This window comes from Eubalaena glacialis, chromosome 16, assembly GCF_028564815.1.
Source record: "Eubalaena glacialis isolate mEubGla1 chromosome 16, mEubGla1.1.hap2.+ XY, whole genome shotgun sequence".
Taxonomy (NCBI): Eukaryota; Metazoa; Chordata; class Mammalia; order Artiodactyla; family Balaenidae; genus Eubalaena; species Eubalaena glacialis.
In genome coordinates, this window is record NC_083731.1 from 74,646,986 (window position 1) to 74,761,789 (window position 114,804).

General features: G+C 41.1%; 2 protein-coding genes across 5 annotated transcripts; both read left to right on the plus strand.

Moving 5' to 3' along the window:
* Positions 1-8,946: 8,946 nt before the first annotated feature.
* Positions 8,947-39,255, plus strand: VPS36 (vacuolar protein sorting 36 homolog). The gene is made up of 14 exons (XM_061171235.1): positions 8,947-9,142; positions 16,580-16,648; positions 18,063-18,133; positions 21,855-21,969; positions 23,046-23,135; positions 23,859-23,945; positions 30,452-30,484; positions 30,606-30,683; positions 31,323-31,457; positions 33,470-33,535; positions 34,960-35,024; positions 35,569-35,653; positions 36,599-36,675; positions 36,763-39,255. Exons 1-14 carry the CDS (start codon positions 9,047-9,049, stop codon positions 36,854-36,856), a joined length of 1,161 nt encoding a protein of 386 aa, XP_061027218.1. The 5' UTR covers positions 8,947-9,046; the 3' UTR covers positions 36,857-39,255.
* Positions 39,256-44,174: 4,919 nt separating this feature from the next.
* On the plus strand, positions 44,175-70,832 carry THSD1 (thrombospondin type 1 domain containing 1). Of its 4 annotated transcripts, XM_061170802.1 has the most exons (6): positions 44,175-44,287; positions 44,534-44,637; positions 47,227-47,375; positions 50,890-51,855; positions 63,233-63,391; positions 69,223-70,832. In XM_061170802.1, the coding sequence occupies exons 3-6, from the start codon at positions 47,318-47,320 to the stop codon at positions 70,572-70,574; spliced, it is 2,535 nt and encodes an 844-aa protein (XP_061026785.1). In that variant the 5' UTR covers positions 44,175-44,287; positions 44,534-44,637; positions 47,227-47,317; the 3' UTR covers positions 70,575-70,832. The 4 variants fall into 4 exon arrangements, with proteins under 4 accessions (XP_061026785.1, XP_061026784.1, XP_061026788.1 ...); XM_061170801.1 differs by lacking the exon at positions 44,534-44,637; XM_061170803.1 differs by lacking the exons at positions 44,175-44,287; positions 44,534-44,637 and adding an exon at positions 46,934-46,983.
* The last annotated feature ends 43,972 nt before the right edge of the window (positions 70,833-114,804 follow it).

Genomic DNA, 114,804 nt, shown 5'->3' on the forward strand with positions numbered 1-114,804 from the left:
ACAATACACTGGATTTCATTAAAGAACTTTTTGCTCTTCAAAAGACTCTTTAGAAAACTACAAAGTAAGCTACAGAGTTAAAGAAAATATTTGCAAAACATTTGCGTAAAGGACTTTTATGTAGAATACGTAAGAACTCTGACAAAATTATTTAAATGTGCAAGAAAATTGCACTTCACAAAGAAGATATAGGAACTGAAGACAAGCACATGGAAAGATGCCTAACATCACTGGTCATCAGGAAGATGCAGGGACTTCCCTGCCGGTCCAGTGGTTAAGACTCAACCCTTCTAACGCAGGAGGTGCTAAGATCCCACGTGCCAGGCTGCACGGCTAAAAAATTAAAAAAAAAAAAAAGGATGCAATTAAAATCACAATGAGGGAGTTCCCTGGTGGCCTAGTGGTTAGGATTCCGGGCTTTCACTGCTGTGGTCTGGGTTCAATCTCTGCTCACAATGAAATACCACTCACTATGCACCCACTAAAATGATGAATTACCAAGGTTTGGCGAGGAACCGGAACTCTCCTACACTGCTGGTGCTAATACAAAAAGTGTATAGCTACTGAAGAAGACAGTTGGGCAGTTTCTCATAAAGTTTGACATGCATTTACCATATGATACAGCAATTACTGTCCTTGGATATTTGCCCAAGAGAAAGGAAACAAATGTACACTAATGTTTATAGCAGTTTCATTCACAATAGACCTAAGCAGAAAATAACTCAAATCTCCATCAATGGATGAATGGTTAAACCAATTGTGACATAGCCATATAATCGACTGCTACTTGGCAATCAAAAGGAACGAAATACTGATAAACACAACAACATAGATAAAATGGAAAAACTCAATTTTTTCCCTCCTAAGCGGGGAAAAACACAGTCCTTCTCTACTGCGTTTCTTTCCAGTGTGTATCCTTTACTTCTACACGAAACATTTCACTCCTGACATTTCTGGTCACCAAATATTTGGAGGTCCCCCCGTGCCAATAAGCACTTCCCTGTGACACCAGCTGGGTGTCCTATAATTTAACTCAATTCTTAACACTACAGAGTTAGTGTCAGCTCCTACAGGTTAAAGGCCAAGTCCCACAAGACTGCCCCCACCCCCTACACTTCAGGTGCCAGTCACAAGCCCAGGTTATCACCTGTGCTTCTGATGAACCGACTAGAGATTGGAGGTTCCAGTGACCCCCTCCTTGGGTTCAATTAATTTGCTAGGGTGGTTCACAGAACTTAGAGAAACACTAACTTACATTTACCAGTTTATTAAAAGATGTGATAAAGGATACAGATGAACAGCCATAGGGTGATGAAGATGAAGTGAAGAAGTGGTCCATAGGGTGAAGTATGCGAGGGTCCCAAGCACAGGAGCTTCTGTCGCCGTGGAGTTGAGGTGTGTCACCCTCCTAATGTGGATGTGCTCCGCAGCCTGGAAGCTCTCCAAATCTCCTATTATTGGGATTTTGTGGAGGCTTCTTCATGGAGACATGAGCAATTATTAACGCTTTTTCTAGCCCCTCTCCCTTCTCTAGAGAACTGGGGGTGTTATGGACCCAGGCCCTTGGACTCTTTAATCAATAGAAATTAACGTGGCCAGATGAGAAATTCAGGTGAGCTTTTATTGGGACTGTGCTGCAGCATGAGGGAGAGAAAACAACAAACAGATACACTTGTTCGCTCCCCGAAGGGGCACGTGCTGGTTCCTTAAATGGAGTGAGGGTAGGGGTGGATCGGTGTGTTGGGCATGAGGCATAGCTTAGGTGGTCCGCCCACCCCCTTGGTTGTGCTGTGTGCAAGGATCATGCCCGGTACCCTGCTTTTGCTCTCGGCACCTCGGAAATGGTGGTTGGTTTGTGGCCTTTTTGTATCTTATCGTTCATAATTGCCCCAACTGGGGCATGCGTGCCGTTATTTTAGTTTCTTTGTATTCTGTTGCTGTAAGAGACATTTGTCCAGGTGCAAGTGCAAGCACTCTGGTAAAGGGTACCAGGTCCCAGCCTATCTTAGGAGTGGCGATGGGGGCTGAAAATTCCAAGCTTCTAATCATGACTTGGTTGTTCCAGTGACCAGCCCCCATCCAGGAGCCATCCAGGAGCCCACCCAGAGTTGCCTCATTAGAGCAAGAGATGCTCCTGGTGATCTCATCACTAAGGAATTTACAAGAATTTCAGGAGTTCTGTGCCAGGAACTGGGGGCAGAGACCAATATATATTTTCTATCTCACAATAGATGCATCTCAAAAACATGGCATTACATTTAAGAAGCCAGATACAAAGGACCACAGACCTTATGATTTCATTTACATGAAATTCTAGAAAAGGCAAAACAATAGTGATAGAAAGCAGATCAGTGGTTCTTAGAGGCCACAAAGTGGGGGGGAAAAGGTTGAATACAAAGGGCCCACGGAGACTTTTTGGGGTGATGATAATATTCTTTAAATAATGACTATGTATAATGGTAGTCAAAACTCATCAAATTGCATATTTAAAAACTGGTAAGTTATTTTATTTATTTTTTATACAGCAGGTTCTTATTAGTTACCTATTTTATACATATTAGTGCATATATGTCAATCCCAATCTCCCAATTCATCCCACCACCACCCCACCACCCCCAGATTCCCCCCTTGGTGTTCATATGTTTGTTCTCTACATCTGTGTCTCTATTTCTTCTTTGCAAACCGGTTCATCTGTACCATTTTTCTAGATTCCATATGTGCATTAATATATGATATTTGTTTTTCTCTTTCTGACTTACTTCACTCTGTATAGCAGTCTGTAGATCCATCCACATCTCTACAAATGACCCAATTTCATTCCTTTTTATGGCTGAGTAATATTCCATTGTATATATGTACCACAACTTCTTTATCCATTTGTCTGTTGATGGGCATTTATGTCGCTTCCATGACATGGCTATTGTAAACAGTGCTGCAATGAACATTGGGGTGCACGTGTCTTTTTGAATTATGGTTTTCTCTGGGTATATGCCCAGTAGTGGGATTGCTGGGTCATATGGTAATTCTATTTTTAGTTTTTTAAGGAACCTCCATACTGTTTTCCATAGTGGCTGTATCAATTTATATTCCCACCAACAGTGCAAGAGGGTTCCCTTTTCTCCACACCCTCTCCAGCATTTGTTGTTTGTAGATTTTCTGATGATGCCCATTCTAACTGGTGTGAGGTGATACCTCATTGTAGTTTTGATTTGCATTTCTCTAATGATTAGTGATGTTGACCAGCTTTTCATGTGCTTATTGGCCATCTGTATGTCTTCTTTGGAGAAATGTCTATTTAGGTCTTCTGCCCGTTTTTGGATTGGGTTGTTTGTTTTTTTAATATTGAGCTGCATGAGCTGTTTATATATTTTGGAGATTAATCCTTTGTCCGTTGATTCATTTGCAGATATTTCTCCCATTCTGAGGGTTGTCATTTCGTCTTGTTTGTAGTTTCCTTTGCTTTGCAAAAGATTTTAAGTTTCATTAGGTCCCATTTGTTTACTTTTGTTTTTATATCCATCACTCTAGGAGGTGGATCAAAAAAGATCTTGCTGTGATTTATGTCAGAGAGTGTTCTTCCTATGTTTTCCTCTAAGAGTTTTATAGTGTCCGATCTTACATTTAGGTCTTTAATCCATTTTGATTTTATTTTTGTGTATGGTATTAGGGAGTGTTCTAATTTCATTCTTTTACATGTAGCTGTCCAGTTTTCCCAGCACCACTTATTGAAGAGACTGTCTTTTCTCCATTGTATATCCTTGCCTTTGTCATAGATTAGATGACCATAGGTGAGTGGGTTTACCTCTGGGCTTTCTATCCTGTTCCATTGATCTATATTTCTGTTTTTGTGCCAGTACCATATTGTCTTGATTACTGTACCTTTGTAGTATAGTCTGAAGTCAGGGAGTCTGATTCCTCCAGCTCCGTTTTTTTCCCTCAGGACTGCTTTGGCTATTCGACGTCTTTTGTATCTCCATATAAAATTTAAGATTTTTTGTTCTAGTTCTGTAAAAAATGCCACTGGTAATTTGATAAGGATTGCACTGAATCTGTAGATTGCTTTGGGTAGTACAGTCATTTTTACAATATTGATTCTTCCAATCCAAGAACATGGTATATCTGTTTGTGTCATCTTTGATTTCTTTCATCAGTGTCTTATAGTTTTCTGAGTTCAGGTCTTTTACCTCCTTAGTAAAAACTGGTAAGTTTTATTGTACATAAATTATACCTAAATAAGTAAAAGAACCCCAAAGAGAGAAAGGAAGGAAGGAAGGAAATTGTGCTCAACTGTGTTTTTGGACAAGATTCTCAATGTGTCAAGTATTTGCCTATTCCTAAGTTGTTGTTTTTTGTTTTGTTTTGTTTTTTAATTAGGGATAGATGTTGAATTGCATCAAATGTCTTTTACTATTTCTTTGATGATCATTTAATTTTCTTCTGTGATCTATCAGTGGGTTAAATTTTGATAATAGATTTCCTAATATTGAATTGTATTTGTTCTCCTTGGATAAACTGCACTTGGATTGTGTTTTTCTGGCTTCACAAAAGGAATTTGGAGACTTTCCTTTTTTTGTGCTCTGGAAAACTTAAGTGCTAAAATAATTATTTGTTCTGTCAAGATTTAAAAGAATTCACTTGTGAAACTGTTTGATCCAGCAGTGTTTTCTGTTTTTGTTTTTTTGAAACTCTTTGATAACTTTCTCAGTTTTGGGTCTTAATAATCCTTTTATGGGGTTAATTTGAACATTCATAGTCTCCAAACACCCTCTGCAATCAAGTTTTCATATTCATTTGCACAGGGCTTTGCAAAACATCTTTTATGAGAGTCACAGACATTCAATCTGAGTTTGTATCAATTCCAGGGCCCCCAGTAAGTGACCATGCAGCCAGTGCTTGCACACAGCCTGGGAAGGAATCCATGAATTTCAGAGGCAGCCCTTTCCCATCTTGGAATTTCCAAGTAGGATAAAGCATTTTACTGTATTGAGTCAAAATGTATATTCCTGAAACTCAGATCGTAGAATTTGTCACTGTGAAGGGCATCAAGAAATGATCTGGGCTAGATAAGGTTTATATACTAAGATGCTTTACGTCACTTTTTATTTTTTTAATGACAGAAGTTTATTTTTACAAATAAAAAACCAAAGGAGCTCCAGGTTGCTAAGCTTGATTGAAAGGTCTTAGTTTTTGCCAGTTGGAGAAGCAGGCACGAACCTGAGAAAAGGAGAAAAAAATCTTAGCATTTGTCTTACTCTAGGGTTTTGTTGCCTTAACTTAACTGTATTCAGAGTGAAGGAAATTTCAAGAAAATCATTGTTATTGTTCTTAATCCCCAAACTCCCCAAATAAAACTTTAATCAGAGGGTATTTTGTTTAATTAGTCTCACTTCATAGTTAACAAGATGAGCAATTTCTAACGTTCACTTTTTCTTCTTTCAGAAAACCAGAAGGTTACAGGGAAAAAGTCTATTGCCATTTCAGTATAGAGGATCTTTTAGATTCGGTTTATGTCCACACAGATGGTTTTCTCTGAAAGACCTACAGAAGATAAAGGAATTTTAAAGTAAGATGCAGAGATTGTGGCACATCAGGGCCTTGATATCCCCAGGCTGCAGTCATTGATGCAGGGTGCTCTGTGGCCAGTGTCTGAGCAACTGTTTGAAGATGTTCATTATCCTGCAAGCTTTGAAAGTATCTTTTCAATATCGAGTCTGGGATGTGCTACTTGTTTTTGACCCACTCAGATACAACATCCATACTATTATTACTTATTTTTTCACCTTTTAAGAAACGGACATTACTCCTGTTCTATTAAGGCCCAGTGAAAAGCATTTTCTTCAACTAGTGGCTCCGATGTCAACGAAAACAAAGAGCAAGCAAGGCACTGGATCCTTCTTTCTTTCTTTCTTTCTTTTTTTATTTGGCCACGGGATCTTCGTTCCCTTACCAGGGATTGAACCCACGCGCCCTGTAGTGGAAGTGTGGAGTCCTAACCACTGGACCGCCAGGGAATTTCCTGTTTTGATTTTTATTTGACATTTAAAACAATTGAAATACAATTGACACATAACATTATATTAGTTTCAGATGTACAATATAATGATTTGATATTTGGGTATATTGCAAAATGATCACCACAAGAAGTCTAGTTAATATCAGTCACCATACACAGTTACAAAATTTTTTTCATGGAATGAGGACTTTTAAGATTTGCTCTCTTAGCAGCTTTCAAATATGAAATATAATATTATTAATTATAGTCACCATGCTGTCCCCATGACATTTATTTTATAATTGGAAGTTTGTATTTTTTGACCCCCGTCACCCATTTTGCAAACCCTCAACCCCCCCACCTCTGGCAACCACCAGTCTGTTGTCTCTATGTTCTGGGGGAGTTCCATATGTAAATGAGATCATACAGTGTTTGTCTTTCTCTGACTTATTTCGCTTACGTAATCCCTTCAAGGTCCATCCACATTGTTGCAAATGGCAAGATTTCATTCTTTTTACGGCTGTATAATATTCCACTGTGTGTGTGTATTATATGCCACATTTTCTTTATCTATTCATCCATTTATGGACACTTAAGTTGTTTCCATCTTAGCTGTTGTAAACAGTGCTGCAACAAACATGGGGGTGCAGGTATCTTTTTGAATTAGTGTCTTCGCTTTTTCCAGATAAATACCTGGAACGAAATTGTTGGATCATATAATAGTTCTACCTTTAATTTTTTGAAGAATCTCCATACTGTTTTCCATAGTGGTGGCAGCAATTTACATTCCTGCCAATAGTGCACAAGAGTTCCCTTTTCTCCACATCCTTGCCAACACTTGTTATTTGTTGTCTTTTTGATAATAGCCATTCTGACAAGTGTGAGATGGTATCTCACTATGGTTTTGATTTGCATTGCTCTGATGATTAGTGATGGTGAGGCTCTGTTTGTTGTTGTTGTTTTTAATTGAAGTATAGTTGATTTACAATGTTGTATTAGTTTCTGGTGTACAGCAAAGTGGTTCAGTTATACATGTACATGGATATATATTTTTTTTCATATTCTTTTCCATTATAGGTTACTATAAGATATTAAATATAGTCCCCTGTGCTATACAGTAGGACCTTATTGGTTGGGTTTTTAAAATAAATTTATTTATTTATTTTTGGCTGCACTGGGTCTTCGTTGCTGCACGTGGGCTTTCCTAGTTGCTGCGAGCAAGAGCTACTCTTTGTTGCGGTGCGTGGGCTTCTCATTGCAGTGTCTTCTCTTGTTGCGGAGCACAGGCTCTAGGAACGCGGGCTTCAGTAGTTGCAGCACACAGGCTCAGTAGTTGTGGCTCATGGGCTCTAGAGCGCAGGCTCAGTAGTTGTGGCACACGGGCTTAGTTGCTCTGGGGCACATGGGATCTTCCCGGACCAGGGCTCGAACCTGTGTCCCCTGCATTGGCAGGCGGATTCTTAACCACTGTGCCACCAGGGAAGCCCTGTATTTTTTTTTTTTATATATATATAACAGTTTGAATCTGTTAATCCCAAACTCCTAATTTATCCCCCCCAACCCGGCCCCGCTTTCCCCTTTGATAACCTTAAGTTTGTTTTCTATGCCTTAAGTTTGTTTCTATGTTTCTGTTTTGTAAATAAGTTCCTTTGTATCATATTTTAGATTCCACATATAAGTGATATCATATGGTATTTGTCTTTCTCTTTCTGACTTGCTTCACTTACTATGATAATCTCTAGGTCCATCCATGTTGCTGCAAATGGCATTATTTCATTCTTTTTTATGGCTGAGTAATATTCCATTGTATATATGTACCACATCTTCTTTATCCATTTCTCTGTCAATGAACGTTTAGGTTGCTTCCGTGTCCTGGCTATGGTAAACAGTGCTGCAATGAACATTGGGGTGCATGTATCTTTTCAAATTAGAGTTTTCTAGGGATATATGCCCAGGAGTGGGATTGCTAGATTATGTGGTAGCTCTATTTTCAGTTTTTTAAGGAACCTCCATACTGTTTTCCATAGTGGCTGCACCAATTTACATTCCCACCAACTGTGTAGGAGGGTTCCCTTTTCTCCACACCCTCTCCAAAATTTATTATTTGTAGACTTTTTAATGATGGCCATTCTGACTGGTGTGAAATGATACCTCATTGTAGTTTTTTATTTTATTATTTTTTAAAATTTTATTTATTTATTTATTTATTTATGGCTGCGTTGGGTCTTCATTGCTGCACGCGGGCTTTCTCTAGTTGTGGCGAGCAGGGGCTACTCTTCGTTGCGGTGCGCGGGCTTCTCATTGAAGTGGCTTCTCTTGTTGTGGAGCACAGACTCTAGGCGTGCGGGCTTCAGTAGTTGTGGCACGCAGGCTCAGTAGTTGTGGCTCGTGGGCTCTAGAGCGCAGGCTCAGTAGTTGTGGCGCACAGGCTTAGTTGCTCCACTGCATGTGGGATCTTCCCGGACCAGGGCTCGAACCCATGTCCCCTGCATTCTCAGGCGGCTCTTAACCACTGTGCCACCAGGGAAGTCCCTTAAATGAAAATGATTTTAATGTGAAAAAAAGAAGGGTACAAAATAGTACTTACATATTGATTGAAGCTGTGTGAATACAATTCAGGCCATGAATATTCATTTGGAAAAAAAAGTTATCATTTACAGACTTTAATGAACATGGCAGCATGCTGGGCACTGACAAGAAAACGGCACAAATACGCAGGAATAATGCACAATAAGAAAGTCCAAGTTGCGGTTTGGGCTCCCTCAAAGTCCGTTGTAAGCTCTGTGTTTGTGCCTGAGCTGGACAAAGGATGGGGTCGATGTCCCCACCGGGCCCTTGGTGGAAGGAACGCCAGGGGGCGCACCAAGCACGTCGCCACGTCCCCCGGCGCCCCCGGGGCAGCGCGCGTTCCCCAGGACGCCCGGGCAGGACCGCTACCTCCCTGCCGGCCTCCACCCCGCCCACCGCCAGGGGGCGCCGCAGGCTGCCCGGCACTCGGCTCGCCGCCGGGAGCGCCAGCGCGGGCAAGCGGCGGAGGCCGGCCTGGGGGCGGCCATGGACCGCTTCGTGTGGACCAGCGGCCTCCTGGAGATCAACGAGACCCTGGTGATCCAGCAGCGGGGAGTGCGCATCTACGACGGCGAGGAGAAGGTAGGGCGGCGGCCGGCCCGGCCTCGCTCCCGGTCCCGGACTCCCGGGCCCTGCCTCGCCGCTCGGCGCCGCCCCCGCAGTCCACGCCGGCCCAGCGCCCGGCTCCGGCCCGACTTGGGAATGGCTCCGGGCGGGCGCGTCGGGCGGCGGCCCCTTTCCCAGCCGGGGAGAGACCCCTTCGGGCGGCACGGCGGGCGCGGGCCGGGAACCCTGATTCCTCGTCCGGATCGCGGCGGGCGGGCGACGGGCAGGCCGGTTCCGCCTTTGTCCGGAGCCCGCCGGGTCCTGCGCTCTCGAACCGGGCGTGACTTCGGGCGCTGGGACCTGGGGGAGCCCAAGGGACTAGGCGGTCCCGGCCGGAGCGGGAGGGGGGTGGCTTTAAAAGGATTTCCGAAAAGAGGAGTTAGCCTCTCCTGGGACGCCTTGGCTGTAGGCTCTGTGTTTTGTTTTTTGTTTGGGAGTGACAGTAGAAAAGCGGTTTGATTGTTTTGTCGAGTGATGGAGTAGGCCATGCCTGGTAATCCAAGCGTAAACCTTAGGAGGTGTGTTTGCACATTGAAAGGAGAAATATTGCCGGTATTTCACAGAAATATTAACGTTCACTGGAGACTTCCGTCAGACTACAAACTATCATCCTGTTGTTGATATGTATAAGCTGGAATTAGGAAAAAATTTTAAAACCCCTTTACTCACTAGCATTTGTGGTTTCCAGAAGGTTTCACTTGCTACCTCTCCTTCCTTGCAGTTTCCTTAGAGAAACTTCCTCCTGTACTTTCGCAAACGTTGCTGGACCCAGAGCTCTTCCTGTGTGTGCTTTACAGAAGCTTGAGGCTTCCTTCCTTCTAGGGGGTGGAGGGCAGGGGTTAGTTACACAGCCATCGGAGGCACCGCTGACATGACCGGGGGCCCAGGGTCTCTCCCTCCTGGAGGACATTTTTCCATGTTTCCATTATTGAGTCAAGATCTTTTTTTCTTAAATAATTTGCTTGGTCTTAACTCTGTGTACTGCTTCAGTACTTTTATTAACTTGATCTCAAATTGGGTTTGCATGTTTTGGTTGGAGTGACAAGCTCAATGTTTTTGTTTTTGTAAACCGAGGTTACACCTTTGGAACTGGGGTGAATGGGAAGCTTAATCAACCTGCCCTCCCTCGGGGGCTTGGAGCTTGGCTGCACCCTCAGGTCCGAATATGGGTATTGACAGATGGGTCTTCAAAGTCTCCTCCAAAGCCACTCCCTGCTGGCTGTCTAGCTTTTGCCGATCCCCACACTCTGTTGTTCTACGGATTTCCAGTATGCAAATTAGGGACACGTTGGCTGCACATAACATAACAATGGTATCTTTTTTTAAAAAATAAATTTATTATTTTATTTTTGGCTGCATTGGGTCGTCGTTGCTGCGCACGGGCTTTCTCTAGTTGTGGTGAGCGAGGGCTACTCTTCGTTGCGGTGCGCAGGCTTCTCATTGCAGTGGCTTCTCTTGTTGCAGAGCACGGCTCTAGGCATGGCAGGCTCAGTAGCTGTGGCGCACCGGCTTAGTTGCTCCGCGGCATGTGGGATCTTCCAGGACCAGGGCTCGAACCCGTGTCCCCTGCATTGGTAGGTGGATTCCCAACCACTGCGCCACCAGGGAAGTCCTTATGGTATCTTTAAAACAATAAAAAGATCAAATGATTAGCACCCATATATGAAAAACCATTGCTGTACCAGCAAATTCTAGTTTTTCCTTTATTTTTTTTTGCTTCTTGTTTTAGCAGACAAATAGATATAGGTATCAGAGGATTAAGAAAAAATTCATGGGAAGTACTTAGTTGAGACCCTTTGATCTCATCAAGAATTCTTTTTTTTATAACTGTTTTTTTAATTGAAGTATAGTTGATTTACAGTGTTGTGTTAGTTTCAGGTGTACAGCAAAGTGGTTCAGTTGTACATATGTATCTATTCTTTTTCAGATTCTTTTCCATTATAGGTTATTACAAGATACTGAATATAGTTCCCTGTGCTATACAGTAGGTCCTTGTTGTTAGTCAAGAATTCTTAACTGTTCTGCAAGCTGGGGGTGGTGCGGGAGAGGTGTGGGTGTCTTGAAACCTAAGCGAAGCTCTAAGGCCTGCTCACCACTGTGGTCCCTGGGCTGGATCTACTCAGTCACTTGCTGAGCTGTCCCTAGTGTGGCTGAGGGCCAGACTGATTCCTGGGGGAAGTCTTGCGTCCTGGCTTTCTCCCTCTGCTGGAAGGCGTCCAGACCTCGCGTGGTCTGAGGACTCCAGGAAGCTGCACACATCAACCTCCGGATCTGAGCAGGTGCCCTTTCAGAATCTCTTACCAGCTCCCGTGGTCTCGGTGCTACAGTGCAGACCGCACAGCCTTCTCAGCTCTGCACCCAACATGTTCCCCAGTAGGTGCAGGGCTAAGACCAGTGGACTCTCCCTACTCATCCTTTGTATCTTCTGGCTCACTGTGGGTGTGAAATACATTAAAACAAAGAAACAAACACACAAAACCTTGAATAAGCAGCGTACCTGCTACGTGCCAGGAGCTTTACATAATTTAATCCTCTCAATGGGCATGTGAGGTGAGTATTTTACTGAATGAGAAAAGAACTCTCAGAGGCAACGTGACTTGCCCTAAGATCCACTGAGTTAGTTATCAGAAGAGCTGGGAGTTAAATCTCCATTGATCAGACTCCCAAAGACTGTGCTTTGTTCACGCTGCTGGAGCGCTTCAAAAATACAGCAGTCACCAGTGCCAGACCCTTTCCGTAGTGTAATATGTATGTTCTACGTATGTTTATGGAACATCCTCTGAAGATGAGTACACTGAGACCCTCAGTAGGTGGTTGAGAAAACTGCGACCTGTCCAAGGTCACACAGTTAGTAATGGGTGGAGCCAGACCATTGCTCTTTCCACTGCCCAGGTGCCTCTTGCTTGTTTATACAGGCACAGTTTTCATGGGCCCCTTATGACCGGATAATATGTTGTTTTCGTAAGCAGTGTGGACAGGTGATTTGTTTCAATTCACAGAAGCGTCTGCAGCCTCAGCTAATTTAAAAAGTAATGTAAGAAGGTTAGTGGTGTGTCAAGTGGCAAGTTGCCAGCTTATACTAGAAGATTTAGAAAATGTGTATTTTCTTTCAGCTTTTAGGAATTTACCCTTGGGAAATAATCAGAGATGCATAAAAATATAATGAACGAGGATGTGCATCTCAGCAGTATTATATATATATTATTTACTATTATGTAGTATAGGGAAAAATTGGAAGCAATCTGAATGTCCACCATAGGGATTGGTTAATTAAATATGACACGCCCTAATCAGCATGAGGCGTGGCTAACCATAGGCTGCTAAGTGAAAAAAAGCAAGTCATAAAACTATAAATATCATGGTCTTATTTTATTTTAAGATTATATCCACACACCCTGGCTGGTCTGATTACGAATGATTTCTTTTTCTTTTTTAGACTTAAAAAAAATGTTTTCCAGATTTTCAACAGTATATTACTTTTATAGCAGAGAAATGTGAACTCAAAACAAAACAGTAAGAGCTTATTCAGCGAATGCCTAAGTTATTTTAACTATTGACTTTTAAGTAGTTGAAATTATTCTAACTCTGAGTGGTAGAAGCAAAGCAAGCCTAAACTTGTCTGTCCCGTTGAGCTCATAATCCCTTGGAATCCCTGAAGGGAACAATTACGCAGTGTCTTCACTGGGAGCAGCAATGCTTTACGTGTGCACATTGTTCATCAACATAGTAATGGAACGTCCTCTGGCTTCAGCTTTAAACTCACATCCTTATGTGTGGATTTCAGTCAGATAACGTGCAGTTTCCTAATCAGAACTATTATGTAGTTATGCTGTGTAATGTGGTATCAGGTACTCTCAAGTTGATAAAGTATTTGCTTCTGGAAAAGTGAAATCTTACTCATTGGCAAAAAAGAGATTTTTAAAATAGCTTAAACTCAATTATTTGGTTTTGCGTATGCAATATTCACCAAAACATTTGTAGCCAGGCCGCATTAAGTGCCAGGAATGTGAACATGTTACTTCAGATGCAGAGGAAAGCGTGGAACTCCGAAGTCTTTTCTCTGAGGTGCTGAAGCGCTTGGTGGGAATCTCTTACAGAGTGTCTTCGACCAGATGGTTCAGTTTTCTTCCTATTAAAGCTTATTAACCATATTATTTAAACTTACTAATATTAAGATATTAGTAATACAGTCAGACGTTTCTCTTAGAAAATAATTTTTTAAAACTCATGTTAAAAAGTATTGGTTATGTATTATAAAGGACTTTTTTGACACAGTGTTTCTGCTTATGTTCAATTTAACAAAAAATAATTTGTGTACATTTCAGAGTTGCATGGAGTTATATATGCCTGTAACAAATTTCTTTATCTTTTTTATTAGACAAGTAATAAAGTTGTTAAATATGGGTAAACCAAAAGAAGAAACTTGAAGTAATCAGTAATCCTTTACCCGTTAACAATTACTTTTGGCACGTCCTGTGTGTGTGATCGTGCAGGTGCGTGTGTGTGTGTGTGTAACTGTGCTGTGTACACTGCTTTTTTCTATATTAATATTATGAGCATCTTGTAATGTATTGTCAAGTGCATACATAATTGCATTTATGAATATTTTTACTTAAGAATGATATATAATAATGTTCTAATTGGTTATTTACTTGATACCCATTTTTAACTACATTATTTTATTTTATTTTTTAAAATTTTAAAATTTTTAAAAAATTTATTTATTTAATTTATTTATTTTTGGCTGTGTTGGGTCTTCGTTGCTGTGTGCGGGCTTTCTCTAGTTGCAGAGAGCGGGGGCTACTCTTTGTTGTGGTGCGTGGGCTTCTCATTGCGGTGGCTTCTCTTGTTGTGGAGCACGGGCTCTAGGCACACGGGCTTCAGTAGTTGTGGCACGTGGGCTCAGTAGTTGTGGCTCGCGGGCTCTAGAGTGCAGGCTCAGTAGTTGTGGTGCACGGGCTTAGTTGCTCTGTGGCATGTGGGATCTTCCCGGACCAGGGCTCGAACCCATGTCCCCTGCATTGGCAGGCGCATTCTTAACCACTGTGCCACCGGGGAAGCCCTAACCACATTATTTTAAACTCAAAAGGATTATTATTTGTAATAACCTGGACCCTCACTAAGATGCTTTCCTTTGGGTTTCTGTTTTATATTATAACTTTTGAAATAACTAGTTACTCCTCAAAAGGATAGAAGCATGTCCTACCTTATGGCAAATTCGACTTTCTAGTAACTAAAGTGAATAGAAACTTCCAATATATTTCTTGATTTTAACAAATGAAGGGGTTTGACTGATCAGTCTTTTGGGTTCCAACTCTAAAATTTGCTTATTTATATAATTTCCAGTGCGTAATAACAAATGAGGATTAAAGGTTTGGTCCTAAAGACCTAGCTGGCATTTTTGTGATTGTATTATAGTTAAAAAAAAAACATTTTTACATTTATAATTTGCCTAAGTGACCCCTGATAAAAATTCAAAAACCACGAAAAGTTAAAAGTCTTCCTCCCCTCCTAGTCTGTCACCCACTTCCCCCTGAGAAGTCACCAGTGCTTCATTCTAGAGAGTCATGCGTATGTGTCATACACAGGCGTTTGCGTAAAATATATTGTTTTTTCCTTTTTAAAGTATAAACTTGTAATATACTATGCATACAAAGTTCTGAAACTTGCTTTTTTCACTTAATCTATGTGGAGAATTTACCATATTTCATTAAGTCTTAGTACGCATTCTCTACCCCCCCACCCCCCTGGGAGCAGGATGAATCTTCAATTCATGGCATCTTAGATGTTATCAAATACATAAAGAGTCTCCTGACTCTTTTTAATGACTGAGTTGTCATTCCTCGTGCGGATGTACATTTCCCTGTTGATGGACATTTAAATTGTTTCCTATCTTTTGCTTTTAAAAAACAACAATGAATAACCTAGTAGCATATCGTTGTCCACATGTGTGAATTTGTCTGTGGGATAAATTCCTAGAAGGGCATTGATTGGATCAAAGGATTTGTGTGTTTATATTTTTGATAGATGATAATACATTGCCCTCCATAGCACTTGTCCCTCCAGTGATGTGTGCAAATGCTTATTTGCCCAACACGTCACCAGCACAATGTTATCAAACTTTTGGGCCCTTGCCAATCTCATGGATAAAAGGGGTATCTTGATGTTGTCTTAATTTGCCTTTTTCTTATCATCAGTGACGTTGGGCATCAATTAATGTGTTTAAGAGTCATTTGTAGTTCCTTTTCTGTGAACTTTCTGTTAACAGTCTTTGCCCATTTATCTAATGGATTATAGGCTATTTCCTTATTGATCTGTAAGAGTACTTTATATATTAAGGAGACATATATATTTGTCTCTGATGTGAGTTACAATTATTTTTCCCAGTCTGCCATCTTTGCCCTTGGTAGTTTTTGCCATGAAGAATTTGTGTGCATGCGTGTGTGTGGAGGGGAATTGATCAATCTTTTCCTCTAATGCTAATGGGTTTAATGTTTTTCTTAGAAAGACTTTCTCCACTCTGAAGTGATTTAAAATTTTTTCTTGTAATTTTTTTCTAGTTCTTTCATAAATTTTTAACTCAAATATTTGATCTATCCAGAATTTATTTTGGTACAATGTGTTAAGTATAATCTTACTTTGTTCCCCCCTGCCCCCAATGGGCAACCCAGGTGTCCCAGTGCAATTGATTGAATCTCCATCCACACTTATTTTGCATCTGTTTGTGTTTTTTTCTGGATTTTCTTATTATTTAAAAATCATTTAAAATTTTATATGAGTGTTATACACAAATTCAATCTGATGGTAAAAATTCACTCACTAGTGAGGTGTATAGTTTTGAAAAAGGGCCCTTTGCTTCTTTTTCACCCATTCCCTCACACTTTTTCTGAGATAACCATCGTTAACAGATCATTGAGTATCCCCATTTAGTCCTTTTTCTACTACTTATATGTGTATATGTGTATATATACACACATCTATTTATCTATCTATAGATCTATCTCACATGTAGTTTGAGGGATATGGAGTTTATATCTATCTGATTACATTATATGCAATATGCTGTCACTTACTTTCTTCCCCACTAACCCTATGTCTTCGAGTTCCGTGATAGTTCATGTAGCTCTACCTCACTATTCTTTTTAACCCCTGCATGGATTTCATAGTATGAATGTGTCACACTTGATTTAACCACTTCCCGATTGTTACATAGCTAGGTCATTTGCAGTTTTTTCCTAATTTTAACAAGGCTTATGAAGTGTGTAGCATTGCTTCTCTTTAACTTGTGATAAATCTAATTCTAAAATGTTTATTTATGTGATTGACTTACTATTGTGCAATTCATGGGGAAGAAAATCTGGACCACATTGAGTGATATGTTATTAATATTTTGTGATGATCTTGTTTTTCTAGATAAAATTTGATGCTGGGACCCTCCTTCTTAGTACGCACCGTCTAATTTGGAGAGATCAGAAAAATCATGTAAGATCGCGTTTTTTGCTCCTGTTCTAGGTTTTATGTCACTGATTTTTTTTTCTTTCTGGCAAAACTATAAATACATGTGATAAACTTTTGTTTGCAGATGTCAGAAGAGTGTGTCCCATACGGTCTCTCTGAATGGGGCACAGATAGAGGAGTTAGGGTCTGGTCCCTCATTCAACCCTAGCACAGTCTGCAGCTACTGTACAGAGAATCCTGGCAGCTCCTGGTTTTTAAGCACTAATCAGATTCTCCCTCACACCCAAGTGTCCCCATCACTCAGGGGTCCTGAAAACAACCCGTTTTCCCGATTGTTGTTGAGAGTCAGGAGGAGGTCTGCTGCGAAGTGCAGGCTTCTACCTAGATACTGAGATGAACTGCCTCTCAGTCACTCAGCAAAAGGAGAACCGCCCCCCACCCCGTTTTCGCATTTCTAGGAAGAGAGGACTCAGTGATATGTATAGACCTGATATCTTTATTCCAAAGAGCTTTACCTTGAAAGTGTGTGTGTGTATTTGTGTGTAAATTTCTGTGTTGCCAGTAAAAGAAGCAATCTTTTCTATGTTATTTTTTTAATTGCTGGCTGCCTCCTCCATGAAATTTTAATTCCACAGGTAAACTATATACTGTACTAAGGCTTTTTGCATGTCACTAACTGCTGCAAACTCTGACTCTTTTTGCCCCCCAAGAACCAATTTTTCCCCCTCAATGGTGATATTGGCCTGGTTGATGATGCATGCCTTAGAACTGGTAATGTTGCCTAATTCTTTTTAAAGAAATATAGATTCAAGAAAGAAATCTTTTTTGGAGGGGTAGGCGTCCTTAAACCATATGTTTATAAATTAAGTTAATCTTAGTATAATTTTTTTGATTATCATGTAAAGGAGCTAATATCAAAACCCTTAGACCTATTAAATGCCGGTCATTTATAATAATTCTAGAAATCAGATATACTAATAAAGGGAAGCCACGTTAGTATTTTCTGTTAAAAATTAATTGTGGGTGGGTGAGTGAAATATAGAAAATTATAAAGAGGAAAAATTAGCTCTATAACACACTCTTTAAAGTCGTTTTGATTTACCTGCTCTATTTTCTGTTTTCCATATAAGAGAAATTATATTATATGTAAACAATTTTCATATAAATACTACTGTTTAAAAGATATAGCTCCTATAAAAACAAAGGTAGTTACAGCTGCTTTTAAACCTCTTATGTTCTTCCACGCAGCAAAATGCTACCACAGTATTGTCTTCATTCAGTTTTTCCTTAAGTTTATTTAAGGAATAAAATAACATTATTATTTTCTATTGTTATAATTACTAAGGGCCTTAAAGGTATGTGGCACCCCACTAAATCTATAAAACAAGGATTTCTGACGAGTCTTAACGGATCGTGTTTTCTTTTGATTCCCTCCCAGGAATGCTGCATGGCCATTCCTCTTTCCCAAATCGTGTTCATTGAAGAACAGGCAGCTGGAATTGGGAAAAGGTAAGGTCTGTATATTACAGTCTTTATGCACAAAAGCGTTTCCAGTCAAGCTGTCCCTGTTAACTTGGTTGAGTCATTGCTCAGTCAGTCATGGCCGTGACTGCGTGTGTGCAAGTGAATCAGATGATTGTGTTTGTTGGTCAGAGCTCCCCTAAGAAGGTATTGTCCTGGGGGAGGAGGGAAATAGGTGAGAGAGATTAAGAAGCACAAACTTCCAGTTACAAAATAAATGCGTCATGGGTATGAAAGGTAGAGTGTGGGGAATATAGTCAGTAACTAAGTAATAGCTTTGTATGGTGACATAGCGTACCTAGACTTATCATGGGATCATTTTGAAATGTATAGAAATATAGAATCACTCTGTTGTGTAACAGAAACTAACACAGTATTGTAGGTCCGTTATACTTCAAAAACAAACAACCAAAGTCATGGAAAAAGAGATGGGATTTGTGGTTGCCAGAGGTGGGGTGTGGGGGGCAGGGAAAATTGAGGGAAGGTGGTCAAAAGGCAAAAACTTTCAGTAATAAGATAAATAAGCAATAGGGATGTGATGTATTGAAGACAACATGATAAATGTAATTAACACTGCTGTACGTTATCTATGAAAGTTATCAAGAGAGTAAATCCTAAGAGTTCCCATCACAAGGAAGAAAAATTTTTTTTCTATTTCTTTAATTTTGTATTGGATGTTCACTAAATTTACTCTGGCAATCATTTCATGATGTATGTAAGTCAAATCATTATGCGCTGTGCTCTACACCTTAAACTCATACAGTGCCATATGTCAATTATATCTCAAAACTGGGGAAAAATATGTTTTAAAAAAAAGAAGGTATTATCCTACTTTAAACTCACTGATAAATGGAAGTCATTCTTAAAGCATGAATCAAGTACTCAAGTTGCTGTAATATCCTCAGGTCATAATAAATAAGTGTGGGCCGGCTGTCACTGTATATATTTCCACAGACATTTGCTTTTTAAATTTTTTTTTGTGGGGGCGTGCCGCGCGGCTTGCAGGATCTTAGTCCCCCAACCAGGGATCGAACCCAGGCCCTCAGCAGTGGAAGCACAGAGTCCTAACCACTGGACCACCAGGGAAGTCCCCAGACATTTGCTTTTATGTGTCTGTGTATGTATCATTCAGTACTTAAAATCATAAATGACCCATCTGAGAAAAATACCTGGCTTGGCTCCTATTTCTAGTTGACCATAAAGTTTCTCAACTTCGACTTTTTCAGATATCAGTGTTGAATAGAGTATCACAAGAGTTGCTGTCCAAACAGGGACATTTCTTAGAGTAATAAGGGACACTGCTTATAATTAGATCAGGCAAGCATAAAACTGGACTGTCCCAGGCAGACCAGGAGATGTGCTCACCTTGGTTTAAAGCCACAGGTTAAAACGTTTCTGTTTATTCAAGTATATAAAACATTTTTGGCTTTATACTTTGCATGCATGTGATTGAGGGCAACTTATGAACAAATATTGCTGATAAGGAATTTTTTTCCATGTGGGCTTATCTTCAGCTTTAATGTAGTTAGATCCTTCAGTAGAAGTGAAACAAATGTTAAAGTTCCCTGGAAATGCAGTGCATCCTTAATTAGAATGTTGTAGCTGGCATAAAAGATTGCTTATTTGACATAAAAGAAACTAACCAATATTCTGAAAAGATTAACAAGGCATAGATTTTTAGAGTAGGCTATTTCTCTGATTTATCTTTTCCACTTTGTCACTTTTCTCCATCTTACTGAGTTTTGTCTTTTTTTTTTTTGGTAAGATCGACAATACAACATTATATCAGTTTCAGGTGTACAACATAGTGATACCTAGTATTCGTATATACTGCTTTATATATTGCTTTCCTTATTAAGTTCTACAAACTTGGGCTTCCCTGGTGGCACAGTGGTTAAGAATCTGCCTGCCAATGCAGGGGACATGGGTTTGAGCCCTGGTCCGGGAAGATCCCATGTACCATGCAGCAACTAAGCCCGTGTGCCACAACTACTGAAGCCCGCGCGCCTGGAGCCCATGCTCCGCAACGAAGAGTAGCCCCCTCTCACTGCAACTAGAGAAAGCCCGCGCGCAGCAACGAAGACCCAATGCAACCAAAAAAATAATAATAATAAATAAATTAATTAATTTTTTAAAATCATATTAAAAAATGACCATTTAAATAAAAAAAAAGTTCTACAAACTTTAAGGGTGTTCCAGATCATTTGACTTTTTCTCTGCTGTGTTCCAAGGAAATCTAAACTCTATAACAAAAATAGTTAAATATTTACCTTCACATTAGTGTCTCTTTTTAAACATCTCCGGTGAGGAGGAATTTGATAATATGCCAGGTTGACTTTTCTCAAGTATTCTCTTTAGCTCCCAACTCCTTCTCTCAAATAATTACCATATCTCAGTGAGTCAAAGATGTATGTGCATTTTCACCTTTTAACATCTCTGAACGCAAGATGCTTCTTTGAATTGGTGGATTTTAAACTTGGTAAAATATGGTAATTGAATCACCCAAGAAGTGAATATATGAAAAAATTAGCGTGGATCTTTTTATTCTGACTTTGGGATGTTTAAACTTCATTTTGTATCATCTTTTAGCTTTTCATTGGGTTTCCTTTGACAAGTTCTGATAGTTAGGGCTCAGGTTTTTTAGTTTTAAAGAGTGTATGATGCTTTTACTTAGTCACCTGATCCTAATTGTCATAGTTTTGTTGTTTACCTGACAGTTCATTTCATACAGTCCCGTGAATCTGCTTACACAGTTTTATTTGCTCACCTCACTTAAAGATGTTTATAACAAAGAACCAATGAAGAGTCCGTACAAGCCTGGCTCCAGTTCACTAACCAAAGCATCTGTTACATCAAGGAGGCCCCACGTGTGGTGTTTCAATTTTAGGGTGATATTTAGGCAACTATATGGGCCTAAACAAAGTAATATTGAGTAATAGGTGTATCTATAATGTGGTCATAAAGAAAAAGCTCTAAACTAGGTATGCAAGATCCTCTGAGTTTTTGGTTTTGCTAATATTTATAGAAGATTGTTTATTGAGCTGGTTGGGAAAAAAAAAGACTTATAAAACTCAACAAGTATAATGGTATTTTGATGGCATAGAAGATAACAGTAGTCACAAAGATCATGGTAGTTTGTGATCCCGGAGCGGCAGCATTTTGAGAATTGTTTTTGCTGTGGAATATCTCTAGATCATGCTGCTGATTGAGTGGCGTTTTCCAAAAATGACACTGTAGAATGTTAGTTTTGGATGGAGTTTTAATAAAATGTCAGCTGGCCAGTTTTACACAGATAAGTTTTCACATTTTGTTTTCAAATGAGTAAGGTTGTATGCTTTGGCAGAAATTATAGGCCCCTGGTAACCTTTGGGGATGACTCTGTAGATGGAAAACCTAATCATAAACCAATATCATAAACCACCCCAAATTCTGCAAATTTATTTTGAACTTACTTCCTAAAACCACATTTTTATTTAGTCTATAGTGCTAGTAATTTGATTTTTTGGTTCACAGCTTATAGATTTTAAGTAGAGATATTTTTGAAAGGTTCATTAATACTGAATTGATACAGACCTTAAAAGGATTCCTTTCAGGATGTTGTTTGTTTCTACACGTATCTTAAGTGATCTGAAATATATTGAAAGTTATGAAAATAGAATTAGTGATTTTTAAAAGACAATTAAATACCTTACATTTGCTCTTTCTTTAGTGCCAAAATAGTGGTTCATCTTCACCCAGCTCCTTCTAACAAAGAACCTGGCCCATTCCAGAGTAGTAAGAACTCCTACATCAAGCTGTCCTTCAAAGAACACGGCCAGATTGAGGTAAGTTTCTTTATGAATACGATCAGACTAGAAATGTGTACTTGTATGTATTTTTGTTGTTGTTTGTTAATAGGATGGAAGGCAATATTGTTCAGCATACCAGTTTTCACCATATTTTTACAATAAAATTTTTATGATATCTTAAGCCTTATCAGTGGAGAATATGAAGTTTAGGTTTCAGTGGGAACGGGAGGCAGGAGGATGTAGTCACAGGAAAGAGTGGAGGCTGGAAACAGGCTAAGTCACCACACTAGGTAGGCTAGTAGTTAAGTGCTCAGTGTTATCGTTTGGATAAAGAGACAGAGTATAATGCAGTGACATGTTTAACTGCCTCAGCATCTGAAAGTTCACCAGCCTTACATCAGGCAGTCTATCTTTATTAACTCCATACAAATCTAATCGCTTAAGTTCTTATCCCATAGTATCATGGTTTATATGTTCTGATTAATAAGTTGCTTTGTAAGTATTCTTTAGACATTTGTAAGTGTGTGTTTATCTCCCCATCGAGATCATAAATTATTTATGTTCTTTTTCTCTATAGTACCTGACCCAGTGTTCCTTGCACAGCAGGCACTGAGCAAATTTAAGTGACTAACTGAAGTCATTCTCACTGTAGCTGAAAAATATACCTGATTTTTTTTTTTATGAGCATAGGCATGTTTTGGCCCTAATATCTGGCCTCACATTTTAACTGGACAAATTATTCTCAGCTTCCTTCATGGATAACGGTTGTGTATTTTTCTTGGCACTGTGTCTGTTTCGCTACAGATTGAAAACAATCCACATATGCAGGATTGTTTAAAGTAAGTCTATTTACTTCATTGTCACTCATCTCTTTGTTGAGAATAGTTCACTTTACGTAGAAGGTCAGTTCCTTCTTTTTTTTTCCCCCTTTGTGCTTTCTGAAGTTGACCCAAGGAAAGAACTTCCTTTGATTTCCTTTGATGTCTCTGAGAATTCTAGGCTTGTTGCAAATGACCTAACAGACTTCCAACTGAAGAAATGTTAAGTAATGATTTGTATGAGGATGTCACAGCCTGACTGACTCACTTAAAGTGTATGCATGTGCATAACAGTTTTACAGGCGTTTATCAGAGGAAATGACACAGAGAAGATGGGAGAATATGCCAGTTTCCCAGTCGTTGCAAGCAAATAGAGGACCCCAGGTATTTTTTCAGCTGTTTCCTAATCCAGTATTTTCAGCTCTGTACTTGCATCTTCATTAAGGGAAAAGAGTTCTATGATTATAGAACTTGCCAGAAACAAAATAATGATATTCTAATTAAAAACTGATTTTCACAGAACTTAATTTAGTGCTCTATAGACAGCAGACAGTCATAATACATGACTACTTACCAGGGTAATTTCAGGGTGGCAGAAGTTAGATTCCCCTTCTGCCTTCTGTTCTTTATAATTAGTGTGGCATCTGAGAGAACAGACAGTACCACTGGGTGACATTTTCCAGGCCAGTCTAATTAACCACCAACGTGGACAGACACTCAAATGTATAAAAGTAGCTTGTATAATAACTGTCAAGTACCAGAATTTTACCTATAATTTTTTGCACATTTGAGACCATATTAAATATCTGATACCTATATAATAGCTTGCCAAAGAACAAAAATGAAGAGGAAATTTAATTTATATCTCAAATACAGAGTAAGTATACCATCTCTTGTTATGTTCAGTTTTTCTGTATAATGATTTGAAGGTCATTATGTATGGCAATAAACCGACAAATGTTTTGAAAGGAAACTGAATGTAACTGTGTGCTGTTTTCTTGGGTTCTTTGTGGGTCCTCTCCCACCACTGAAAACACAATATAGTGGGTTACAAAAGATTGGGTCCTTCCTATTTTGGACGTTCTATTTTCTACTTTTGTTTTTCAGCCAGGAAGAATAAGGGCTGTAGGAATTGTAGGTATTGAAAGGAAACTGGAAGAAAAAAGAAAAGAAACTGACAAAAACATTTCTGAGGTAATTCTTACACAAGTTCCGGTCAGCTGTCTTTTTCAGCCATCTTGCTTATTCTTTTGGATACAGCTGTGAGTAAGTCCGTTCTGTGTCTTGGAATATATTTAGTTTGCCTGGAGCCACACAGTCTCTTATTCCATTTAAGGAGTCTACTTCAGGTTGGCATAATTTAGCCCAAACGTGTTTTAAAAATCTTTTCCAGAAAAGGAATTAAAAAGAAATGCAAATTTGTTTTCTGTGAGGTTAGAAAATGTCATGAATTATTGTGTGTAAATTTTAAAGTCTAGATGGGATTGATTGGAGGGTCCTCCTAATGAATTCAGGGTCCTATGTATAATTATTTTGGATGTTTGGTTAACTTAGTTGAGGGGAAAATGCTGTTCTGCGGCCCTTGACTCTGGCCGGACACTACACAGTTTTATGCTGATGACCACTTGGGGACCAGGCACAGAGGTAGTAAGAATGGCTCAAACCAGCTTATCACTTCTCCTAGGAGAGCACCCAGAGCTTGTACTTACAGTGTTTCTGAAACCTCATCCTATATGAGGAAATTCAAATGAAGGGGAAAGAACTCTAGTTAAGAAAATGAGTTATACATTAGATTTTGGCAGTTAGTTAGTACATCTAAACACATCGGTTTTCCCACGTGTATATGGAAATGGTCTTGGATTTTTATGGAATGATTTTATGAAGTAAAGTAATTTTTTAGTTTTTATTAATAGTTTGTAAGTAAAATTCCATTGATCAGTACTGCTCATAGAATTTCCAAGATTTATCTCAATCAGATAAAGTCTAAACTGCAAATAGTTACTGAATACCTGTATTAGTCAAGGTTCTCCAGAGAAACAGAACAAATAGGGGATGTATTCTTTTGGATACAGCTGTGGATATCTTTTGGATATCTATATGTGGATGTCGATACATAGATATAGATATGCTGATATCTTTCTCTCTATATATATAGATAACAGGTATCTGTATATCTATATTGTCCTATATATACACAATGAGATTTATTATAAAGAAGTGCCTTATGTGATTGTGGGAAGCTGCCAGCTGGTGACCCAGGAAAGCTGGTGATAGAAATGCTAACCGGAGTGTGAAGGCCTAAGAACCAGGAGCACTGGTGGTGTTAAGTCCAGTCCAAGGGCAGGATAAGACTGATGTCTTAGCTCATCAGTCAGGCAGAGAACTTTTTGTTCCATTAGGCTCTCCAGAGGGCAGTTCAGGAGGGCGATCTGAATTTAACTGTTCAACTCATTCTGCAGATTCAGATGCTAACCTCATGTGGAAACAGCCTCACAGACCCTCTCAGAATAATGCTTGATCAGATACCTGGGCACCCCACAATCTAGTCAAGTTGACACATAAAATTAACCATCATAATAGCCATATCTGGGCCCACTAATTGAATATGGATTATTGTTGAGGGACCAAGGGCATTTGACCTATGAAGTGCTGTGGTCTAGGTTTTGCTGAGGGCATGTTTATGGTAAAGTTGTGTGTGTTCCTTGGTCCTTTGTATTTCCTGCACATTAGCAGCTGGATCCAGAGGCTTGATCAGACTTGTGTTTGAGCCCTTTGTTGAGACTAGAGGTGACACTGTGTTCCTTCATCACGTCTCTTTTTATCATGTTAGCAGCTGTCAATATTCAGTGCATAGATCTTTGGGTCACTGGTGGTCGCAAATGGTGGTACTCTGTGATTTATTTTTCATTTATTGATAAATTGGTTCCTTATCATCCTCCCGAGGTGACTAATTAGGTTTTTTCACGTATTATTATGAATTCATACATTTTAACATATTTGATGATTTCAGTCAGTTGCAATTATTATCCTAGTTAAAGCTCAAATTGTCCCATCTTTGGCCAGTGGGAGCCTCTTCACGTTGGCTCCTGAGTGGTTTTGATGTGATCTGGTGGACTTTGAGAGCTTCCTTACTGCCTGGTGTTGACAGAAGTTCCAGGACCATCTTGTATATTTCCTGCTCTGGATCTGGAATCAACCATTATCTGAGAAGCTCTGGTTTCTTTTAGTGGGAAATGGTATTTCATAACCACAATTTGCCTGCTAGGAATTTGCATCCCTCTTGGGTTGATCTTTATTTCTAGGACTTTTCAGTGGAAAGAGCTAGGATTTTTTTTTTCTAATAAAGGTGCCTCATGAGGTCACACTGATGCTTCCTATTCAAATTCGGGACTACACTAGTGAATAATGACTAAAACAGTTAAAAAGGATTTTTTTGTCTATGTTCTCCCCTTTCTTCCCACATGTAAAACATAGGTGTGCTGTATCTAGACTACCTGAGCGTTCAGCCACCATGTACCCTCTTCCCCTCTGGCTGTCATTTAGTCTCATTTGTACAAGTAACTGTGTGTGATACCACCAATCTTTACGTTCACCTCCCTCTATTCATTTTGGTTGTCTGAAGCTCATCCTGTAGTAGATGTTTCAGAAAGTGCTCATGGGAACAATATTCCCTGAGGTCTGGCATCTTGGTATTCCTTACACATGAAGGTCAGTTTTGCTGGATTTGTAATCCTTGGCTCACATTTTCTTTCCCGAGTGCCTTCCATATGTGACTTTCAGTTTTTTGTCTGGCATGAAGTGTTGCTGCCAGAGTGATGACAACCTAATTTTCTCCCTTCTCTAAAGTCACTTGCTGTTTTTCCTAGATGCCCAAAGGATTTTTTTTTTTTAAATAAAACTTTGTATAATAATTTTTCTAGACTGTCTATGTGTTAGTCATTCTGGATTGTTATTCTCGGGTGCACAGTATGCTTTCAGTATTTGGTTTCAGACATGTTTTCTTTTAATTTCAGGGAAGTTTTTCTCTAAATTTCAATAATTGCTTAGATTTTTTTTTTTTCTTCTGAGACTCCTATTAGCTGTATGTTGCAGCTTTACGGCCTATCTTCACTCTTTGTGAGTTTCTTTCAAACCCTTTTTATCTTTTCCTTCGTTTCTTTTTTTATTTTAGAAAAATTTCCTTCTTCACCTGTTGTTTCTCTTAAGATATTATCTGTTGTGTTTATTCGTCTTGTGTTTGTCTAGTATAGTCTTTCTTTCAGAAATGATTAAAAAAATTCTTTCCTGGGTCCTGTCACCTCATTTCTGATTTATATTGCCCTTTCACAGCTTCTCTCATTTTATTAACACCTATGAGCTCATTTTGAAATGAAAGGTAAACTTTCGATGTGATCTATGAACATGTCTTTCTGGCGTGCTTTCATTATCTATAATGTTATTCTGCTCTTGATTTTCTTTTTTCCTGTAATAACTTTGTGTGGGATTTGACCTTGATACTTTGCTCTCGCTAATTTTCGTGTGAAATTGGTTTTCTTGAAGTTCCAGAGGAAGGCCTAGTTCAGGGCGGCTCTTCTCCCTCCACAAGCTCACTCTTCTGCTGTGTGCATGCAGCGTGAAAAAGGGAGGTGGCTTGCTGTCTGTGATTTCCTGACCCCGTTCCCATCCCCTGTTTTCAGCTGGACCTTGTCCCCTTCCTCTGTTATCTCTACCTTGCTCAGTTTCTGATTCCTGTCTCAGTAGTTTCTCCCCAGCGTGGGCTCCTGTCCTGGAAGGGAAGCCAGGAGGTTCACTTTCAAGGGCTGTTCACAGGCCCTTCCTGAGGACCCCTTGTACCCACTTCCTATTGAAGTGGGCAAAGCCCTACCCGTTTTAGTTACTGCCCTCAAGCTGGCCCGTCTGCTTTCGAGGGACTCCTGTGGGCTCTTTCAGGGGCTCTTATTCTCAGACCTGTCAGTTGCCCTGTTGCCTCCCTTTTCTTTTTCCTGCCTCAGTGCTGATATCATGCAGGTCTTGTGGCTCTTGCTGGTTTGTCCCCACTTGCTTGTACCTTGGGGTTTTTGTGGATATCTTGTCACTTAGTTTTTTAGTATATGCTGCCTGTGGGGTTTTGGTCTTGAGATCTGGTTGCCCCATTTTTATGTCGGGATTTGGAGAGATTCAAAACCTATGCTGCCATAGCCACCACCTTCCCAGAATCCTCTATTCCCATAGAATTCCAGCATCTTAGCATCAGAGGGGTTCTAACTATCCGGAAAAGGAATCATCTCAGGGCTAGTGACTAGATTTGGAACCAGGGTTATGAGAACTCAGGTTTCCTGATTTGCAGATGAGTGTGGTCTGCTACATCACGGCTGCTCACTGCCACCCAGAAAGTGCTATCACTGTCCTCTTTCAGTGACTTTTGTAGTCATCCTTCTGTGTGACACTTTTGGAGATGGCATGGAGCAGTGAGCTAATTTTGCATGATTAGTGTTTCTTTTTCTGAATGTTGCCATTCTAACTTGGTGTTCAAAATAACATTTTTCTTAATTTATGAAATGTTATTCTGTTTCAGTGTAATTTTCATGGAGTTGCATAGGTCAAAGGAGTGTACACAAGCATTGGGCTCTCGTGCAGGTCATCGATTTATTCAGCAGATGGTCCTTGCTCTCTGTGCGAGCCCTGCATCAGATGTTTTGGATTTGTTGTAGTGCGCCACACAGACAGGCAAGTAGGCGCTCTCTACAGGGTGAGAAATGCCATGTTAGGAGAAAGTAGTTGCTGCAACAGGAACACAAAGCATGGCCCCTGACTTCTAATGGGGTCAAGGAGGGCTTGTGAGCAGAAGTAATGGAAGTCAGGGCCTGAAAGTTGAGCAGGCACTAGCAGATGACCAGTAGGGATAAGAGGATCCAGGTAGAGGGAACAGAATATGCAAAGTACAGAATGAAGAATACTGAAACAGAAAATTCGAGAATGTATTAACAGTTACCGAAGCTAATCACCAAAGTAATGACTGACAGTCAGTGAGAAAAAAAATGCTATAAGTTGGCTTAGGAGAGTATCTCATGGTTTTAAAGCAGATGCCGTTTTTTTTCAAACGTGGAGTGGAAATTTGACTATGAATGAGGTAGAGGGATAGAAGGTTCTATAAACTGGCAGATAAAATAATAGGATGGGCACATGCGTCTGTTTTGCATTTGTACATATATTGCTTTAACTTTTCTTGTGGGTAGTTTCTCCACCCATTTATTGGATAGTTGGCTAATACCAAATTTTAGAATAATAATAGAAATAGAAGTGAGGAAGCTTTTGTTTGTGTTTTATAATTACTTAAAATGTTTTATAGGTACTTCTTCCAAGGTACTAAAATATTTGTATTTATTGTTTATGGACAGTACGGGCTAATTTACGTATTCTATGTAGACTATTATTTTTAGCAAACTTTTTCTAGAAAATATAATATAGTAAATAAAGTGATTTGCCATATAAAAATTTAAGTGTTGCCTTACTAGTTTTCTTTACACGTAGGTAGAAGAAATCTAGTAACAATTTGTACATGCAAAGTAAAAATCTAAGCGTGTAAAGTATCTGCGTTTTAGTTTTGAAAACGAGGTTGGTGTGTGATTTGCCCTCCATTTAAATGTTAGAATTGCCTTAGTTTCAGAGCTGGTGCCCAGAGTTTCCCACAAAAGGTTTCCTGCATCTGCTGGCTGTTGCTGATAAGAATCCAGTGTTTAAGCCTTTTGTTTATCTAAGGAAATTCCTGTTAGGTGTGTTCCCCTTTGTTTTCGGTAGTAGCCCAGTGAGTCGGCCATAAGAATTGTACACAACACTCTATTCTTTTAGCAAAATCCTTTTGCAGATGGGGGATACTTTCCTGCATGGAATTAAGATGGGCACCAGCCCGTCAGAACCTGTTAACCACTGTTCTGTATGGATTGAAAGAGTTTTCAATTAATGATAAGATGCTTAATTGGTTTTTAAAAGTAACATCTGTGGATATCAGTTAGGTGATATTCTGCACTGGAAATATATTTTTGGTAATTTGAAATACATGAATTATAAATACATCTAAGTTTGAAGAGGCCTTTGAAGTGGATATTCATTGTAGTAAATTGAACAATTGATGGGTTTTTATTTAGATATGTTTTGGTGGTATGTGAATGTTTTTCTTTTGTGATAGCCACTCTAGTCAAGGCTACAAGTATAATCTGTGTAATATTCAGAGGCTGAGGTTTACGGTTTCAGTTAAATCACACCTGCTATTAAAGCCAAAATGGTTGGGCTCAAAGAAGTATTCCTGCAGCTGCATGTTACCATTTTCAGCCAGGAAAGCTTTACAACACCTTTGATTCTTGAGCTCCTATCTAGAAATGGTTTTGGGAAGAACCAGTGACAAATTTTCTTACTTGTGTCAAAGAACAGTAAATAATATTTTCTGAACTATTACTTATGTCATCTTTTGTTTGTTTAATCAATAACTGTTTCCTCTTTGAAAATTTGAAAAGTTGTTTTTCACAGTTGGTTTTGGAAATTTTATGGTTTATTCCTAGAATAAGGTAGATTTAGTACTTGTATAAATATTCATATAAATAAATTGATATTTGTAAGAAAATTTCATACATTTTTATCATAGGGAAGAAAATAGAGTGCTTCATTGCTTTAAAACATCTAAATTCTTTAGACAGATTCCAATAAAAGCTCATTTCTCATTTTAGGCCTTTGAAGACCTCAGCAAGCTAATGGTCAAGGTATATGTCATTTACATCTATTAAATTCATACCAATTATGATACACTTTTGAAAATACATTTTGTTAGCAGACACTTTGGGGACATTATTTCTTTTCAATCTTTTACTGTTCTCTTGACAGGCTAAGGAAATGGTGGAGTTATCAAAATCCATTGCTAATAAGATTAAAGACAAGCAAGGTGACATCACAGAAGATGAGGTAAATAGATTGCTTTTTTAAGGCATTAGAAACTAGATTACACAAATAATGCATGGACGTTTTGGTGGTTTACCAGCTTGCTTTCTTAATGTAGTGTTTGATTTCTTTAAGGACTTGAAGATATATGAAAGTACTAAAGAAAAAGTCAACCATAAAAACTTTGTTAGTTCTAGCAGGATTAAAGGATATTTCAATACCTTTTCCTGGAGTGTAGAAAACAGAGGTATTGAAATGTGTAAGAAGTGATTGTTTTAGACATATCCGTAATTTTGATATGTTTTATTTAAATTTGTTTACAGTCTGGTCACAGCCATTTTCCTTTCGAAGTTTTTGGTTGTATCACTTGGTTGGCATTAAACAGAGCATAGCTGTCATCTAAGTCTCCTCTGCCACCAAAATTGTGGGGAAAATGGAGTATAAGATACTAAGACAGGAGAAAGAAGAAGAATAGTTAGATTTATGCAGGGAAGTACTAGAAATCCACTCTTACATAGTTCACAGCATAGAAACACAGTAGAAGAGATGGGTAGATATAGAAATAGTGGAGTAGAACTGAATGTCTGATGGAAGGATTTTATACGTTGGGTGGAGAGACTTATTCTGCATAGTCTTTTTGTGCATTTTCTCCTCTCATTATAGACCATCAGGTTTAAATCCTATTTGCTGAGCATGGGAATAGCTAACCCGGTTACCAGGGAGACCTACGGCTCGGGCACACAGTACCACATGCAGCTGGCCAAACAGCTGGCTGGAATATTGCAGGCGCCTTTGGAGGTAAAAACAAAACCTAAATGGTCTCTTTAAATTGTGTTAAATTATTTCTGTGCCATCAGAAATCTTAAGAGCATAACTCCGTTCATGATATGGTTACTATTCAACCAACATGTTATTTTTCCTTTTGGTAATATTAAACTAGTTCATTGATTCTTTGTCAATAATCTTCTAAATTGTTTTTAATTTCCATTTCAGATATCTATATCTATTTGATATAATTTTTTTAAATAAATTTATTTATTTATTTATTTATTTATTTATTTATTTATTATTTTTGGCTGTGTTGGGTCTTCGTTTTTGTGCGAGGGCTTTCTCTAGTTGCGGCGAGCAGGGGCCACTCTTCATCGCGGTGCGCAGGCCTCTCACTATCGCGGCCTCTCTTGTTGTGGAGCACAGGCTCCAGACACGCAGGCTCAGTAGTTGTGGCTCAAGGGCCCAGTTGCTCCGCGGCATGTGGGATCTTCCCAGACCAGGGCTCGAACCCGTGTCCCCTGCATTGGCAGGCAGATACTCAACCACTGCGCCACCAGGGAAGCCCTATAATTTTTTCTTATCTTGTTTTCAAAAGGAAAAATATAATCTGTATATATTTTCATATATTGTGTACTATTAATAATTTCATAATACAGTTTCATCTTCTAGTCATTATTCAGGCAATCAAAACTTTATTAAAACATTTGTATTAAGAAATATTTCAAACATATGACAAAATAGAATAGTGTAATGAATCCCTATGTGCCCATCATCCAGCTTCATCCGTAAGCCAGCCTCCACCAAAATTGTTTTAAAGGAAATCCCAGACATCACATCACTTTATCTGTAAACATTTCAGTATGTAATTATAGTGATAAAGACACCTTTAAATGTAATTATAATCCCCTTTCACACGTAAAAATCAAAAAATAATTTTTTAATATTATCAGATACCTAGCTAGTGTTCACATTTTCTCTTATAGTTGATTTGTTCAAACCAGGATACATTGCAAATGTTTGATTTCTCTCTCAAGTTTTTTTGTTTTTTAAAATTCTATGGGTTTTCCCTTCTCCCATACAATAAATCTCCCATACAGTAAATCTTTATTTACTGAAGAAACTAGTAGTTTGTCTTATAGAGTGTCTCAGAGTCTGGATTTTGCTAATTTGTAAGTCACCATGGTTCCCTGTCCTGTGTAGTCCCTGTAAACTGGTAGTTATATCTAGAAGTTCTTTCTTTTTATTTTTTTTTTCTGACAAGAATATCTTATAGAGGGTGTTGAGCATTTCCATCAGGAGGTACATAATATCTGATTGTCTTTTTTTTGTGATGTTAACAGCCACTGACAATCATTATCTAGATCTGTTACTTCATTAGGGGTTGCAAAATGGTGATATTATTATTTAATTCTATAATTTCTTCAGTTATTAGGTGGAATAACTTAAAGCATTTAAATACACTTTTTGAAGGGACTTCCCTGGTGGCGCAGTGGTTAAGAATCCACCTGCTAATGCAGGGGACACGGGTTGGAGCCCTGGTCCGGGAAGATCCCACATGCCATGGAGCAGCTAAGCCCGTGAGCCACAACTACTGAGCCCACGTGCCACAACTACTGAAGCGCGCGCTCCTAGAGCCCGTGCTCCACAACAAGAGGAGCCACCACAATGAGAAGCCCGCACAGCGCACTAGAGAAAGCCTGTGCGCATCAACGAAGACCCAACGCAGCCAAAAAAAAAAAAAAAGATAAATAAATAACTTTATAAAAATAAATAAATAAATAAATACACTGTTTGAAACATGGTGTACAACCCCTCTTTTCATTTAAGTAAATGTTAAAACAGTAATAATGACAGTGAAGTCCAAATATGGAATTTGAAGTGCCTCGTGGTATCTGAATAGGTTCCCTGTGTGTAAATATAGTTTTCAAAAGCTTCTTAAGAGATTTTATGATTTCTGATTTCACTCTGATTATGATTTCTGTTAAGAAATGCTAACTGGTCCTAATTATAATGCTTCTTTTTATTTTATATTTTAACAGGAACGAGGGGGAATAATGTCACTCACGGAGGTGTACTGTTTAGTAAACCGAGCTCGAGGAATGGAGGTAAGAATAGAATATTTAGATATTCTTTTAGCTAAATATAGACTCGATATAATACAAATTCCCCTACAGTGAATACAATTTGAGGAAGGGTTGTGAATATCAAAACTATTTTGAGAAGCAGTGTGGCGCAGTGAAAAGAATACTGCCCTGGGATCTAGGAGATAAATTCTGTTCCTGGTTTTGCTGAATGCCCTTGAGTAGCTTCCTTAACCTCTCTGGAGCGCAGGGTTTTTTTACCTTTAAAATAGGGTTTGGACCGAATGATACCTTAAAAGTCTGAGAGTCTGTGTTTGTATTGTGATGAACGAGGTTGTGCATGATGCCCTTTCTCTGTGATAGTTAACTGTTTTGAGTGAACCTGGTTGGACTCAGGTTGCCTGCAGGTAATACAGAAAGAAAGCCGCCCTGCCTCTTTGGCTCAGAATCAGCAGCAGCTATACTTCAGCCCTCACTGCCTGTTCACACCCAGCTGTCTTTGGCCTCCAAGGGTCTGTCTGTGCACTCTCTGTGCCCTTGAAGTAGAACACAGTTTTGTGGTGTCAGCAGTCACCTCCACGCAGACAACTCACACACGTCTCTCGAGTGCTCACCCCGGTCTCACAGGTTAAGCCTCTGTTCTGCGTTTTTATTTGAACAGTCATCATAACCGCCACCAGTGGATACTTACCATCACTCTGCACGTGTTATCCATTTATCCTCCCAGTAACTCAGTGAGGTAGCTACTTTTACTGTCCCCATTTAGGGGATGATTATGGGATGAGGACATTAAGGCTTAGAAAGATTAAGTAACTTGACCACGGCTGCACTTGGAGACAGTGTTTTAACAGGGACTGGGACCCAGGCTGGGCTGGCTCCGGAACCATTCTGTGTGACTGACACCTGTGCTGGTCACCACCTCGCAGGACCGATTCTTCAAGGCCACATGGTCTGGAAGGGCAGCCACTACCTAGCGACATGTGATGATTGTGAACTTGAAATGTAGTTAGTCCAAATTGAGATGTGCTGTAAGCATAAATTACACATGGGATTTAGAAGACTTAGTACAGAATAAAGAAGTGTTAACTAGCTCATTAATGATTTTTCATATCAATTATATGGCAAATTTTTGCATCTATTAGGTTGAATAAAATATATGTATTAAGATTAATTTCACCTGTTTATTTTCTTTTAATGTGGCTACTAGAAGATTTTAAATTACGTACATGACTTGTATTATATTTCTATGGATAGTTGTGCTTTAATGAATAGAAGTCTTTTGCTTCTTTGTTAATCCTTTTTGCCTTTTAGTGATTAAGCCACCTAAAATCCTTGATACATGATAATTTTACAATATCCTCTTCTGTTTTAGTGGTCGTTATAATTATATAGCGTCACTCTATTAATTTGCAGTGTAAACTGGTAAACTGGATTTTTTTCCCCACTAGTTGCTCTCACCAGAAGATTTAGTGAATGCATGCAAGATGCTGGAAGAGCTGAAATTACCTCTCAGGTAAAAGAACCTCTGCAGGAACTTTGCCAACTATAGCCACGATTCCACCCTGAGTAGACAGGACAGCCCTGCAGGTCTGCCATCCTGCGTGGTGAACCAGCATATATATTGCCCCTCTTGAAGTTTATATCACACATGGGCAGAATTCACCTGGCACCACGGGCACCTCTGTCAACCCGGCTTCCATCCTTATCAGGGCTGTGCGGGGCCTCAGGGGCTGGTCGTCGGCCTCTTGCCGCTGGGGCAGGAGGTGAGAACGTGGGCTCCTCCCAAGCGGTCACAGTGACCATCCCTCTGCCCTTAACAAAAAGTAGACAGGCATAGTTTATTTAGCATGTAGATTATAGCTCAGAACTTCATTAACTGTTTATTCATGAGCTTTTTAATTAGGCCTTAGTTACCTGTGGTCATTGTATTTGAAATGTTCTTTTGTGTTAATATTGCCCTCAGTCCTGGCATAAATGAAAGTAGACAATATTTGCGCCTCCTCAGGGGCCCAAGATCCCAGATATTCATGGCTTTGTCCTCCCGTCTGTGATTTTAGGCTCCGTGTGTTTGACAGCGGCGTCATGGTAATTGAACTTCAGTCCCACAAGGAGGAGGAAACAGCGGCCTCAGCCTTGGAGACGGTACGCGGACCCGGTTTCCTCCCTCCGTTGTTAGACCTTGCCACACAAGACCCCGATGCTTAGCCACTTGAGAAACAGGATTTCCTTTTAAATTCAACTTTACTGAAAAGTAACATTCACAGACCCAATTGAAAATGGTTTCTCATTAACAACAAATAACTATTCATCACATTTGTACTTTGAAAGCTCTTTGAAACTTGCCGACACTCATAACATCTTGTAAGGGGAGTTAGGATGAGTGAGGTGCTTGTTCTCTTTCTGTTTGAAACTCAGTCTTGAAAATATGTTTTTAACTTTGTAAATCAGTGTTACCCATGATTGAAGTTTTTCTTTCAGTATTACCCACATAAGCTGCATTACCCTACAGATTGTTTTGTGAAAGAATTGCTTCAAAATATACGAAAGGCAAGTGTAGTTTAGATGGGTTTTACTGGGCAAACTCCTGATATTACTCATTAGGATCCTTGAAATACTATCGCCTCAGAGCTTCTGTGGTGAGCCTGTATAATTTGAATAACCCGCAGTTATTACACTTCTTATTTTAAACTCGATGAAAGTCCCAAGGCTATAGATACTTCTATCACATATTTAAAACTAATCCTATGTATAACGGTCCTTCAGTGGCGCGTGTACTATGCACTCAGAATTTGTTATATGTTCCTTTTCAGACTGTGGAATAGTTCTTTTTAGACATTAGTACAGTGCCTTTATTACATTATATAGGGTTTCATGATGCTTTAGCCTTCACCGTGTTTGTTCTGGGTTCTTCAACTTTTGTAGACTTAAGCATTAGTGAAGAAGATTTAGTTCTAGAGTGAACAGTCTTTGGAGTTTAGTAGAAAATTCAGTAAATTATTTCCCAAGTATACTGGTAGATAGTCTCCCCAGGTTAGTACCTAGGTGGCCTAAATGATCACATTTTTTCCTGCTGTGTGTTTCTGTTAGGTTTCAGAAAAGGGATCTCTAACATCAGAAGAGTTTGCTAAGCTTGTGGGAATGTCTGTCCTCCTGGCTAAAGAAAGGTAAGCAAGGGCTTTGCTCCTCACTTAAAAATATCATTTGTGTTTCTGAATGGGTGGATGATGGTGTTTTTTTCCCTTGACTCCTAGGTTGCTTCTTGCCGAGAAGATGGGCCATCTTTGCCGAGATGACTCAGTGGAAGGCTTGCGGTTTTACCCAAATTTATTTATGACACAGAGCTAAGAGTTTTGTATTTGAAATAACTTGTTACCGGGATACTTGCATCATGTAGAGGTTGTATGACATTGAGCTAAGGGTAAACCCTGATAAACCGAGAATTTACTGGAACTTCGCAGTATAATATAAAACCCTTTTAATTTCTCCCTAAATATTATGATCCAGGAAGCTTCTTTAGGATAAATATAGGAAAATATAGAAAGATGAATGCCAATATGAATTCGAAATCATGCTACAGTTGTATAGAAACCCTCCGAGTTTAACTTGAAATATGGTGGATTTTAACTTGATCTTCAAATCTGACCGTTTTTGAAAGAAGAGAATTTAGTTCATGGGGGAAGAAAGAGAGAAGTTGCATGTTTGGACAGGTTAGATCATTATTTTGGTGTGACTAAAATTCACCTGAATTATAAATGAAGTTTTTCTCTGCATCTAGTGTGCACATTTTGGGGGGTTTTCATGCAACAATTTATACCTACAGTGTAGTTTAAGAACGTGACGACATTGGAGCAGAATATCCAACTGCAGGATATCATCTGAGGCTCTTCCTAAGGGCTTTTAGAAGCAGCCATAGGCATGTCTTCAGCAGACCAAATAAAGCACCTTAAAAACAAGAGAGAATTTTATTTGACTTACGTATATATAATCTGACGAGTTTCTTTTTTTTTAAGTGATGATTTCATGGCTGGCATTTAAAGAATGCAACTATGTCATTTTGTTTTAAAAATGCTGTAGATTTTGAAAGTGAATTAAAGAGCTGTATAGACATGCCCAGAGATACGGTTACAGATTTGGGAAGTAGATGGTTCAGGATTTCCCTAGGATTGTTGTGTGGGTAGAGGGACGGGGAGGACCTTTAACTCGCTTTACAGGAACCTTGGTGCTCTTTTACCTCAAAGCCAAGGATGGAAAAGAGAGAGTGGGAACATAACATGTCTCCTTTTCCTTCCCTAAAGGAGTTTCAATGCTGAACTTTTAAAATCTTTCTATCATAGTCTAGCAATATTTTTTTCCTTTACCCCACACATTATAAGTTGTGTGGAGAAACTGTCTCACTAAAAAGTATTACTGAGATAACAAAAACCGGCTAATATATTGAATCTCGATTGCTTGAGTTTTCCAGTGGACTGCCTGACTTTGTTACTGCTACATAGCGTACGGTATGTTGGCATTACCTCAAACTCAGGGACCCCAAAGGGACAGAAGGAGAACCCCTTTCTAAGACTGAATTGGCAGTGGAAGGTAGTGATGGGTTTTGGCCAAGCATCTAGAAGGGATAGTATCTGTATTGAGAGAAACTTTAAGACCAGGAGGTGGGGATACCCAAGCTCAGACCCTGGGATCCCTGAGATGTCCTCGCTGAGAGGTGGAGGGCCAGTGCTGGGGCCACTGCAAGTGCCCTTTGGGGAAGGTCCAGGGGTCCTCAGCTGCAAACCCAGGGAATCCCTCCAAGTGCAGCCAGAGTCAGTCCCTGACCCCTGCCTGCTCCCTGTCGCTGCTCCGCATCCTCCTGTGTCACGGGAATGTTGTGGCCGAGGCATCCTGCCTTAGTCTTCGTTTTCCAAACCTGTCACTGATTCCACGTTGCGATGACAGATCCCTTAATTCCCCCATCGCTCAGCCTCAGGTTTGTTTGGGGGGAAATTCAGTGTCTGGCTACCTAAGTCTTTCGGGCCATTGTGTACGGTCGTTTGTATATCACTCCTCTCTCTGGGATGCAGTCACTCTCACACTGCCCTGGCAAACTTGTATGCATACACACACACACACACACACACACACACACACACACACACAATATCTCATACACATGATATCTCATCTGCCTAAGGCTTTTTAAAACTACACAGATAAATAATCTGTTTCACTAGTTGGAATGAGTTGCAACTAAGATTGTTTGAGCTACTGGGTCTGGCTCTAATGGTCTGGATTCATTACAGCAAACTCCTATAATTCAGAATATTTATTTACACTAGTGTGACAACACATGAACAAAAATGGAGCAGTCTGAATTGTATAAAGTGAACTAAAGAGGAAGAAAAGTGACATGGATATATTTTGCAAATGTCACATTAGTTAAAAAACAGGTATGATTGATTTTATTGTTTTAAAGTGGGCATTCTTCAGTTTCCAGACCTCTGTATGTATACTTTTATCCTTTTTTTTTCTTTGTTTTTGCCAAATAAAGTGTCATTTTGGTCCTTTGTTGGTAGAGGTTATGTTTAAATACAACCAATGAGGCCCTAAGTGCAAAAAAGTTCCGTCTTGGTGCTTATCACTATTATAATGTTATTTTTGCTTTTCTAACTTTGCTCTTAGGAGCATAAATCTGTTTGTAGCTTTATGGTAATAGAATATTTCTAGTCACATACTGTCAAAAAGTTTTTTACATTGTACAAGTGAAGAATGTTTTCAGGGTTAAATGATTGGTATTAATGTATACCAATCATTTTGCAATTATTGCAAAATTTAAAAATGATTTTTTCTTAACTTGGTGTTCTTTTTAAATACTCTTTGGAAAATATACGAAAATGATAACCCTTTAGTCAGAATAAGCCCATGTGTTAAGATTTTTTCTTTTAGATTTTATAATCAAGAGTTCATTATAAATATTTATGACCTCAAGCTCCTACTATTTTAGTTGTTTTACAAGAATGGGAAATGGCTCACAAACTTTTTTTTTTTAATTCTTGACGTGAATTCCACTGTCGATTGACTGTGTATATTTGTGTGAGTGTACTATCTCTTGTTCCCTGTTACCAGACTAAACCGACCAGCATTTATCATGTCATCATTCTCATGCTCAAATACTTAAAATGGTTCTCCTTTGCCCAACAGTCTCAGAGTTTCCATTGTGGTAAGACAGAGTCACAGCTCAGAAGGTGGGTGGGTTTTAAGGGCTGTGCTAAGGATGGAATCGAGCATGCTCAAAATGATCCTTGAAAATCTCTATATAATCTTACAATTCGAATGCCTGTAGAGTGATACATGGGTATGAATATTTTATGAATATAGTAAGTAAAATATATAATAAAAAACTACATATCAACAGTAGACTTTTGTAGTACCAATAATTAAAACTATTTAAATGTGTCTTTTTTTCTTTTTTTCACTTTGCTGATAGGTATGGTTGAATTTATGTAAATGTATTGCTAATCCCATCCCTTATGATAGATCGTAAGTGTAAGCTCCACAGGGGCAGAGATTTTTATCTGTTTTGTTCATGGATGTGTCCTCAGAGCCTAGAGCGAGGCCTGGCACACAGTAAGCATTCAATAAATGTCTACCGAATGAATGACCTCCAACGTGTATGCCTATTTATCATTTGGCTTCACTCTACCCTACTTTATCTCCCATTCAATTCAATACAAAGAAACGTTTTTGCATACCTGTCGACTTTGTGTGAGGAACGGGGGCCACTGGGGGATACAGAAGTGAATAAGATGCGGCCCCTGCCTTTAAGAGGGTGGCCTCGTTGGGAAATAGATGCATAGCAACCTTAGTTGATGATGAGACGAAGTGTGTGCCATGGAAGGGGCACAGGTACCGTGCTTGGAGGACAGAGGAAGAGGCCTTCAGTTCTTACGGAGGAGGGTCTGGGAAGGCCTCATGGGAGAGGAGAAGCTGGTGCACTAGGCTCACAAGAACCCAGAGATGGTCAGGGGCAGGCGTTGGGTCAGAGAGCAACAGGAGGTGTGTCCCTTCCTGCACCTGGGGCACATCGTCCTTGTCCAGACTTCCCTTTGTTATTTCCTCCCATCCACCCACCCCCACCCCCAATAATCAAAACCAAACTTTGCTCAATCCCACCTGCTCTGGAAAAATCTGTCTCCAGTACACAACTCTGCTATTCCTAAACTCCATTAAGATTTATTGTCTCTCCCATATACTTGACTGTCTTTTGCCTTGTTCTCTAATTGTTATCTTAATGCTGTAAGAAAACAGAGAAATTGGGTTTCTTTACGTTCAAGGAATATCATATAACACTTCTTTGGAGTTCCCACTGGCCTAGGTCAGTGATTGTACATGGTAGATTCCTAGTTAAGCATTAACTAAATCGAGTGGGTTTTGAATTATAATGTGTCATGAGTTGAGTCTGAAACCTAAGTCTGTATCCTTTACCCTCTTCCCAAAAGGCTTCTTATCCTGACTTGTCCAGGCTCAGCCTGTCTGAGATATGCTGTCTTAATTCAGATTCCATGCATGGGCCATATCCATGATGTGGGAAGCACTCCAGAAAAGTCAGGTTAACACACATGTAAGATCTTGTTATCACAGTGTGAAAATTGAATCATTCGTGTTCTTCCTTGTGTTCCGATAATCACGAGTCAGTTAAAGCTTGTCTCTCAGAGTATTATCTATGGGGAAAAACATCTCCCCATTTATTTAAAGGGTGTATTGAGATAGTGAATACATTTTACACAATTTGCAAAAGATCCCTAGACAAGTCACTCAGAAAAAGAACTCAAGATATCTTGTCAGCCAGCTTGTTTTAGTTCAATACAGCCAAGACCATACCGCTGTTCTTTTGAAAGCTTTTTTCTTCACATCTATGTTGCCTTCTTTTATTTTATTAAAAAAAAATTTTTTTAACATCTTTATTGGAGTATAATTGCGTTACATTGTTGTGTTAGTTGCTGCTGTATAACAAAGTGAATCAGCTATACGTATACATATATCCCCATATCCCCCTCCCTCTTGGGTCTCCCTCCCACCGTCCCTATCCCACCCCTCTAGGTGGTCACAAAGCACCGAGCTGATCTCTCTGTGGTATGCGGCTGCTTCCCACTAGCAATCTATTTTACATTTGGAGGTGTATATATGTCCATGCTACTCTCTCACTTTGTCCCAGCTTACCCTTCCCCCTCCCCGTGTCTTCAGGTCCATTCTCTATGTCTGCGTCTTTATTCCTGTCCTGCCCCTACGTTCTTCAGAACCACTTTTTTTTTTAGATTCCATATATATGTGTTAGCATACAGTACTTGTTTTTCTCTTTCTGACTTACTTCACTCTGTATGACAGACTCTAGGTCCATCCACCTCACTACAACTCAATTTCGTTTCTTTTTATGGCTGAGTAATATTCCATTGTATACATGTGCCACATCTTCTTTATCCATTCATCTGTTGATGGACACTTAGGTTGCTTCCATGTCCTGGCTATTGTAAATAGTGCTGCAGTGATTATTGTGGTACATGACTCTTTGAATTATGGTTTTCTCTGGGTATATGCCCAGGAGTGGGATTGCTGGGTTGTATGGTAGTTCTATTTTTAGTTTTTTAAGGAACCTCCATACTGTCCTCCATAGTGGCTGTATCAATTTACATTCCCACCAACAGTGCAAGAGGGTTTTGCCTTCTTTTAGAAAGGATTAAACTATCTTAACTGTCCGGTAAACAGTAATACAGTTTGGCAAGTATTCTAATTAAAGCAAAAATGACCAAGCATCTCAATAAAGCTCTTATTTAAAAAATGACCAAGCACATTGATCCGGGCACTTGCACCCGGATTTAGGCAAAGAGTGGGTTTCTAGGAAGAGTGTGTGTCTGAAAGATCAACACTGAGCAAGTTGCTTTCTATATGTTTCACTCAGTCACCACAAAACTTCAATATAACTATTATTAGATGCCTTTTACAGTGGAGGAAAGGAGGGATTAAGTATTCGCCCAAGGTTACAGAGGCAGGGCTGGATTTAATCTCAGCTGTGTCTAACTCCCACTCTTAAAATGAGCTTTTGCTTTCAAAACCAAAAATGGCAGGGCCTGTGGCATGTATTTAAAAAGAGTTCTAACTTGAGTAATAGATGTTGGACTAGATAATTCTGACGGTGAAAGTGGATGATGACCTTTGCCAACTAAAAATTGTCACTTGCCACCTGTCTCTACAAGGATTAGGTCACTAGCCCCGGCAGTCACTGACCTTCAACATACCCTGAAAGGAGTTCAGGGTGGAGATCAGGAATGAGGCACTCTGTGCCCTGGGAAAAACTGGCAGAACAGGCATCAGATAGTTAGATATTTTCAGGAGAAGATTTTATGAGCCCAATTTCTTGCATCTTATATCCAGAAAAGCACTAAAATCATTAACAGAGACATCTGCGCCTGGTGACGAGCAGCAAGCCTCTGCCAAAATGTGTGCTCGGCTGCAGCATCCCCCTTCACACAAATCACACATACACTGACCTCCCACCCTACCTCTTCGGAGCAGTTCTTCAGGGCTATCTGAGAGGTGTATCCTGGGCTTTAGTCCTCATTTTGCTCCAAATAAAACTTAACTCACAACTCTAGCGTTGTGTACTTTTTTCAGTCCACACCTTAAAGCCTTTTTTGGAACTCTGGCTGAATTTAATCAGTACTGCTAGCATTATTTGACAAGATGGGTACTTTGCAAATTTGGTACCTCTGATAAACTCTGATAGCTCTGATAATTGAATACATGTGCTACCTTTTAAAAGATTAAGTAATAGATTCAAGGACCTGCAAACGATCTATTTCTAAGAGTTAAAAACTGAGGTAAAATTTACAAGCAGTGAAATACACAGATCTTAAGTTGGATGTTTTGACAAATGCGTAATAAATCCTTGTGATTCACACCCTAACCAATAGAATGTATCTATCATCTCCCAAAGTTTCCTGGGGCCTCTTTCCAATCACCTGCCCCCCAGGGGCCACCAAATCTGTGCTACGATTTCTGTTCCAACACATTGGTATGTTAATGGTAAACTGTATTGCACTTTGCAGCCTATTCAAAAACAAGCACGGCTGCTAAGGTGGAACTCTATCCTCTCGTATTCTTTTAAAAACACAACTTTAACACTTCTGGACTAGAGTTTTAAAACTATGTTAAATTAAATAACCACTTCTGGCTCCTGAGAAAGAAAAACGAAGATGCACTTTACCTGAACTGTTCTCTTTTGAAACTCTTCAGTGACATTCGGGAAACAAAGTTTACAGCCCACAGCTTATACCACTTCCATGACTGACTCGTGGTCCCCCAGAAGACAATGACACGGGGGCGGAGGGGGGAGAAGTGATAGGATCGGAAATGCCGGGAGACTGCCGGCTCGCCCTTAAACCCGGCTCCCGCCTGCGGGCGGTGGGTGTGCGTGGCTGGCATCCGCGTCCCCTCCCCGCGGGCCCTCCCCGGCCGCGCGTTTCCTGCCGGGTTTCCCGTCCAGTAGCGGGCCAGCTGGGCGCGGGCAGGGAAGGATGCGCTGCCCAGAGCGGGCGGGGCGGCCCTCGCGGGCTCCCGGAGGCCCCCCCCCCGCCCGCCGGGTGCCGCCCTCCCCGCGCCGTCGGGGGCGGGCCGGGGCGGGGCTGCGGGAGCGGCGCGCGGCGGGCGGGGGGCGCAGTCCCGGGACGCGGGATGCTCGGTGCGCTGCCTCACCGCGCCCCAGGCCACTCGCCCGCCTCGGCACCTCGCCCGCAGGTCCCAGAGGTAAGAAGAGCCTTCCGGAAGCGACCCGGCGGGAGCTCCCGCCGCGGGGTCCCCGGCGGCTCCCGGGACCCTTCCGCCCCACCCTCCCCGCCGCCGGAAAGCACTGGTGGACGGGACCGTTCTCTCCACGCACCCGGTCCCCTTCCCTCGCTCCTTGGTGCTCAGCCCCCAGGGACACGCGTTAAAAAGTGTCTCCGCATCTCTGAGTCCCGACTTCAACCTGAACTCGGCGCTCTCCTGGCGCAGGTGTGGCCGAGTGTCTGAGGCTGACGGTAGATTGATGGGTGTTGAGTCCGAATAGTTGGGAACCTTGAAGAACAACTTCTGGGATACTCTGCGTTTCAGAACAGGTTTGCTTCTTTCCATAAAGAAATCCTTACTGGGATGCAAGCAGTATGAGATATGTGCCTTGCAAAACGGTCCTCATTTTAAGATTTTGTGCTGGGGACACCGGCAGCCTTAGATTTCCAAGCGTAAACTTGACTCGCAGGCCTGGAGAAAGCTGAGTAGATGTGGGGAGCGCACAGCTGAGTAGATGTGGGGAAGCAGCATCCAACCCGTGGGACCAGGCATATATTCGCCGATTGGCCCGAATATATAAATACAGCCCGTTTACACGAGCCGCTTTGGAATTAGCGATTTCCTCCTAATAAATATTACTATTAGATATACACTCGAGCGTGTGCATGTCAGAAGGGACAAGATCACTTTGCTTCTTTTTGTTTTTCCTTTTATTCTTTCATAAATCATTGGTCCCATGGAGTTTAGCATAATTCAGTTTCTTTTTCTGCAGCTCTGAAGACACTATAGGGGATACAGAAGCGTGTATCTCAGCTGATTTCAGCAAAAACATGGGATCTGAGCTTAGCGTGGTGCCCTTAACCACTGAGAATATTCACAACTTCCTCCTACCCTCTAGCTGATACATTTAGAATTTGTCTATAAACGTTTATGGATGTGAATGCTATATAGAAGTTTTTAAAAATGTGTATAAAGTATACCTAAGTTCCTATTTTCTCAAAATGATTCTCAAGCTAAACATTGTAAGTAGCCAGTTGTGGTATTGGGAACACGTGTTGGAAGAAAATAAGCAAGCAAGGTTTAAAAAAAATTAAAGAAACATGCTATTTTCTTTAAAACAACAACAAAAACGTAGTGATTTTTTACCCAGCATTCCATTCCATTCTGGGATGCTCTGTTAACATCTTCAAATTAGTGGTTGAGCTAGTGAAAAAAAATCAGCATTTATTTTCAAAAGCTTGAGAGCATTAAAAAAAAATCAATATTATGTAAACCATATTATGGCTTATAAAATAAAACAGCCTATTTTCAGGTAGCCTGGATTATCTTGTAATTCCATTTCCATCCAGCTGTAAATATAGATTATGACACTATTCTGTTTTACTAGTCTTTTTCATAAGAAAGAAAATGTGTTATAAGCACAAAATCAGTTGTGATTAAGAACTTCTTTAAAAAATGGTTGTCATGGGGAAGCAAGCAATTTGGGAGAAGCCAGTACAACTTTTGGGGGCCAGGGATAGCTTGTTTCTCCTTACTTTGATTACTGAATAGCAGTGACTAAAAGGAAGCATTTTGATTGCCCTAAGTGCCCACACTTGCCCGGGAGATACGATGATGCTCACCTGCTGCCTTTGGTCAAGTTTCCCGATTCATATTCAAGGAAAGGATTGGGTCAAATCCATGCCTAATTCCAACAAAACTGAATTTTCTTTTTTTTTGTTGGGGAGGGTGGGAGCCTTAATCATCTGCATGATTACACTTCATATCTCTGCTTCTCTTTGAGGAAGTACAGCATTTCCTTTGCTCAACCAACTCCTACAGAAAGAAAGCTAATAGAGACACACCAATTTCCTTTCCATTGAATTTTTGATTATTTCAGTCAGTCCTCTTAATTCCCTTAATTTCTGTCTTATCCAAAGGGATGTGACATACGTATATTTGGAATATAATATACTTATTAAAAATAGATTAACTGCATAATAGAGGGGAATGTAAACATTAAGAAAATATATATTTGTTTATGTTTAGTACCCCATAGTTTCCTAGACTCAAGTATGAAAAATACTGGCTCTTAAATGCCCCGCATCTTATTCTGTTGTCTAATAGTTTGTTTATATCAAAATAAGTGCCTCTTCCCACAAATCATTCTGAACCACAGGCCATCAAGGTCTTCCCTGCCCTCCTAGGTGGTCTGGGAAGATTGCTGCATGAAATCATCCATCTCCTGATGCATGCCAGCCAGCAGCAACAAGTATTGGAAGGCTGACAAAGATGATAGCTGTTACTTGTTTTCTCTTTAGAGTGCCCTAACCAAGGGAAGTCTGGACCACCTGGAGTTCATATTTAATTGCAATAATCTGGGTATCTTTTTTTTTTTTTAAAGGTTTGATAGTTTTGACATAGCTCCTAGGCATTAAGAAATGAAGCAATCCAGATAACACACCAATTGTGCAAGAAGGACAGTGTTAATAAACCCATTTGTGGAAGCAAGGCAGGTCTACACAGCACGATGCAAAATGAAAGTTTCGCAAAATTTTAGTCAGTTGATTAACTGGCATATTAACTATGCCAAGCATATAAATATGTGAAGATATAATATTATCCAGGTTGGCGAGGAGCTTTGATGAAATTAAGCAGAGAACAACCAACTCTCCACTTAAGGATGTGCTATAAAGGTAAGAGACGTGGTGTTTTGCAGAGATAGTCTTGGTGTTGGGCAGACCTGAAAGTTCTTAGCAGGTGAGCTATAATGGAAGGAAAGGACATGTAAATTACAGATCATTTCCCTGGAGGAACAGTAATGTCCTTGCTGTTTTCTTTTCAGTATTACTAGGCAGTTTGACTTCTTAGAATGGTTTTGTCATCTCAGGATTACTATTTTATGAATCACACTGAACAGAGCCAATGTTTTTTTGAAGTTCTAATTTCAGGTGTTTTGAAGAAAAATTCACCATTTGGATGTGAGAAAGGACATGAGGAGACCAAAGACCTGGGATTTTGCTGATCAGAATGAAACAAATGTTGAAAGACTTTTCAAATCTATTGTTGGTGGTGCTCTGTGACTATGGTGAGTGTTGTGTGTACTTATGCTGTGGGTACCAATGAAGAAACATAAATGGAGGGTTTATAAATGCATGGATGTCGATGCCCCTACATGAAGGAGGCGGGGCAGGGGCTACAGTGCAGTGCCTTTTAAATTGTGATTCTTGCAACCCTGGGTTCTCTTAAGGTTCTACGTTATTAATTCAAATTTCACTTTAAATACATTCATTTCACAAATTGGAGACAAGCATGTTGCCCTCAGTTCTCTTTGATTGATTTCCTAGTATTTCAGTATTATATGTTTAAACTTCACTCACACACACAGGAAGTGATGTTTTATATATTGGGGTTCTACATGAGATTTCACTTGACAAGAGAGTTTGCTGCTGTAATACCTTTGGAGCAAATCTGAATTTCAATCCTTGCCAGTTGTGTGCCTTTGACTAGTTTCTAAATCTCTTTCTGTTTCAGCAACAATATTGACAGGGTTGTTATGATGATAAGATAAACTCAAGAATGTGAAATACCTGAATGTCTGAGCACATAGTAGGTGCTTAATGTTAGTTTTCTTCATTCATCTTGATTCAACTAAAAATTCATTTCTCAGAGAGTTTTATGCAACTACTGAACCAGTAGATTCAACCATATAATACCCACCAGTTTTCTTTTGATGATTTCCAAGTATTTCAGACATCTAAGCAGTTGGTGGTATGAGAGTGGAAACTGTTTTCAAACTGATGAAGAAATTATCATCCAAGAGACAGAGAATCCTGGCTCATGTAATATCGGTTGGATAGACCAGAGTGTGTACTGTTCCTTTTGTCCAGTGAATCTCCTCCCTCAGTCTTTTATTTTTTAAGAAGTTTATTTAAACAAGAAGACACTTGACTTGCAGAAAATCAATCTGGGATCATTTCTTTTAAAGTCCTTTATCCGTACTTAAAAATAGATTGCTCTATATGTAACAGCCTCATTCAAAAAATTATAAAAGCTTGCTTTGTTTCATAATGATAAAGACATCAAAATTTTCCATTTAAACAGTCTGCAAGAACGTTTGTTATTGTTGAGAGCAGAATATCTTACTGCAATATAAAAATAAAAGTTGATTGACCATAAAATAGAGCATACAAGTTGAGTACAAAGGCTACTACTGGAAAAGGAGGTATTTTCATAGACCTGGATTTTTTTTTTCTTCTCCATTTGATTTTGATCAAAATATACCATTACCAGTTAGTGTTTTTTCTTTTTTAAAGCAACATGCTTGCTTATATTGAGACACCAGTTCCTTTAAATACAATAAAGGAATGGGGAGAGAGGAAATGAAAGAATGGAGAAAACTGTACTGTAGTAGTCAGGATGTGGTACAACCAAATTGTAGTTTTCTAAATGAGAGTGTATTCTTGCCTGTAAAAACAAGAGTTTGAGAGTAAAGCAGCAAGTTCCCTCTTCAGTACACACCTCCTTTCTGCTGCTGTTGGAACCCATCCGTTGCGTCTGTTTCCTCCATTTCCAAAGGGCCATGTGTGTCTCTTTCTTCGACAGGCTGCCCATCAAAGCAGAATCTGATCTGCCTCATCGGTATCCCTGTCATTGACAATTCATTAGTTAACTAAGTGCGGTGTGCCTCTCACTCTTAAAATGCATCACAGAACCATTCTGCCCCATCAGATTCAAATGAATATGAGCTTTGTTCTCGGTCCTTTGTTCTCAGCAGTCCTTCCTGGGCTACTGTGAGTACTGGAAGCTCTTCAGCCACCTGTTCACAAAAAAGTATCAGGTCCACTCTGAACCAGCACACAAACTGCACTGAAAGCAGCTGCCTTTGGATGAGTTGTCTCCATCCAAAAGGGAGTGTCCCTCAATTTCTGTACTGACTAAAATGAAAAAAAAAAACCAAAACAACTTTATCCTATTAAGGTTTTCAAGCAAGTGCTGATTAAGCATTCAGATCTATCCAAGTTTTATATATTTTATTTCACCTCATCTTAAATAAGAAATGGGTGAAGTGCTGAGCTAATTAAAACAAACCTTTATGTGCCAATATTTTCATGTGCTGATTCTAATAATCATTTTTTTATATCTTTGAATAGTCTATTTTTTTTCTTTTTTAAAAATTTTTATTGGAGTATAGTTGATTTACAACGTTGTATTGGTTTCTGCTGTCCATCAAAGTGAATCATCGAATAAACACTGACTGAGTATATTTAAAGACTACCAGCCCAGACAGCATATTGTCCTTTGGACATATATGATATGTACACATTATTATTATTATATTAATATAATATGTTATATTATCATGTATATATAAGAAGATTCATAAATTCATACTTACACATGTTGTTTTTCAAACCAAAGGGCACTGCAGTTCCTTAAATCTAGAATGTTTCTTACCCTAGTCACAGGCCAGCTGATTGATGCATTGCCAAACTCTGTCTCCTTTGATATGTATTTGGATAGGGTTCAAAATAGAAACAGGGATTCTCGTGTGTCTGTGCTCTTCCCACTCTTTACTTCAGCTGCTCTGATGGGTCTCTTTTTAAAAAAAGATAGAATTGATCCTAACAGAGTGATACTTGTGGGCCAGTAGTCATCTGTCCTATCTAGGCCAATAGCAGTTACTGTAATGTCATTAAAATTGCTAAGGACAAGCTTAGCTATTCCATAAATGTTCACTCTATCCCTTGAATAACCCATAGGATAGAATGTCAACATTTCTTATTCATCTAAAAATTTCTGCCTTATACAAAGGAAAGACACTGTTTCCTTTACTGGTGAAAATGCTCAAGCACTTGTCTTGAATGTCAGAAAACAGTAACTTAGAAGTTCAGTTGATCATTGGACAACACGGGGTTTAAGGGTTAAAGGCTCTGATCTTCTGCACAGGTGTAATTTATAGTCAGCCCTCTGCACGTGCTGTTCCTTTATATCTGCTATGTGTATCTGCGGGTTCAACCAACCACAGATCGTCTAGTACCGTAGTACTTACTACTGAAAAAAATTGGTGTGTGTGTAAGTGAACCTGTGCAGTTCAAACCCATGTTGTTCAAGGGTCAACTGTATACTTAGGGTCTCCCATTTTAAGTAGTCTAGAGTAGTGCGTATTGTATCATTTAAATCAGGCTTTCTCTCATTTCACTGTAGATCCATTTTCCCCAAATACCTAAACACTACAATATGCCTAAAATGAGAAAAGTCAAGTGTTGGATTTTTATCATGAGACTTGTCAGTTGTTACTCTTGCTTTATTAGGTTTTCATCACTGATGTATTACATTGTTGACTGTTGTGAATTCAGAGTATTTATCACTAATTCGTTATTTTCAACAAAACCATGAGAAATGGAGATGAAGGAACAGAGCCACTTTAGAATGGAAGCAGCTCAGGGCCCAGCTCCCAGAGTCAGCACTCAGCAGCATTGCGCATCATCCTTGGCTCAGTTCAGACTTCTCTCATGTCTGAAACGCTGTTTCCATCGATGTCACCAGTAGTGCTACTCAAATATTCCTTTTTAAAACCCACTGTGACCATTTCCTTTCAGTTCTTGGAGAAGCTGAATATCTCCTTCTGGGGGAACCGGGCCATGTAGCACTAAGCAACAGGACAGTGTCTGTGGATTTCCAGTATTTGGATGGTGCCAATGGGACGCTGAGGAATGTCTCTGTCCTGCTGTTGGAGGCCAACACCAATCAGACTGTTACCACCAAATACCTCCTGACCAACCAATCCCAGGGGACCCTCGAGTTTGAGTGCTTCTACTTCAAGGAGGCCGGCGACTACTGGTTCACGATGACTCCGGAAGCCACAGACAGCAGCCCTCCGGTCCCCTGGTGGGAGAGGAGCGCCTTTCTGAAGGTGGAATGGCCTGTCTTTCATGTTGACCTGAACAGGACATCCAAGGCGGCTGAAGGCACCTTCCAGGTGGGCCTTTTTACCAGTCAGCCGCTGTGCCTCTTCCCCGTGGACAAGCCCGACATCTTGGTGGATGTCATCTTCACCAACAGCCTTCCAGAGGCAAGAATGAGTCAGGGCCAGCCGCTGGAGATAAGGGCTAGCAAGAGGGCAGAACTCGCTCAAGGCCAGTGGGTTGAGTTTGGCTGTGCACCTGTGGGGCCGGAAGCCTATGTCACTGTGGTGCTGAAGCTGCTTGGACGAGACTCGGTCATTACGTCCACAGGCCCCATTGACCTGGCCCAGAAGTTTGGATACGCGCTGGTGATGGCGCCAGAGCTCACGTGTGAGTCCGGGGTGGAGGTGAGGGTGCTGCCCCCGCCATGCATCTTTGTCCAAGGGGTGATCGCTGTCTTCAAGGAAGCCCCCAGACGCCCTGGGGAAAGGACCATTCGGCTGGCTGAAAACAGTCTGACCTTGGGAGAAAGGAGAACGGTATTCAACTGCACTTTGTTTGACATGGGGAGGAATAAATACTGCTTTGACTTTGGCGTTTCAAGCAGAAGCCAGTTTTCCGCAAAGGAGAAGGAGTGCATGCTAATTCAGAGAAATATAGGTTGGTATTGAGATTTTAAAGCAATTTTTTTTTTATCAAATTGGTGCCTTCATGCAATCAAAATTACTATTTTGAATTTAGGTGAACTTGATTTTCTATGAACTGTACCATCATTTTTATGGTTCACTCCTCATAATGTCCCAAATGGCATTAGCATCCTTATCTGAAAAATGAAGAGTACTGATAAGCATACCCAGCTCACTCCTAACTAACCGCTCCAGGTCTTAGTTTCCCCATCAATAAAGTGGGGATAATAAGAGTATCTACCTCAGAGAGTTGTAAGAATTGAGTGAAATCAATGTGTACAGTTCTTAGCACAGTGCCTGGCAGGTAGGAAGCAGTGATAAACGTCAGCTATTATTACATTGTATTTTATTTTTTTATGTTTGTTAATTTTTATTTTATATTGGAGTATAGTTGATTTACAGTATTGTGTTAGTTTCAGGTATACAGCAAAATGATTCAGTTAGACATATATATATATATCCGTTCTTTTTTCAGATTCTTTTCACATATAGGTTATTACAGAATATTGAGTAGAGTTCCCTGTGCTATACAGTAGGTCCTTGTTGATTATCTATTTTATATATAGTAGAGTGTATATGTTAATCCCAAACTCCTAATTTATCCTTCCCCCACCCCGACCTTTCTCCTTTGGTAACCATAAATTTGTTTTCGAAGTCTGTGAATCTGTTTCTGTTTTGTAAATAAGTTCATTTGTATCATTTTTTAGATTCCGCATATAAAGTGATATCATATGATATTTGTCTTTCTCTGCCTTACTTCACTTAGTGTGGTAATCTCTAGGTCCATCCATGTTGCTGCAAATGGCATTATTTCATTCTTTTTTGTGGCTGAGTAATATTCCATTGTATATATGTACCACATCTTCTTTATCCCTTCCTCTGTCAATGGACATTTAGGTTGCTTCCATGTCTTGGCTACTGTAAATAGTGCTGTCATGAACATTGGGGTGCATGTATCTTTTCGAATTATGGTTTTCTCTGGATATATGCCCAGGAATGGGATTGCTGGATCATATAGTAGCTCTGTTTTTAGTTTTTTAAGGAACTTCCATACTGTTCTCCATAGTGGTTGTACCAATTTACATTCCCACCAACAGTGCAAGAGGGTTCCCTTTTCTCCACACCCTCTCAGCATTTATTGTTTGTAGACTTTTTGATGATGGCCATTCTGACCAGTGTGAGGTGATAACTCGTTGTAGTTTTGATTTGCTGTTCTCTAATAATTAGTGATGTTGAGCATCTTTTCATGTGCTTTTTGGCCATCTGTATGTCTTCTTTGGGAAATTTCTATTTAGATCTTCTGCCCATTTTTTATTGATTTGTTTGTTTTGATATTGAGCTGTATGAGCTGTTTGTACAGTTTGGAGTTGGTCGCTTCGTTTGCAAATATTTTCTCCCATTCTGTGGGTTGTTTTCTCATTTTGTTTATGGTTTCCTTTGCTGTGCGAAAGCTTTTAAGTTTAATTCGGTCCCTTTTGTTTATTTTTGTTTTTATTTTCATTACTCTAGGAGGTGGATCCAAAAGGATATTGCTGCGATTTATGTCAAAGGGTGTTCTACCTATGCTTTCCTCTAAGAATTTTATAGTATCCAGCCTTACATTTAGGTCTTTAATCCATTTTGAGTTTATTTTTGTGTATGGTGTTAGAGAATGTTCTAATTTCATTCTTTTACATGTATTTAAAAATTCTGTTATTACATCGTATGGCAAGTCCATGGCAGGTATGATCAGAATTCAAAGCTAAATCCCAAATTGTACTTTAGTAGCTTTTCACTTCCTCTAGAACGTCCTCAAGCATGTCTCTTTCCTCTTACCTCCTTCATTGTAAGAATGAAGCCTCTTTAGTGAGAGTTCAAAGCAAGATTTCTAAAAACTTCTTTAAATTTTGAATTCTTTGCGTAACGCCCTCCCTAATCACAAAGAAGTGGGGTTATTACAATTCCATCCATGCCCCAGGCTCCTCTTTGCATTTCTTTCCCTTTTCCTGGGTGCAAGCCTGGTCCTGGCAAGAGGTTAATCTGGCAGAGATTGTCCTGATCGTTTACACGTGCTCTTATGTACGTCCCCGCTAAGCCTGTGCTCCCTGACGGCCCAAGCCTCTGAGCAGCTTCAGTGCCCCACGTGTTTCGTGCTCCAAATTCACTCACTCCTTCTCCTTAGAAGTCCCTTTCCTTTGACTCTCTCCCCACCCACTGGCCACTTCCCTGCTTGCACTTACCTCTCTCTCTGGCCTAGATTCCGTGGCCCATCCCTTTAATCACTCTCCGACCAATACCCTAAACGCCTCTGCCCCGATGTCCTTCTGATTGCACCCACCCAGCCGCCCCCCCCCCCGGCTCTGCGTGGATCCAGCCATCTGCCAGCCGCCCACGGCACCCGGGCAGACCGGTCCTCCACCCTTCCCTGGGCCCACCGTGCTACTCACTGTGCTCCTGCCCTGCCCAGCAGCTCTTTCGGCCCTCCTCTGCTCTCCTCGGACCTCACCCCCGCCCCTGCCTAACTCTCTGAGCTGACTCGGCTCCTGCCACACAGAGCAGCTGGAAGCCATCAGGTGCGAGCTCCCTCACCCTCCCACCAAAATATCTGTAAGCCTGCAGGCAGCCATCCCACCCTCTCCCTTCCTTTGCTGTCCCCAGGGAAGCAGTGTCATTCCTCCAGCACAAGGTCAACCCTCCCCTCCACTGTGGGTCCCAGCCCCTCTGCTCTATCAGGAACCTTCTGTTAATCATTATTCCCCTCTCTCCTCTGTCTCTAACTGTCCCTTCTTTACTGGTTCATTCCCATCAACTTTGAAATGTACTTAATTGTCTCATCTAAAAATGAAACAAAATCACCCCTCATCCCCTGGTTCTCCCCCAGAGCACAACCTCTTTCTCTCGTCTTCCTTTTATAGCCCCGGTTCTTGAAAAAGCCACCTGTACTTTGGGGTTTATTTCCTCACCCCCATTCACTTTTCAGCCCACTCCAAACCCATACCCCTCCCCTGCAAATGCTCTCACTAAAGCAGCCAGCGAATGACTTCCAGGTCCCAAACTCTGGGGATGCTTTCCAGTCTGTATCTTCATTGACCTTGATTCTGTGACATTACACTCACCTTGTTTACCTCCTACCTCCCTGGCTGTTCCTTCCAGGTCTCCTTTGCCGGCTGGTTCCATGACCCCATCGCATCCCTTAAGGCTTGGACTTCTGCATCCTATACTAGAACCTCAGCATTTTTCATTCTTCACACACTCGCTAGGTGATTACTTTCGCAATGCTGATGACTCTATACTGGTATCTCTCCCCTGCATCCAAGTGCTGAATAGCTGTCGCCCCCCAGATGTCTCCCGGGCGCCTCAAAAGCAGCATATCTGGAACTGGACTCATCATCCCACCCCCTAAGCCTGCTCCTCAGTGCAGGACTCCACCCCATCTCATTGTTCAAACCCCAAACCCAGGAGCCTTCCTCTTCTTCACTTCCTATGAATAAATCACTAGGTCCGGTGGATTTTGTCTCTTCAAAAAATCTCTGTCTCAATCTCTGCACGTCTCTCCATTTCCACTGATACCGCTTGGTTTAAGCATCCATCATCTCCCACCTGGACTCTTGCAATAGACCCCTAATTGGTTCCCTGCCTCCATCCACTTCATTCTCTCAAGGCAGCCAGAGAGGGACTGTTGAAAATTCAGGTCAGCTGAGGCTATTCCCTTGCTGAAAACTTAATCAGTCACTTCACTTGACAGCTCACTCTTATGAGGATGGGCATCCACGGATGGGCTGGGGACTGGGCAACCCTCCTCCCGCCTTCACTTGGTTAGCATTAACCCGTCCCCCAAGTCTCCTCCTGGGTGACTCTTCCTCAACCCCAGACTAGGTAAACGCCCCGCTGTACGCTGGCCCAGCATCCTTAGTTCCTCTTTCATGGCATTTATCACTTCTGTCATTGCTTGTTCAGGGTCTTTCTCCCCATGTTTCTCCCCTCCCCCACCCCGCCCTCAGATTGGAGAAGCTCATTTGGCGACAGAAGCCGACTTGGGCTGCCAGGAAGCTATTTATGATCCTTATTTGGCCCGCTTTGTACACCTGCCACATTAACAGGTACTCAGTACATGTCTATTAAAGTGAAAATTGCACTCCGATGTCTCAGCTAGGTATCAGTGGAAGAACAATTATGTTAAACTAATCATTCAAGATATGCTTGCTGTTTCAAAAGAATTTATTGCTTAGAGGGAAAAAAAATTCTAATTGACTGAATTTAGTGGAAACAAACCAAGGGGAGTAAAGGAATTCGGGCCACTTGGTGAAAGACCTTGGGAGCAGGAGGTCTTTCTGTTGGTTCTCCCTGGGAAGGGGCAGAACAGGAAGTGATGCTCTGTGTCTAGGCTGAGGGTGCTCAGGGCTCCCTGTGGGGCTGCAGCAACTAGACACGACCGGGCAGTAGGGCTGGAAGCAGTACCTCGAGGGGCTAAACATTCCTGGAGACCCCAGCTTCTCTGTGTGGCCGCCCAACAGGGACTCTGTTTGGTTAATCAGTGAAATTGATGCTAGTGGTGGGAAACTCAGTGCCTTTGTGTTTTTAGTATAAAAGTTTATAACTAAATCAAGTTCTTTTCATTTTCCATTTAAATTGACAGCTCTGACCAGTAAAGACTTTTTTTTTGCCAAATGGCATCATTCAGGAACCCCATTGAACCTACCATGAGGTGTGACCCACCGACTCACAATGAACTTCTCATTAGTTCCTTTTGGAAGGGGAATAAAGGGTTTGATATGTTTGTCTCTTTTTCCAAATATGTCTTAGGACCTTAAAACAGTAAATATTAATTTACAGCAAAATGATGTTAAAAATGATTATTTGTGACCTTCATTTATCCTACTTAGTGTGAATGTTTATGTGTTTCTCTGCAGAAGCGTTAATGTGTGTGATTATGGGATGCTGCTAGGGGAGTATTAGTAATATCTGGCACAGGTGCTGTAATAACATGCAAAAGTCTAAATTGAGAAATTCTAAATTCTGAACTCATCTGCCCCAAGGTTGTCAGATAAGGGATAATGGACCCTGTATCTCAATGCAAAATATGTATTTAGGGCAAAGTTGAGAATTAATGATAGAGGGTATAAATTCATAGTCACATAATTTTTTTTTACTTAGTTTTTTTTTAATTAATAGCTACTTTATTTATTTATTTAATTTTTTTTTTAGCTGTGTTGGGTCTTCGTTTCATGCGAGGGCTTTCTCTAGTTGCGGCAAGCGGGGGCCACTCTTCATCGCGGTGCGCGGGCCTCTCACTATCGCGGCCCCTCCCGTTGTGGGGCACAGGCTCCAGACGAGCAGGCTCAGTAATTGTGGCTCACGGGCCCAGTTGCTCCGCGGCACGTGGGATCCTCCCAGACCAGGGCTCAAACCCGCGTCCCCCGCATTAGCAGGCAGACCCTCAACCACTGCGCCACCAGGGAAACCCTACTTAGTTTTTTTGACAAGTAAAAATTGTATATATTTAACGCATAGTTTTCTTGATAATTTAAATTTGTTGGCCATCTTCTTGTTTCTCTGATTAGATGGTCTTGTTTTTCCTTCACAGTGTGACTGAACAAGAGCTTTTTACCAAGAATAGGAGTACTGTCATCCTGTCATTTGCTTCTTATTTGCAGGCGCTTAATTATTGTATCATCGTTAATTCTTTGCCAGAATCTTTATAAGCCATTTGTCCACTTAGTTTTACCTAAAACTAGAAAATATAATTTAATATAAGCAGGCCCTTAGGTGGTTTAATACTCCACAGTTCTCGGAAAGTGAATGAACCAGTAAACCCTTCCACCTGGTGTAACTCCTGTTCTGCCTTTGGGATTTTTTTTTCTTTTTTTTTTTTTTTTTTAAGAACAGCTGACATACTGTATGTGACTTTCTGACATAATAACATTTATATAGTGATTACTTTGCACCAAGAACTGCTCTAAGTGCTTTATGACTATTAACCCATTTAATCCTTATAATAACCCTGTGAGTTAGGCTTATTGTATTGTCAATTTTATAGGTGAAGAAATGAGGCACGGAAAGGTTAAGTAACTTTTCCAAGGTTGGTGGCTTACCCACTGCTGGTGGTTAGACTGGCTTGAGCATTTGCTATTCCCACTATTCCATACTGGCTCCCATATAATCATCTATCAATCTAGATATTAAACAATATGAAACTTTTAGATCGAAAAAGTTCCAGTATTTTCCTCCTCATCTCATTGGTTCATCTCGTGCTTCCCACCCCTCCTGAAAGACATGTAACCCACTTTGGAGCCCACTGGACCGGGTATAAGCATGATTGGTCTAATATGAATGAGCCTGTGCGGGGCACAGAAAACCTGAACTGCTTATCCAGGTGCCTTTGTTCCCACTGCTGCTTTTAGCTACTTACTCTTGTCTATAGAATTTTCTTTCTTTCTTTTGTATATTTTATAATAACTTTATTAGTTTTTTAATAGAATTTTCTTCTAAGGATGTTTTGTTTAGTTACTTTAGTCTCTTGAGTGACATATCTTGCAGATGTGAATATTTCATACTCTGTATTCCTTCAAATATTCTTGGGAGTGGAAACAAATCTCCCTTTTCTTATTCCAGACACATTTTGCTCATTCAGAATTAATATCCTCTAGAGTGGCCTGAAAGGCATTTATCCTGGTCAAACAGGTTTGTTACGCAGTGGGAGTGCGTGTATGGACATCTAAACAGGACAAAACAAAACAGCCTTTCATTCATGAAGTAAGACTGTTTAGAATAGTGGTCATCTTACTCTTCATTTGTAACATGTGAACTATAGCTAGTCAATGAGCTCCCGTTTTGCCAAGTATTCTCCTCAGTGTTATTAACAGAAATCTTCAGGGAACAAATAGAGGTATTTAAGACATTTTTAAAATTTTGGCTGATTAAATCTGTTCATTGCTTTATTAGAGTGATTTCCCTTGTTTTCCGTTCGATTAATTTGGTTTAGCAGTAAAAGAACCTAAAACTTAGTTTAAATGTTTATTTTTTAAATTGTTGATGATCCTGCCAGCCATAATTTTACTTTCAAAGGAAAAAAAACACATTTCAAAGTGAAATTTTTGACATTAAGATTCATGCTTTTATCAAAACTTTGATTTTTTTTTTTTCCCCTGGTGCCCACTAATGGAATTTTCGTTTTTAGTTTGACAAATGACTTTACGGACTTAAATAATGTCTATGTAAAGTAAAAGAAGAGTTAAGAAAGAATAAAAAAAGGATTCTCAGCTTTTGTAATTCTACCTTTTGGGGTCTTAAAGATGAGCACAAGAGAAGGATAAACTATGTATTGACTTTTCAATTTAGATTTCACAGTAGTGGAATTCCCAGTAGATTTTTCAAAAATAAATCACAATACTTTAGCTCAGAGAGACTTAATATGAGATTCCCAAAGCTTTGCAAGCACTGGGAGCTCAGTGTCTGAACAGCTCTGAAGCTTGAGGACAAAGCTGGCGTGTTGTTCTGCCATTTGAGGAGCCACAGTGTGATCTGGGAGGCACAGAACCAACATTGTGTTCAGCTGGACCTCTGGGTGGAACATAATTACCACACCTCAGCTGATGTTGGTCCAGGACACTGGTTTGTAATGCTCCCACTCTTGTGACAATCCCAGACTGTTAATTGCTGTAAAGAAGTCACATTCCATGACTCACTCCAAAGATTGCACCACTTGGCTCACCTGAGAATGTAACTGCCCTGCATGTTTTCCGTATGTTTTTGTAGTGCTTTGTATACCCTTGACTGCATTGTGAGGTTTTGTCCATAACGATGAAGAGAGACTTTTATGCAGAGGATATCTTGTGCCTAGTGTGGGCATGACCTGGTAGGTCTTGGGATTGGATGGGTGCTCACAGAGAAGGGACTTAGGATAATTATTTGTAGGGAATTATTCAATTATTCTCTCTGGCAGTGATTACTTATATGCTTGGAAGAGACGTTTGCATTTGTCAATCAATAATGACTGTTCTGGGAGTGTTTTGTAGTATGTATTTTGAAGGTCTGGTGTTAGTCGCATCCCTGTTTATGGTTGTTAAGGCTGCTGGCTGAATTGACCCTTTGGTCATTATGTAACATCCCTCTTTATCTCCAGTAATACTCCTTGTTCTGCAGTCTGCTTTGTCTGATATTAATAAAGCCACTCTAGTTTTCTTTTGATTAATGTTTACAAGGTATAACTTCTCCCACCTTTTTACTTTTAACCTTTTTATGTATTTATATTTAAAGTGAGTTTCTTCTAAACAGCATATAGTGGGGTCATGCTTTTTTACCCAGTCTCACAAACTCTGTCTTCTAATTGGTGCTTAGATTATTTATATTTAGTATAATCATTGTATGGTTAGATTAAGATCTACTATCTTGGTAGTTTTATATTTTTCCATCTGTTCTTTGTTTCTTTTTCCTCTTTTCGTCTGCCTTCTTTTGGATTAGTTGACTATTTTTTATGAATTACTTTAACCACACTATTGGTTTATTAGTTATACCTTAAAATATTTATTAGTGGTTGTCCTAGAGTTTACAGTGTACATTTTTAATTACTCTCAGTCTACCTTCAGATAACATCTTGCTTCACGTATAGTGTAAAGACCTTATAACCGTACAATTCCAATTCGTTTCTCCCATTCTTTGAATGATTGTTATACATTTTACTTTATATATGGTATAAACACATAATACATTGCTACTGTTTTGCTTTAGATCATCAATTATATTTTAGAACATTTAAAAATAAGAAGAAGTAAATTTTATCTTTACCTCTATAAATGCTAATTCTAGCACACTTCATTTCTTTATATTGATGCAAGTTTGCCTGGTATCACATTCCTTCTGCTGGAAGGATTTTCTTTGAACATTTTTTATAGTGAAGGTCTGTTGGTAATTAATTCTATTAATTTTCATTCATCTGAAAAAGTCTTTATTTTTCCTTCATTTTTGAAAGATATTTTCACTGGATATGGAATTTGGGGTTGGTGATTTTTTTCTTCAGTACTCTAGAGATGTCACTCCATTATCTCTGGCTTGCATGATGAGAAGTGTGCTATAATTCAGATTTTTATTCTTCTGTATGTGATGTAATTCCACCTTGCCCCCTCTCTCCCACCACAGCCTTCAAAGTTTTCTATTTGTTTTTAGTTTTTAGCAGTTTGAGTGTAGTGTGTTTAACTTTTTTGTTTGTTTGCTTTTTTGTGTTTATACTGCTTCATGTTTTCTGAGCATCTTGGATGTAGTTTGGTGTCTTTCATTAATTTTGGAGAATTCTTGTACATTAGTCTCTTTTTCTTCTGGGATTCTAGTCATATGTATGACAGACTATTTGATATTGTCCCACAGCTCTTGGGTATTCTGTTTTATTCACTCTTTTTTTCTCTCTCTCTTTGTGTCTCAGTTTGAGTGATTTCTGTTGGTATATATTCAGTTTCACTGTTTCTTTCCTCAGCTATGTTGAGTCTGTTGATGAGCCTCTAGAAGGCATTCTTCATCTCTGTTGCCATGCTGTTAATTTCTAGCATTCTGATGAACTCTTTTTAGTTTACAATTCTCTGATGAAAATTTCCATCTGTTCATGCATCTTATTCACATTTCCCACTAAAACTTTAACATATTAATCATAGTTAATATCTCCCTCTGATAGTTCAAATGTCTGGGTCACATCTGAGTCTGGTTATCTTAATTACTTGGATATTTTATTGTTTTTTTCTTGCTTCTTTGTATGTCTCATAATTTTTGGTTGAAAGTTGGACATTTTCTTAGAACTGTAGACACTGATAAATAGCATTTATGCCTGGAAATTGGCATACCCTATTTATGCTAGGACTTTAGTGTGGAGATTGGGTCACTATAATAAGGAATTGAGCTGTGTTTGAGTTTTTGCTGTTGCTATGGCTACCCTCAGTGCACGATCAAGTTCAAAATTTTCTAATGTTGCTTTGTGTTTAGGGTAAGAATTGGGTTGCCAGAGGGTTTTCTCCATACTTCTGTTGCACGCTCAACTTTAGGCTCGAGCCTGCACATCAGAAAGGCTTTTCCTTGTCACTCTTGCCTCTCCCCCAGCAGTAGACTCTTGTTATTTGATACTTGGTAATTGCTAGCCTGGAGCAGGGTGGGTGTTAGGTGATGGGAGTGGAAGAACATCTTCTTGTTCTGGTTCAGCCTTAGTCTTAGGCAAGTGCTCTGCCTCTGAGTCTCAGGGATGGGGCTTTGTAATGATCCTGCCCCTTGCTGGTGGTAGAAGCTCTCTATTAGTGTGGGCCCAGGGTCTTTTCTCCTCCTCTCTAGGGGTGAAAGATTTTCTTCTTTTTCCATTCCTTGGCAGCAGTAGGTTTCAGCTGCTGCTCTTAGAGTGACAGGGTTTTCTGCCCTGTCCCCAGTGGTTGGGGCTTTTGTTGATAGAGCAGATGGGGATGAGGATCTGGGTGAGGTTTGTGTCTTTCCCACAATGCTTCTCCTCCCCTCCTTGGCCTCCACCATGAGGGAGGCTCTCCCTGGTCTTGTGCCTGCCCTCAGTCCTCCTTGTGAACATCTGGTGAGATCCGTGGAGAAGAGCCTGCAAGTGGGTACAAATTCCCAGTTGGGTAGCGTGGCTCCCAGGGGTTCTGTATTCTCATGCTAGCCCACACCAGGCTTCTGGCGGTTCATTATATTTTTAGATGATTTCTCACCAGCTTGTATGAGGCCTGGCATCTGCCCCAGGAAGAAATGTTTGCATCCTGGCTTTCCTTGGAGGCGTCTGTCTTTCCTTCTAATTCAGGCCATTTGGTTGTCCTGTGACCTTAGCTCTCTGAAGAGTTCTAGAAAGGTTGATTTTTTTTTTTTTTTAACAATTTAGCACCTCCATCTTTTTTTTTTTAAATTAATTAATTAATTTATTTATTTATGGCTGTGTTGGGTTTTCGTTTCTGTGCGAGGGCTTTCTCTAGTTGCGGCAAGCGGGGGCCACTCTTCATCGCGGTGCGCGGGCCTCTCACTATCGCGGCCTCTCTTGTTGCGGAGCACAGGCTTCAGACGCACAGGCTCAGTAGTTGTGGCTCACGGGCCCAGTTGCTCCGCGGCATGTGGGATCTTCCCAGACCAGGGCTCGAACCCGTGTCCCCTAGCATTGGCAGGCAGATTCGCAACCACTGCGCCACCAGGGAAGCCCTAGAAAGGTTGATATTTTGTAGATTATACAGCTTTCCTTTGTTGTAGGGGGAGCAGCAACATTCCAGCCTTCCACTTCTTTGGGAATGTTTTTCATTACTGACTTTTCAAAGCCTGAGATTTGAGTTTTGCTGCTTCATTTGGGTGCAGTTAAGTTCTGATCCTCAAGTGAGCTAGCATTAAAAGCCTGGCCGATGTCCTTGCAGAAACTTGGGGACTGTGGCAGCCGTGGAGCCAGTGTAGTGCCACGTGTGGGGACGGTGTCAGAGAGCGTCGCCGCCTGTGCCTGACCTCCTCCCCCTCCCGACCTGGCTGCCCTGGAATGTCCTCGGAGAGCTCCCCGTGTTCCCTGGAGGACTGTGCGGGTAGGTATCTATCCTCCTTCGCAAGCCTCTTCCCAGAGGGACTGTCGAACCCAGACCTGCCTGACAGTCGCCAGCCTGAGTTCAGGAGTGGACTCGACGCTCTGTCGCTGCTGTTTCTGGCTGTACAGACTCTGTGCCCTTCAGTGTGTCTGCGACTGGGGGTGTCTTGCCAGGGAGATGACAGGGGACTTAACACCGTCGAAGATGGGGAAATGACAGGGACATCGGTGTAAATGAAAGATTCAGACATACGAAATCATGTTTAAAAATACAAAAAATGGGAGGGATGATGATTTCTTCCCGATATTTGTTGTTGTTGTTGTTTTTCCCTCCTTTACTTCTCTCCCCAGAAATTGTGGGAAAACATTAAAAAAAGAGTTTTTCTCCTCCTCATCTCCGAGAAGCCCCAGGGAACCAAAATGGACATTATTTGTCCAAAATGGGGCAAGGCACCCTATCTTATCCCCTGAAGGGCTCTGTGTTTATTCTTCCCCCCCACCCCCCCCCGCCCAGGAGGAGAAGGTGGGGAAGTTCATCTTGCCATCACCTGGGGGCTGGCCCTTCCTTCATCCTCTGAGCATCTTGAAATGACCCCCACTAGGAGGTGCTCAGTGAGTATTTGATGTGGGTGGTCTATGGTGTGATGCTCAGGTCACTCAGCTGGGTTTGCTGCAGCTTACGGAGCTGAATCCCATTCATTTGCCACAGGTTACAGTAAAAAGAGAATCCTTGCTCTTCCCACACACCGTCCCCCCTTCTGAGACACAGCCAGCTCCCCATTTAGTTGACCAGCCTTTGCTGTGGTCCTGACCCTTAGGTGAAGTCCTTCTGTCCAGTCCTGACTTCTTCCACTCTCCAATTCCAGCTTGAAGACCATCCCTGGTTCCTTGTCCCTTTGGGATCTGGAGGAGTTAAAGTGTTTTTCTGTGTTTGGTCTCAGAGCATCTTGTAGCCAAAACCACTGGCACCTGACAACACCTTGACCAGCATCCCCACCTGTGACTTCACAAAATTCTTGCTGTCTCCTCTTTGCAGCCAGTGCTGTAGGCCTTGTTCCCTTTATTCCAGCATCCTGAGGACATTCTCTCTTCTGTGATTTTCCTATTACAACTTCAGACCCAGGCTCTCCTCCCAGCCCCCAGCCTACCATCTTCTTTCATCAGCCCTGAGCCCCACCCTGAATCTGTTCTTTCTCCAGTTGTATCTCACACTGTCTTCTAAGGCTCTCTTCTCTGTCTGCCCTTTTCTTTATAAGTCCCCTTACTCTCCACAGCTCCTTCCTTGTGGATAACTTCTTCCTCTCCGTTCTGGGATGGCGTGTTGTATTAAGATATTTCATCTAGAGTTCTGTAATACTCAAATGAATTAAAAATCAACTGCCCCTGGCTTCTGTTGCACTTTTAGAAGGGACAACAATATCAACCATTTATTACATTATCTCACTCAAAGCTCACAATAACTCTACAAGGCAAGGATTCTTATGCTGGGCTCAGATCTTGAGAGCTTGCTGCTGCCCAGCATTTTTTCTAAGTGCCTTGCACATATGAAGTCAGTACATCATTATCTACACATACAGGTGAGGACTTTGCAGCAGAGACAGAGGGTAAGTCACCTGCCCAAGACCATAAAGCTAGAAAGCAGGGGACTAGATCTGACCTCATACTAAGCTACCTATCTTGAATACTTTGCCTCTACGTACAGGCCAGTCTAGCTTTCTAAAACCATCCTGGAATTAGCAATCAGTTTTTGAGGCTGTGTGGTATTATTTCATGTTCTGGCATCTTAAATCTCTTTAATCCTGGGTGGGAACTGGAAATTTGTACATTATAAATTAGCAGAAAGGGTAAGTGCTACAGGCACCCCTACTTCTACTATAAGTGGTCCTCAGGTAAATAAATGCTTGTGTGGATAAAAATGATCATTTCTTCCAACTGTTCTCTTTTTCCAGTTCAGCCTGTTTCCCACTCCTTGGAAATGTAAAGATCTGTTTGCAGGCTGCTTAGCGTCAGGAAGTCTCCTTCACTTCAAGGAAAAGAGGGAAGACAAGATGAGGCAGAGATGGGTGAGGTCAGCAGCTTTGGGGCTTTTCTCCAGCTGCGGTTTTGAAGGGTTCCAGCCAGAGTCAAATGTAACAGCTAAGAGGTCCCTGTGTACATTTGCAGTGCTTCTACCCACTGACAGAGCAGCCACTGCAGACGAAGACATGATCAGTCAGGGAACAAGTCTTTCATCATTCAACTATTTTCACTTGGTTGAGAGTCTAGAGTTTTGCTTGGCTTTGAAAGGATGTTTTTACGCCAAGGTCTGAGTGAAGTAGTTCTACGTTAATTTGGTCTATCTTGTTCACCACGAAGAGTGGGAGGATCCAATTGCCATTGCACCCACGTTCCATCTGATGGGGTGTTGATCATTTTGCTATTACCTTTTTAATAATGAATCTATTAATGAATATGACATTAATTGAGTACCAACTCTATGCCAGTTATTGACTGGGGTTGGGAGTATATAGATAAGCCATGTCTCTGGAAGGGGCTTATGATACAGTAGCTCAGCAGACATAGAAGCAGGCGTAGCATACAGTGCAATAGAAAGGTATCCACAGCTTGCTAATGGAAGCTTGTGACACTCTATGCTGGGAACACCTCTGTTCCTGGAGGACGTGATATTTGAGCTGAAGATTGAGAGCTGAATAGGTGTCACCTGGTGAACTAGGTGAGAAAGGGAATTTTAGCAAGCAAATGGAGCAATGGATGAAAGCTTGGAAGACGATGGCATACTGTGAAACCCAGGGAACCTGGCAAGAGTTTGATGTGGCTGCAGGATAGAGTGTCAGGAGGGAGTGAGAGAAATGAGGCTGGACAGGGGAATTCCCTGGCGGTCCAGTGGTTAGGACTCTGCACTCTCACTGCCGAGGGCCCGGGTTCAATCCCTGGTCGGGGAACTAAGATCCCACAAGCCGCACAGCATGGCCAAAAGAAAAAAAAAAGGCACAAAATGAGACTGAACAGGTAGGCAGGGGCCAGATCCCGAGGGCCCTTGAAGATTGGACCTGTGTTGTAGAGGGATCTCTTGCCTGTAGTGTGGAGTACAAATCAGAAGGGGCAGGAGTGGCAGCAGTGAGGCCTGTGAAGAGTTTTTCAGTGACCCAGGGGGAAAAGGAAGCCCTGGCAGTGGGGATGCAGAGGAGAGAAGGATTCAGCGAGTCTGGATGTGGCGAGTGTGGAGAGGGGAGTGTCACGGGTGAGACCTCGGATTTTAGCACTGCCAGCCGCAGGACAGCAGCACCATTCCCGTGAGATCAGATGTATCAGAGGAGGCGCAGGTTCTGAGGGAAGGTGATGAGTCCTGGGCGCGTGGAGGTGGAAGTGTTGGTGGGACGTTGATGGAGAAAGCAGAGCTAGTGGAATCAGGATGGGATCTAGCTCTCCCTGGCTCCAAAATTCATGTTCTTCTCTCCAAATTAGATGACTGTTGAAACCAAGAAGAGAAACAATCACAGGAAGGGTCAGACAGTAGCCGATGCTGCAAAGCTCAAGGAATATCAGGATGGAACTCCTTTGCATTTGGCTATTAGATGGTTAATGACCTCCATAGGAGCTGCTTCACTGGAAGCCTGGGGGCAGGTTGCAGGAGCCAGAGGCGTCGAGGAGTCAGCACATGTGGACCCTTCTTTCTGTACGTTCAGCTGGGAAGACAAGGAGCAAGATATGGCTGTGGCAGTAGTGAGAGGGTTCTAGAAAGATCTTTGTAAAGTGCAAAGAGCTTGAACATGTTTCTGTGGAGCTGCAGGGAGGAGAAGCTGGAGATAATAGGTACAGAGGGATGATCCCCCTGGAGAAGGGTGGCCTAGAGAGCACCTGGTGGGCTCGTCTTTATGGGAAGACACTTCTCCCACTAATTCCCTAGAGAAAGAGGGAAATGGAGTTGTGCCTGCTGCTGAGTTTATGGGGGAGGAGAGGATGGCAGAAGAAGCTGGGGGGGTACTTGCTTGATAGCTTCTAACTTTTGTGATCTAGCAGACAGCTGAGGAAGAGGATTAGCGGTAAAACTTTGAAGCACTGTTGTAGGGGATGGAAGAGAGAGTTGCTTAGGAACCCGCGGAAGGATTTGTGGGCAGTCAAGTTTGGGCGCCATCAGTACACAAAGGTTCTGGCCTGCATGGGTGCATTATTTTCTCCACCAGGGCTCAGGGGCCTGGGTGCAGCAGCTGATAATGCACGTGTCTGGATTTTTCTAGGAACAGACTTTTGCTTCTGAGCAGGGGAAGGGATACAGCTCAGTGTTAGAGGTCAGAGAGTTGAGATGATTGGCAGGAGGATTTAAGTGATGGATCCTGGCTGTAGGGAGAGAAGTGAGGGCAGAAGGTGGCTGGCGGATGGAGAGAAAATGGAGGGGTTGGAGCATCAGATGTTGCAGCGAGGTTGAGTAACCGTTGTATGAATAATGAGTGAGCGAGAGGGGAGGATACAGCCGAAAAGTGGGCTGTGAAGTTTTAAGGTTTCAGAAGAGGAGCAGCTGCAGACAACGGGAAGGTATGGCAGCTTGGAAGGACAATGAATGGTCCCAGCTATGGGATGGTGAGGAAGACTGGACCCAGGTGCTAGTAACTGATGGCTGCCCTGAGGTGGGGAGATGACAGAGTTGAGGGAGGGGTAGAGAGTGGTCTGGGTGGATGGTGTGGGTGTCAGAACATTAGAACTTTTACACGGAGGTAAAAGAGTTGGTTGAGATGGCAGCCAGGAATGAGGAGGCTGAGGAACACGCCCTGCTTCTGGCTCTGCTTCTAATAAAGCTTCCACCCAAGAGTGGGCCGGGGAGGCTGTGCCCAGAGGGATGGCCTGTCCTCAGGTCAGGCAAGGAGACAAACAGTGTTTTGTGGAAAGTTTCTGGATCGTGGGGAGTTTGGTTATAGGTGTCCTATAGGGTGCAGTGGAAAGGGGAAAGGGACGCAGTTGGGAGGATGGAGGTGAGGCATGGAACTGGTGAGGATAAGGCTATGGGAAAAAGAGATACAGGACAGGTGACTGGAAGGGCTTGAATGGTGAACAGTGACCAAGTAGGAAAGAGAGGTGAGGCCTGGTGGCATTGGGTGGTCTCGGGTTCCCGGGTACTACAGGCTGAGGCCCCAGGTGGTGTCTGAGTCTTGGTGAAACATTTAGATGACTGTGAGACACACCAGTTTGAGAGAGCAGGGAAGAAGAAGAAAAATCAATGCCACATGGAAGGTAGGAAGGGGAGTGAACAGCTGAGAAAGCAAGAGTGAGAAAGCAGAGGCTTCAACACTTAGGAAAGGCAGTTCCTGGACATTGGGAGGGAAAAGTGAGCTGTAGTATATTGCCAAAAGACTTATTTTCACCTATTAATTTCTCTTGAGATGTGCAAATTTAGCTACAACCTGCCTAAATTGTTTTGCATTCCAAGTGTTACACTTGGCAGAAATTTTCCGAGGTGCATCTCAAAGGTACATTTAATTATAGATATCCCATGTTTCCCTTAAGTGAAAAACCTTGATCTTTACCTTGAAACGTTCCTCATGAGGCTTCTGTGTAGAAAATTGGGGACAAGTGTCAGCAAGAGCCAGTGAGCCAAGGAGTCACCTTGATGGTGGCTAACCTGCTCACCTCGCTTCTACCAGTCTCTGTTTTTCAGTTTGGCTTAAAAGCCTGCCTGCAGAAATATATGTAAGACCAGAAATCCCAGTCCTTGTTTATTTTCCTTCCTTCTTTAATTGCTACGTAATTAGAGCAAGCCACTCAGAGACCTTAGACCCAGGCAGAGAAAACGATACTAGAGAATGCATTCGTTCTTCCTTTTTTTTTTTTTTTTTGTAGCTTTCCAGCCATCCACTCCGTCTCCTTTCCAGCCCCAGGCTCCCATGAAGTCCAACAACATCGTGACGGTCACTGGGATATCCCTGTGCTTGTTCATCATCGTGGCCACCGTGCTCATCACGCTGTGGCGGAAGCTGGGCCGCGCCCCCAAGTGCAGCGCCCCAGTCCGCCACAACTCCCTGCACACGCCCGGCTGCCGGAAGAACTCGGACGAGGAGAACATCTGCGAGCTGAGCGAGCCCCGTGGCAGCTTCTCAGATGCGGGCGACGGGCCGGCGGGGAGCCCCGGGGACCAGGGCATCCCTCTGACCTACCGGCGGAGCGTGCCGGCGCCCCCCGACGACGAGACCTCGGGCAGCGAGAGCTTCCAGTCCAAAGCCCAGAAGATCATCCCGCCCCTGTTCAGCTACCGCCTGGCCCAGCAGCAGTTGAAGGAGATGAAGAAGAAAGGCCTGACGGAGACCACCAAGGTGTACCACGTGTCCCAGAGCCCCCTGACGGACACCGCCATCGACGCCGCCGTCGCCGCGCCCCCCGGAGGCTCCGAGAGCCCCGAAGAAGCCGCGGCCGGCAAGTTCCGCCTCAAATCCCCGTTCCTGGAGCAGCCGCCCGCGGTCGGCGCCGGGGACCGGCCCCCCTCCCGGCCGGACCACCTGCTCTCGCCGGCCAGCTGCGCCGTCAGCCCCAGCCAGAGCCTCCTCCGCAAGTCGCAGATGAGGAGCCACCCCCGGGGGTCCCATTTCCGGAGGACGGCAAGTTTCCACGAGGCCAGGCAGGCCCGACCGTTCCGGGAGCGGAGCCTGTCCACCCTGACCCCCCGGCAAGCCCCCGCCTACAGCTCCAGGAGCCGGACGTGGGACCAGGCGGGAGAGCGAGTCCGGCCCCCGAGTCGAGGCTCTGCCCTGCTTCCGGAGAAACGGGACCATTGTCCAGGGGCAGGTGGAAGCAGTGGTCCGTTAAGCCCTTTCCCTAAACCCCACACCCTGGGGCAGCCCACGAGGAAACCAGACCTGGGGGATCGCCAGGCAGGGTTCGTGGCCGGAGGTGAGAGAACGGAGCCTCACCGGGCTCGGAGGGGACCGTCCCCCAGCCACAGGAATGTCTCAAGGAAGCGGCCTTCCTCCCCGGCCCCCAGAGATAGCTACCAGAGGGTCAGTCCTCTGAGCCCTTCTCAGTGTCGGAAAGACAAGTGCCAGAGCTTCCCCGCCCACCCGGAGTTCGCCTACTACGACAATACATCCTTTGGCCTCACTGAGGCAGAGCAGGGGATGCTGGACCTCCCGGGATATTTTGGGTCAAACGAAGAGGATGAAACCACAAGTACGCTGAGTGTGGAGAAGCTGGTCATCTAGACCGAGATCAGCCTGAGACTTCACACAAGTGGGGTCCTTTGCCCAGCTCAGGGTATCAGCTGCTCACATTGTTCTGTGGACTGTTTTGTGTAACTATTTGTACAGCAGGACAGGATGTGGGGAGGTGGTAACTGACACAGGTGTCTGCATGTGTTTTAATTCATAAGGAAGAAGTTATTTATCCGGAGTTTTTCCCTTCGTTATCTTATTTCTATTGGCTTATTACTACTAACTATGATAATAAAAATTTAAACAAGAGTGAAATAGGGCTTGGTCTCTCATGTGAATATGAAAAATGACAAGATGCAACTTGGCAGGTTCCAACTTGAAACAAACCTGAGAGTTTCAACAGGAACAAGGGCTGGAACAAAGTAAGCTCGCTAATACAACCCTGAACTGTAATTTATTAAGTTTTAAATCCTTCAGAATTTGACTCCTGCACGGGCAGTATTGAACAGGTTTTATATTTGGCTGATTAAGTTAATTATGACTATTCCTAGGTTACCTAGAAATGGTGATACCACAAGGTATTCCAGAAGAACTTTCAGGCCAGAGTTGGGTGATATCTTACTGTTTTTTATGCAAGAAAGAGTGCTGGGGACTCGACACAAACTTTATGTGAGTGAGTTCTGCTTTGGAGAAAGAATGTAAGAAGCTGATTGTTCAGGTAGTGAGTCAAATGAAGACCTATCCATCATTGTTCTGAGCAAAAAGTAAACATTTTGGAAAGGAAGGTGTTGTCTCCCAGGAGAGCATCAACTGGAACCTGGGCAGTGGATGCTTGTCAGGATGCTGCCTGGCATCAGGATGCTGACTATGTGCTCCTGGACCAAGTTGGCAGCCAAGACCCCAGGAGTGTCATTCTGAAACTGGTGTGTGTATTTTTTTTTTTTTTAATAGAGGATGTTTACTATTTCTTTGCTGGTCAAACAGAACACAGATGGGGAGTACATAGAGGAGGGGTGCCTTGTAAAGGCATGTATGTGGCGGTTTCTTGCGAAATAGTCCAAGGAGTCTTCTCAGCAAAGGGACTTGGGCTGGTGTGTCATAAGCATCCAACACACCCAGTCCTTGGCCTTAAGTTGGGGTCCCCCCCATAGGCAGTCTGTGGAGAGTCTCACTTTTTTCCCAGATCCTTTGCTGGAATCCACACTCCCAGTGTGATGGGGGGCTTGGTCCTAGAGAGGGGTCTGGAGAGCCCCCAGGAAACAGCCCAGGGTTGGTAAGAGGGCTCCTGTGCCCACTGCCCAAGGGGACGAGAACCCTGCAGGGTGCTAAAGGCTGCCCACCTCTCCTCTGCCCTCTTTCCTTCCCCCAGGCTGGGCAAGAGCAGAGGAGGGATGAGTAGGGCCCCCAGCCTCTACTGAGTCCCAGGGGCCTCAGGGTGGGGTGGAGGAAGGCTGGAGAGTGAGGGTCTTGGCCATCAACAGACACTGTAAACTTTGGTTTAAAACAATACCTTAAGTGGAGGCAGGGCTTCCAACCTGGGGCCGGAAGTATCATAATATCATGTTATTTAGAAAGTATGTGAATTAATCTCAAGTATATGGAAAACCGGTAGGCTGGATTATGATTTTACAGCTTAAGCTTTTGTAATTGGAAGAAAGAGGGAAATAGAGAAAAGAAGTCTTTTTAAAGTATTTATTTATTGGCTGCGCCGGGTCTTCGTTGCCGCATGCAGGAACTTTAGTTGTGGCATGCGAACTCTTAGTTGTGGCATGTGGGATCTAGTTCCCTGACCAGGGATCGAACCTGGGCCGCCTGCATTGGGAGCGTGGAGTCTTAGCCACTGGACCACCAGGGAAGTCCTGAGAAAAGAAGTCTTTTAGAAATTTAGAATCACTTAATGTTTTCTGATTCAATCTGCCTACCACATTTTACAGATAAAGAATTCGAGGCTTGGGAAGGAAATTAACTCCTGCCGGGTTGGATGGACATGGACTCATATTTTAATTCTAACTGCCATACTGTTTGCACTCTGCCCTCACAGCCTTTGTGAGTCGTCTCCAACAGGAGAAACTTCCTGAGAAAGCTGGCCCTTTTTGCAGTGAGAGGGCATAGAGAGATGCCTTTACTAGCTTTTCCCAAAGGAAGGAAGCTTTCTGCCGCCTGATGTGAGAACTGGTCTTGCAGCTTGCTTTGTTTGGAAGTGAGGGCTACACAAAAGAACCTAGAGGTCAGGTTCCATCATTGAAAGTCTGTCATCAGGTATCATGTGGGCACTCTGCAATCTGGTATACTTCCTTTCAGACCTTGAACTTGACACCTTATCTGCATACACTTGAGTAGCTGCACTTTCTTTTTGTTCACCATGACCTCTCTTAGCTGCCACACCCACCCTGCCTTTTAGACTGTGTTTTCCTTCTTCCTTCTAGAGTTTATCAGGATGTCAGCCTGCTGGCGAGGTTTCAGGGACCATTGGAGAGAGTGGAATTAGATGGGGAAAAAAATCACAAATAAAAAAATGCAAATACTGTACTTAAAAAAATTTCTTTTATATTTGTTGCATTACCACTTCATTTGTTCCATTATTATTGAAAACTAAAATATATTTCCTTTTGGAAATGCTTTAATAATAGCTATCTACCTTTCAGGAACTGGAGGAATCGATTATTCAAAGGTTTCTGACAACTGATGGAAAGAAGAGGAAATCAGATTTTTTTAATCTCCCTTTTCTTTGTTTGAAAGAAAGAACTAGAAAGCTCTGTTCTCTTTCCAAGTTCACAGGCTTGTGTGCCAACCTTTGACAGAAGGTATGCTTGCTTGTTCCAGACTTCACAATGAATTTCCAAAAAATTGTTTTTATCAGACTGAGACAAAAATAGCTATGGGGAAGGTGAAAATTAGAGAAAAACAGTATGAACAGAAAGATCTTCTGTTAAATTATGTTCTTCCCCTGTATATCATGCATTTAAATTAATATCACAGTGAATTAATACCAGCATATAATATGTTCACCATCTACCTAGCCCAGTTTTCTGTGGGTCAATCTCTACATTTCAAAGTTAAGCGAATTTGGCCTGTCTCTGAGAAAAAGAAAAGTGGGTGCTTCGGCATTGTCTTTGGTGGTTAAGTGGTTAACTTCCTTAGAAATAATCTCCTGTTCCTCACCAGCATGTCCCTAGGTCCTAGCCCCAGTGGCTGCCATTAAGTAAGCGCTCAATAAAGATTTGTTGACTAAGTGACCGGCTATTCAAAAGCCCTCAAACTATATTTGTGGTTGAACCAGAACAATTCTATGTAACACTTTAAATCTTAAATCATTAAGAATGAGATGTGTTCCTGCGAGATATTGTGGGGTTTTTAATTTCTAGAAGTATCCAAAAATGAAGAAATCCTTATCTTTTGGGGATAATACCCTGGCTGAAGATGAAGGCATCTCTAGAGCCTTTTGCAGTGTCTGTACACAGTAGTTAACAAATACTGCATGTATATGAGAGAGTGGCTTCCATGTGGGTGCGGTGCCCCGTCTTCCTAGCAAGTCTTCTATTCACCCCCCTGCCCGGAGTCTGCCCCACCTCGTTGGGTCAGTTGCTCTCCAGATGTGACTTCTAAAGTGGATTTATTTCATAGAGCCGAGAGCCCTCAGTGTGCCACGCCCTTGCCACAATTGCCCAAATGATGACTAGCCCTTCCTACCAGTGTTCTCTCCTCAAGCTCTGTTCCACTCCAGCCTGACCCACAAAGTATAAAACTGCTGTTTTACAACTTTGATGAGTTCTCACTTGATTCTAGATATGTAACTTGTAAAATGGTATTGCACAGTTTATTCTGGGCAGTTTCTGAGTCATTTTTATACACAGATGACAGCATATTGTAAATGCGTCGTATTATGTGAGGGCTTGTTTCTCCAGGTCATACCAGCTGAGTCATGGTTTGGGAAAAAAGAAGTATTTGGCATAGTCAAAAGCATATAAGTTTAATCCTGGCCCTTCCCGTTCTAGCTGTGTGATCTTAGGCAAGTCACTTAATCACATGAGCCTCTGTTTTTCAAGTGTAAAATGGGCATAATCATCCCTATCCTTGCTACTGAAGGTTCAAGGTGGGGACTTGAGTAAGAGAGAATAAGAGACTAGGCAATTTCAATGGATTTCTAGAAGACTAAGCACATGGAAGAACACTGAGTGGGAGAAGCTATAGCCCAGGATGTGCTTGGAGGGTCTTGCAGAAGACAGGGGAGCCTCCCTCTGTGCTAGAACCTTGCTGAGACTGGGGACTCAGAAAAGTTATTGGAGTGACTAGAAGTTGGAAGATAGTGAAGATCTCTATGCAAAATGGTCATCCTCCATCCCTGCTCCTCAACTCTGGTGCCAGGAACCGCCAGCAACTAGATGTTCAATCACAGAGAAAACCAAAACCAGCCAACCAATGACCAGAGGGGACTTTTATAAAGACAGTGAAGGATCTTTCTGAGAAAACTTGGGCAGCTGCAGCTGTTGGTATCGCGGCACAAAGTCATCTCCGTTCCAGCATTTGAGAGACCTCAGCACGACGATCAGATCTCTGACTATTCACCCTAAATTGAAGCCTGCCAATCAGCAAGTTCCACACACGTGCTAAGAGTCCTAGTCAGCCTTTCTCCTCTCTCATTCTTAAGAATAGCCTGACAACTGGAGTCACCAAACATTTGAGAAAAACCTACAGTATGGCAAAGAAAGGTAAACAGAGAAGAAGTGACCCCAGAAGAAACATAATTCAGGGAATATAAGAAGAGCCAAATAAAAATCCTACAAAATGAGTTACTTATCGCTAGAGAGATGTGAAATGATATTACATCTGTTAAACAAGAACATGATGCTACAAAAAGGAAGAGTCAGAAAATGGGAAGGAACTCTTGGAAATGATATATTCAACAGATAGATCAATAGATGAATGAAACAAGTTTGGCAAGTGTTAACAGTTGTTGAAGTCTGGTGGTGGATATATAAGTGTTCCTGTACTATTCTTCCAACTTTTCTGAATACTGGAAAATTTCATTAATAAATTTTTGAAAAAGCAAAACAAAAAAGATAACAGTTTGACATAAAAATTCACTGAAGAAGTGAATCCTGCTTTTGACACTTAGTAGCTATATGACAGCAATGATGCCAAGAGATGGTTCTTGGGGAGGGAATGGGAACTGGGGGAGACTTGATTCTATGCAGATCCTCCATGGAGCCACCACCTGTGCCACCCCAGAAGCATAAGGGCAGCATGCTTTAGCACAAACCTCCTAAACACTACGTTTTGGCTCCGAAGGCCACCCACCAAAAGCTATGTGACCCGGGTGAAGTACTTAATTTATCCATGGACCTAGTTTCAAGTAGATCTGAAGTATGAAGAGGAAAGAGGAGTTTAGGATGACTTCCAGATTCTGGCTGGAGTGACACCTCAGGAAGAGGAGGCGTAGGCATTCCGGGGGGTTGGGAGGTATTTCAGGCCAAAGGACTCAAAGAGGAAAGAATGACCTTCTCTGTAGAAGCAGTGTGGGGACTCAGTCATCTAATTTTAACAACATGGGATTTCTGCTTGTATCCCAAGCTGATGAAGAGGAACGAAGCAATTATGTCTATTCTTTCAGATGTTCTACAATGAGCATATATTGCTCTATTTGTAAATAGAGATTATTGTTAAAGCATTCCTGTGGTGTAAAGCTCAGAAACAGCAAAAACTGCTACAGGGTGTTGTATGTTATGAGCTATATTTTTGATTGAGTATTTGTATGATTGTGTGCTAAAATTAAGCTTTTAAGTGCATGCATTTGAACTGATAAAATAAATTTATATCAGTTGGTGTATAGCAGCAAGATGCAGCTTGATGTGTTTTGGCAACAGTTGAGGGAGAAACTGACAACAGCTATAACCACAGGATGGGACATCCAACCCCGGCAGCGAAGGTGGCATCCGGAGTAGAGGTGAGTAGTGAGGGACCATTCTCGCAGCTGAAGTGCTGCTGAAACAATAGACAGGGCAGCTGGGGGTGGGAGCCATTCAGGATCCCCAAGCAAGGAAAAAATCTAGGGTGCGGGAGGTTGGAGGTCCGGTACTAACACCAGGAGCAAATCCTACTAATAACAGTACACGAAGGCTCACCGATTACATTTCTGGGCGTTAGTAATAGATTGTCCCTGACCTTCGCCATAACCTTGTATGATTGTTATGTTTGGTTTGGTTTTGTCAGAGTTTAAAAAAAGGCAAATAGTACAGGAGGATTTACAAAAAGAAGCAATGGTTCCTTACTCTTTATTCCCCAGCCTCAGTCCCACTTTGCAAGGCAACCACTTCTAGCTTCCCGGCTCTTGATTCTGACGCTGATGCCCTCCAACTGTGTAAATATGATGGATCTACTATTTTATGACATTACTTATTGACTCTTGCAATGACAGATATTCATTTTACTTAATATCACCCCCGCACACACAATAGTTACATCACTATTTTTATCTTATTCACTTTTGCAGCTTTAATTTCCTTAAACTTTTGTTTTTCGTTCTCCCAAACACAGACAGCATCTCTTGGCTTTCCATTTTGTGAGAGGAGGGTATTTGAGCTCCTATGTCTCCTAGACTCCCCACCTCTGCTTCCACCTCCAAACTATTCATCAAGCTGTACTCAGATTTCCATGGCTGAGAACATTTACATTCCGTTCTGTAACCACAGTTAAGTCTTCTACAGTTTGTCCCTAGGTGAGAGTCTGTTAGAGTCTAATAGACAGTAACAATAAACAGCATTAACGCAAACTTTCCTTCACAGCAGAGACAAGAAGTGTGTTTCCTTCTCTGTAGTCAGTGTCACAACCCCGTGCTGCTCAATTGCTCAGAATCGTGGTTAGTTGGATTTTTTTTCTTTTCCTAGCGTTTTCTTCTTTTTTAAATTTTTTTTAAAAATAAATTTATTTTATTTATTTTTTGGCTGCATTGGGTCTTCGTTGCTGTGTGCTGGCTTTCTCTAGTTGTGGCGAGCGGGGGCTACTCTATGTTGCAGTGTGCGTGCTTCTCGCTGCCATGGCTTCTCTTTGTTGCGGAGCACAGGCTCTAGGCACACAGGCTTCAGTAGTTGTGGCACACGGGCTTCAGTAGTTGTGGCTCACGGGCTTCAGTAGTTGTGGCACACAGGCTTCAGTAGTTGTGGCTCACGGGCTCTAGAGCGCAGGCTCAGCAGCTGCGGCACACGGGCTTAGTTGCTCCGCGGCATGTGGGATCTTCCCGGACCAGGGCTCGAACCTGTGTCCCCGGCATTGGCAGGCGGATTCTTAACCACTGCACCACCAGAGAAGTCCCTGAGACATCTTCTCATATGCTTGTCCTTCCAGTGTTTCTTTATGCCAACATTATTTATTACACATTTTTATTTCCCTCATTCCTTACACAAAATATAAACGTTTTAGTATCTTAACGCGCTTAACTTTAAATGTGTGTCTTTCTACTTTTAAAATCTGCAAATAAGGCTCATAATAACCAACTACATATAAACTTAAGAAATTGCTGATTCTAAATGTTAAATGTTGGATACATATTTTTAAATAAAATAAAGTCATGAGACTTTATTCCCAGTTTCCCTCCCTGCCAACCATAAATATATAGCCAGCTGGGAGAATTTACAAGCCTGTATTCTCACAGTACTTCACTCATAAACCAGTTTTGCATTAATCTCATTGCTTTATAGTTATTCATATGCTTTTTTTTAAAGATTTTTTTCTTTGACGTGGACCTTTTTTTTTAAAGTCTTTATTGAATTTGTTACAATATTGCTTCTGTTTTATGTTTTGGTTTTTTGCCCATGAGGCATGTGGGATCTTAGCTCCCTGACCAGGGATCGAACCGGCACCCCCTGCGTTGGAAGACGAAGTCTTAACCACTGGACCACCAAGGAAGTCCCAGTTATCATATGCCTTTGTTCCCAATAGTGTGTGAGAGCTGGGAGCAGGAATCGTATATACTATTTTTCCGTGTCTCAAGCAGCACTTGTAAGGGAAGGTTCATTGTCTCTGGAATCTTGGCTCTGCCATCCCCCGGCTTGTGTGTGGTACATCACTGCTGTGGACTTCAGTTTTCTCATCCATAAAGGAAGAAGAATCTCTTCTTGCTGGACTGTTGATGATATTGAGTGAGTTGATGTGAGTGAAGGGCCCAGTGTGTGGTCCAGCTATCCTCCGAGCTCTCAGTGTCCCTTGGCCACCATTTGACTTGTCCCTAGATTCAACTTCCATTTCCATTTCTGACATCAGCTCTTTTGATAGATTTTACATATTTATTTCTTTATTTTCTTGTCCCAACTAGTCAAAACCCATCATGATACCCCTGTGCTCTCTCTATTGAAAATGGGTGTTCTTGCTTCTTAATTCAGAGCAAAAATGGCATGAATGGAGGGAGTGAGATGGGAACACACAGTTTCACAACTCCAGGGCACAACGCTCCCACAGTCTTCTGAACCATGTCTTCTGGAGTTGTGCAACCTCGCAGCCCTACTTCCTGGCCTCCAACCTACAAAACTATCTGTTTTCAAACCCTTCTTAGTCTACTTTTTCCCTGTCCCTTCTACCTGTGCTAAGGATCACATCCCTTCCCTGATGGTGTCAGGCTCTGTGGAGGAGTTATTTACTCCATTTCCCTCTCTTTCATCAGCTCTTTTCTCTTCTTCTCCTCCCCCCACCCCCCATTCACTCTTCAGTTCATTGCAGTCTGGCTTTTACCTCCACTAAACTGAAACTGACTCCAGTAAAAATCACTCTAATTTCAAGGCCTTTGCCCTTGCTCACCGAAACTTTTTAATCACTCTATTTTACATTGCATCCCAGCAACTCTGCTGTGAAAACCAATTTATAAGCTTTACCGTTCTAAAATCACCTTTGTATTTTATCTGTTTTTGTAGGGCAATTACAATTCTGTTTATCCATTTTGTAGCTACTAGAGTCACAGGTGGTCATTTTAGACCGCAAACTCCAGAAGGGCAAAAAGCCTTGTAACCCTCAGCGTGTGGTTGAACAGAGTATCTGGTGATTCATATACACTGGCTGAGGTGACTTAAGCGGAGTTCAGAACAACTTTCAAGCAAGCTCAGTAACGGCAAGATTAGAAGCAGATTTGCTGTGATTTTACTTATAAATAACAACAAAAAGTTTTGCTCCTGATAAATGGAAGGTGCCGGTTTATCTAAAGGAATAAGAAAGAAAACTGATGACATGACTTCCTAAATCTAAATCCTTTGAGTAAAATCAGGGCTGGAAAATAGGAAAACCCGCTTAGATGCCTATATGATGTGTGGTTATGCTCAGAGTAGGCTCTCTACAAATTCCTGTTGGATGAGTCCAGCTACCCTGCTGGATACAGCTTTAATGAGCTCCCAGGAGCAGCTAGCCACATCCCTTAATAATGTCTTCCTGCTGACAGATGCAAGACCTGCATGGTGGTAGCATCCTTGTTAGACAATGGAAGAGGAGAAAGGCCAATCCTGAGTAAACATCTAGGAATTTAGTACGAGAAGTTTAGCAAAGAGCTGTATAAAACTGCAAATAAGACTAAATATCAGTTAATGCAAACTTCATATTGTTAGGTATACCAATTAAAAAAACAAAAACAAGAGCTGTCTGCTTGCCTAAGGTTTGCCTTTAGCCAACAGGTGAGTTTTGGACAAAATGTTTTTTGGGTTTTTTTGTTTGTTTTTATAAATTTATTTATTTATTTATTTGTTTTTGGCTGCGTTGGGTCTCCGTTGCTGCGCGCGGGCTTTCCCTAGTTGCGGCGAGTGGGGGCTACTCTTCATTGCAGTGCACAGGCTTCTCACTGCGGTGGCTTCTCTTGTTATGGAGCACGGGCTCTGGGCACGTGGGCTCAGTAGTTGTGGCTCGCGGGCTCTAGAGCGCAGGCTCAGTAGTTGTGGCACACGGACTTAGTTGCTCCGCGGCATGTGGGATCTTCCCAGACCAGGGCTCGAACCTGTGTCCCCTGCATTGGCAGGCAGATTCTTAACCACTGTGCCACCAGGGAAGTCCCTGGGTTTTTTTTTAGGTGTTTATTTATTTTTTCTTTTTTTTCTTTATTGGAGTATAATTGCCTTACAATGCTGTGTTAGTTTCTGCTGTATCACAAAGTGAATCAGCTATACGTATACATATATCCCCATATCCCCTCCTTCTTGCGTCTCCCTCCCACCCTCCCTATTCCACCCCTCTAGGTGGTCACAAAGCACCAAGCTGATCTCCCTGTGCTATGCGACTGCTTCCCACTAGCTATCTATTTTACATTTGGTAGTGTATATATGTCCATGCCACTCTCTCACTTCGTCCCAGCTTACCCTTTGGACAAAATGTTTGAATTAAAATCTTTTGTTGATGATGCCGATACAAGTCAGTTTTCTACCATTCCTAACACTCCCTATTGATCTTACTTCACTCATTTACATAATGCATGAGACTCCTGAAGGCAGGAACCCCAGGCTCACAGGAAGCAGAAACCAGAGAGAGAGGTTTAGGGGCCAAACTGGCCTAAAATTAGAATTTAGTCTTCAAAATTGGTTTAGCCAAGCTTTCAGAACTTACGGGCATTGTTTCTTTACCTAATTTCTCTTAAGAGCTTTGTGGAGTGCTACCACTTGTGGAAACACTTTGAAAAGAAGGGCTTGTTATAAGTAATTTCCCAGAGGATCTTACAGATACGCATTTTTTCCAATAATCAAGAAGCACTTATTGTGTGCGTTCCATGTAGCAGCCTCGATGCATAGATGTATGACGTCTCGTTGAATTTGCATGGCCATGGGAGGCTCAGAGAGTAAAGCTTTGCTCAAGGGTACCCAGCCGTCCCCTGGCCAGGAACAGTCCCCTGAACCCAATACCATGTCCTTTCCATGGGTCCCGAAGGCAATACATGATTTCCTATCATTTTGGGGTGCTGAAAAGAATAGTAATTTTATGATCTAGAGACGATCGGCCTGAAGGTAGATCGGGTGCAGGATTAGAATAAAATAAAAATCTCTAAAATTTTTGGGTGCCTACTATGTGCTGGCATTATTTTAAGTGCTTACATGCATGAATTCAATTAATACATCAACTCTATAAGGCATTATCCCATTTCACAGAGGAAGAAATTGAGGTACAAAGAAGATAAATAACTTGTTTGCCCAAGAGTACAAGCAGTCAGTGAACTGCTAAGCCAGCCGTCCAACTGCAGGGTTCATATATATACATACAATAAACCATGTTGTAGCTATTTCTCTTTTATTTAAGGGGCAGGGGTGAGGGTGGTGAGAGACAGCAAATTAAGCACTAGTCTGTATTCAAAATCCAATGAAATGTTTCTGATATAAAGATGATTTGTAGGGCTTCCCTGGTGGCGCAGTGGTTGAGACTCTGCCTGCCAATGCAGGGGACATGGGTTCAAGCCCTGGTCTGGGAAGATCCCACATGCCGCGGAGCAACTAAGCCCGTGAGCCACAATTACTGAGCCTGCGTGTCTGGATCCTGTGCTCCACAACAAGAGAGGCCGCGATAATGAGAGGCCCGCGCACCGCGATGAAGAGTGGCCCCCACTTGCCGCAACTAGAGAAAGCCCTCGCACAGAAACGAAGACCCAACACAGCCATAAATAAATAAATAAATAAATAAATAAAAGTTTAAAAAAAAAAAAAAAGATGGTTTGTCTCTATTGATACTTTGATTGACACTCAGCGTTTTATTACTATGGCATCCTGTGATATAAATGTACACTTTCTTTGGTGAGTTCTAGAACTATAAAATATCGTTGGAAGCTAATTTTATGGATACATCTAAACAGTTTTCTTGTTTTCCTAATTGTTTATTGTTATTAGGAAAATAAGGGGGACAAAACGTGGGATGAGTAGCTCTCAGCAGTGGAAGAGCTACAGCACTCCTCCCGTGAAGTCACCATCTGTTTCTGTCCGACCATTGCTGAGTCCAGATGTTCCTAACCTCCTAGCACAATTCCCACAGTGAATGTTTTCCAACTGAAACTTCTTTGTTCAAGAAAATCAAGGCAGAGCAATATTTTATGGAGGTTGGACTTTGGCTGTTTTGAGCCACATGTTATTAAAACACAATTCTCCGGATGCATTTGTGCTGTGTTCCTAATCAGTAATGTGATCCCTCATTCATTATATTGAACTTTGGTTTTTGCATGACAAAAAAATTTAAATTTCAAGTTTGAGTTATTACAGGAAAGATTTCTTCTAAAATATGAGAGGTAGCAGGAACTTGCTATGGGTTCCTTGCTCACAGCTGTAAAAAATAACGTTGTGACAAAGATGTTTGCTTGAACTAACTTTTTAAAAACCAATTGATTCTGACGATTCATAAGGTGATATTCATGAATAATGATTGTTTGAAAATTATATGGATCAAAAGCAGAAAGTCATTAGTGAGTAATTTTAACTTAATTTCCATATATTTAAAATCTGGTTTAAGACTAAAGGAAGCTTTTGAAGAAGAAAAAAGATGTCCTAGATCCCTAACACCATTTTTCATTTTGAAGTGTTCCTTTCCAGCCTATAACATCAGTGAGTGATTAGTGGATAGAATACAGGATATATTTATGGTGCTAGGATGACCCATCCAAAGTTCTATCACTCAGTTTAAGTTTTATGACCCATCCCATAAGACACAACTTAAGTGAAAGAGGAAGCTCTTCTTCCCATTTAAAAATAATTTTAAAGTAAAAATTTACTTTCATGGAATTGGGTTGTTTTCTAGCATTTGAGAGGGTGTGGTGACTATAAAAACAGCTGCTTGTTGACTGTAAGTAGAAGTTATACGGGCTTGGCAAATCAGAAAGTCTGAGAGTATTAAAAAAGCTAAGCTGGTAAAAAATAGCAGCAGCAGGACTAGGGAATGATGATTGAGTTTTGGGTGCGCTAGAAGCCCTCCTGAGGCAGTGTCTCTGGCAGTGATGGGCCAATGGCCGGAGATGAGAACAGAGGCCAGGAAGGAGGGACTAGGCCAAGTTGGAATGAACTAGGCCTTGAAATTAGCATGTGGAATTACATTTCTACAAAGAAGTAGCTGCAAGGCCGTATACTATTTATACTTAGAGTTCCAGGATTTTAAAGAAATAATTTGCCAATGTTTTTACCAGAAGTCGGGACCACTGTTTGTATATCTAAATATTAGAGCCAAATGGGTGTGATGTGAACATTTAAAGGTTAAGTCCAAAGAGGCTAGTCTGCTTGGCATTTGCTGCAGGAACCAGTGTGTGTAATCTAACGCAGCTAATATTTGTTGGGAGCTTGCTACATGTGAGGCATTGGTGAAGGCACTTACATGTATTAAATAATTTTATCTTTACACCAACTTTGTGAGCTACATATCTCCAGACAAGGACTCTGAGACCCAAGGAGGTTAAAGAGCTTGCCCAGAGTCACACTGAGAAAATGTGGCGTCAAGATTGTACTCTGGCCATTTTCTCCAGAGCTCTCACTATTAACCGGTGTTAGATCTGCCTCTCTTTTTATTTTCTGAATTTTATTTATTTTTTATACAGCAGGTTCTTATTAGTTATCTATTTTATACATATTAGTGCATATATGTCAATCCCAATCTCCCAATTCATCCCACCACCACCCGCTCCCCCTCCGCCGCTTTCCCCCCCTTGGTGTCCATATGTTTGTTCTCTACATCTGTGTCTCTATTTCTGCCTTGCAAACCAGTTCGTCTGTACCATTTTTCTAGATTCCACATATATGTGTTAATACACGATATTTGTTTTTCTCTTTCTGACTTACTTCACTCTGTATGACAGTCTCTAGGTCCACCCACGTCTCTACAAATGACCCAATTTCTTTCCTTTTTATGGCTGAGTAACATTCCATTGTATATATGTACCACATCTTCTTTATCCATTTGTCTGTTGATAGATGTTTAGGTTGCTTCCATGACCTGGCTATTGTAAATAGTGCTGCAGTGAACATTGGGATGTATGTGTCTTTTTGAATTATGGTTTTCTCTATGTATATGCCCAGTAGGGGGATTGCTGGGTCATATGGTAATTCTATTTTTAGTTTTTTAAGGAACCTCCATACTGTTCTCCATAGTGACTCTCTCAATTTACTTTCCCACCAACAGTGCAAGAGGGTTCCCTTTTCTCCACACCCTCTCCAGCATTTGTTGTTTGTAGATTTTCTGATGATGCCCATTCTAACCAGTGTGAGGTGATACCTCATTGTAGTTTTGATTTGCATTTCTCTAATGATTAGTGATGTTGACCAGCTTTTCATGTGCCTCTTGGCCATCTGTGTGTCTTCTTTGGAGAAATGTCTGTTTAGGTCTTCTGCCCATTTTTGGATTGGGTTGTTTTTTTTTTTGATATCGAGCTGCATGAGGTGCTTGTATATTTTGGCGATTAATCCTTTGTCAGTTGCTTTGTTTGCAAATATTTTCTCCCATTCTGAGGGTTGTCTTTTCGTCTTGTTTATAGTTTCCTTTGCTGTGCAAAAGCTTTGAAGTTTCATTAGGTCCCATTTGTTTATTTTTGTTTTTATTTCCATTACTCTAGGAGGTGGATCAAAAAAGATCTTGCTGTGATTTATGTCAAAGAGTGTTCTTCCTATGTTTTTCTATAAGAGTTTTATATTGTCCCGTCTTACATTTAGGTCTTTAATCCATTTTGAGTTTATTTTTGTGTATGGTGTTAGGAAGTGTTCTAATTGCATTCTTTTACATGTAGCTGTCCAGTTTTCCCAGCACCACTTATTGAAGAGGCTGTCTTTTCTCCATTGTATATTTTTGCCTCCTTTGTCATAAATTAGTTGACCATCTATGTGTGTGGGTTTATCTTTGGGCTTTCTATCCTGTTCCATTGATCTGTATTTCTGCTTTTGTGCCAGTACCATATTGTCTTGATTACTGTAGCTTTGTAGTATAGTCTGAAGTCAGGGAGTCTGATTCCTCCAGCTCCGTTTTTTCCCCTCAAGATTGCTTTGGCTATTCGGGGTCTTTAGTGTCTCCATACAAATTTTAAGATTTTTTTGTTCTAGTTCTGTAAAAAATGCCATTGGTAATTTGATAGGGATTGCATTGAATCTGTAGATTGCTTTGGGTAGTATAGTCATTTTGACAATATTGATTCTTGCAATCCAAGAACATGGTATATCTCTCCATCTGTGTGTGTCGTCTTTGATTTCTTTCATCAGTGTCTTATAGTTTTCTGAGTACAGGTCTTTTGTCTCCCTAGCTGGGTTTATTCCTAGGTATTTTATTCTTTTTGTTTCAATGGTGAATGGGATTGTTTCCTTAATTTCTCTTTCTGATCTTTCGTTGTTAGTGTATAGGATTGCAAGAGATTTCTGTGCATTGATTTTGTATCCTGCTACTTTACCAAATTCATTGATTAGCTCTAGCAGTTTTCTGGTGGCATCTTTAGGATTATCTTTGTATAGTATCACGTCATCTGCAAACAGTGACAGTTTTACTTCTTCTTTTCCAATTTGTATTCCTTTTATTTCTTTTTCTTCTCTGATTGCCGTGGCTAGGACTTCCAAAACTATGTTGAATAATAGTGGTGAGAGTGGACATCCTTGTCTTGTTCCTGATCTTAGTGGAAATGCTTTCGGTTTTTCACCATTGAGCATGATGTTTGCTGTGGGTTTGTCATATATGGCCTTTATTATGTTGAGGTAGGTTCCCTCTGTGCCCACTTTCTGGAGAGTTTTTATCATAAATGGGTGTTGAATTTTGTCAGAAGCTTTTTCTGCATCTACTGAGATGATCATATGGTTTTTATTCTTCAGTTTGTTAATATGGTGTATCACATTGATTGATTTACGTATATTGAAGAATCCTTGCATCCCTGGGATAAATCCCACTTGATCATGGTGTATGATCCTTTTAATGTGTTGTTGGATTCTGTTTGCTAGTATTTTGTTGAGGATTTTTGCATCTATATTCATGAGTGATATTGGTCTGTAATTTTCTTTTTGTAGTATCTTTGTCTGGTTTTGTTATCAGGGTGATGGTGGCCTCGTAGAATGAGTTTGGGAGTGTTCCTTCCTCTGCAATTTTTTGGAAGAGTTTGAGAAGGATGGGTGTTAGCTCTCTTCTAAATGTTTGATAGAATTCACCTGTGAAGCTATCTGGTCCTTGGCTTTTGTTTGTTGGAAGATTTTTAATCACAGTTTCAATTTCATTGCTTGTGATTGGTCTGTTCATATTTTCTATTTCTTCCTGGTTCAGTCTTGGAAGGTTGTATCTTTCTAAGAATTTGTCCATTTCTTCCAGGTTGTTCATTTTATTGGCATAGAGTTGCTTGTAGTAGTCTCTTAGGATGCTTTGTATTTCTGTGGTGTCCGTTGTAACTTCTCCTTTTTCATTTCTAATTTTATTGATTTGAGTCCTCTCTCTCTTTTTCTTGATGAGTCTGGCTAAAAGTTCATCAATTTTGTTTATCTTCTAAAAGAACCAGCTTTTAGTTTTATTGATCTTTGCTGTTGTTTTCTTTGTTTCTATTTCATTTATTTCTGCTCTGATCTTTATGATTTCTTTCCTTCTACTAACTTCGGGTTTTGTTTGTTCTTTTTTCTCTAGTTCCTTTAGGTGTAAGGTTAGATTGTTTATTTGAGATTTTTCTTGTTTCTTGAGGTGGGATTGTATTGCTATAAACTTCCCTCTTAGAACTGCTTTTGCTGCATCCCATAGGTTTTGGATAGTCGTGTTTTTGTTGTCATTTGTCTCTAGGTATTTTTTGATTTCCTCTTTGAGTTCTTCAGTGATCTCTTGGTTATTTAGTAACATATTGTTTAGCCTCCATGTGTTTGTGTTTTTTATGTTGTTTTCCCTGTAATTTATTTCTAGTCTCATAGTGTTGTGGTCGGAAAAGATGCTTGATATGATTTCAGTTTTCTTAAATTTACTGAGGCTTGATTTGTGACCCAAATGTGATCTATCCTGGAGAATGTTCCATGTGCTCTTGACAAGAAAGTGTAATCTGCTTTTTTGGATGGAATGTCCTATAAATATCAATTAAATCTATCTGGTCTATTGTGTCATTGAAAGCTTGTGTTTCCTTGCTAATTTTCTGTCTGGATGATCTGTCCATTGGTGTGAGGTGTTAAAGTCCCCCACTATTATTGTGTTACTGTCGATTTCCTCTTTTATAGCTGTTAGCAGTTGCCTTATGTATTGAGGTGCTCCTATGTTGGGTGCATATATATTTATAATTGTTATATCTTCTTCTTGGATTGATCCCTTGATCATTATGTAGTGTCCTTCCTTGTCTCTTGTAACATTCTTTATTTTAAAGTCTATTTTATCTGATATGAGTATTGCTACTCTAGCTTTCTTCCGATTTTCTTTTGCATGGAATGTCTTCTTCCATCCCCTCACTTTCAGTCTGTATGTGTCCCTGGGTCTAAAGTGGATCTCTTGTAGACAGCATATATATGGATCTTGTTTTTGTATCCATTCAGCAAGACTGTGTCTTTTGGTTGGGGCATTTAATCCATTCACACTTAAGGTAATTATCGATATGTATGTTCCTATTACCATTTTCTTAGTTGTTTTGGATTTGTTTTTGTAGGTCCTTTTCTTCTCTTGTGTTTCCCACTTAGAGAAGTTCCTTTAGCATTTGTTGTAGAGCTGGTTTGCTGGTGCTGAATTCTCTTAGCTTTTGCTTGTCTGTAAAGCTTTTGATTTCTCTGTCGAATCTGAATGAGATCCTTGCTGGGTAGAGTAATCTTGGTTGTAGGTTCTTTCCTTTCATCACTTTAAATATATCATGTCACTCCCTTCTGGCTTGTAGAGTTTCTGCTGAGAAATCAGCTGTTGACCTTATGGGAGTTCCCTTGTATGTTATTTGTCATTTTTCCCTTGTTGCTTTTAATAAATTTTCTTTGTCTTTATTTTTTGTCAGTTTGATTACTATGTGTCTTGGCATGTTTCTCCTTGGGTTTATGCTGCCTGGGACTCTCTGCACTTCCTGGATTTGGGTGGCTATTTCCTTTCCCATGTTAGGGAAGTTTTCGACTATAATCTCTTCAAATATTTTCTCGGGTCCTTTCTCTCTCTCTTCTCCTTCTGGGACCCCTATAATGCGAATGTTGTTGTGTTTAATGTTGTCCCAGAGGTCTCTTAGGCTGTCTTCATTTCTTTTCATTCTATTTTCTTTAGTCTGTTCTGCAGCAGTGAATTCCACCGTTCTGTCTTCCAGGTCACTTATCTGTTCTTCTGCCTCAGTTATTCTGCTATTGATTCCTTCTAGTGTATTTTTCATTTCAGTTATTGTATTGGTCATCTCTGTTTGTTTGTTCTTTATTTCTTCTAGGTGTTTGTTCTTTAATTCTTCTAGGTCTTTGTTAAACATTTCTTGCATCTTCTCAATCTTTGCCTCCATTCTTTTTCCGAGGTCCTGGATTATCTTCACTATCACTATTCTGAATTCTTTTTCTGGAAGGTTGCCTATCTCCACTTCATTTAGTTGTTTTTCTGGGTTTTATCTTGTTCCTTCGTCTGGTACATAGTCCTCTGCCTTTTCATTTTGTCTGTCTTTCTGTGAATGTGGTTTTCATTCCACAGGCCGCAGATTGTAGTTCTTCTTTTTTTTTTTTTAATTAATTAATTTATTTATTTATTTTTGGCTGTGTTGGGTCTTCGTTTCTGTGCGAGGGCTTTCTCTAGTTGCAGCGAGTGGGGGCCACTATTCATCGCGGCGTGCGGGCCTCTCACTGTCGCGGCCTCTCTTGTTGCGGAGCACAGGCTCCAGATGCACGGGCTCAGTAGTTGTGGCTCACGGGCCCAGTTGCTCCGTGGCATATGGGATCTTCCCAGACCAGGGCTCGAACCCGTGTCCCCTGCATTGGCAGGCAGATTCTCAACCACTGCACCACGAGGGAAGCCCCTGTAGTTCTTCTTGCTTCTGCTGTCTGCCCTTTGGTGGATGAGGCTATCTAAGAGGCTTGTGCAAGCTTCCTGATGGGAGGGACTGGTGGTGGGTAGAGCTGGGTGTTGCTCTGGTGGATAGAGCTTAGTAAATCTTTACTCTGCTTGTCTGCTGGTGGGTGGGGCTAAGTTCCCTCCCTGTTGATTATTTGGCCTGAGGCGTCCCAGCACTGGAGGCTACAGGCTGTTTGGTGGGGCTAATGGTGGGCTCCAGGAGGGCTCATGCCAAGGAGTACTTCCCAGAACTTCTGCTGCCAGTGTCCTTGTCCCCACGGTGAGCCACAGCCACCCCCCACCTCTGCAGGAGACCCTCCAACACTAGCAGGTAGGTCTGGTTCAGTCTCCTATGGGGTCACTGCTCCTTCCCCCTGGGTCCCGATGTGCACACTACTTTGTGTGTGCCCTCCAAGAGTGGAGTCTCTGTTTCCCCCAGTCCTGTTGAAGTCCTGCAATCAAATCCCACTAGCCTTCAAAGTCTGATTCTCTCGAGGTTCCTCCGCCTGTTGCCAGAACCCCAGGTTGGGAAGCCTTATGTGGGGCTCAGAACCTTCACTCCAGTAGGTGGACTTCTGTGGTATAATTCTTCTCCAGTTTGTGAGTCACCCACCCAGCAGTTACGGGATTTGATTTTATTGTGATTGCACCCCTTGTACCGTCTCATTGCAGCTTCTCCTTTGTCTTTGGATGTGGGGCATCTTTTTTGGTGAGTTCCAGTGTCTTCCTGTCGATGTTTGTTCAGCAGTTAGTTGTGATTCCGGTGCTTTCGCGAGAGGGAGTAAGCGCACGTCCTTCTACTCTGCCATCTTGAACCAATCTCCTCCTAGATCTGCCTCTCTGATGCATGGCTTCTGGAGTGGTGTCTAAAGGAAGCTTACCCCCAAAAGAGCTCACAACAAATTTATTCACTGTATTCCCTACTAACAGATTCACGACTAACATTAATGTGGTGTGTGGCCTGGTTCATTCATCGAGATGCCCTCTTCAGCCTGCCTTTGTGTGGGGTACAGTCTGACTCCCACCTGCTCAGCCCTCAGGCTATGTCTACTGGCTCCCTGGGATGGTTCAGCCAGCAGTGTGAACATTAGCTTATCCTTTGGATTTGTTTTCTAGTTCTTTCTGGTCCTCTTACTATTTTTATCTCAGTCTAGCTTTTAAAAATATGCTTTCTGTTGTAGTGTATTTAGATTTTTCGATAGCAGCATTTTTAGATATTCTATACTGGGAAAAGTGACTCTGAATGTTTACTCCTCAATATTGCCATCAATTATCTGAAATGCTCTTCTCTAATATTACTGTGAAACAGCTTGGATTCATGAAGACATAAATACATCACCCAACAGCAAAAGGGATTCAGGCTAGTAAGGAATGGTGGGCATTACTGCTTTGCAGAGGCATACATTAACTAGCGCAATGCTTCTCAAAATGTCTGGGAATCATAATCTTCTGGGGAACTAGTTTAAAATGCAAATCCTAATTCCTAGCCTCCTTGAGATTGAGATACAGTAGATCCAGGGTGGAACCCAGGAATCCCCATTTAAAACAAGCACCCCCAAATGCTTCTGATACAAGTGGATAGCTGATCCACTTTTGAAAAACATGAAACTAGCAGAAGGTTGGGGAAAGCATATTAATATGGAGAGAGAACTATAGAAATTACATCCCTGGACTTTGGGAGATGCTTGCTCTTTGGGAGGCAAGAGCATGGACTTTGGAACCAGACCAACTGATTTGAATCTTGTTCCATTCTAATTATCCATCCAACCTTGAGTAGGAGTTGAAAACTCCTATGTGTACCTTGGTTTCCTTACGTTAGGTGAAGCTAATAATACCTTTCACATAAGGTTGGTGTAAGGATTGAGTGTGATGACAGAATAGAACATCTTGTAGACTTTTTGCTGAACAAAGCTTTTAAACGCATGCATTTATTTCTACTCATGCTGAAATCACACCAAATGATAATAAAGGAATACAACAAGGCATATACACTTAAGGACAAGCAGAATGGGAAGGAGACAACAGTAAACAAGAAATGTTGTCAGAGTTTGGAGACAAAAAAATGGATGGAAGCAGAGCAGACATTTGAATGGTACTCATCAGTTGACACTAGTATGACCCTATGGGTTATTTATAGGCAATGTCCATTCAGTGCTCACGTTCTCCTAGTGGTTAAGTATTTTCATGGTCACCCCTGAATGGAGGAATAGTAGTTGACTTGATAAGCTGAAAGTTGAACCTAAGTGCCTGAGGAAAGTGATGCCAATAGGAAGAAACCGATTTGCTCCAGAGAACACTGGAAAAGCTTAGGATTTGGCAGTACCAAACACCATGGAGAGCAGGAGTGAAGAATAAGGGCTAAAAATGGAGACAGGCTAAAGAAATGTGTTGGGGCAGATTTAGGCTCAAAATTAGACTTCTTAACTACAAATCTGAAGTTAATAAGACAATGAAACAACTATTGAAAACATAGAGGAAATAAGTTTTTCAATGAAGTATTCTATATCAAATTAAATATCAATCAAGACATTTTCAGACATAAAAGGTCTAAAAAGTTTTACTTCCTATGATTTCTATCTCAAGAAGTTACCGGATAATGTGCTTTATGAAATGGGCAAGTAAACCAGGATAAAGGAAGACACATAAGGGCAGGAAATGAGGACTCCAATATCGAACAGAAACAGAAGGAATTCCCAATAGATGCAGAAGGAAAGTGCCAGGACAACTGTGCATAAGGCCTTGATTGGAGCAGGACAATAGACAGCTCTGGGAAAAAGTCCCCTCAGCCCCGAAAAATGGAATTGATAGGTCATCTGATGCATTTGACCATGACAAAAATAATATTAAGAGAGATTTTACAATGATTTTGAGAGTTTGGAAATAACAATTGTAAATACATTGAAAACTAAAACAAGGCAATTAATAACTCCAGGAAAAACAAAATTTGCACAAAAAACCCCATCATGATCATAGGCCTCTTTGGCTCAGTAGTAAACAAAATTGTCATATACCTTATTGAGAGGATGGGGGAAAGAAATGAAGGAAGTGAGGCTGAATTCTCATTGTCCATAATAGGAAGTTAGTAAAATGCTGTCTGAAATAGAGAAATCAAGAAATAGTAGCATAAGGATTTTATTTATAATTTTGGATGTAAATATTAGAAGAAATTTAAATGAACTGAGGTAGTTTCCTCTGGGGAACAGGATGGCACTAGAGAAGGGTGAAACGGGATTCTGTTCTTCATTAGAAGTCTTGTAGTACTATTTGCTTTTTCTTAAAAATAAATTTATTTATTTATTGGCTGCGTTGGGTCTTCGCTGCTGTGCGTGGGCTCTGTCTAGTTGTGGCGAGTAGGGGGCTACTCTTCGTTTTGGTGCGTGGGCTTCTCATTGCGGTGGCTTCTCTTGTTGCAGAGCATGGGCTCTAGGCGCGTGAGCTTCAGTAGTTGTGGCACACGGGCTCAGTAGTTGTGGCTCGCGGGCTCTAGAGCGCAGGCTCTGTAGTTGTGATGCACAGGCTTAGTTGCTCCGAGCCATGTGGGATCTTCCCGGACCAGGGCTCAAACCCGTGTCCCCTGCATTGGCAGACGGATTCTTAACCACTGTGCCACCAGGGAAGCCCATACTATTTGCTTTTTTTTTTTTTTTTTTAGTGAAAGTTCAGTTCTTTTTTTAAAAATTAATTATTTATTTATTTATTTTTGGCTGTGTTGGGTCTTTGTTTCTGTGCGAGGGCTTTCTCTAGTTGCGGCGAGTGGGGGCCACTCTTCATCGCGGTGCGCGGGCCTCTCACTGTCGCGGCCTCTCTTGTTGTGGAACACAAGCTCCAGACGGGCAGGCTCAGTAGTTGTGGCTCACGGGCCTAGTTGCTCCGCGGCACGTGGGATCTTCCCAGACCAGGGCTTGAACCCACGTCCCCTGCATTGGAAGGCAGACTCTCAACCACTGCGCCACCAGGGAAGCCCCATACTATTTGCTTTTTAAAATTTATGTACAAGTATGACTTTAACGACAATGATTAAAATATAAATGCTCTTCATATATAAATATACATGTACAGTGCTTGTCACTGGTAAATACTCATTAGTTGGTAATTATTTTTATTGTTTGTAGTGAACTGTAGGTGAGAACTAGGACACACTCAGAGGCTTCTCCAGAATTTCTCTAGGAGAGATTTAGAGGCAGCAATCAGATTGACAGGTGGGGGTAGTGGGTTGAATTGTGGTTCCAAAAATATATGCCCCAGTCCTAGCCCACATATCTGTGAATGTGACTTACATGGAAGTAGGGTCTTTGCAGATGTATAATAATTAAATTAAGGATCTCAAGATGAAATCATTCTGAATTTATGGTGCACCCTAAATCCAATGATGAATGTCCTTATAAAGAACAGAAAAGGAGAAGAACAGAGAGATACAGAAGGGAAGACCATGTGAAGATGAAGGCAGAGACTGGAGTGATGCATCTACAAACCAAGAAACACTAAGAATTGCCAGCAGCCACCAGCTAGGTGAGATGCATGGAAAAGGCTCTCCCCCAGAGACTCCAGAAGGAATCCACCATTACCAACATCTTGATTTCAGACTTCTGGCTTCCAGAACTGTAAGAGTATAAATTTCTCTTGTTTTAAGGCACTCAGTTTGTGGGAACTTATTACAGCAGCCCTAGAAAACTAACTCAGTGGGGTTAGCAGATAGGTCTGGAACTTCATTTGTAGAGCACGTATCTTATTCTTTAGATTGTATATTTTTGGGGAATTTGATGGGGTCAGCGTAGGAGATTATGGGGGTGACTAAAGCCTCCTTATACTATCCTTTGGCACTGCCACTGGTAGATTCCGGTTGGATGAGTCAATGAAAAAAATGTGTTTTATTATTTTTTCCAGCTTTATTGAAATATAATTGACATATAACATTGTATAAGTTTAAGATGTACAAGTGTTGATTTGAAATGCTTATTGCAAAATGATTACCACCATGGAATTAGCTAACACCTGCATCACATCACATAATGATCATTTCTTTTTTGTGGTGAGAACATTTGTGATCTACTTTATTAGCAACTGTCAAGTATATAATAGAGTATTATTAACTATAATCACCATGCTGTACCTTAGATCCCAGAACTTATTCATCCTGTAACTGGTATTTTGTACCCTTTGACCAACACCTCCTTTCCGCACCACCCCCCCCCGCCTTCAGCCCCTGGTCATCACCATTCTAGTCTGTTTCTATGAGTTCAGGTTTTTTAGATTCCACATGTAAGTGATATCATATACTATCTGTCTTTCTCTGCATGACCTATTTCACTGTAAAAAAAAATTGTATTTTAAAGTGATTTCAGATGCATGCGTTCATATTATGAAATGTATTTTGGGGACAGCAGCATTTCTACACCACTATGTGGTAAAGGGCTTGAATGTTTCCCTATTTTATCAAAGAAGCAGGTGTGAAACCAAGAGAAGAAATAGGTCTCCTCTGAGCCCATCCTTTTAGAAAACTTAATGAGACTGGGCTACAATAAGGTATCATTCATTGACATTCCACTTCTCTGTTTTAGGACTGGCTTCCTAATACTTGAAATTAAATGAGTAATCTCTTTTTCCATCCTATTCTTTGCTTTTGTAATTTACCTTTTCTCCTTAGTATCATTTCTTAGCTGTCCTGGCCATACCTTTAATGACTCACAGAAAATTAGCCCACACCAAAAAAATGGTAAACTTAAGATTTCAAAAATAGTGCTTGGAAATTTTCTTGAAATTTTGCTCTATTTTTTTTTAACATAGAAATTCATTTGATAGATGCCGTGAGCTCAAATTCTGTTTCCAAATGTCTCAAATAAGCCCATGTTTCTCCATCTCTAGCCCGACTAAGGCCATGCCCATCTCTCCAAAACTTTGCTCTGGAGATTTGTCTGCTTCTTCCTTTATATACTTCCATCTCCTCCCCTGAAACAATGGACAGTATAAATTGGCCTCCTAAAATCATTAGTTGGATGCACTTATCTTAAGATAAAATCTACCTTTTTTTTTTTTTTTTTTTGGCTGAGCAGCTTGTGGGGTCTTAGTTCCCTAGACCCTCAACAGTGAAAGCACGGAGTCCTAACCACTGGACCACCAGGGAATTCCCAAATCTAGCATTCTTAATGCAGCCTACTAAACCCTGCATAATCTGACCCCTGCCATCTTCACAGCCTCATCTCCTACTATTGAGTTGGCCAAAAGGTTCATTAGGTTTTTTCCGTAAGATGGCTCTAGTAGTGCTTAGTTGTCTTTAAATTCATTCGAAACAATTTTATTAGATTGTATTGTGACAGCTGTCATATCAGCAAGATGCATTAAAAAAAACATCAAAATTGGTGAATTTTTGTGTAGCCATTTAAATATTGAAGATGGAAGGAAAAAAGCAACATTTTTGGCATATTATGCTTTATTATTCCAAGAAAGGTAAAAATGCAACTGAAACGCAAAAAAAGTTTTGTGCATTGTGTGGAGAAGGTGCTGTGACTGAGCGAACGTGTCAAAAGTGGTTTGCGAAGTTTTGTGCTGGAGATTTCTTGCTGGATGATGCTCCATGGTCAGGTAGACCAGTTGAAGTTGATAGCGATCAAATCGAGACATTAATGGAGAACAATAAATGTTATACCACGCGGGAGATAGCTGACATACTCAAAATATCCAAATCAAGCGTTGAAAATCATTTGCACCAGCTTGGTTATGTGAATCACTTTGATGTTTGGGCTCCCCATAAGTTAACCGAAAAAAACCTTCTTGACCATGTTTCCGCCTGCGATTCTCTACTTAAACGTAATGAAAACATTCCGTTTTTAAAACAAATTGTGACGGGCGATGAAAAGTGGATACTGTACAATAATGTGGAACAGAAGAGATCGTGGGGCAAGCAAAATGAACCACCACCAAGCACACCAAAGGCCGGTCTTCATCCAAAGAAGGTGATGCTGTGTATATGGTGGGATTGGAAGAGAGTCCTCTATTACGAACTCCTTCCGGAAAACCAAATGATTAATTCCAACAAGTACTGCTCCCGATTACACCACTTAGAAGCAGCACTCAACGAAAAGCGCCTGGAATTAGTCAACAGAAAACGCATAATCTTCCATCAGGATAACGCAAGACCACATGTTTCTTTGATGACCAGGCAAAAACTGTTAGAGCTTGGCTGGGAAGTTGTGATTCATCCACCGTATTCACCAGACATCGCGCCTTTGGATTTCCATTTAGTTCAGTCTTTACAAAATTCTCTTAATGGAGAAAATTTCAATTCCCGCAAGACTGTAAAAGGCACCTGGAACAGTTCTTTGGTCAAAAAGATAAAAAGTTTTGGGAAGATGGAATTATGAAGTTGCCCGAAAAATGGCAGAAGGTAGTGGAATAAAACAGTGAATACGTTGTTCATTAAAGTTCTTGGTGAAAATGAAAAACGTATCTTTTATTTTTACTCAAAAACCGAAGGAACTTTTTCGTCCACCCAATACTATTCCCTTCAAACATTATGCTCCAGCCACATGGCTTTCACTTCGCTCCTCTAATACATCAACTATTTTCCTCCTAAGGCCTTTGCATGTGCTGTTCCTTTTACTTACCATGCTCTTTTCTCCAATCTTTTCTTTCTTCTGTAACTCTAGCTACATTTCACTAGCTTTGTTTATAGATTAACTCTAAAAATTAAAAATCAATCAATAACATTTAAGAAATGATTATGTATATGTAAGTCATTATAAAAACAAGTAGTAAGATTGGACCTATTAAAAAAAAATTCCACTCTTAGGTAATTTACCCAAGAGAAATAAAAACATATGTCCACAAATGACTTATACTTAAATATTTTTAGGGCTCTATTCATAATAGCACCAAGCTGGAAAAAAACCAAATTCTGTCAACAGAAGAATGGACAAACAGATTGAGTTATATTTGTGTAATGGACTAGTGCTCAACAATAAAAAAGAATAAGCCACTAGTGCATGCAACAACTTGAACCTCCAAAACATTTTATTAAACAAAAGAAGCCAGACATAGAAGAGGATATATTGTATGATTCCATTTATGAAAAGTTCAAGGGCAGGCAAATAAATACTGTAGCAACAGAAATGAGAACAACCGCTGTCTTTGGGGGGGTGTGGTGGGGCGGGGAGGGGCATTGGCTTGAAAGAGAGCAAAGGAACTTCTGGGATGATGGGAAGGCTCTGTATCTTGCTTTGAGTAATGGGGTTACACAGGTATACACATTTGCCAAGACAAACTATACACTGAAGATATGTGCATTTTATTGTGTATGAAATACACTGTAATTAAAGAACAATGCAATCTTATATTTTTGTAATTTAGCTGCTCAAAGAGACTTTTCAATAATCAAGTCCAATGCTTCATTTTATTTTCTTTCTAGCTTCTTTCACCTCTTCTGAATCACACTCAAATGTCGTGTATGTTAATAACGTGAGAGGTTATCAGGCCTCCCTCCAGATCCATAGACTTATTTTACCTGTGGCATTATGATTCCAGACATCTCATCCCCACACCTACATCAGATCAGAAGTAGCTGAAAAGTACACCGGAAGGCACACTGGTAATAGTGACACCCTGACAGTGAAGGAGAAAAAGAAAAACTAGAAGTATGACCTAAGATGGGACTTCCCTTACGGTTCAGTGGCTAAGACTCCATGCTTCCACTGCAGGAGCTGTGGGTTTGATCCCTGGTCAGGGAACTAAGATCCCACATGCCAGCGTGGCACGGTCAAAAAAAAAAAAAAGTATGACCTAAGAATCCAAAAAGAGTGTGAACCTGGAATAAATGAAACAAAATCAGACTATGGTACACATTTCCTTAGCCTTAGGGCATCACATTTTATAATAGGGTTCATCCGGAAACGTTAACTCGTATGCAGTATATTCTATTTTAAAAGCAAAGAAGGGTAAATACACGAACATTTCATAGAAAACAGTTTAAATCATATTTTTGTTTTGGCACACGAAGGGATAAATTTTCAGATAGCCAGATAAATCCAGTCAGGAATGAAAGCCACTGCCTGCTAGAACAAGGGCTGGTGGCAAAGGAGCCCCCTTTGGGTAGATGGCTACTGTTAAACCACTTGGTGGAGCCCCAGGCAACCGAGAGGGTCATGTAATCCCAATAAGCTCTGATTTGACACCATTACCACCAACATGGAATTTCCTGAACGCTGTAAGGAGGCTGAGAAATGCTGCAAGCATGTGCTTTGTCTGGGCCACATGGTTGTGAAAACTCCATAGGGGAAGACCCATGAAAATGTTCTTCTGAACGTAATAGTTCTTCTATTTCGTGCTAGTTCTTCTGAACATAAATAATTCTAAATGGGCTCATAGAGCACTTTCTGAGTAATTTCCACTCTACAGAGATTTGATTGCAGAAAATTTCTGGTAAACTTAAAACAAAACAAAACTCAATTTCCTATAACACTTAGAAAGTGTACCAAGCTGGGCACTTGTACCAGGGCAAGTGTAGCAAGTATTAAAAACACTGGGTTTTTGTTCGATTGAGGGTGGCCCTTGATGAGTAGTAGAACTTTGAAATTTCGGGAAAAAAAAAAAAGGTAGATAAATAAAGAAGATGGACATTTCTGACTGTCAGTGACTAAAGAAAACCTTGCTGAACTTGGAAAGTATAAAGAAAGAGGGAATACCTCCTAGTTGGAGGTGTTGTATCCTTGAGTTCAGATTCATGCTTGAATTGGATGCCATGTATCCTCAGGGATGAAGGGCCCACGGGAGAATGAGAAAAGGGTGGGGAATGCTGCTGGAAGGAGAGAACATGGAATGTCCTAGTGGTCAAGAGGAATGCGTGTGTGGGTGTGTGGGAGGATATCAGGGGAAAAGAACACTGCGAAGCTGATTTGTTTTTTAACTGCCAAAGCATTCCTGGGACATTATTCCTAGATGCTGGGATTAGAGAGGTGGGAACTTTCAACAATATGTTTATCCAAGTACAAGCATTAAAAAAATTTTTTTGGCAGATGTATTTTTTAATTCTAAAAAGAAAATGGTGACATTAAGGCAACTTTGAAACAAAATGACTTCTCATAATTCCACTACTCTTTAACAGCTAATATTCTATTTCTGTGTTTTCTTCTAGACTAAAACTCTCTTTCTTTAGCAATACTTTTGGGCGAGTAAGTTTCCTCTTGGCATGATCTCTATTGAAGCAGCTTCTGACCCCTAACAAGCTGCGAACAATCCTCCAGTCCTGTATCATTCTGCTTTAAATTGGAAACTTGAACTGCAGAGGTGAATTACCTGCAATTATCATTTCATGACTGTTTTTAAGATTCCCCTTTTCAACATCTGCTGCATGCGGTCTGCGGAAGTAAAGGAAGTCAAGCACTGTGGGTAAGAAAGCAATTCTATAGTTCTCTAGAATGGGTTTAGGGATCATCCATCCTAACTCTCTGTTTAGTAAAAAAAATGAGGCCCAGAAAGGCCACAGAACTAATAAATGTTGTAGCTGAGATTGGACTCAAACTCTTAAAAAACCAAAACATTTAAATTTTAAATAATTTTAGATTTATAGAAAAAAATTTAAAATAGCGCATAGAGAGTTCAAGTCTACCCTCATCCAGCTCCCCCTAATGTTAACAATTACACAACCATAGTTCAGTTATCAAAATGAGAAAATTAATATTGATACAATACTATTAATTAAACTACACACCTTATTTGAATTTCATCAATTTTCCCTTTAGTATCTTTTTTTTCTGTCATTCTGGGATCCAGTCCAGAATCTCACATTGCATTTAATCATTATGTCTCCTTAGTTTCTTCCAATCTGGGAGAGTTACTCAATCTTTGTCTTCCATGACCTTGAAACTTTTGAAGAGTACTGGCCAGGTATTCTGTAGAATGTCTCTCAATTGGGGTTTGTCTGATGCTTCCCCACGATTGATTGCGGTTATATATTTTTGGCAAGAATAACACAGAGGGAAAGTGTCCTTCTCAGTGCATTATAAGAGAAAATACACAATGTTGGTATGTCCTATTACTGGTGATATTATCCTTGATCACTTGGTTAAGGTGGTATCTGTCAGGTTTCTCCACTGTCAACTTACTATTTTTTCCCTTTGTAACTGATGAATATCTTAGTGGATATTCATTGAGACTATGCTAATATCCTAATTTTCCTCAAACTTTCCATCAATGGATCTTGCCTGCAGCAATTATTATTGTGATGTTTACCTAGTAGTGATTTTGTCATAGATAGATGGATAGACATAGACATAGATATATATGGACTCATGGATATTTATTTGATCCTATGGATCATAACCCCATATTATCATTATTTACTTTGTTGCTCAAATTGTTCCAACTTTGGCCATTGGGGACTCCTTTAGGTTGACTCCTATATCCTTTTGTCAGGCCTCGTCATTGTGGGCATTCTGTATTTTCTGACACAAGACTCTCCAGGCTCGATTAGATTCTCCCTACCCCAGCCCTAGAATCAACCACTTCTCTGAGGAACCCTCTGAACCAAGACCTTTTGATATAAACCTCTCATGCCCCTTCCACCAGCTCATGTTATATCTTAAAGGCTTTTGACTTGAACCCTTTGTACACTTGTCTCAGAAATATACTCTACAGGTGGGTGAAGTTTGTACTGGTTGGGTTTGGTCCAGTCATTCAACATCGCTTTGTGGTTACTTCCGATGCTCCTCTGTCCACTTTAATTGTCCCAAGAGATGATCCAGGCCTGAGGTGGCAGGAGGGTGAGAAGATAGAGAAGTGGATTGGAGTGCAGATAAGGGGACAATGTGGATATAGATGAAGATATGGAGAGGGAGCCCGGGAGACTCAAATATACACATCTAAATTCTTCCTGCTTCACGACTACACAAATAAAAAAAAACCACACACACAAAAATTTCAGAAAAGGAAGTTAGAAATTTTGAAGTTTTAATTTAAGTTTTCTAGCACTTGATCCACTCTGCCTGTGGGGAAGGTGCTCTTTGTGACTTTGGCTTCTCTTCCTTCTCTCTCTTTCTCTCTCACGTTGCCTCTAGCAGCTGTCCGGGCTGATTTATAGGGTCATAGCAAGTCAGCTTCTGGCTGAGTCTCACACGCTCATTGAGTATGTGTTATTACACTCCCTGTGTTAGGGGATGGATACAGTTACCCATATGGATGTTAACCGAAAACAGAGCTAAGTTCGCAGTGGAAATTAAGATGCAGACTGGAAACAGAAACTTGAAAATTCTAGGTTTCTAATCATTTGCATGAAATAATAGGACTTAAAAAACAACTTAGAAAACTATTCCAAATAGATGAATATGTATCATGTTGTAAATACCTGCAGTAAAGCCCATGTTCCATTCCAGGATTCAAGAACACTGAAGGGTAGCAACTGCAGTTTCTTGGGGTTTGGTACGAGTGTGGGATTGTTTTTCTGCTATATGAGTAGTTATTCTATTTTTTTAATTTGTAACTTTCTACAAATGACACTACACTTTTTTCTACATACTTGTCCCTGGGTGTGCGTGTGTGAAGGAGAGAGAGAGAGATTGAAAGAGAAGGAGAAGGAGAGAGAGGGAGAAGAAGAGAGAGAGCAAGAGATATAACACACTAGTTTCTTACTTTTACAGGAAATTTAATACATGTCAGCACAAATCTGAGACTGACTCATTTGGCAGGAAGAACAAATTCACACACCAGAGTAAACAGAGAATGAGGTGAGATCTCAAGAATAGGGGAAGGGTGGGGAGGCACTCTACAATTTAAGATATGAATGGAAGTGCTTTATTAAAATTATTTTCAGTTTCTGTTAGTCACGTTGAATTTTTATCCTGACCTCCACAGTACTTGTCTTAAATGATTTAGGAAATTTCTTCCTTCCCTCTGATTGCTCAATCATGTAGCCATCGAGTCCAACATATTCTACCTCTTGTGCATCTTGTAGGCCACATCATCTCCTTTCTGTCCCCACGTGTACTCACTTGGTTCGGGCCTTCACCAAGTTTTGTCTAGACTATTGCTATAGTTTTCTTTCCATCTTTGAATGTCTCTGAATTATTCACCCCTTAAAACTCATTCCAGGCATCTCTTCCTACTCCATCAGAGCTAGCTATTTCTTTCTTGATGCCACCACTGAACCTTGTGTTAACTCATTCTATCATTCTGCCCCAAATGTATTGTAATCGCTAGTGTATATACTCATTTCCCTACTAGACCAAGGCTGTGGGCTCCTTGAGGACTGGGATTGTCTACGTTCCCAATGGGGTTTATTTCTATATCCCCGATGCCTGGCAGTGTTGGGCACACTCGGTGCTTGATAAATGCTTGGTCAGTGAATGAAAAAAATAAACAAATGACCAGGTGAATAAATGAAGGAGGCCACTCAGTTCACCAATGAACTATTTTTAACTAGTAAACTCCTCACTGTCAACCCCAAGCAAATGTTTCTCCCTGGAGCTGACAATTCATGACAAATCATGTGATGGAAGATTATATCCTTTAAGATGACATCTACAGGCAATAGTTTCTCCTCTACAGATAACAGTCTTCTCAAGGTAACAAGTTATTTTTACTTTTTTTTTTTTTATAAATGTATTTATTTCTTTATTTATTTTTTTAGCTGTGTGGGTCTTCCTTTCTGTGCAAGGGCTTTCTCTAGTTGCAGCAAGCGGGGGCCACTCTTCATCACGGTGTGCGGGCCTCTCACTATCGTGGCCTTTCTTGTTGCGGAGCACAGGCTCCAGACGCGCAGGCTCAGTAGTTGTGGCTCACGGGCCCAGTTGCTCTGCGGCATGTGGGATCCTCCCAGACCAGGGCTCGAACCCGTGTCCCCTGCATTGGCAGGCAGATTCTCAACCACTGCGCCACCAGGGAAGCCCTATTTTTACTTTTTTGAAGGCATTTGTAATTACTATGCCTCATATCGCCATCTCGTGAAGCAAACTGGTAATACAGCAATTAAGCTATCTATGCATGAAAGTGAGAAACACACTTGTGAAAAATCATTTATAGAAAATGATCCTTCCTTCTCCAGGTTCAAAAACGTTCAATTGTGTCTACTTTGTACTTTCTAGAGTTCAGCAACTTTTTTCTTGCCAAAATAACTTATTTCTAAATATCTGAATGGTGTCATGCCACTGGAAAATAATGTGGATATATGGAAAACATTTACAGTTAGCCTGTGTTTCATGGCCTTTAAATCAAAGAGCCACTGATACTTATTAACACAGAATGTTATTTTAGATATGTTATAGAATAAAATTTTTGTAAGCTATGCAAACAATCCCAGCAATTTAATTTAATTAATATTTATCGAGTGGTTTTTAGTGATCAAAGTGTGCTTCAAAGTAAATATCATTTCACTATGATACGCATCTTTGTAAAGCTTAAAAATAAATACTGTAACAAAATAGTGTATTGTTTAAATATCTGTCTGTCTTTTTTTTTTTTTTCCTAACATCTTTATAGGAGTATAATTGCTTTACAATGTTGTGTTAGTTTCTGCTGTTGTCTGTCTTTTATCTATCTATCTAGACTGTAAAGAAAAGCAAGGGGGTCATGAACATAAAAACCTTCAGAAGAATGGTCACCTCAATGGAGAGACAAGGGGAATGGATAAGAGGAGAACCTCCAGTAGCTTCCACAGGATTAGAATTGTTTTTGTTCTATGTGAGGTCATGGATTTTTATTTTATTGCTTGCTTCATAATTTAGATGCACATATTTTTGATCCAGTAACCCCACTTTTGAGAATTCTTCTTATAGAAACAAAGCACCAGTATTCAAGTATATGCATTAAAAAAAAGGGAGAAGAAAGAAAGAAAAAGTAAAATAAAGAAATGAACACAGTTACTACATAAGCTTCATGTATACTCTACTTTTGGACTCATCTAAGTGTGATGCATATTCGTTTTTCATAAAAGCAAAATTTGATGATAAATATGATAAGCATTAGCATATGATATGCTTCAATAAAAACTATTTTTTTAAAACTTAAAAAAAAACTTTCAGTGATATTTTAACAAACATAGTTTGTTATAAATAGATACATATGCATAATTATAATAAGGTTATTATGCTAATAAAAGAACATTGAATATGACAAAGTGGAGAAAGTCCGGTAGCATAAAAAAGAAGTAAATTAATTACAATGCTTTCATATGGGGATTTAAGAGCATTTAAGAACACGTTTTCTAGTATTTTCTTCAGCCTAAAACTTTAGTATGTTTTGGTAGCTGTTCCCCCAACAATATTTTATCTTATTTATTTTATTTTTAATTTTTAAGGTTTTTATATATCTTTATTTTTACGGAGGTGTAGTTGGTGTACAATATTATAGGAGTTTCAGGTGTACAACATAGTGATTCAGTTTTTAAAGGTTATACTCCATTTATAATTATTATAAAATATGGGTTATATTCACTGTGTTGTACAATATATCCTTGTAGCTTATTCATTTTATACATAGTAGTATGTACCTCTTATTGCCCCTCCCCACTGCTTTCTCCCCACTGGTAACCACTAGTTTGTTCTCTGTATCTGTGAGTCTATTTCTTTTGTGTTATATTCACCAGTTTGTTTTTTTATAAATTTATTTATTTATTTATTTGTAGCTGTGTTGGGTCTTCGTTTCTGTGCGAGGGCTCTCTCTAGTTGTGGCAAGCGGGGGCCACTCTTCATCGCGGTGCGCGGGCCTCTCACTATCGCGACCTCTTGTTGCCGGAGCACAGGCTCCAGACGCGCAGGCTCAGTAGTTGTGGCTCACGGGCCCAGCTGCTCCGCGGCATGTGGGATCTTCCCAGACCAGGGCTTGAACCCGTGTCCCCTGCATTGGCAGGCAGATTCTCAACCACTGCGCCACCAGGGAAGCCCCACCAGTTTGTTTTATGTTTTAGATTCCACATATAAGTGATATCGTATAGTATTTGTCTTTCTCTGTCTGACTTATTTCACTAAGCATAATATTCTCCAAGTCCATCCATGTTGCTGCAAATGGCAAAATTCCATTTTTTTTTCTTTTATGGCTGAGTAGTATTCCATTGTATACATGTGCCATATCTTCTCTCTCCATTCATCTGTTGATGGACACTTAGGATGCTTCCATATCTTGGCTATTATAAATAATGCTCCTGTGAACATTGGGATGCATGTATCTTTTTGAGTTAGTGGTTTGTTTTTTTTTTTTGTCTTCTTTGGATATACACCCAGGAGTGGAATTTCTGGATCATATGGTAGTTCTATTTTTGAATGTGGCATAAATTCAAATTTAAGCATGAGAGTACAGCTGATTACAAAACACTGGGGAAGATTATCAAAATTAAAATTATTAATGTTTTTAAATCCAATGCCAGCAGAGACAGACTGATTTACTTGTTGGTTCACTTTGCCCCCCCCCCCTATAGATTTTTCCAAGTTTATCTTTTCAACCAAATATATAGCCAGTTTGAGTGCCTGGATTTATGTGTAGGTCTCATTGAGCTGCCCACTTTGTCAGGTTCAAATCCTGTTACTTGGTTAACCAACAAAACTCTATATTCCCAGGAATATGTCAGAGCTTTTCAAAGTCCTCTCTTGACATCTTATTTCACAGCTTTTTTTTTTTTTTCAAAGCATTATGGTTAGCCTATTGTTTTCCCCAACTCCTATCTACCACTTCAGTCAGCCACAATGTTGACCAACAAAGCTCTAGATTTTTGGTTTTGGCAAACTTCCAGGGCATTCCTTGTTTCTGTGTTGGTTTATCACTTTAGTTTCAGTGCTAAAGTGTGTGAGTGTGTGTGTGTGTGATGATCTAGTACTTCCCTTACTTTCTTGTGAATTTTCCAATGTATTTAAAAGTGTATTTGGAAGTAATATCAGTGAAACTGGCAGAGACCTCCAAAAACTCTTCCCTTCATAAAGCAAAAGAATACTGGCAAAAATGGTCAGAATCAACTTTTTCAGAACTCTGGAAACTAACCAAAGTCTTACAGCAATCTGCAGAGCATTTATTCAAGAACATAGGCTGAATTTTGATGAGAATGGTGAGCTTGGGGGTCCTCTCACTTGCCCTATTCCTAGTCACACCCTCCTCAGCTCCATAGGAGCCTTGAAAACCAACATCCTGCAGTCCCGGTGTTGACCTAAAATAGACTGCCAGCTATTTCTCCAGCAAAAATGGGTTTATTTGGGGTCAGCAGAAATGTGCAATTCAGGGTCTGCAGCCATGGCGAGCCATTTGCAAGTTCCCGCACAGCAAAGGAAAGAGAACTTTTTGTAGAGTAGAAATGGAAGCTGGGAGGGCTGTAGTGAAAAAAAAAAAAAAATTCCATGCTTTTCACTGGTTGAGTCCTTGCCAGGAAAGGAAAGGAGGTCTTTCTTCTTCTTGTTGGGCATGAGAGCTCCCCCTTCTGGTCTCCTGACTATTTAATTGAGGTTTCTGTTTATTAATTCTTTACCTTTTCCCCTTTTGATCAAGCTCTTTCTCTGAAAGCATCACTGATCAAGAGTCAGGTTTTCCAGTTTCAGTGGCTTTTTATCCCTCAGTGCCAGGAAGGACCTTTCCTGGGGGGTAGTGTCTCCTGTGGGAGAGAAAGTGTACAGATTGGAAACCTACTGAGGTTACGCTGGAGTACAAGGAGGGATGGGAGAGAGCACTCTCAAGCACTTTTTTCTTTATTTTTTTTATTGATAGATTTTTTTATCGTATCATGTTTTTTACATCTTTATTGGCGTTTAATTGCTTTACAATGTTGTGTTAGTTTCTGCTGTATAACAAAGTGAATCAGCTATATGTATACCTATATCCCCATATCCCCTCCCTCTTGCGTCTCCCTCCCATCCTCCCTCAAGCACTTGTAATCTAAAGTTTATATGTTATCAAGATCATAGACACTGGAGAGCCTCTGAAGCATTACATCATCATCAAAGGTTTGGTGACAAACTTCCAACAGCCCTGGTTTGGATATCTTTACTTCCAGGTCACCAGATGATGTGCGGGTCCAGTTGGGGTTTGGTGCTTTCTTTAGGTGTGTCATGTGAATCTAAGAGACTGTTCCCTAGAATCTGGTGGCACAAGGATTGGTTAGTAGTACCTGACAGGAGCCTTTTCAGAGAGGTTAAATGGAGTCTTTCTGGAAGTATCTTTTCCAGTTGAAGAAATCTCCAGTTTATAAGTTGTGATGCTCGAGGTCTTCATCTCCCAAGAGTGCACTGTGAAAAGATGGCTCTACCAAAACATGGTTATTTTCAATAGAGGCAATTAGGCCTTTATAGTATTGGTGTATCTCTCCTTTTGTCAGTTGTGGGCCAAAAGAGGCAAGAGCCAGTGCATTGGGCATCCTGTGACTATTTCAAAGGGTGAGAGTTTATGAGTTCCAGTAGGGGTGAATCTAAGATTGACAAGGATCAACAGCAATGCTTGTGGCCAAGATGTTTGGAGGGCCTCTCCAAGACTCAAGTTTTGCCAATTGAGTCTTAATAATGTCATTAGTGCTTTTGACTAAACCAGAGGATTGCGGGCGGCAAGTGCAGAGAAAGTGTTGTAAACCTGGCCAAATAGCACAGACTCGTTGAAGTATCTGACAAGTAAAATGGGTTCCTTGATCACTGTGAAGTTTGAGGAGTTCCCCAGATAGGAATAATCTTTTCCAGAAGGACTTTAGCCACAGAAGAGGCAGTAGCATGTCTGCAAGGGAAGGCTTCAGTCCAGTGTGAAAACATGCAGACCGTGACTAAAACATATTTATATGCATGAGACAGAGGAAGTTGTATGGAATCCGTTTGCCAGATCCCAAAGCGTCCGTTAGGCAGTTTAACATGCCCAGGAGCAGTACAAACAGGTTTCTGTGAGTTATATTTAGGACAAGTGGGACAAGTGATGTAGGCATTTTTGTGATCTTGTTAATGTTTCCCCGCCAATATTGATTCATGAAGGCTATCATTTTGTCAGTAGACCAATGGTTTAAAGCATGAACTGTGGAGAGGAGTGGGAATTGTAGAGTCTCTCGCAGGACTGGGTTGTTATTTGGTCCAAACCAGAACTTTCTCTTTTTATCAAACCAACAGTTATTGAATTTCCAGTCTTGTTTTTCCTTTTCTGAGGCCAATTTTTGGGCTTCTCTAGCCAGTTTTTCTAAGTTATCATTTGTGGAAATATCCCTTGTGATCATGACAGAGGTTTGACTGCTGTTGGTTCCTTTAAGGACAGCATGGCTTGCAGACATGTCACTCAGATGATTTCCTTTAGCTTCCAGAAAGTCAAGTTTAGAATGCCCTGGAATCTTAATGATAGCCAAAGCAAGCAAGTAAAATTATTGCACCCAATAATTCCTAAACATAGGGGGCTTTTATTTGCACTGGAATTAAGGAAGTCACATTGTTTACACAACATTCCAAAATCGTGAGCTGTTCTGAAAGCATATTTACTATCAGTATAAATATTGGCAGTTTTGCTCTTGGCTAAAGTGCAGGCCTGTGTAAGAGCAAATAGTTCAGCCTGTTGGGTCAAAGTAGCCGTAGGTAAGTATGCTGCCTCAACAATATCAAAAGGAGTTGCAATAGCATACTCAGCACAGTATTTGCCATTGTCACCGTTTAAATAAGAACCATCAGTGAGCCATGAGAAGTCAGTGTTACCCAAAGGAATTGCCTGCAGATCATCACGAGGAGTCAGGAGGTGATCCATCAGCATTAAGCAGTCAGGAGGGACTTTGTCGGGGACAGAGGGGAGAACAGCAGCAGGGTTAAGGTTATTGCAATGTAAAGGTGTCATGTGAGGAGAGTTAATGAAAGGACTTCATAGTAAGTGAGCGACTGACAGAAATGTTGAGTATGATGAGAATTCAGGAGGGCTTTTACTGCATGAGGTGCAAAAGTGGTTAAAGGGGATCCCACAATGATATTCTCAGTGGTCTTAACCAAAAGGGCAGTGGCTGTAAGGCAAGAGAGGGTATCCCAGAGTCACAGGGTCCAGCTGCTGGCTATACTAGCCTATGGTTCAATGGTGGGCCCTGGGTTTTTTTTTTTTTTTTTTTAGAATTAACTTTTAATTTATTTTTATTTATTTATTTTTGGCTGTATTGGGTCTTCGTTTCTGTGCGAGGGCTTTCTCTAGTTGCGGCAAGCGGGGGCCACTCCTCATCGCGGTGCGCAGGCCTGTCACTATCGTGGCCTCTCTTGTTGCGGAGCACAGGCTCCAGACACGCAGGCTCAGTAGTTGTGGCTCACGGGCCCAGTTGCTCCGTGGCATGTGGGATCCTCCCAGACCAGGGCTCGAACCCGTGTCCCCTGCATTAGCAGGCAGACTCTCAACCACTGCCCCACCAGGAAAGCCCCAGGCCCTGGGTTTTTGAGTGAGTACCCCAAGGGCATTACATTACTTTTCTTATATGAAAAAGGAAAAAGGGAATCTGATAATTGGGATGCCCAAGGGCAGATGGGTTCATCAAACTCTCCTATAAGGCCTTAAAGGCTATGTTATATGGTTTTTCCCATAAAATTGGGTCAGGGTTGTTATTATTTAGTAAAACATACTGAAGAGGTTAGGCTATAAGAAGGAAATTAGGAATCTAATTTTAGCAATAACCAACTAGCTTTGGTGCTTTTAGTTTGGGGTTTTAGGAAACTTAGGACATCATGAAATCTATCTGGATCTGGGTGTAGCCCTTGTTCTGATAGCAGATGCCCTAAATATCTAAACTGGGTTTGGGCGAACTGTAATTTTTCCTTGCTGACCTTATGTCCCTTTAAGGCTAAAAGCTTTAGCAGGTGACTGCTGTCTTCCTGTGAAGGGGCTTGAGAAGGAGAGCAGAGAAGCAGATCATCCACATATTGCAACAAAGTGGAACCTCTAGGGAATTTTTTATCATCAAGATCAGCCTTCAGGATTTGTAAGAAGCAAGTAAACTCTCAGTAAACTCTGAAATATTACTGTGCAGGTGAATTTTTTTTCTTCCCAAGTGAGGGGGAAAAGGTATTGGCTAGTTTCATCAACTGGAATACTGAAAAATGCACTGCATAAATCAATTTCAGTAAAGAATGTGCTTCCTGTAGGAATGGATGTTAGCAATATATGAGTGTTAAGAACAACAAGGTGTTTAGGGATAACAATGTTGTTTCTTGTTCAGAAGTCCTAGACAAACCCCCACCCTCGCCCTTAGGTTTTCTCACAGGGGCAATAGGAGTATTACAGGGATTAGTAAAAGGGATAATGAGACCTTGAGCCTGTAATCTTCTATTATGGGCTTTATGCCTTGAAGGGCTTCTTTACTTATAGGCTCTTGATTAATTCTGCGAAGAGGTTTTGAGGGATCTATCTGAATCTTGATGGGAGATGCACTGTGAATTTTGCCAGTATCAGTGGAGATTTTGCCTGTAAGGAGGGTGGTAGCTGATTCAATAGGGACAAATGATTAGTGTTTCCAGGATCAGCTCTAGATGGAGCAAATAAAAGATGTCACAGGGTCATTTAATTCATCTGATTGGCTGCTTTGATGACTACTGTTAAATTCTAGAATTATTCCCCCCAGAATTCCCTGGTGGTCCTGTGGTTAAGACTCGGGCTTTCCCTGCCGTGGACCTGGGTTTGATCCCTGTTGGGGAACTCAGATCCCATCAGCCACAGTGTGGCCAAAAAAGAAGAAAAAAAAAAAAGAATTATTCCCCCCTTTTGAGAGAAGGAAATTCTGGCATGATACTTCTTTAAGGAGTCACAGCCTTACAAATGCATAGGGGTGAAGGAACTAAGGAGAAAAAGGTGTGTGTCTCTCAAAGGGCCTAAACAAAAGGAAATAGGTTCAGAGACAGAAGCATCTTGAGGTTCATTAGAGGTCCCTACTGTTTGAACTGTTCTAGTACTCCAAGGCAGGGGCTGCTTTATAGTAGTGGGGTTGATAACCAAGAGTGTGAATCTGATGTCAATTAGGACTGGAAGAGATTCAGCCCCAATCTGGAGAAATGTTTCTCCAAGCCAGTTAGAGAGAGGATTGGGAAAAGCCCCTGTAGTTCCTCAGAGCCCCCTCATTGAGAATTGAGAGTCTGTTCAAAGGCTGGTTAGAGGGCTGCAGGTGCCTGAAGAGCTTAAATTTGTAAGTCTCTTTTCCAATGTCTCTGCAATAATAACAGAAACTAGGAGGGTTTTGCTTTTCAGTTGCTGGAGTTGAAGATTAAGAATTTCGGTGGTCTTCCTTTTAGGTGACTCATCTAGCATTCAAGAGAGCTGGTTTGCCAGATTAACTAAATTTGGAGTGGACATAGTTTCCCATTTCATCCTGGTCCTTTTTTTTTTTTAACATCTTTATTGGAGTATAATTGCTTTACAGTGGTGTGTTAGTTTCTGCTTTATAACAAAGTGAATCAGTTATACATATACATATGTTCCCATATCTCTTCCCTCTTGCGTCTCCCTCCCTCCCACCCTCCCTATCCCACCCCTCTAGGTGGTCACAAAGCACTGAGCTGATCTCCCTGTGCTACGCGGTTGCTTCCCACTAGCTATCTATTTTACGTTTGGTAGTGTATATATGTCCATGTCACTTTTTACTAGAAGGGAAAGGTCCTGGTTTAGCCTGTAAATAAATATAGAGTTAAAAGCTACATGAGTGGAATCAACATCTGAAGGAAGATCAGAATTTTCATTTAAAATAATCTGAAATTGACCGTAATAGTCATGAACAGGCTTATCAGATTTTTGTGTGCAAGGCTGAACTGTGTTCCAATCAACAGCCTTTGGAAAAGCCCTAGAAATTGCCCTATGAAGCCACCTAGCGATTGTTGAGCCTGATCATATAAATTAGCAGGCTGGTTTTGAAACTGAAGGTAATCATCAGTTAGATCCATTACACCTGTAATGATCAAGCTGCCTTGAATTATTTTTACAAAAACGTGCAGGTCCTCGAGTAGCCTAAACAATAAGAGGTTTGCCTGAGTTGTTTTTCAGGAGCTTGGAGTCAGCTGTGTCCAGTTTGAGCGCCAGCTGGTTAAGACTGGTTAAGACCACCGACGCTCCAACTGAGCATGCTCGGTGACCTTTTGACATCAGAAGGCAGGAAAACTTCATCCTCAGAGCATGCTAATACCACTCTTTTCTGAGCATGCGTACTGGGAAGAAGCCGGTAGCTTAGGTGTATCTACGCAGAAAGAAGATCACCTCACCTTTTTCTTATCTCCAATTAGCTTTGCCCATGCTCCCCACGCCTTAGTTTTATCCCATAAATACCCCTAGCTCCCGGGCGTTTGAGTAGGTGTATTTCAGACTTGTTCTCCTGTCTTCTTGCTTGGCTGCCTTGTGAATAAACCCCTTTGCTGCTGCAAACTTCGGCGTCTCAGCATTTGGCTTGCTGCGTGTTGGGCAAACAAACCTGGTTCGGTAACGCTTTTCCAGTTGTATTTCTAGGTACCTTTCAGGATTTTCCCAGTTAGCAGTCTTTATTCAGTGTTGGGACTGGCCTTTGCCGACCAGCATATAGACTAGCTGATACAAGTCAGAGAAAGCAGGCTGATAAGTTGAGTGTCAATATTAAATTCCTCAGCAAATCTGTGAGGCTCTTCGGTTACTTTGGGAAAAATCTGTGACTATGGCTCGAAGTTCAGCTTTAGCTCAGAGAATAGAAGAAATGAAGGGTTTAGTCTCTGGATCCTCAGTAGGCTTAATTTTAGAGAAACAGGTTCTGAAAAGTTCAGAGGAAAAGGGGAGGGGGGGAGAGTTTAAGAGAAAAAGGGAAGTTAGCCAAGAGAGTTAGTGTGGGGGAAGTGAGGGTATAGAGGAGGGGTAGACGGCAGAGAGGGGAAACGAGGGCAGCGGAGGCCTGAGCCCAAGGAGCCAATGGAGAGAGACAAGACGGCGCCAGAAGCCATTTTCTCTTTCTTGAATGGTAACCACTGGGAGACTTACTGGTTCCAGGCACCTGAGCGACTCTCTAATTACTAGCCGACCATTATGCTGCCCAAGCTGACTTCAGTAGTCACGCTGTACAAAGAATAGAGTTCAGAAAGGTCACTTAACAAACAAAAAACAACAGTAGACCCTGGAGAAAGGGAAAAATCTGATGTCTAGTTGTTACATTATTTTCAAAGTCCAGTTTTCAACAAAAATTTAAAACATATAAAGAAACAAGGGCTGTGATCTTCTGAAGACTTTCTTAGTCTTTTTTCCGTCCTCTTATCTGAGACAGGAAGGCTGGAGGGGGCTGAGGTTATCTTACTGCCCTTCCCCAAGGTCAGAAAAGGCTCTGGTAAACTAGGTTTCTTTAGGGCAGGTCTTTCTCACAGAAAGTAGGATGCTCTGGGCATATCTCAGAATGGTCTGGCCTTGAGGTCATCAACCTGACACTGAAGTCAGTGACCATGTTTTATTCATTTTTGTAACTTGCAAAGTGCTTTACAGACATAATACTAAGTAAATATGGCTTTAATCTCTTTTTTCCATGTCTTCACCTGACCATTTATTCAGCTTCATAACATGTACCAACACAGACGTCAAACTGATATTTTATTCCTCTTTTGGGGGTAATTTTTATATTGTAATTTCCATAAAAAAATTCTAATGTTTCACCTATGTTTTAAAAACTTTTTGGGGGGAATTCCCTGATGGTCCAGTGGTTAGGACTCAGCGCTTCACTGCTGTGGCCGGGGTTCAATCCCTGGTCAGGGAACTAAGATCCCACAAGCCGCGGTGTGGCCAAAAAAAAAAAAGTTGAAATTTAAAAACTTTTTTTCCATACCTGTTTTCATTTGTTTGGTATTAGTTTACACCTTTCAGATTTACTCGGGAAAATGGGTGCATTTTTAATTTACAACTAATACTTGATTGTTTCTTCTCACTCCTATGACTTGATACCTTGAGTAAAATGATTTTGTTTCCTCCTCATTCCTGTATCAACCTTGCTTATTTTACTTAAAGTTAATATTAGCCAGAAAATATTCAGCCCTCTGGTCATTCTCTCCAGCCTATAGGGGAAGCCAAAAGCTCAGTGTAACCTTTTTTAGAATCAGAATATGTAACAAGCATCCCCTCCATTAGATGCAAAAGAAAAAGTAACAGGGGAGACAGTCTGCCCTGGGATGATTATCCTGGGCTCTTTGATCTTCGTACCCCACCCCTGTCCTTAAGGAGAACAGCATCTGTTTTTAAGTCCCTGCCGCCTGGAACCAAGTTCATTGTACTCCCCACTCTGGTAATCTCAGGACCACCTGGAATCTGTTGTTTCGTGTTGCTATGGACACGGAGTTCTTATTCTAGTACTGGCTTGTTAGCAGCACCAGGTAAAGACCTAGGGTGGAGGCCTCTGGCCAAGGACGTCCCATCCCATTCTCTGCCCTTTATGTCGGCTCATGTTGCCCTTTCACCCTCACAGAGTGAGAAGAGTATAACGTTTTAGAGGGACAGCTGGAGGGTGTGGGGAGGAGGAAGGATG

Coding starts and splice junctions, on each gene's coding strand:
- VPS36 (XM_061171235.1), top strand. CDS start 9,047: ATGGACCGCTTCGTGTGGACCAGCGGCCTCCTGGAGATCAACGAGACC. Junction 9,143..16,579: donor TCTACGACGGCGAGGAGAAG/GTAGGGCGGCGG, acceptor TTGTTTTTCTAG/ATAAAATTTGATGCTGGGAC. Junction 36,676..36,762: donor GTCCTCCTGGCTAAAGAAAG/GTAAGCAAGGGC, acceptor CTTGACTCCTAG/GTTGCTTCTTGCCGAGAAGA.
- THSD1 (XM_061170802.1), top strand. CDS start 47,318: ATGAAACAAATGTTGAAAGACTTTTCAAATCTATTGTTGGTGGTGCTC. Junction 47,376..50,889: donor GGTGGTGCTCTGTGACTATG/GTGAGTGTTGTG, acceptor ATTTCCTTTCAG/TTCTTGGAGAAGCTGAATAT. Junction 63,392..69,222: donor TTCCCTGGAGGACTGTGCGG/GTAGGTATCTAT, acceptor TTTTTTTTGTAG/CTTTCCAGCCATCCACTCCG.